The 144,179-nt window shown below is 39.1% G+C and overlaps 2 protein-coding genes and 1 pseudogene across 3 annotated transcripts; all 3 read right to left on the reverse strand.

The window, feature by feature from the left end:
• Nucleotides 1-4,414: 4,414 nt before the first annotated feature.
• LOC119516638 lies at nt 4,415-7,511 on the reverse strand (annotated as a pseudogene).
• Nucleotides 7,445-60,309, reverse strand: LOC119512293 (testis-specific gene 10 protein-like). Its single transcript, XM_037806880.1, has 2 exons — nt 59,394-60,309; nt 7,445-7,627 (listed from the first exon to the last, which is right to left on the reverse strand). Exons 1-2 carry the CDS (start codon nt 59,847-59,849, stop codon nt 7,445-7,447), a joined length of 639 nt encoding a protein of 212 aa, XP_037662808.1. The 5' UTR covers nt 59,850-60,309.
• Nucleotides 60,310-116,166: 55,857 nt separating this feature from the next.
• Nucleotides 116,167-138,481, reverse strand: FMO4 (flavin containing dimethylaniline monoxygenase 4). 2 transcript variants are annotated; one of them, XM_037825361.1, is made up of 9 exons: nt 138,279-138,481; nt 133,082-133,221; nt 130,166-130,354; nt 129,367-129,529; nt 127,066-127,208; nt 125,845-126,044; nt 124,403-124,755; nt 122,186-122,255; nt 116,167-119,090 (listed from the first exon to the last, which is right to left on the reverse strand). In XM_037825361.1, the coding sequence occupies exons 2-9, from the start codon at nt 133,211-133,213 to the stop codon at nt 119,000-119,002; spliced, it is 1,341 nt and encodes a 446-aa protein (XP_037681289.1). In that variant the 5' UTR covers nt 133,214-133,221; nt 138,279-138,481; the 3' UTR covers nt 116,167-118,999. The 2 variants fall into 2 exon arrangements, with proteins under 2 accessions (XP_037681289.1, XP_037681288.1); XM_037825360.1 differs by lacking the exon at nt 116,167-119,090 and adding an exon at nt 120,178-121,088 and having other exon boundaries at nt 138,279-138,480.
• Nucleotides 138,482-144,179: the final 5,698 nt, after the last annotated feature.

A 144,179-nucleotide genomic window follows, 5' to 3' on the forward strand; every position in this document is an offset into this window, starting at 1 on the left:
GTCTGGAAAACCTCTGTTAGCTGAGAAGGTACATGGCTAGTGTCTGTTGTTCTTTTGCTCCTGGGTTACATTTCAGATGGCCTTCTCCAAGCATCTCTAAGTGTCAACATCAGTGTCAGCTCTTAGCTTCTCTCTAAAATGTCCTTCTCAGCTGCTCTGAGCTCCTTGTGTTTGTGAGCTCTTTTATAGGACTCCAGTGATTAAATTAAGACCCTCCCTGAATGAGCAGGGTCCATATCTCCATGGAAATAATTTAATCAGATGTTTTGCCCAGAGTTGCTTGAGTCACATCTCCATGGAAACATTTAATCAAAAGATTCCAACCTAATCAACACTAATACGTCTGCCCCAAAAGATTCCATTAAAGAATATGGCTTTTTCTGGGGGACATTTATATACAAACCAGCACAGTAGCCATCACCCACTTTAAATAATTGTCAACATGTTGCCATTTTTGTTACTTATATGTATTTCATTGTTTTCTTTTTCTTGTTGTTTGGCCATAATATTTTTAAAGGAAAACCAAGACATCATATCATTTCACCTGCAAATATTTCCATATGTATCTCTAAAAGATGAGAGTTTTAATACAGAAAAAAAAAGGAAGAAAAAAATACAAATAAAAAAACAGAAAGAAGAGATGCGGGTTTTAAAAAACATAACTACAATGATATTACCATGCCCCATAAAATTGATAATAAATCCTTACATTCCAGGAGAAACTTAATTTTAGGAGACATCCGGTTCTCAAGTGATATTTTTAAAATAAGGCTATTAATTCGAAAGAAGAGAATTTCAAAACTGAAAATTGCAGTCTCATTTTTTTTCTTGTATTGCTCTGCAAATTTTGGGTACTCAGATTCCAGAAAAGGATAAAAATAGGCCACGAATCAAAACCTGTTATTTTTACTTATCTGTTTCTTCCTGATATTTTAATTCATCATCAGTTTAATACATGTAATGGTTTTTTTTACGGGAAAATATTTGAGATCATAGAAAATTTTACCAAAAGATAAATTTAAAGCTCAAACAGGATGGTTGTCAGAGTCTGTATCCATGGCCTTGGTTGATGTGCCTACTTAGTCACTTGGAAAGTCTTGTGTTAATGATCTGTCCTATGAGTCAACTATCTGCCACATAGTAGTAGTACAAAACACCCTCAAAAACTCACACCTAGAAATGTAAAAATCACAAATAATAAATGGCAATTGGGTAACAGGTCACATTACCCTCTATACTAAAAGCTGACACTAGTAGCAGGAATTTTGAGATAGCTTGTAAAGCATTTAGCTCTGTGTAAACTTAGGGTCAAAATAAAGTACCAGTATTTATTTCTATTGGAATATTTAGAAACACACTTCCATACATAGCAGGCACTCAATAATATTCATTGATTAGAGCCAAAATAGCAACTACTAAATTTCTGATTCTGTAAAATACAGTGGATACACATTATTCTGCATCCTGAAACTGAGTAGGAGAAAGACCTTTTTCTTATATATATCCTTTCTCTACACAGTGCATTTCTTGCTGCCCCAGATCTGTATATTTCTATTCAGGATTTATGGTTAACCTGTGTTTGTGCAGATGGAGATGTCCAGGTCCCTACTCCATCTCCATTCCCAACTTCCATGGAAGCCAGGGGACTGTCCACAAGGTGAATGACAATAAGAGTATTTTCTGGATATTGGTAGAAAGGCGTTTATCAATGGTTTCTTTTTACATGTCACTGAAGTAGCTGATCCTTAGGATGGATAGCCTTAGGATGTTATACCTCTTCAGATAATCTTATTTTATCTTTCCTGGCCTGGAATTCACCAGAGCTAAGTAAAGTTTACATTACATGTAGGCTTCTAATTACATATCAGCTTGTACATAAATACATTTTATCAGCCCACATATTTTTGTTAACAGCACACACCTTAATCCCAACAATAGCAATGTGAATAAACCAACATCTCTTGATCCCTCTCTATGAAGCCTCGGGCTGTATTTTGCAGGGGGGTTGAAATGGGCAAATAAATTTATACTACCCAGAAACAAAAACCAACCAACCAACCAACCAACAAAAAAACTGACTAATCTTGATTCAGTCTTCCTTATTATTTATGTTTATTCATCTCACAATCATCTTTGTGAATAAGGACAGTGCCTTCAATATTTTTTGTTCTCTGAGAACAGTGCATTGAAATTACAAAAAGAGATTTTTTTAAAGCATAGTTTCTCAGGACCACCCTAGATCTTTATCAGAAATTCCAAAGAGTGGGACTCAAGATTCTGCAATCTTAACAGCTCTTCAGGAGCCTCTTCTGAGGCTATGACCACCAGAGAGGGAGGATAACTGCCCAGGATACCTGGGGCAACAGTCATATACAATAGTTTTATATAAATGTTTGATGAATGAATCAATGAATGAGTCAAAACTGTGGAAATTAGCAATTCTGACCACACCCAGGATCTATGGGTCCCAATTTGCATTATCTGACCTAGATAGATGCTGTCTCAACTCTGAATGGATTGCCTCACCCATGCTTCCTCCTGAGCAGCCAGGAACAATCTCACTCAGCTGAGAATTGGTGATGAGAAAACTTTGCCTTATGTATCTCTTAGCTTGGACAGTATGGAGACTGAAATTATAAACCCCAGTCCCAGAGTAAGGTACTGATATTAAACATAATAACTACTGATTGGATACTTACCATGTATTTGGTATATTTATACACCAGGTACAGTATAGGATACAAAATGATTACAAGGTATGACACCAGCCCTTGAATATTTTACATTCATACTTGGAAAAACAAAAGGATGTGTCACATCCTGTGCTGGGCACTTTGTTGACATCATCTTGTTCATTCCTTAGAGCTATTCTGTAAGGTGGGAAATTATTATCTCTATTTTACGGGTGAAGACGTTGAGGCTCAGAAAAGTTAAGTACCAGCTCTATATTGACAGAGTCTGGATGTGAACTTCCCTTCTTCCTGTCTCCAGAACCCAAACTATTGTGGCTAAATTACTACACCTAGTGCAATGGACATTACTATTCACTCAACATCCACTCAAGAAGTATGAAATAAGCATTTACTTTGCGCTGGTCCCAGGCAGCATAGCTGAGGATCAGACATGGTCTCTTGTCTTCATATGGCTTCTGCTTTAATTGGGAAGGCAGACATTTAATAGTGAGTGCAATGAGTATTATGATGGATAACTGCAGGATATTGCAAGATCCTGTAACCAGGAACTTATCTTGGTCTAGAGATTCAGCAAGAAGCTGAATCATTCTAAACCCAGCAGCTGCATGATTTTGGGGGAGCTAAATAAGTGTTTCAAACTCTAACCTTTGATACTCCCAGTAGCTAGTACAGGGCCTGGTACATAGCACATGCTCAAAAAATACTGTTGAAAGAAAAAATGACTAGGAATAATATGCATTAATTTATATTTCATGTGTGCTATCAATAATATTCACAAACAGATTTATGATCATGACATTTACAGTGAGATTAATACGACATAACTAAAAAATTTTTATTCAGTATTATTGAGATATATTCACATACCATACAATCATCCAAAGTGTGCAATCAGTTGTTCACAGTACCATCGTATGATTGTGCATTCATCACTGCAATCAATTTTTGAACATTTTCATTACTCCAAAAAATCATAATAAAAATAAAAGTAAATGAAACAACCCAAATATCTCATTCCCCTTCTCCCCCCTATTATTCATTTAATTTTTGTCCCCATTTTTCTACTCATCTGCCATACACTGGATAAAGGGAGTGTAAGCCACAAGGTTTTAACAATCACACAGCCACACTGGGTAAGATTTATAGTTATAAAATTATATAATTGAATATGACATAACTTTTAGCTAAACTAGTAATATTCCAGTTTAAACCTATTCAAAGTCTTCTATTGCCTCTGAGGTAGAATCCAAAGTCACTTTATTAGGTTCTTTGTAGTCTGGTCTCTGATCACTTCTGCAGTTTGCTTTTTTTTTTTTTTTCCACTTCTTTAAACTGTTTATTTTGAAATACTTTCAAACATACAGAACAGTTGGAAAAATAATACAAATCCCATGCAGAGAACTCCAACATACTCTCTCCCAATTCACCGATTTTAATATTTTGCCACACTTGCTGTATCATTTTATATCTGCCTGCCTATCATCTATCTACCTATCATCTATTTTCTGAACATTTGAGTATAGATTGTATAAAACATGCTCCTTGAACACTAATACTGCCATGTACATTTCCTAAGAATAGGGATATTCACTTATGTAACCACCTTAAGTGTAGTTTTTAAGTTCAAGAAATTTAACACTGATGTAAAGTGATAGTCTGTATTCTAATTTTTTCATATATCTCAATAATGTCCTTTTTTTTTTTTTTTTTTTTTTTTTAGTAACAATATATTTTATTGTTTGACAAATCTGTTTTTCAGAGTAGGCTAGTTATTACACAATATAAAAACAAAAGCCTCCTGTTCAAAATGAATTACTCTAGATTTATTTAGCAAGTCTTATTTTTGTAAACAAATATCGTTTAGATGCATTTTATATCCATTTTCACACCTTCTTATCTTTTCCTCCTAAGCTGACAATTTAATCACAGTTTCCATATAGTTTTCTTTAACTATACATGAAGATTGGTAAAACTGCAAATGAGCATTACACAATTTGAATTCACAGAAAATATTCAAAATGGCCAATTCTGAAGAGGAGACCAAAATCCATTTTGGACCCATCCTCTCATTTTTTTAAATGTAAATTCATCATCACATTTTCCCACATTTCTTGTACCCAGAAATTATCGACAGGAAATAGATAGAAGGCAGGAAAAGTCTTAGTCTTAGTTCCTAGGACTAAGAAGATGGATAAAATCCCACTGTACTTCTTTGGTCATCAAAGGAGTAAGAAGAATAACAGGTTCTCAAATGGTTATCAATCTCCCGTGATGCTAATAACGTTATCACATCAGAATAAAGGATTTAAGTGAACAGTTCAAGTTAAAAGGAAAAAAGAATCTTCATAGATAATCCTCTGGCATTACCTTTGCATTTATTTACCTGCATTTTTTTTGTTTGTTTTTAATGAACTAGAAGTATAATAAAAATAATCCAATTGAAAGCTGACATATGATCAAGCCAGAAATTGAATAAACAGATATTTTAAACAATAAACTTCAATTTCTTCTGTTACAGAGGAAAGAGATGATACATTTTCACCTTAAAGTCTTGGATTTCATTTCTTTTTCTAACTTTCACTTCATATTTTTGTAACTTTCATTAAAGAAATTGCTTTACATTTTCCCTTATAGAAAACAGATACACTACATTGAAATTAGCTTCATTAATGATCAGTTGAAATGAAACTAATGCTTGAACTTAAATCATGTGAATTAAACAGTATTTTAATTAAGAACAAATTTAAAAGCAATTCCCCTATTAAACAATGAAATAAGTTGTAACAAATATAGTAAGAGGAAATATTCTATCATTTTGATATGTGGCAGAACTACCCAAGAATATACTGATATTTCAAAAGTAAGGATAAGTCGTGAAGTTTTTATGGGCCATAAAAGTGGGAAATTTAAATGAACACCTATAAGATTATGCTCGAACTCCAATTCTCAAATGTCTAGATGAAAGATAGAGACACCAATCTGCCTAACTGTTCTAACACATAAATTGTCCTGACCAAATTTTTATGAAAAAAATGGGAATATTTTGTTTCCACTGTCAAACCTACCTTCTAGAAATATAATGTATAAATGTTAAATTAGGAGACACCTTAATAGGGAAGACCAAAACTAACAAAATCAACCCACAAAGCCCAAAAAGGTAAAAAACCAAATAGAGCACAATGTGATTGTTTTAAATCAGTGTTGGTTATGTTGCCCTCTTGCAAAATGACAGGCAAAATCATACTTGTTTTTACATTTGCATCCACATATATTACACTGAAAAGGATTTTCATACCCATGACATCCCATATGAATAGTGTAAAGAATATTGCCTGCAAAATACATGTCACAGTGCTGGCAGTGGTGCAGAAGCTGAGGATCCTGGACTGGCAGGGTGGGGGCTGGAGTGCTCGGCTGGCTATTTCCTAAGCTGGGGGTACTTGTGTGGGCACTTGGTTCACTGCTCGGACCTGCCACTGGACTGTAGTTCCTTTGACCATGTGATGGCCGAGGCTCGGGGCTTGTGGGAGAGGAGCCCTGAGGAATACTTGCTGACACAGCAGAAACTACTGCTTGGGCTGAGGGCTGCTGAATCATGAAAGGCTTTTCATCAGGGCAGGGAACTATATCAGGGGATGCAGGGTTTTGGTTTTCAGGTGGCAAACTGGACAACTGTCCCGCTAGAGTTGAGAGCTGATTTAAAGGGTTGTCAACCATGAGTTCTTGGGGGTCCCTTGGTAGGCCACCAGTTGGTGTGGTTTTCGTCATACTTTCAAAGGAGTCCGTCTGAATATTTGGGATTTCATGGGTAAAATCATTAAGGTAGTCTGGTTTCTGAACCACCATGGAAGGTGGACTCAAGTTGATTAGTGCTCGTCTGCTATACCCCAAATTGCTTGTTTTCTTCTGTAAAACCTCCCACATTTTCTTGCTGCTCAAAGAAGACCTAGTACCTTTGATTGGTACCATTTTATGCTTGCGTCTTCGATGATGGGACAGGTTACTTCGATCACTGCAGCGGAAGGAACATAATTCACATTTGTATGGTTTTTCTCCAGTATGGGAACGCATATGGGCTTCCAGATGACGCTCATAAGCAGATGCAAATGGACATAAGTGACATCTATGAGGTTTCTCACCTGTGTGGATTCTGATATGTTCGATAAGCCGGGCTGTCCCTTTGCTGGCATAGTTGCAGTACCGACATTTGAGCTTTCCATCAAAGGTCCGTTCAAACCCGTCTACTAACATTCCTGAGTTTTCATCCAGGGAAACTTCAACAGATGGGTGATCAAGTCCATTTTGATCACCATCTGTTCCAGAGGAGGTAGCAGTGCTGGTGTGAACAATTCAAGTCTCTTGCTCCACTGTCTCCCTCACTGTTCTCCAGAAGAGGAGTGATTCTGCCGATTGGTGCAAGTCCAATATCCAAAAGAGCCACTGCACTCCCTGAAGACCCTCTGCTTCTTTGTCCCCACTAACTTATCCAGAAATCATGTTCACATGATGGGTCTGCTGAGTCAGATATTCCTGAAAATCTTTCACAAAGTCCAAAGGCTCTGGTTTCTTTTCACCCATCTTCACTTTTTTTTTCTTTTTAAAGTTTACAGTTTGTTATACCTAGAAAAAAAAGCTTTTCACCCAAATCAGCTCCTCCTTTTTCTTGCCACGCCAACATTGATGAAATGTAGAGTAATCGAAATTTACTCTGGAGACACACCACAGGACTCCAAAAGGCCATAGAGGGAATTTCAACTAAAATTGAAAAGCCATACAAAGGTCTCCTGACAGCTGCACCGAGTACCCCCCACCGCCTTGTTCAACGCCGCAGCCGTCGCCACCGCCGCAGTCTTCGTCACCGTTACAGCCGCCGCCATGTTTGTTGTGTCTCCGACTCCTTTCTCAATAATGTCCTTTTGAGCCTTTTCTCCACCCTTGTTGGATCCCGTCCAGGATCACATATTGCATTTAATTGTCATTGTATCCTTAGTTGCTCTTTCTTTTGTTTTCTTTTTTAATTGTAGAAAAATATGTATAACATAAATTTTCCCATCTAAACCACTCCCAAGCATTCCATTCAGTGTGATTAATCACATTCATGATGTTCTAGTTTATTCTAATTATTTCATATCAGTAAAATCATACAATAATTATGCTTTTTTGTCTGTCTTATTTCACTCAACATGATGTCTTCAAGGTTCTTTCAGGTTGTTGCAAACATAAGAACTTCATTCCTCTTTACAGCTAAATAATATTCCATTATTTGTATGTACCACATTTTATTTATCTATTCATCTGTTGATGTACACTGGGGTTGACTCCATCTTTTGGCCATTGTGAATAATGCTTCTATGAACATCAGTGTGAAAATATCTGTTCAAGTCCCAACTTTAATTCTTTTGGGTATATACCTAAAAGAGGTATTGTCAGATCATATGGTAATTCTATAGTGAACTTTCTGAGGAACCACCAAACTGTCTTCCACAGCAGCTGCACCATTTTATATTCCCACCAACAATGAATGAGGGTTCCTATTCTTCACATCCTCAACCCTTGTTATTTTCTATTTTTTTAATAGTAGCCATTCTAATGGGTATGAAATGGTATTTCATTGTGAGTTTGATCTGAATTTCCGTAATGGCTAATGATGCTGAGCATCTTTTCACGTGCTTTTTGGCCATTTGTGTATCTTTGGAAAATGTCTATTCAAGTCTTTTTCTCATTTTAAAATTGGGTTGTTTGTCTTTTTGTTGTTAAGTTGAAGGATTTCTTTATATATTCTGGCTATTAAAACCTTATTGGATATGTGCTTTCCAAATATTTTCTCCCATTCTGTAGGTCATCTTTTTTTAATGCAATTTTATTGAGATATATTCACACACCATACAACCCATCCGAAGTATACAATCACTAGCTCACCATAACATCACATAGTTGTGCATACATCCTCATGATCAATTTTAGAACATTTTTATTACTCCAGAAAATAAATAAAAATAAAAAACCCCAACCTCTCCATATCCCTTATCCCCCATTATTGACCTATAGTATTGATGTAGTACTTTTGTTACTGTTGATGAGAGAATATTAAAATATTACGGTTAACTATCGTCCATGCTTTGTAATAGGTGCATTTTTTCACATATACCCCTCTATTATTAACTCCTTGTATAGTGCTGTACACTTTCTCTAGCTCGTGAAAGAACATCTTAATATTTGTACAGATTTTCACAGACATTGCCCACCACAAGATTCACTGTGTTATGCATTCACATGTTTTAACCTCCAACTTTCCTTCTGGTGACATACATGACTCTGAACTTCCCCTTTCCACCACATTCACACGTCATTCAGCGCTGTTAATTAGTCTCACAATAATGTGCAGCCATCACATCTATCCATTTCCAAACATTTATGTTCAGCCCAGTTAAACATTCTGTGCATATTAAGTAACCAATCCCCATTCTTTAGACTCATTCTATATTCTGGCAATGTAGTTATCTTTTCATGATCATGATAAAGTCCTTTGATGCACAAAAGTTTTTAATTTTGAAGAGCCTTAATTTTTCCATTTATTGATTTTTTTCTTTTGTTACTTGTGCTTTGGGTATAAAGTTTAAGAAACCATTGCTTATTACAAGGTCCTGAAGATAATTCCCTATGTTTTCTTTTAGGAGTTTTATAGTTCTGGTTCTTATATTTAGTTCTTTGATCCATTTTCAGTTAATTTTTGTATATGGTGTGAGGTAGGGGTTCACCTTAACTCATTTGCATATTGATATCCAGTTTTCCATTTGTTAAAGAGACTATTCTTTCCCCACTGAGTGAACTTGATACCCTTGTCAAAAATTAGTTGGCCACAAACTTGGCAGGTGAATTCAGTGCCCTTCCCCCCTCCATGGGACCTGACTCCCAAGGTGTAAATTTCCCTGGCAATGCAGGATATGACTCCTAGGGATAAATCTTGACCTGGCATCGTGGGTTTGAGAACATCTTCTTGACCAAAAGGGGAATGTGAAATGAAATGAAATAAAGTTTCAGTGGCTGAGAGATTACAAATGGAGTCGAGAGGTCACTCTGGTGGATATTCTTACACACTATATAGATAACCTTTTTAGGTTTTAATGTATTAGAATAGCTAGAAGTAAATACCTGAAACTATCCAACTCCAGCCCAGTAGCCTTGACTCCTGAAGACAATTGTATAATAATGTAGCTTACAAGGGGTGACAGTGTGATTGTGAAAACCTCGTGGGTGGCACTCCCTTTATCCAGTGTATGGATGGATGAGTAGAAAAATGGGGACAAAAACTAAATGAAAAATAGGGTGGGATGGGGGGATGATATGGGCATTCTTTTCTACTTTAATTTTTTATTCTTATTCTTTCTGGTGTAAGGAAAATGTTCAAAAATAGACTGGGGTGATGGTACTATAAACAGTTGATTGTACACCATAGATGATTGTATGGTATGTCAATATATCTCAATAAAACTGAATTTAATAAAAAAAGCAGTTGGCCACAGATGTGAGGGCTTATTTCTGAACTCCAAATTCTATTCCGCCGGTCTTTATGTCTGCCCTTGTGCTAGTACCATGCTGTTTTGATTACTATGGCTTTGTAATATGTTTTAAAATAAGGACATCTGTGTTCTCCCTCTTCATTCTTCTTTTGCAGGATAGTTTTGGCTCTTCAGGGCCTCTTACCCTTCCATACAAATTTTATGATCATCTTTTCCAGTTCTGAAAAGAAGGCTTTTGGAATTTTGATTGGGATTGCATTTTGTCTGTAAATTGCTTTGGCTAGAATTGACGTCTTAACAATATTTAGTTTTCCAGTCCATTAAGCACTTTTTTGAGTATGTGTTTAGTAGGGGGAAATTGTATAACCTGGGTGTTTATCACTGGGAGAATGGATAGGTAAAATGTGATGGATGTATACCATTAAATAGAATAAGTAATTACAGCCAGTGGATTAGATGCACACACAGCAATATGGATAGATCATGATAGCACAGTGTTTAGTTTTAAAAAAAAGGAAAGGAGAATAAGATATGTGACACAGTATGAGTTACTTAAAAACACTGCACATTTTGCACAAAAATATCATTGAACATAATATGATTGTATATGGTAGGAGTTAAGGGGAATGGGAGTGGGCATGTGGATAAAAGAGACTAAGTAAATAAGAGAGGAGTTTTGCCTGGACAAAAAGTGATATATGCCATGACTTGGGAAAGCAATGGAACCTGGGAGTGAAGGACCAGCAGATGCTGGCCATGTCCCTTGCTATCTGACAGAGGAACCCCAGATGCCAACAGCCTTTCTTCAGAAAAGGTACCAGTCTTGTTGATGCCTTAATTGGGGTATTTTCATGGCCTTAGAACTGTAAAATTGTAAGCTAATAAAACTCCTTTGTAAAATCCAACCCATTTCTGGTACATTGCATTCTGGCAGCTTTAGCAAACTGAAACACCAACCCATTGTGTAGTTTTTGTCATAGCAGATGGGCAAACTAAGACATTTGGTTAGATATTACTTCTGTTGTCCACATATGCAAATATTTATTGAATGATTTCTAGATGTTTGATGAACTAAGTAATTGATGAACTAGCATGTCCAGCCACAGCTCTAAGAAGTGAAATCTGGATCCAATCAAGCCTCTAATGTTTTCTGGAATTCAATTTTGCTATGGGGAAATTTGAGACCATTCTGACCTTTCTCCCTTTTATAAGTGATTTAATCTTTTTGCCTGACTGCTCTGTCTTAGATATCTAGGATACATCTTTTTGGGTAAACTTTCTCTGGTACTTAGTGTGTCCATTCAATATGCACATTCATTCCTCATTTATTTCAGGAAATTTTTTTTGGTTTTCTCTACTTGTTGTTACATTATTTTGGTTTTCTTCTTCAAGGCCTTCAATCATGCAAATGTTGGCTCTCTTTAATAGTTTTCTATGTAATTTTCTCTCCAATCTTTTTATACTCTATTTCATTTTTCTTATTTTTATCTTCTGACTCCTACTGTGCTTTTTTTCTGTATCTTCTCCCTTGTGCTCCTTCCAATTTCAACTTCATATCTCTGTTAGATTTACTTTTTTTCCTGTACTTCCTTCAGCTCACATTTTATCTTCTTATCTTATCATCTTTTCCCAGAGGTCTTGCAAGTTTGCTTTGCGGGTTTCCTCCAAAAAATGCACTATATTAAGATTCTTTAAATTCATGGTGACAAATGTGGTTATAATTTTCATCAGTTTCTTGATAGCTATTTTTCCTCTACTCAGTATGATTTATCCATTAGTAAGCTTTGTACTTTTTTTTTACATTTTTCCTTTTGGTGTATTTGTATCATTGCTGTGCCAGGTCCTTTTTTATTGCTTAACAATGAATGAGTTAGATTCCATAGACCAACTTTCTGCAGGAGATTATTGCACAGCAAGAAAGGTGGGTCAAGGTAGCCTGCCAGGTTTTATAACCCAAAAGCACCCTCTTCTCTGTTGTTACAGAAAAATACTGTTTCTCCAGAGTGTAATTATCTGTGTGATTATTCGGGTGGCCCCACAACTGCTACTTCTCTGGATCATATCATGTCCAGGAAGGCTTCTGCTACAAGCTTTGCTCACCCCACTTCCCACACTCTTTTTACAAACAAGTGATATCGTTTGCACTGTAGAGTAAGCCCCTCACCTTCAAAAAGTGAATTTTTTTTTCCTGGGATTTTTTTAAGCTTTAATATAAGGGCCTCTCAGTACCCTTCAAATTCCTTCTCTTTACTTTCTCCCATATGACTTTTGCCCAGTCCCAGCTGCCTTTGGCTGTTCTTATGTGTTTTGAAATCTGCAGATTTTATCTGTTGCCTGGTCTTACTGAAAATAGATGTTGTTGTTTGTTTGTTTTTCTTTGTGTGTGTGTGTATTTTTTTGTGTATTTTACTGTTGTCTTTATTGTTGCTTTGTGTGATTTCCAGGAGGTTAAGGATACTGCTTTACACAGCTATAATTATTCTGGAAGCACTTTGGTAGCTGCATTTTAAAATAAGTATTACAGGTAATTCATATGATCAAGCAAGTTTGGAAAATACTTCATACCATTTCCATCTGAGTGAAATCAAGTCAAAATAACGTCAGGGATTGAGTCTGAAAAGGAAGAGGCACCCAGAATCTGGGCAAGGTTGGGGGCAGGAAACACGTTTAATGACAAGTGGGTAGATTGATTTTTATGAGCAGGTTGGATACATATGAACCAATTGTTCTGTTAACCATCATCTGGCAGAGTTCTTCCCACTTATATGATTCCTTACATAGTAAGAGAGAGAATGAAAATATGGGTTGAAATTGCAAATTCCAATTCCAGGCTGACCATACCTATGGAAAATTCCTGTTTGGCTCTGCTTTCTGGAATGTCAAGCTTAGTGTTTGAGCTTAGTGCTGAGTGCATCTGGGGATATAATTCTACAGCAAAAAGCTGATGTTCATATTTTGAATTGGGGGTATGTTTCGGTTTACTAAAGCTGCCAGAATGCAATATACCAGAAATGGATTGTCTATTACAATAGGGGTTTATTAGTTCACAAATTCACAGTTCTAGCAATGAAAATGTCCCAATCAAGGCATCAACAGGACGATATCTTCTCTGAAGAAAGGCTGATGGCATCTGGGGTTCGTCTGTCACATGGGAAGCCACATGGCTGACTCTTCTGATCCTTCTCTCCTGGGTTTAGCTTCTTGTTTCAGTGGTTTTCTCCCAAATGTCTCTAGGCTTCTGTCTTAGCTTCTCCTGTGGGTCCTTCTTGCTTCTCCCAGGGCATTTTCTTTTTCCCTTAGCTTCTCTCTACTCTTTCCAAAATATCTCTGCCTTTTATCCTCTCATAGAGAACTCCATCAAAGGAGATTAAGACCCACCTTGAATGGGCAGGGTCACATCTGCATGGAAACAACCTACTGAAAAGTTCCCATCCACAATAGGTCTGCCCCCACAAGACTGGATTAAAGGAACATAGGTTTTTCTGGGGTACATAAGAGATCCAAACCAGCCTATGTCCAAATAACTATTGGCTCTTGCTTTTAACTTAATAATTTAACAAGTTGTTAAGGAAGAGTCATCAGATGGACTAAACTCACCTCTTGTACATGTCCTAGATTTGTATTAAGGGAAGAATAGGAGTACCCCAAGGAATAAATTTGATGATATAAGCTAATAGTAGCCATGGGAATATCTTTGAGGCAATTTGTTAGTGAAATGCTGTTCAAATTCCATAAAGCAATGTTATAGCAAGTCAAGTAAAAGAAGTTTTGGATTTTACGTCAGGCAGAGAGACATTCAGGTGGCTATCTAGAGAGAGAGAAAAACATTTGACTAGTTGCTGGCACATTTTCATTCATTCAGAATATATTTCTTGAGCAACTATTATGTTCTAGATGCAGAGGATAAAGCAGAGGAAAAGACAGAAATGTCCTGGAGATTACTGAGCTTTCATTATGGTGAGGGAAACAGATAATAATCAAGTGAACAAACGTAAATATATTTTCAGATAGCTGAGTATGAAGAACAAAGTATGTCTAACAAAATACTTACTGGTATTGATGATTAAATTCATGTGCCAGCTTGGTCAGGTTATGGTATTTGGTTGTTTGATCAAGCAAGCACTGGCCTGATTGTTAATATGAGGAAAGTTTTTGGACTTAAATCATCAGTAAGTTGATTGCATCTATGGCTGATTATATCTACAGTCAACTAGGAGAGTGCCTTCAACAATGAGAGAAGTCTCATCCAATCAGTTGAAGGCTTTAAAAGGTGAAGAAGCAACGATTTCAGCAGTCAGAGAAGAATTTCCATTTCTACTTCAGCCAACCAGCTTCTCTTGGGGAATTCATCAAAAACTTTCATTGGAATTCCTGGCTTGGGGCCTGCCTATGGAATTTGGACTTGCCCATCCCTACTCACATGAGGCAATTCCTATAAAAAAAATCTCATAATTTGTACCTTCTGTTTCAGTTTGCTAAAGCTGTTGTTATGCAAAACACCAGAAATGGATCAGCTTTTATAAAGGGGATTTATTAGGTTACAAATTTACAGTTCTAAGGGCATAAAAGTGTCCAAATGAAGGCATCAACAAGAGGATGCCTTCACTGAAGAATGGCCAATGGCATCCAGAACATCTTCAATTGGCTTTCTTTCCCTAGAGAACCCTAACTAGAGTTGTTCTTGAGAAACGGAATCTTAAGGGTGAGATTTCTGAATTGGTTCCGGGGTTTTTGGAATTGGTTCTCTAATCTTATTAGAATCAAAGTCACTAATGACTCTATTTCCAACAATCAGGATCACACTGATAGTCCATATCATAAGTTGGCAGTAGAGATAAGGGAAAATATTACCACTGGATATGGCTACTCAAATGCTTATAAGAAGAAAGGCTCTGGGTAAGAGTTGTTTTGACACCTTAACAGAGTTTTGTGAAGTTAAAAAGTTTAATGATGTTGGCTGGTTTTTCCTAAATATGCTGGATACAGTTATAAAAGAAAAGCATGGGCTCTAGGCTTCAAATTCCTAACTTAAGTGCCCCAGGAAGGACATGAAATTATCTACGTGTGCCTTAAAAGAAAATCTTATTTTTTATAGCTACAGACCTGAGATTTCTGAAAACCAGGTCCAGAGTCTCATTGTGTGAGTGGCTGAATTAAACTGAATTCCCAACCTTGAAGATGGGCTGCTGTTAAAGTGAGGGCATTGATTGGAAACGAATGGGATTCTGAAAATTGGAAAGGGGATATATGGGTTGATAATAATAAAGGTTGGGATATGAAACCCTAGATTTTGCTGAGTCTTTGACAGATAAACCTGTAATGTTCTGCCCTGAGAAATCAGCCACCCAATCTCCAATCTCCTGGGAGGAATCAGCCACCCCTCCTCCTGTCTGCCCTGAGGAAACAGTCACCCAACCTCCAGCTTGCCCTGAGGAATCTGCCATTCAACCTTCACCTAGAAGGATTAACCCTGCTATGCCTGATAAACCTGTAACCACCTCCCCTGAGGAAACAGTCTTCACACTTCCATCTGAAGAGGTTTCCTGTTTTACCAGACGAATAGAATGCCTTAAGGTAGTTGGCTTGCAAGAAACTTCTAATCATTCTCATGACCTACTTCCCCAATCTTTTCTTTTGACCTATAACTAGACAGAAGTCCCAACTTATCTAAAAGGTGAGGTACAAAGTGTGACCCATGAAGAGGTGTGCTATACTACAAAAAGAACTGCATGATTTTTCCAATTCATATAGAAAAAAATCAGGAGAATATGTGTGGGAATGGATATTAGGGGTGTGGGATAATGATGGAAAGAACATAAAGTTGGATCAGGCTGAATTTATTGATATGGGCCCACTAAGCAGAGATTCTGAATTCATTGTTGAAGCTGAAGGGTTAGAAAGTGCTCTAAATGTTTATTCTGGTGGTTGGCTGAAACATGGACAAAAGGTGGCCTACATTGCCTGAGATAAAAATGCCAGAACTTCACTGGTATAATGTAGATGAGGAGATCCAAAGGCTTAGAGAGATTGGAATGTTAGAGTGGATTTATTCACTCCAGGAATGTCCAGAGGACACCTTTCACCAGGACTGTAAGGAATACATTTGTCAGACTAACTCCATCATCCTTGAAGAGCTGTGTGATTGTTCTTCTCCGTAGGTCAGATATTACAGTGGGAACTGCTGTCACTGAACTTGAAACTTTAAAAACAATGGGGATGGTTGGATCCAGGGTTGGCAGAAGCCAAGTGACAGCAATTTATCAACAAAGACAAAGTGGGTGTTGCTATTATAATGGACAGCAGACTCCAAGCAATAATCAAAATAGTGTTACTTGCTGTGGCAGCCCAGGGCCCAGGCTCCTTCCTAAGCAGGAATGAAGCTCCAAGCACGTAACAGCCTGTGTGACCAGGACAAAGGTCAAGAAAGAAAACAATCTCCCTGGAGGTAAAAGAACGTAATCACAGATGTAAATGGATGGGAGCTGGATGGCACTGATTGTATCTTAGTCTTAAACATTAATCTTGGTAAAACATCAAGTCTTAAGTCCCTTTAAGGATTATACTAGAGGCCCGATGTCTTCATTCTATATGGAATGTCTTTATTCTAAAATCATATACATATTGCTCCTTGTACTCCTGCCTCTCTGCGGCACACTAACCCTCCAGACTGCCATCACCAGAGACTCTCTCCTGTTCGTAAATCCTAACAAATCTATGTTTACTTCAGTGCTTGTCATGTTTTTTGGTCTTGCAGTGGCACCAGCTAGTGCTCTTCGCAAATTCAGTCTGGTCTCTAACACTTGCACCGACTTATGGCGTTGGCTAGCAGATCATCAGATACATAGAAGTAAAATAGATGGGCAGGCTACTAAATTCTTACCTGATATGTACAAGCTGAAAGGTTCTAGGTCAAGTGAACAAAAGTCTAACTTAAATTATAAAAACAGAGAGTCACTTCTCCTTAATCAATTCCCAGACTTGAGAGAGTTAACAGACCCAGAGCCCATTGAATGAAGGGAAGTCTAGGTCCTCTTAAGGAAGGACCCTGCTACACTGCCAAAAACTTATATTGTTAATTTTTCCTTCCAGCCTTCCCCAAAGAGACCTACAACATTTTACTAGGTTGCATTGGGGAAAAGGAAATGACTAGATATTTGGGGGCTTATTAGACACATTCTCAAAAGTGGTGTTAATTCCAGGAGACCTAAAATGTCACTGTGGTCCACCAATTAGATTTAGGGTTTGTGAAGGTCAAGTGATCAATGGAGTTTTAGCTGAAGTTCATCTCACAGTGGGTCCAGTGTTTCCCCGGCCCAATTTGTTATTTTCCCAGATCTTCAATGCATAGTTGGAATAGACATACTCAGCAACTGGCAGAATCCCCACACATATCAAATCCTTGATTTGTAGAGAGAGGGCTTATGGTAGCAAAGTCCAAGTAGAAGCCACTAGAACTGCCTTTACCTAGCAAAATAGTAAATCAAAATCAATACTGCATTCTTGAAGAGTTTGCAGAGATTAGTGCCACCATCAAGGACTTCAAGGATGCAGCGATGGTGATTCCACAAAATCCCCATTCAACTCTCCTATATGGCCTGTGCAGAAAACAAATGGATCTTGGAGGATGATAGAGGATTATCATAAACTTAACCAGGTTGTGACTCCAATTGCAGTTGCTATTCCAAATGTAGTATCGTTGCTTGAGCAAATCAATCCGTTTCCTGGTAGCTGGTATGCAGCTACTGATTTGGAAAATCTTTTTTTTTCACAATTGCTGTGAGTAAAAATTACCAGAAACAGTTTGCTTTCAGGCAGCAGGGTCAGAAGTATACCTTCACTATCCTACCTCAGGGGTATATCAACTCTCCAGCCCTATGTCATAAGCTTGTCCATAGGGACTTTGGTCATCTCTCTCACCCATAAGACATCACACTGATCCATTTTATTAATGCTGTAATGTTGATTGGACCTAGTTAGCAAGAAGTAGCAAATACTCTAGACTTATTGGTAAGGCATTTGCATGTCAGAGGGAGAGAGAGACATCCTACAAAAATACAAGGTCCTCCTACTTCAGTGAAATTTCTAGGTGTCCAGTGCTGTGAGGCAGTCAATATATTACTTCTAAGGTGAAAAAAAAGCTATTGCATCTGGCCCCCCTACAAGCAAAAAAGAGACACAATGCCTAGTTGAGTACTTTGGATTTTGGATACAACAATTTTTCATAAGGGTGAGCTATTCCAGTCCATTTAGTGAGTGACCCCAAAAAGCTGCTAGTTTTGAGTGGGGACAGAAGAAAAGGAGGCTCTGCAACAGGTCCAGGCTGCTGTGCAAGCTGCTCTGCCACTTGGACCATATGATCCACCTGATGCAATGGTGCTGGAAGTGTCATTGGAAGATAGAGATGCTGTCTGGAGCCTTTGGCAGGATGCTATAGGAAGATCATAGCACAGACCATTGGAATTTTGGAGAAAATCCCTGCCATCCTCCGCAGACAGCTATCCTCCTTTTGAGAAACAGCTTTTGGCCTGCTATTGGCCCATAGTAGAGACCAAATGCTTAACTATGGGCCATCAAGTTACCACGAATGCTGAGTTGCTCATCATGAACTGTGTGTTGTTTGACTCTCTGAGCTGCAAAGCTGGGCATGCACAGAAACACTCTATCATAAAATGGATGTGGTATGTATGAGATAGGGCTTGAGCAGGTCTTGAAGGCACAAGTAAGTTAGAAGAGGAAGTGGCCCAAATTCCCATGCCCCCCACTCCTGCCACATCATCTTCTTGTTCCCAGCCCACAGCTATGGCCTCTTGGGAAATTCCTTACTATTAGTTGACTGGGGACTGGATTACAGACCTTCTGCACAATACACAGATACCACCCAAAAGTGGACAGCTGCAGCACTACATTCCCTCTCTGAGACATCACTGAAGGACAGTGATGAAGGGAAATCCTCCCAGTGGGCAGAACTTTGAGCAGTGCACTTGAAAGGAGAAGTGGTCAGAAGTACTCCTGTATACTGATTCGTGGGCTGTTGCCAATAGTTTGGCTGGATGGTCAGGGACTTGGAGAGAATATAATTGAAAAATTGGTGACAAAGAAGTCTGGGGGAGATGTATGCAGAAAGGCCTTTCTGAGTGGGCAAAAAAGCGTGAAGATGTTCGTGCCTCATGTGAATGTTCACCTTCAGCAGCGGAATATTTTAATAATCAGGTGGGTAAGATGACCTGTTCTATGGATTCCAGTCAGCCTCTTTCCTCAGCCACTCCTGTCATTGCTCAGTGCGCTCATGAACAAAGTGGCCATGGTGGTAGGGACAGAGGTTATGCATGGGCTCAGCAAGATGGACTTCCACTCACCAAGGCCAACCTGGCTACTGCCACAGCTGAGTCCCCAATTTGCCAGCAGCAGAGACCAATCCTCAGTCTTAGATATAGCATCCTTCCCTGAGGTGATCAGCCTGCTATCTGGTGGCAGATTGATTATATTGGACCACTTCCATCATGGAAGGGGCAGCATTTTTTTCTAACTGGAATAGACACATACTCCAAATATGGCTTTGCCTTTTGTGCTAGCAGTGCTTCTTCAAAACTACCATCCATGAACTTACAGAGTGCCTTATCCACTGTCATGGTATTCCACGCAGTATTGCCTCTGATCAAAGAAACAACTTTGCAGCAAATGAAGTGTGGGAAAGGGCACATGCTTATGGAATTCACTGGTCTTTCCCTGTTTGCTGTCATCATGAGGCAGGTGGATTGATAGAACAGTGGAATGGCCTTTTGACGATTCAATTATAGCATCAACTGGGTGGCAACACCTTGCAGAGCTGGGGCAATATTTTCCAGGAGATTGTGTATACCCTGAATCAGCCTTCACTCTTTGGTGCTTTTTCTCCTATAGCCAGGATTCAAGGGATGGAAATGGGAGTGACACCATTCACTACTATCCCTAGAGATCCTCTAGGAAAATTTTTGCTTCCTGTCCCTGCAACCTTAAGCTCCTGTCTACAGGTCTTAGTTACAGAAGGAGGAGTGCTTCCACCAGGAGATAAAATGATGGTTCCATTGAACTGGAAATAAAAATTGCCACCCACACACTTTGGGCTCCTCATGCCTCTGAATCAACAGGCAAAGAAAGGGATTTCTGTACTGGCTAGGATGATTGATCCTGACAATCAATGGGAAATAGGACTATAACTACACAATGCAGGTGAAGAAGAGTTTGCCTGGAATACAGGAGATCCCCCAGGGTGTCTGTTAGTACTCCCTTGCCCTGTGATTAAAGTCACTGGGGAACTGCAACAACCCAATCCAGGCAGGACTACAAATGACCCAGAAACCTCACAAATGAACATTTGGGTCACCCCACAAGGCAATGAGCCATGACCAGCTGAGATGCTTGCTGAGGGTAAAGGAATATGGAACAGGTAGTGGAAGAGGTAGTGATATACACATGCTATGAGCCCTGACCCATTTACAGATACGAGGATTGTAATGGTTGCAAGTATTTCTTCCTTGTTTTGTTATGAGTATGTTGTATATATACATAAAACAAATATCTTTGTTTTCTTCATTATCTTGACCCTTATCATGTGGCATAAATTGTATTGGCTTCATGTCATAGTATTTAAGTTACGGGATGTCAAGTTTGAGAATGAACATTACACAAGAACTTGTATCCTATTCTGGGTAGAGTTAGTGTCTTTCCAGTTGTACACAGGACAGTTGAGTACTGTTAGATAAAAAATGTGATTGTTATTGTTTTTATTTAGAGATTGAGTATGGTTTAAGAAGATTTGCATGGCTGCAAGTTGGCAAGGAGTGGACTGTGATGGTTAAGTTCATGTGTCAGCTTGGCTAGGTTATGGTGTCAGGTTGTTTGGTTAAGCAAGCAGTGGCCTGATTGTTACTGGTGTTATTTCATTGACTTAAATCATCAGTAAGTTGATTGCTTCTATGGCTGATTACATCTACAATCAACTGAGGATATTGCTTTCAACAATGAGAAAAGTGTCTCATTCCATTAACTGAAGGCTTTAAAAGAAGTAGTGATGATTTCAGGAGTCAGAAGGAAGAATTTCCATCTCTACTTCAGTCAGTCAGCTTCTTCTGAGGAATTTATAGAAAATCTTAATCAGAGTTCCCAGCTACAGTCTCCTCTACAGAATTTGGACTTGCTCATTCCTATAATCATGTAAGCCAATTCCTATTAAAAATCACATAATATTTCCATTACATATATATACGTGTATATATGTATTTCTTCTCATTTCTGCTTCCTTAGAGAATCCCTACTAATACACTAGTGCTTGATTAAATCATTGTGAGATTCCTTTAACCTGTAAAGGCTAATGATTTATTTCAATTGTTTTTATTTATAAAAATCTAATTTACGAAAAAATCTTTGTGAAACTCATCTAATTTGCAAAGTAAGGTCTTCCTGTCTCTTAAAGACTGAGAAATTGTGAACATACATAAAGGAAGGAGAACTAACAAAATCAGGTATTCTATGATTAAGTACAGACTGACTAGTACAGATCCTCATTGCTGTGGTTTTTCAGATAAGAACCAAAAATTTTCACAGTTTTGGGATCTGAGAGTTTGGAAACTTTTGCATCCCCAAGTATGTGTGATATGTTTCAAGTATCACCCACAATTTCTTAAATTGGCTTATCCACTTGTTCACTTTCTTTGGTGTTTCATCCCTTAGAATGGAGTGGGAGGTGAGAGGAGGAGGTATGATGCTATTATGTGCTGTTGCCTGGGGGCTGTTTGTATATAAAAATGGCATACTGAAATTGTTGGAATGGTGCTTGTGTTCAACTGGGAAGGCAGTGGTTGATTTTTTTGTTGTTATTTTTCATGAAAATGTAGAAAGGAAGACTCTGCAGTGTTAAGGGTCCTTGATTTTCCACAATGTTAGTAGAAACCTCTAATTCTGCTCTAGGATATGATATATCCCTTCAGGTGTGAAACCCTGAAGCAGTCTAAGGGCTTGAATGTGTTTCACTTTCTTTAGATAGTTCCACCCTGATGAGACATAAAAAGACTTTCCTGAGATATTTAAGCTAAAAGAATGATTGATCACACACAAAAAGGGAATCTGCCTAAAATGTTGGCAATAAAATGTTAGCAAGAGATTCAGCTCAACAGAAGAGAAGCATTAAATTGATGTAAATCGATGAGGTACTTGGTGGAATGAAATCATTCATTTAGGTGAGACATCATCATTCACATTCAGATGACTTTTTCCCTATATGACATGTAAATATGAATGGAATTCCTCTTTTAATCATTCCCAAATGGTAAATTTTTGTAAATTTTTTTGGGGGGGGGTGTCAATTATAAACTTACTCCCTTTCAAATCATATTTGGGGCAAATAGCTATCCACCCCAACTCCTGTTAGATATTAATTTACTTTAAGAGGCATGAAGAAGCATCTCAAAATCAGGAATCTAGTTAAAATGTACCCAATTACCAAATAGACTTAATTTCTATGGCATTCAAATTTATGTCAGAAGATAAAAGAATTGCTTATTCCTTGTGAAAGATTTACAAATAAGAGAACAACATTCCCACCATTCAGTGGACCACTATCTGGTGAGTATGTCATTATCTGTTTATATAATATAATCCCAAAGGGATGTGGGAAATGACTGCATGAAAATTCTCTATTCCTGCTGAACTGAAGCAATTAGCCTGGAAACTTAGTTCTTTTAGAAATACTGGCTCCCAAACAGTTGCCATGTCACAGACTTATTTGTAAGTCCTCATTTTTTCTTTGTGGGGAGCTGGAAGAATACTAGTAATAGCAGAGATGATTTGTCTATCAATAAAGTTTAAAAGAAGTTGAAAAAAAACCCATTATACAGATTAAAATCTGATTATTAATTGTGTTGACAGTTAAAAATTAAGCTTTAATTTTCCACTTCCAACAATGCTTTTAAAATATGATTTAAAACAAAATGGTTCATACAATTTTAATTTTTATGTATCAGTAAATGTCCATGGGAACCGAACCAACCAAAATGGACTTTTGCTTGTTTAGTTGATAAAATTCAGATATTATGTTAATATTTTCATATCTCTCCATTTTTCTCTTAACATACTACTTGAATATATAGCTGTTTTCCTTTTTACACTGTTTCTTTTATAATTACAAGAGACCATTAAGCAGACATTGATATTTTTTGAAGTAAATATTAATTATATTTATATAAAAGATAGATTACACTGAGGCTTATTATAATAAAAGTTTGTTATTAAGAAACAACTTCCAAAACCTTTCATATATTATTTAGAAGACTTTATTCTGAAATAGTTAAAAAAAAAAAAACAAAACTTTTAAGAATGCAGATCATATTAAAAGTGAGTTATTGGGAGACAAATCTTATATCATTAAGAAATATATTTGAAATATGTTTGGTGTGCTAGCAAGAGTATAATGAGCCAGGCAATCTCATGGTTTTCATAGTATTATCAATTGGTACAAATGTTCTGGAAGTGATTTGGATAATATTTCTAAGCTTAAAAATATACATACTGAGTGGACGGAAGAAGATGGTGGCATAGAGAGGAGTGGCAGCTAGTCAGCCCCCCTGGAACAACTAATGAACAACCAGGAACAAATAGTAAATAATCTGGAATAACTGTGGGGGGACAAATGTGACCATCCACTCATCATACACCAACCTGAATTGGGAGGAATGCCCGAGATTGCAGCACAAAATCTGTAAGTAAAAACTGCAGATCTGAGCTGGGAGCCTCCCCCCCCCCCCACAGCCCGAACTACAAAGCCTCATGGTACTAGAGAGCAGCACTCTCCCAAACTGCAAAGCCTTGCTGTGCTAGAGAGCAGCACTCTCTGAGCAAGCAAATATAGCTCAGCTATATTTTAATTAACAAGCATGGACTGCTCAATTCAAGTTACAAATCCCTAACAAGCCGACAGAGGCTTTTGGTGATGATTAACCTTGGAGAGCCAGAGGACATCTCTGGGAGAGAGGCGGTGCCCAGAGGACCGGGTGCTATCTCTGGCCAATGGATGAAACTGAGGGGGACCACAGACTGGCCCTGAAGGGGGTCTTTCTGTCCCTTTTTTGGCTCATTGGAGAAAGCCTCAGCCATTTTCAGTTCCCAGCCCTCAGACCCAGACAAGGGTGGAGATAGCAGAGTCAGAGACTATTCAAATGCAAATGACCTCTCCCCAGGGGGTATATCTTCCCTAAGAGGAAAGAGGCAGTGCCAAGCTCTACTACCCACCTTCCATTCAGAACCAGACCCCAGAGCCTGGCAGAAAACAGCCACTGGCCACACCTCCTTACACCAGTTGGGAGTGACAGACTGACAGGCGCCATCTCCTGGGCAGAAAAGCACAGTGACTTGAGGCCTCAAAGGGTGGACCAATCTTCTAAGACATACCCTCAGGGGGACTTGAAACTATTGCCTCCTTCCAAGACCCGAGCCCATTCTGGTCTAGGAAAACCTGACTGGGGTAACCAAGGAGGCCAAATGCCTAGACAACAGAAAACTACAACCTATACTAGGAGGGGCGAAGTTAGGCTCAGTCAAAGGAACAAATTTACACTTCAACTGAGATACAGAAATTTAAACAACTACTGCTGGATCAATTCAGAAAGTTTAGGGAGGATATGCAAAATAGATGAAGCGTATAATGAAAACACTGGGTGTGCAGAAGGTAGAAATCGAAAGTTCGCAAAAACAACTGACAGAATCTATGGAAATGAAAGGCACAACACACAAGATGAAGGACACAATGGAGGCATGCAACAGCAGATCTCAAGAGGCAGAGGAAAACACTTAGGAACTGGAGAACAAGGCACCTGAAAGTCTACCCACAAAGGAACAGATAGACAAAAGAATGGAAAGATATGAGCAATGTCTTCAGGAAGTTAAGGACAAAACAAAATGTAGGAATGTATGTGTCACGGGTGTCCCAGAAGGAGAAGAGAAGGGAAAAGGGGCAGAAGCAATAATAGAGGAAATAATCAATGAAAATTTCCCATCTTTTATGAAAGACATAAAATTAGGGATCCAAGAAGCACAGCGTACCGCAAACATAATAAATCTGAATAGGCCTATGCCAAGACACTTAATAATCAGATTATCAAACATCAAAGATAAAAAGAGAATCCTCCCCCTACATGGGACCTGACTCCCAGGGGTGTAACTCTCCCTGGCAATGCATGATATGTCTCCCGGGGATGAGTCTGGACCCAGCACCATGGGACTGAGAACATCTTCTTGACCAAAAGGAGGATGTGAAATGAAACGAAATAAAGTTTCAGTGGCTGAGAGATTTCAAATGGAGTGAAGAGGTCACTCTGGTGGACATTCTTTCGCACTATATAGATAACTCTTTTTAGATTTTAATGTATTGTAATAGCTAGAAGTAAATACCTGAAACTATCAAACTGCAACCCAGTAGCCTTGACTCTTGAAGACGATTGTATAACAATGTAGATTACATGGGGTGACGGTGTGATTGTGAAAACCTTGTGGGTGGCACTCCCTTTTTCCAGTGTATGGATGGATGAGTAGAAAAATGGGGACAAAAACTAAATGAAAAATTGGGTGGGATGGGGGGAATATTTGGGTGTTCTTTTTATTATTATTTTTTATTCTTATTCCAATTCTTTCTGGCATAAGGAAAATGTTCAAAAATAGATTGGGGTGATGAAAGCACAACTATATGATGGTACTATGAACAGTTGATTGTACACCATGGATGATTTTATGGTATGTGAATATATCTCAATAAAACTGAATTTTAAAAGAAAAAGATTGGTGAACAATATAATAGCCAACATATTTAAAGCTATATGTTATAATAACCTACGATATGAACAATGTGTTTCTCATTGGGGGTGGGGAGGCAACAGAATCAGCAGCAGCACCATACCTTTTGGAAATAAATTGCAGTTCTTCCTCTGTATTTTTCTGTAACCACAAAAATATAATAAAAACTGTGCATTTGGGTTTTCACCTAAAAAAAAAAAAAGAGAGAATCCTGAAAGCAGCAAGAGAAAAGCAATCCATCACATGCAAAGGAAGCTTGATAAGACTATGTGCAGATTTCTCAGTAGAAACCATGGAGGCAAGAAGGAAGTGGTGTGATATGTTAAAGATACTGAAAGAGAAAAACCACCAACCAAGAATCCTATATCCAGCAAAACTGTCCTTCAAATATGAGGGACAGCTTAAAATATTCTCTGACAAACAGACAATGACAGAGTTTGTAAACAAGATACCTGCTCTATAGGAAATACTATAGGGAGCACTAGACAGATAGGAAAAGACAGGAGTGAGAGGTTTGGAAAACAATTTTGGGAGACAGTAGCACAGCAACATAAGTATACTGAACAAAGATGACTGTGAGTGTGGTTGAAAGAGGAGGGTTAGGAGCATGTGGGACACCAGAAGGAACGAGGAAAGATAAAGACTGGGACTGTGTAACTCAGTGAAACCTAGGATACTCAATGATTGTGATAAAAGGTACAAATATGTTTTTACCTGAGGTAGAACAAATGAATGTTAACATTGCAAGGTGCTAAAAATGGGGTGGGATTGGGGGAAAAATATAATCAATGCAAACTAGAGACTATAGTTAACAGAAACATTGTATTATGCTTCCTTTAATATAACAAAAGCAATGTACTAAAGCTAAGTGCATATGGCGGGGGTGGGGGGTGGATAGGGGAAGGATATGGGACTCCTGGCATTGGTGGTGTTGTCTCTTTATTCTACTTTAGGTTAATGCTATCTTTCCTTTTGTTGCTTCCTAGCTGTCATGTTTTGTTTTGTTTTGTTTCTTTCTCTCTTTCCTTTTTTCTTTTTCTCCTGTCTCTCTACCCTCTTTGACACTTCCTTCTCCTTTGTGGAAGAAATGGAGATGTCCTTATACAGATAGTGGCAATGGTGGTGGATACATAAATATGTGACTATACAGGGATCCATTGATTGTTTACTTAGGATGGAATGTATGGGGTGTGAACAAAACAATCTTAAAAAAAAAAAGGGTTGATGAAGAAAACTTAAGGGCACTATTGAGTGAAATAAGACAGACACATAAGGACAAATATTGCAGGGTCTCACTGATATGAACTAATTACAATATGTAAACTCATAGACATGAAATGTAAAAAGTTATCAGGATATAGAACAAGGCTAAAGAATGGGGAGCGGTTGCTTATTATGAGCAGAATGTTCAACTAGGTTGAACTTAAATGTTTGGAAATGGACAGAGGTGATGGTAGCACATTGTTAGAATAACTAACAGTGCTGAATGGTGTGTGAATGTGGTGGAAAGGGGAAGCTTAGAGTCACGTATGTCACCAGAAGGAAAGTTGGAGGTTAAAAGATGGGAATGTATAAAACAATGAATCTTGTGGTGGACAATGTCCATGATTAACTGTACAAATATTAGAAATCTCTCTCATGAACTAGAACAAATGTATGACACTGTAACTAGAAGTTAATAATAGAAGGGCATATATGAAAAAATATATACCTATTGCAAACTATATACTATAGTTATACATACTACAGTTATAATTTAGCATTCTTTAATAGTAACAAAGTACTACACCAATACTATGAATCAGTAATGGAGAGGGGGTGGTTAGGGGTATGGGAGGATTTGAGTTTCCTTTTTTGTGTGTCTTTATTTCTTTTCTGGAGTAATGAAAATGTTCTAAAAATTAATCATGGTGATGGATGCACAGCTGTATGATTGTACCAAGGGCAATTGATTGTACACTTTGGATCTTTGGTTAATTGTATGGTATGGGAACAATCTCAATAAAAAATCAAAAATTAAAAATTAAAAAAAATACATACTGATGATTTACTCTATAATCTTACTACTTTCCCCCTGCATCTCCTTCTCCTCCTCTTCTTTCTTTTACTTCCTCATTATTGTCTTTTCAACTCCACATAGTTGAATGCATTCAGTCATTCATTTAACAAATATCTTTGGAGTGCCTCTGATGTCCCAGGCACTGTTCTGGACTTTGGAAATATAGTGGTGAACAAAGCATACAAAATTCCTTCCTTGAGGAACCTGGCAGGTGCCACCTTAACCAGCTGATCAGAGATGACACCACCAACCCGGACGGACCAACATCACCTGCCTCCTGAAACCACATGCACTGAGAAGGACACACCATCTCTGTATTTCTGCCAAAAGAGCATAACCTGAATCTAATCATAAGGAAATAGCAGACAAACAAAACTGAGTGACATCTACAAAATAATTGGCCTGAAATCTTAAAAAAAATCAAGGTCGAGAAAGACAAAAAAATAAAAAATAATAAAAAGGCTGAGAACCTGTTCCAGATTAAAGGAGACTAAAGATACATGGCAAATAAATGCCATGTATAATCTAGAATTGGGTCCTGGTTTAGGAAAAAAAGCTATAAAAGACATTATTGGAACAATTGACAATATTTGAATATGGACTGTGGATTAGATAACAGTATTGTATCAAGTTTAGTTTCCAGATTTGAGTAATCATACTATGATTACATAAGAGAACATACTGAAATATTTAGTGGTAAAGGAACCTAATGTTTCCAACTACTTTCAAATGATTCAGTAAATGTACATAGATAGATGGATAGATAGATACAGACATACATATACAAGTGTGTGTCCAAAAGAGAGAGGAAGTGGTAAAAGAAACAGGATAAAAGTTGAACAATTGCAGAATTTTAGTAAAGAATATATCAGAGTTTCTTGATCTATTCTTGCAATTATTTTGTAAGTTTATAATTATATAAAAATAAAAAAGTTAAAAAAAATTTTCCTGTCCTGGTAGAACTTACCTTTGTGTGTGTGTGTGTGTGTGTGTGTGTGTGTGTGTGCACGTGCATGTGCATGCATGTGTATGCATTGTGGTGGTGGTGTTTCAGATAGATAATTACAAAATAAATCACTAAAAAATATAATATTGTGTTAGGTAGTGATACATGCTACAGAGAAAAATAAAGCAGAAAAGAGAAACAGGGAATGCCTGTTTAAAAGAGTATGGCCAGGGAAGGTGTTACTGAGAGTTTTGAATAAAGACCTGAAAGAGGTGAGAGAGCAAGCTGTTTGAAATTCTAGAGAAAGAGCATTCCAGGCAGAGGGAAAGCATGTGCAAAGATCCTGAGTTAAGGGTGTGTGTGGCATGTTCTAGGTTATCAGGAGGCCAGTGTAGCACAAGGGGGTGGCCAAGGGGAGAGTATCAGCAGAGAAGACCAGAGAGGCACTAGGGCCCAGCTTATGCAGCCTGTGGACCATAATACTTTCAAAGAATCTTTAATAATAGGAGAAATATCCTTGCTATCACATTACATCATTTGTTGGCGAGATTACAGAGATTTAAATTGTCTTTATTATAGATTTTTCGGTATGCTACAACTTTTCTAAAATGAGCATGCTTTATTTTTATAAAAATCTTTTTTTTTCTTAAAAAAAAACTTGTTGGAAGCAAATAAGTTTTGCATTTGCCATCTGACTGTACAGGAACAGTGGGAAAATGGTGTCTGACTCATTCGATGAGCTCATTGGGCAAGAAACGAAAACTCATATGTAAATTTGCTAGTTTGACTCGCTGCCTCCTCCATCTGCTGTGACTCCTCACTGCTTTTTAGGTCACCTGACTCAGCTAAGCCTGAGCAAATGTAATTTCATACATTTGCTTTTTCATGTAACATATGCAATAATTAGCAGCTACGTGCCAAGTCCTCTACGGAGTCATTAAAGCTAAAGGTATGAGATAAACGGCCTCAGCCCTGAAGGGCTTAGCATGGCATATAAAGATACAGGATTTGCCCAACTCTCAGGCCTATCTTATGTGCCAACTCTCAGTCGTCAACTTTTCTCATGCTGTCCTCTTACTGGGATTCCCTTCCCTCCTCATCCACCTATACAAATATGACTTATCCCTCACAGCTTTTTGAAGACTTCCCTGATCCTCCTACTTCCTCTGAATTTTGTTTTTTTTAGTAGCTGAAGCAATCTTTATTTTATAGGAAGTTTTGAGTAATACTGAGGCTCAGAAAAAGAAAAGTAACTAACTCACAGTGACAATGCTAGCTAAGTGTTAGAGATGGGATTTTAACACTCGTTTATGTCATACTGAACTGATTATGAATAGAGGCCTAAATAGACAGCAATTGCCAGTATTTATGCCTTGAGTCTATTGGTATTGAACACTTTTCTTTTTTTCAAGGAATTACTTCTTCTGACTTTCTACCAGCACTTTGAATGTAGCTCAAACTTTGGGCTGCTTTGTTTTAGTCATTCTTCCAAAAGTGAAGATGGGGGTGTGATTGAAATCTGCATTAAATACTGAATTTCTGATCTTGGACAGGAACAATGGAAATTCAAGCAGCTACAAACCATTATGCAACACACTTTTACTATTGTGATGCCTGTCGGTAGACAGAGAAGACTGAGGAAGGTGGTCCAGGCAGTCTTGGGCAGATACAAGGTGGCAGAGCTGCTGTGACTGTTGAAGTTTCTATTAAAGAGATTGTCCTGGTTTCATTGAGGGTGAGGGCTATTTCTGGAGACTTTAGGGAATTAACATATTCTGAGAGAGTGGACCCTGCAGGAGCTGAACAGACAGGGCTTGGGGGTGTCTGCTTGGATATGGTGTGTCATTCTAATTCCGGAAAGGGCCCCTTCCCATCCCCATGCATTGCGCCACAGGTCTGTGTTCCCTGAGGGAGTGCCTTTTCTACTTTGCAAGAAGGCATATGTAGCCTCCAGCTGGTCCTGTGAGCAGAGCAGGCTCCGTTCCTTTCCCCAGACTATCTAATCAGCTCACTGTCTTCATCCCTGAGGAGGAGTGAGGGGAGTAAGGCGAGAAGGGCTGCATTCCTTCCCTGCTTACCCCTTCCAGGGATGTGGGGTTGAAATCCTCCCCAGCTCCCCCACCATGGAAATGAGGGATTTCCCCCCTTTAACAATCATCTTATATAGTTCTTACATCTACTCAGTGGCATTCTTACTTTTGTAAACATGTGGTAAATTCTGTTCTCCATTGAGAAAATAGAGCTAACAAGGATTGTTTTGGAATTTTGGATGAAAAGAGAAGAAACGATTTTGAGGATCATTGTCAAGGGAATTTTTTTTTATTTTTTTATTGTTAAAGGTGAGACTTGAGCATGCTTACAGGCTGGTAGTTCTCAAATTTGAGCATGCATCAGAACTACCTGGAAGACCTGTTAGAACACAGATTGCTGAGCTACAGCCGGAGTTACTGATTCAGTAGGTCTGAGGTGGGGCAGGAGAATTTACATTTGTAACAAGTTCCGGTGTGAGGCTAACGCTGTTGGGGCCCCACACTCAGAGAACCATTGTTATAGGGTGAGGCAAAAGTTGGCCAACTATGGCCCATGTGTCTATTTCTGTATCATCCCTGAGTTAAGAATGGTTTTTAAATTTTTAAATGGTTGGGAAAAAAATCAAAAGAAGAATAGTATTTTATTACATGTGAAAATATAGGAAAATCAAATTTCAGTATCCACAAATAAAGTTTTATTATTTGTTATGTCCCAACTATGGCTTCTTTCACGTTATAATAGCAGAGTTGAATAGTTACAACAGAGGTGGTATGGCCTGCAAAGCCTAAAATATTTGCTATCTGGCCCTTTACAGAGAAAGCTGAACCTCTGGGCTAAGGAAAAGGAGCTAGCAGAGTGAGTAGCTGTTACTACTTAAAGCAGAGAGGTATCTAACTGAAGGAGCAGCCTTCTGCATGAGAAAATAGGGAATGCAATTAAAAAAGAGGGATACCTCATTCTCTGAAACTGGAGGGAAGTTGGATAGGGTGAGATTTTAACCTCACCAACTACCTTTAGATACATAGAGTGGGGAAATGAGCAACCACCTCAACTAGGCTACAGGGGAAGTGAAGTTCTTGGTCCAGAGCCAAGACTTAATCATGACTAAGAAATTGAGGTAGCATTTTATGAGTTAGGGATGCAGAGAAACTACAGGTGTGGGAGGGAAAGAAATAATGGGGCAATATGGAGATGGAGGTATTGGGGAGAATATGTTTTGGTTGCTGGTCAATTACGTCAACTATAAAATGCCTACTGTGATTTAATGTGTATCCAGGGAGAATGGCTCCTGATTTTCAAGGTAGGGTTAGAGGTGAAGTCTTGGCTACTGAGGCTGATGAGATTAAAGGTTCTAGATGGTTGGTTGTGGACCTTATCTCTGAGGAATTTTAGGTTGATTCAGACTGAAGCCTGGAAGACTTATTTCATATGAAGAATTTCCTCACTCACCCACTTGACATATGATTCTTGAATGCCTACAATGTTCCAGATGATGTAAGATATTTAGGATACAGAGGTGAATAAGGATCATTGTCCTTGTGTATGGGAAAAGTCTATTGTAATAAGGTGATGAACACAACGCAGTATTAAAGGTGTAGTGGAGGGATAAATGAGAGTGCATGGGAGAAGCATACACCTCAAATTTAGAAGATCAAGGAAAGCTTCCTGATTAAAGTCTCTCCATTAAGACTTAAAAGATGATTTGGATTTAGTCCAAGTTTAGTTGAGTGGAAGTGCTGGGAGTTCAGGCAGAAGAGAAATGGAGGTTGAAAGGTAAGCGACTGAGCAAAGGTCTAGAGGCTTAAAAGAATAGGCATGCACTTGAAAGACTGGGGAAAATTGTGGAAATATCAAACTTTCCTACCTGGGGAATTATTGATATTCTCACAAGCACTGTGGACTACTAATTTAGTAGGCTGAGCCCTCTATCTTGGGGCTTGCCCTTATGAAGCTGGTTACTGTAAAGGAGAGGCTAAGACTACTTACAAATGTGCCTAAGAGTCACCCCCAGAGAACCTCTTCTGTTGCTCAGATGTGGCCTCTCTGTCTCTCTCTGTCAACTCTGCAGTAAACTCACTGTCCTCTGCCCTATGTGGGACATGACTCCCAGGGGTGTAAATCTCCCTGACAACATGGGACATGACTCTCAGGGTTGAGTCTGAACCTGGCATCATGAGATGGAGAAATCCTTCTGGATCAAAAGGGGGAAGAGAAATGAAACAAAATAACGTTCCGGTGACTGAGAGATTTCAAATGGAGTCTAAAGGCCATTCTGGAAGTTATTCTTATGCGTTATATGGGTATCCCTTTTTAGTTTTTCGTGTAGCAGAATAGCTAGAAGGAAATACCTGAAACTGTTGAATTGCAATCCAGTAGCCTTGATTCTTAAAGACGAGTGTATAACTATATAGCTTATACAGTGTGACCATGTGATTGAGAAAACCTTGTGGCTCATACTCTCTTTATCCAGTGTATGGACACATGAGTAGAAAAACGGGGACAGAAAAGTAAACGAATATTATTGGCAGGTGAGGGGTTGGGATATTTTGGGTGTTCCTTTTTACTTTTATTTTTATTTTTGTTCTCATTTTTATCACTTTTTTTGGAGTAATGAAAATGCTCAAAAATTGACTGTGCTGGTGAATGCACAACTATATGATCATATTGTGAACAATTGATTGTATATTTTGGATGATTGTATGTTAAATGAAAAAAAAAAAAAAAAAAAAAAGAATGGGCATGTTTACAAATAGTTCAGAATGGCGGGGTGGAATGTCTGATGGCTGGAAGAGTCCAGAGATGAGACAGTGCCTTGTAAGCCAAGTTGACAGGTTTCAGCTTTTTCTTTAGGCTATCGGTGAGTTATTTAAGGGTTTTAAATCAGAGAATGACATGATGAAATTATCATTTTGAAAATCATTTTAGTGGCAGTGTGGAGAACGAATTGGAACTCTTCCCTCCCTCATCATTGTCAAAAATTGGTACCTTTATTTTAGCACTTCTTGTGGCCTGCTTTGCATTAGAGATGTTTGTATAACTTGTCTTTCTCACTACTTTATGAGTTCTCAGATACCAGGAAGGTATATCTTCTCCTTTAACTTAGCATGTTCTTGGGCCTGGTAGATCCTCTGTGTTTATGTGAGTATCCATCTACTCTCTTATAGACAACAATCTTGCATATTTTATCTTTGTTTCCTTCCTCTTCAGTCCCCAGTTCACTTCCCATTCAGAAACCAACACAGTTTCTTCTAGATATGGAGATCCAAAATCAGGGTAGATAACTGACAAGATATTTTTCTTTAGTTTTAAATTTTTGTATATAAAAAATCTGCAAGAAGTAAGTTACATTTGGTAATAGATTATTGGTTTCATCAAAAAGGAGATTATACCAAATTGGAGCTGCTTTGGAAAGCCCAAGCTGGATGGTTTCTATGCTTTTGTACATTAGGCATTTGAAGAGAAAGTGATGAAGGTGTCCATTTTGTGAGCATTGGAGCAGTATGATCCAGCTTCCCAAGTCCTAATCACCTTAAATAAACTGATTGTGAAATTTCCATACCACAGTCCTTGAGAGAAACTTAGAGTGCAGAGTGGTCTGGTGTTCTTAAAACTTCTTTCCTCTATGACTCCTCTAAACAGACAACATAAAGAGAACAGGAATACATATTGAGTGCCTATGGGCTTGGGTCCTAAGGAGCCTCCCCAGTTCAGGAAATCTGCTCCCAGACTCTTGAAATAGTATCAAGAGGGATTTTCTAGACTGGATTAATCCCCCACTGTCAAAGAGCCATAATTAAGCATGAATGCTGACATAACTGAAGCTGAGCCCTCCATCTGCAAGACCCTCAGGCCTTCAATGACAGGGACCCAGGTTGAAGTGACTCATCAACCTCAAAGGCCTTTTCTAGCTCCTCCTGTTGGATGCTCCAGATAGCCTGTCTTTTTCTGCACTGGTCATTTTGTTATAGCACTTGTCATGGTTTGCTGTGTTTTATAATTTTTCATGCATGTCTTATATCTTCATCAGACTATGGCTCTTTGAAGCCACAGTCTCAGTACTTTTTTTTTTTTTTCATTTGTGCACCTCAAAGTGCCTAGCATGGTGCTGTATGTGTGTGTGTGTGTTTGTATTTGCTAAATAAAACCATAATTGTTATTACCTTTGTATGATCAGGTAAATAAGACCAATTAGAGACTAATATGAAGTCTGTGAGTTTTTTTTAGCCCTCTTTTGTCCTCATTTTAGGAGATCATGCTCTCCCTCCCAGTTGGGCTATGCTATGAGTGGCCTTGGCCAAAGGAAAAGAAAAAAAAACTGTAATTGGGAAAGGAAGTTGCCAGTGATAAGAGAAAAGGAAGAAATAATAAAATGGACCCAGGAAACCAGAAAGCCTAACTGAGAAACTCTGGAGCAGGAAAAGAAGGGGACAGAGCTCACACCATCCCAAAGGCAGTTCTCAGGTGGGACAAAGAGCAATACAGAACGTATTTGGACAGTTTTGAGAAAATTTTATTTATCAGAATTTCAATGGGGCTGGGGAAGGTAGGTCAGCCTGAGGGCATCTCTACCCCTTCCCCCAGTCCTCACAGAGAGAAGCAATTAGGCATAGAAACTGCGTTTACCTCCAAGAGGTTGAGGGGTTCCCCAGGAGGAATGCAGATTTTTGAGAGAGGTGTGAAGCTAGAGGCAAGAGGGTAGGGGCATGAGATGGAGGAAAGCTGTGCTGTGATTATTCTCAACTTTTCAGTCAACTTAGTAAATTTACAAAATCACAGGGGTGAGGAAAGTAGCTGAATGTGGGATGCTATATATGGGTTAAGGAAATAGATTAATAAAGGATTGTGATTACTGCAGTTCTAGCAAAAGCCCCAAAGGAAAATTGCTGATCCTATTTGGGAATGCATCTGCTCCTGGAAACTGGGAGATCGACTGAAATAGGTAGGAGGATGGGGGGGGGGGGGGAGAGGCCATGGTGACTAAGTATGGGATTCCTGGGACATTAGGAAGGGGGAAGGAAGTGGATTCTCTGGGGCTGGCCCAGGCTGGGACCCCTAATCAGCTCAGTCTGCCTAAAAAATGGGAAAAGTCAACTACCTTGTCAGGCACCAGCAGCAATGAAAACCAGTGACATGGAGCCAAAAGAAGGGAAGGGGGAAGGACTCAGACGTTCTTCATGGGTAGGACAGCTTGCAGGAAGACAGGCTGCTGTGCAGCATTGATGGGGGAGGAAGGCAGTCAGGAGATTGAAACTATTTGTAGGACCTGAGAAGCTACAGTGCAGCCTTAGCCTTCGGTGGACACATTGTATGAGATATCACCCCCAACCGCCATTCCCCTTTTCTTCAGGAGAGATAAGGGGGTTTGTGCATAGTTGGAAATTCTCAGAGTGTGGGAGGAAGGATGAAGGGGAGGAGGGCTAAGGAGTGGTAGAAAGAGCAGAAACACTGTCTTCCTGATTGTATCCAGAGGTTGTTGTCGCCCAGCAGGAAATACATTGTTACACAGTCAATTGTCAGAAGAACAGAAGAGAACTATGATTATTGTTATATTTATATCTGACTAGAATTTTATTATGGCTCATAGAATAAGATGAGGCTTTGTAGAAGGGGCACTTCCCAAATCTGGGTTTGTTGCTTGGGGCAGCCAATAGAAGTCACACCCAAACATGCTGAGAAGGAAAGGAGGGTTTATTTATGCTGGCAGGAGGACAGGGAAAGATTTCCCAATCAACCTCTCTGAAGTGATTCTTCAATTGGTTTTTATACCTATCAAAGACAAAGAGAGTTAATCATTTTAGTTAACATATCAGAGGTCTGGAGAATTTCAGTAATTGCGTTATTTCCTATTTCCTTCAGTAACTAGGTGACACCTGTGAAAGGTGCCTCCGGGTGTCTAGGGAGATAGATGAAAAGGTTTTATTCATATCTGGGAGTTCTGGGGACCATAGATGAAAGCTTATTCAAATCTGGGTGCAGTCTTTATATTTACATACTGCTTCAGACTTTACATTTACATATTGCTCCTTTGTGAGAATAAGAGCTTCCATTATAGCCTGCTTCCAGCTTTGAAGGTTACATTTTAAGGCTACTTTACAATTTCCTGCTTGCTTACAGTTTTAAGGTTTTGTCACCATTACAGCTTGTGCTCACATTCTTGTATATGAGGTGGGAAAGAGAAGGTTATACTAGAGGCAACTATGATGATGATTTTAATACTAATAATAGCCAACATTTATTGAACAGTTACTGTGTGCCAGATATTACATTTAGTGCCCACAACAAACCTCAAGTAGGCGCTCTTACCATTTTAGAAGTGGTCAAATGAAGACACTAACCCTGATTTCTGGGTCTCTAAAGCCTGTGCTGGTAATCACTGCTCTATGTTGACTCCTTAGTACTTGTGCAGTAAAGGATCATTTAGTACATTCTTCCTGCCCCAGGTGAGCTATGTACGGCCTTGACATGTTAAGGCACTCTGGCTGGGGAGGCAGGTTTCCACTAGCTTCTTGAGATGAGAAAGGGGAGGGACCGGAATTGACTCAACAAAGGGAGTTGTATTTTCCTAAGGGAATCAAGTTCCTCAGGGGTTGGGGAAACAGGGAGGAGCTAATGCAAGGATTTTGAGGAAATAATGAGAAAATTGTAAATGAGGGTTTGTCCTTTCTGGCAAACAGTGTTTCCATAAACCCATCTATCTCTATGGACTCCCTTTCTCTATCATGTCTGACTTCCTCCCCCATTCATTCATTCCAAAATATTAGTTGAGGGCATTGAGTGAAATGGGAAGACATTGAAGGGTTTTAAGAAAGGGAGTTTAAAATTCTATCCTTTTAAGATGATCACTCTGGCAGGTGAGAGAAAGGAAAACTTAAGATTTCTCATAACCAGCTCCTTTCTCATCCTCTGTGATCCAGGAGAAGGGTGAGAGAGGAAGGAAGAGAGTTCAATATCTAACCCCTTTCACTGTTCGTTTTCTTACAGTCCAGAGGCTTCTCAGAATGCTTCTCTTTCTGCTGGCTTCAGCATCTTACCTGACCCATTCTGGAATCCCAGCCAAATGACCCTTACTGTGTCCAGTTCTCTAATCCCTTAAGATCTTAACCGAGGGCTCAACGCAAAGGTAAGACATGGATTTGTACTGATGTGTTGTCTGGTGACACCCTGTCTTAGCAGTTTTAATAAGTGTCTTGAAGCACTTTGGTATATAATACTTCATTGGAGACTAGAGGGGGAGTTTATGATAGGTTGTTGGGAGAGGTTTTTTCTTTTCTTAGATGTTTCTATATCTCATTGATGACTCCTCAGGATAAAATCAGCAACAGTAATAGCTAACACAGGTATACTACTCACCTCATGCCCCTCAGTATTCCAAGCACTTTAATTCATTTAATCCTCATTACATTCTTTTGAAGTAGGTAAAATTATTGCCCTCATTTTATAAGAGATAGGGTAAGTCAATTGTAAAATGGGCAAAAGATATGAAAAGACAGTTCTCTGAAGAGGAAATACAAATGGCCAAGAAACACATGAAAAAATGTTCAGCTTCACTAGCTATTAGAGAGATGCAAATTAAGACCACAATGAGATACCATCTCACACCAATTAGCATGGCTGCCATTAAACAAACAGGAAACTACAAATGCTGGAGAGGATGTGGAGAAATTGGAACTCTTATATTCATTGTTGGTGGGACTGTATAATGGTTCAGCCACTCTGGAAGACAGTCTGGCAGTTCCTTAGAAAACTAGATATAGAGATACCCTTTGATCCAGTGATTGCACTTCTCAGTATATACCCGGAAGATCGGAAAGCAGTGACAAGAACAGATATCTGCACGCCAATGTTCATAGCAGCATTATTCACAATTGCCAAGAGATGGAAACAACCCAAATGTCCTCCAACAGATGAGTGGATAAATAAAATGTGGTATATACACACGATGGAATACTACATGGCAATAAGAAGGAATGATGTCGTGAAACATATGACAACATGGATGAACCTTGAAGACATAATGCTGAGCAAAATAAGCCAGGCACAAAAAGACAAATATTATATGCTACCACTAATGTGAACTTTGAAAAATGTAAAAGAAATGGTTTATAATGTAGAATGTAGGGGAACTAGCGATAGAGAGTAATTAAGGAAGGGGGAACAATAATCCAATAAGAACAGATAAGCTTTCGTGGGTAAATTTAATGTTCTGGGAATGCCCAGGAATGACTATGGTCTGTTAATTTCTGATGGGTATAGTGGGAACAAGTTCACAGAAATGTTGCTATATTAGGTTACTTTCTTGGGGTAGAGTAGGAACATGTTGGAAGTAAAGTAGTTAGCTTAGGTTTGTTGTTTTTTTGTTACTCCCTTGTTATGGTCTCTTTGAAATGTTCTTTTATTGTATGTTTTTTTAAATTTTTTAAATTTTTTTTTTATTTTTTCATACAGTTGATTTAAAAAAAAAAAAAACAAGGAAAAAAATATGTAGAGCCCCCTTGAGGAGCTGGTGGAGAATGCAGGGGTATTGGCCTGCCCCACCGCGAGGGTTGCTAACATGCCCACAGATATAGGGGACTGGGGGTTTGATGGGCTGACCCCTCTACCACAGGATTTGCCCTTGGGAAGACTGTTGCTGTAAAGGAGAGGCTAGGCCTCCCTATAATTGTGCCTAAGAGCCTCCTCCCGAATGCCTCTTTGTTGCTCAGATGTGGCCCTCTCTCTCTAGCTAAGCCAACTTGAAAGGTGAAATCACTGCCCTCCCCCCTACGTGGGATCAGACACCCAGGGGAGTGAATCTCCCTAGCAACGTGGAATATGACTCCCGGGGAGGCATGTAGGCCCGGCATCATGGGATGGAGAACATCTTCTTGACCAAAAGGGGGATGTGAAAGGAAATGAAATAAGCTTCAGTGGCAGAGAGATTCCAAAAGGAGCCGAGAGGTCACTCTGGTGGGCACTCTTACGCACACTTTAGACAACCCTTTTTAGGTTCCAAAGAATTGGGGTAGCTGGTGGTGGATACCTGAAACTATCAAACTACAACCCAGAACCCGTGAATCTTGAAGACAGTTGTATTAAAATGTAGCTTATGAGGGGTGACAATGGGATTGGGAAAGCCATATGTACCACATTCCCCTTTGTCTAGTTTATGGATGGATGAGTAGAAAAATAGGGGAAGGAAACAAACAAACAAACAGACAAAGGCACCCAGTGTTCTTTTTTACTTTAATTGCTCTTTTTCACTTTAATTATTATTCTTGTTATTTTTGTGTGTGGTAATGAAGGTGTCAGGGATTGATTTAGGTGATGAATGTACAACTATGTAATGTTACTGTGAACAATCAAATGTATGATTTGTTTTGTATGACTGCGTGGTATGTGAATACATCTCAATAAAATAAATATTTAAAAAAAAAAAGAGATAGGATAAGTAACTTGCCCAAGGTTCATAGTTAATAAATAGCTGAGCCAGGCCATGGCTTCAGCATTTGCTCTTGATCATTATGCTATGCGAAGAATGCTTTGGAACAATTTGAGAGCACCCGTATAGCATCAATGACAAGCAAATGATTTTAAGGTGAGCGTTTAATTCTGCCCAACTCTACATTATTTCAGCATTTCTGACCCCCTTTCCTTTTATGAAAAACAGAGCAAACAAAGTGTTGGATGAAAAGTTCTTAAGACACATAATGTGTTCAGACCTGCTGAAATAAAACATTGTGTTTAAATATGGGATGAACCTGAAAGTTATGTAGTAGTTTTAGGAAAAATCATTGTTCTGGAAAGACACTGGTTAGTTACCAAAAATGGTCATATCGTCTACGGGTGTGTCTGTGATTCTTATTATTGTAATTATTTCCTGTTTCTCTTTCCACTCTCACTCACCTGAGATGAGTCACTCAGATAATTCAGAAATTTATCTTTTCTGTGAGAAAGCTTGAGTCAGAAATGAAAGGAATGAAACCTGAAAGAGCCGCCAAAAGGAGATCCACTACTGAAAATTCAAACTTAGTTCCAAGGGGAGGTGAATAATGAACTATTATAAAAATAATGTAGTGCAGCATTGCCAGAGAAACCTCACCCGGGATTCTTTCGACCAAACACGCAAAGGTCAGAGGCGACCACAACACTGATACAGATTGCCACAGGCCATAACAAAATCCACTCAGTTCCTCTCCCTGCTGTTGCAGTGATGCCACAGAGTCAGAGTAGTGATGCTGGGGCAAATCAACAATTGTACCTTGATTACATATTTTTAGAGCTGGAATGGAAGGTACTTCTCAGATCATCTAGGTAAGATGATTGTAATGTTTGTTTTTAGTTTTAGTTGTGGATTCATGTTTTCAAAGTCTTAGATAGCCTCCAAGCTTGGGCACTCTGTGCTCTGCTCTGACACCCCAATTGGGGGAGCATTGGTGAGGCTCTCACAGTGTCAAGGATAAATTGGGATGTAAAGTCATGATGACTTCAGTCCTGGTGATCTCTTAGAAGAAGGTGTGTAATCAACTCATTTGCTGCCTGCTTCTCTAGCATAGATTCTAAGATACTTTCTGGTGGTGAGGATGTGGGGAAAATCATGCTATGACCTCAAAACAAATATTTCTCTAACCCTGCAGGTTCTTCCTTATGTTCCTTATAAAGGACAGCTGTCCTGTTGCCTCACCATCCTGGTCACTGTCTACTGGTTGCATTCTAGTTTATTAATGTCATTGTTAAAATGTATTTCTTAGAACAGAATATTATATTCTTGATGTGGGCTGGGCAGTAAAGAGTGCCCTTAACTTGTTACTTCCTATGATATAGATGATAGTCATATATTCATTTACCTAAGTTTGTGCTTCTCAGTTCATGGTAAGATAATCATTCCTGGACTTTTATTTATTTATTTTCCTTCCAGGAACTGATATTGTGCCAATTCTTTCTAATTTTATACTTGCAGGATCATATGATTCTTGAGCACGATTGGTCCAAGAAATCATTAGACCCAACTCATTATATACATGGGAAACAGAGTTCCAGTTAGCATAAATGACTTGTAAGATTTGATATTTTGAGTCAAATACTTGGATGGTTTAGAAAAACAAATGCTTACTGAAGTAATTTGCCTAGTTTCAATGTAGAGATTTGAACTAGAACCTCTTTCTCTTGACAAGGTTGGACTATTCTGTGTGACAAAAGGACATTAGTCTGGTGGTGGTGGTATTTATCTCTGCAGGTGGTATTTATCTTTGTGACCTAGAGCTTTACTTGGAATTGGGGTATTTTGTCCAGCCTCTTTATGGGAAACAACCCGTTTTGGCATTTTGCTTTATTTCTTCTATACTCTGCATTTTTACCTGAAAGTAACATATAGTCCTGGATTCATCCTGTCTTTTAAAAATGGTCCCATTCAACAGAGTACTCCTTCTTCTACCTAATGTGACTTCTAGTTTATATCTTTTATCATATACACTCTGAGTTTTACTCTGTCCCCCACTCCAATCCTCATAACCTGATCTGGGATGTTCAGCAGATTTATTTAAAACTTAGTGCTCACAATTGCTCTTCAAATGTTCATGGCATGAAATTACATACTGTACTATAAATGTCACCTATCTTTAATAAGAAAAAATGCTTAAAATTTACTGAATCTTGTCAGTGCCAACATTAAATAAATATCTACTCCTCTTCCACTATAATATGGGAAGGCATAATACATTTTTTATTTATAGTTTGTGTTCTAGTTTGCTAATGCTATGGAATGCAAAACACCAGAGATGGATTGGCTTTTATAAAAAGGGGGTTTATTTGGCTACACAGTTACAGTCTTAAGGCCATAAAGTGTCCAAGGTAACACATCAGTAATTGGGTACCTTCACTGGAGGATGGCCAATGGCGTCCGGAAAACCTCTGTTAGCTGGGAAGGCACGTGGCTGGCGTCTGCTCCAAAGTTCTGGTTTCAAAATGGCTTTCTCCCAGGACGTTCCTCTCTAGCAAGCTTGCTCCTCTTCAAAACAACACTCACAGCTGCACTCAGTTCCTTCTCTTTGAGTCAGCTCATTAATATGGCTCCACTGATCAAGGCCCACCCTGAATGGGTGGGGCCATGCCACCATGGAAATATCCCATCAGTTATCATCTACAGTTGGGTGGGGTGCATCTCCATGCAAACAACCTAATCCAAACATTCCAGCTTAGTCCCCACTATTATGTCTGCCCCACAAGATTGCATCAAAGAATATGGCTTTTTCTGGGGGACATAATACATTCAAACTGGCACAGTTTGAAACTAAATTATTAAGACATTTGATTGTAGTAGAGCCGTAAAAATTTTGCCCAAACAATTGTCAACACAGTCTGGTCTATTGAGTCTTCCTTTTGTTGTGTAAGAGCAGAACTTAAAAAAAAAATTACCTAAACTCCTAACATTCAACTTCTTAAAGTAAACACTACAGCTGTAGGATAATTCATGTACCTATGTGTATAAAAAATAAATATAGCTGCTTTTGGAACCAAGATGGCAGAGTGAGACACTCCAGGATTCCATCCTTCCACAGAATCTTTAAATAGCAAGCAAAAATTGGCAGAACCATCTCCCTCAGAGCTCCAGAAAACAGTTAATGGTTTGCAGAAACTGGGAAAATGCCAAGTCAAGAGAAAAGCAATTTGAAAAAGATAGAGAATCCTCAAGGCACGTTACTGATCCTAGCCTACCCCCTTCCTGGATCAGTGCAGAGCTGGCCTGTGTTTCTAGTCAGGTCCCTGGCCCTGGTTTCAGAGGGAGCAGAGTGACCCTTTTGTGCATTCTAGGGTGCGTTTATACCCGTCTGGTGGCAGCCTCAAGGACTCAACCAGCACACTCACTGCAGACTCTCCATTCCTGAACTTGCTCTGCAAGTGGAAGTGACCTGTAGGGCAGCTAAAACAATGTCAGGAAGCAATCAAGTTGCAGCTGCCTGGGGCAAAGAATTGCTGGCTTTAAGATACAAAATATTGTGCCTGGGACGTGGAGGAGGGTCTGTTTCCTGATGGACATTTGGATCCATGTAAATTAGGGGAATTCCTAAGAATGCCAAGCTGAAGATGCATAGTCAGAAAAGAATAGAGTGGATCCTAGGCTTTTGCCTTGGGCTGTTCTTTAGGTTCATTGTTTGCCTGGCAAAGCTCTGCAAGATAGCACTCACACAGGCCAATCTCTAAGACTACTCAGAGAGTTTCTCTCTCCCTCTCCCTCTTTCTCTCTTTCTCTCTCAGAAATTTCTCAGGAAATCTCTGTCGTGCACTAGCTGTATACAAGCTTAAGGAACAGACACATCAGTGACTAGATTCCAGAGTTAACACATTAAAATATGAAAATGTCCAGTGTGAAACAAAGAATTGCAAGGCACACAAAGAAACTGGAAATGACTGCTCATTCAAATGGTGAAAACAAAACTTCAGGAAACAAAAATGGGAAAGCCTAGACACTTTGGACATACTAGACAAAGACCTTTAAAGGTTTGCCTTAAATATACTTGAAGAGCTAAAGGAAAACATGAAGAACTAAAGGAAATAAGGAAAACAATATATGAAAAAATGAATATTTTGATAAAGAGATAGAAATAAGAAAAAGGAACCAAACAGAGCTGAAGACCGCAATAACATAAAAAATTCTGAAATGAGATCAATAGCAGATTGGAGCTGGAAGAAGAAAGAATCAGTGAACTTAAAGGTATGAAAATTAAAAGTATTCAAACTGAGGAGCAAAAAGCAAGAAGAATGAAGAAAAGTGAACAGAGCCTAAGAGACCTGTGGGGCACCATCAAGCATACCAATATACACATTGAGGGATTCAAAGAGGGAGAAGAAAGAGAGAAAGGGGCAGGAGCAATATTTAAAAAAATAATGGCTGAAAACTTTCCAAATTTAACAAAAGACATGAATATACATCCACGAAGTTTAATGAACTCCAGAAAGGATAAACTCAAAGAGAGCTACTGAGACACATTATAATCAAGCTGTCAAATGACAAAGACAAAGAGAGAATCCTGAAAGCTGCAAGAGAGAAGCAATGTATCATATACAAAGGAGCCCCAATAAGACTAAATGCCATTTTTTTTTCCTCAGAAACCATGGAGGCAAGAAGGCAGAGGGATGACATATTTAAAGTGCTAAAAGAAAAAATTGTCAACCAAGAATTCTATATCTGGCAAAAATTTCTTTCAAAAATGAGGGAGAGATTAAGACAATCACAGGTAAATAAAAGCTGAAAGGTCAGTTACCACTACATCAGCTTACAAGAAATGTTAAAGGGAGTTCTTTAGGTTAAAAGGAAAGGACACTAGACAGTAGATCAAGTCTTAAGAATAAATAAATCTATTTATTTTTCTTTATTCCTTTGTTTTGATTTTGTTTGAAACTTCTTTTTTTAATTTTTTGATAAATTTAAAAAATGAATGAGTATGAAAAAAAGTAAATGAACAATGAGGGGAGGAGGGGAATGGAATGTTTTGGATGTTCTTTTTCATCCTATTTTTTATTTCATTCTTGGGATTAATGGAAATGTTCAAAGATTGTGGTGATCAATGCACAACTATGAACAACTGATTGTACACTTTGAAGGATTGTATGCTATGTGAATATGTATCAATAAAATTGTATTAAAAAAGAATAAATAAATCTCTCTGGTAAAGGTTTAACTATATGGGTTAATATAAGTGCCAGCAATATTTTATTTTTGGTTTATAACCCCACTTTTTACTTCTTACAGGATCAAAAATGCAAATGCCATAAAAAGTAATGATGAATCTATGGTTTGGGGCATACAATATATAAAGATATAATTTGTGACAAGAACAACATAAGGTTGGGGGTGTGGGGGGCAAAGGAACATAGTTTGTGTATTGCTATTGAAGTTAAGTTGATATCAGTTAAAACAAGATTGTTATAGGTTTAGGATGTTAAATTTAAGCCTGAGGGTAACCACAAAGAAATATCTGAAAAATATGCACAGATGGAACTTAGAAGGGATTCTAAATGTTTCACTACAAAAGATCAACTAGATATAAAAATAGGCAGTTATTGAAGGGTTGAGGGACAAAAATGGCACAAGACATACTAAGACCAGGCAGCAAAATGACAGTAGTAAGTCTTGCATTATTAGTGGTTACTTTAAATGTTAATGGATTAAACTCTCCAGTCAAAAGGCAGAGATTTGCGGAATGGATAAATACATTGTGTACAAAAGACTTACCTTAAATTAAAAAACACAAGTAGGTTGAATGTGGAAATATGGGGAAAAATCCATACAAATAATAAAAATAGAGAGTAGGGTTATCTATTCTAATATCAGACAAAATAGACCTTCAGTAAAAACTGTTAAAAGGGACAAAGAAGTACACAATATATAAATTAAGGGATCAATTCATCAAGAAGATGTAATGATTATAAACATTTATACATCTAACAACACAGCCTCAAAATATATGAAGTAAAAATTGACAGATTTGAAGGGAGAAAGAGATAGTTCTACATTAGTAGGAGACGTCAATACACCACTATCAGTAATGGATACACCACTATCAGTAATGGATAGAACAACTAGGAAGAATATCAATAAGGAAATAAAGGACTTGAACAATGCTATAAATCAACTAGAGCTCACAGACATATACAGAACACTTCATCCAACCACAGTAAAATACACATTTTTCTCAAGAGCACAAGGATCATTCTCTAAGATATACCATATGTTAAGTAAGAAAAGAAGTCTCAATAAATTTTAAAAGATTGAAATCACACAAAATATCATCTCCAACCACAATGGAATGAAGCTAGGAATTAACAATGGAGGGAGAACTGGAAAATTCACAAGTATGTGGAAATCATACACTTTTTTTTTATTATTATTATTTTTTTTAATTTTATTTTGAAATAAATTCAAAGTTATAAGAACCGTTGCAAAAACAATACAAACCCCATACACAGAACCCCAGCATACCCTGACCCCCCTCCCCCGATACCCCATCCACCAACTTTTTTTTTTTAATCATTATTTTATTGAGATATATTCACATACCACGCAGTCATACAAAACAAATCGTACTTTCGATTGTTTACAGTACCATTACATAGTTGTACATTCATCACCTAAATCAATCCCTGACACCTTCATTAGCACATACACAAAAATAACAAGAATAATAATTAGAGTGAAAAAGAGCAATTGAAGTAAAAAAGAACACTGGGTACCTTTGTCTGTTTGTTTCCTTCCCCTATTTTTCTACTCATCCATCCATAAACTAGACAAAGTGGAGTTTGGTCCTTATGGCTTTCCCAATCCCATTGTCACCCCTCATAAGCTACATTTTTATACAACTGTCTTCGAGATTCATGGATTCTGGGTTGTAGTTTGATAGTTTCAGGTATCCACCACCAGCTACCCCAATTCTTTAGAACCTAAAAAGGGTTGTCTAAAGTGTGCATAAGAGTGCCCTCCAGAGTGACCTCTCGGCTCGTTTTGGAATCTCTCTGCCACTGAAGCTTATTTCATTTCCTTTCACATCCCTCTTTTGGTCAAGAAGATGTTCTCAATACCAGGGTGTTGGGTCCAGATTCATCCCTGGGGGTCAGATCCCATGTTGAGGGGAGGGCAGTGAGTTCACCCACCGAGTTGGCTTAGCTAAAGAGGGCCACATCTGAGCAACAGAGGTACTAAGGGGGAGACACTTAGGGACAATTATAAGCAGGTTTAGCCTCTCCTTTTCAGTAACAAGCTTCATAAGGGCAAGTCCCATAATAGAGGGCTCAGCACATCAAACCATCAGTCCTCAATATTTGTGAGAATATCAGCAACAATCCAGGTGAAGAAGCCCAGCATCTCTGCATTTCCCCCCTGGTTCCTCAGGGGGTCCCTGTATATATATATATATATATTTATTCTCTGCCCAAATTACATTGGGATGTGTCACTATTTCACACTAAATTATGCAAACCTACCAGGTCTCACTTCCTATTAAAGGTTGCATGTAATTATGGTATTTGAATAAACCATATGCATTAAATTGTTTAGGAAATATAGCTCTTGCACCAACTAAACATCTCTTCCCTTGGTCTCACATGGAATTTGAGATTTTAAAACATAGTCAGTATTGTCTTTTACCCTTTGGCCCAATTTGCCCTAGTCCTAACCACTTCTGCTTCATTCATATCTCTGGACTCTTTTTCAGCTTTTTTTAACAGCTGCTGTATGTTCTAATACTGACATTTATATCTGCCGAGTTCTAGCTCTGAGTTTCAGGTGTCACACAGTAACCCAATGTTCTAGAGAACAATCAGGTTATACACAAAGGAATCAGCATCTCAGAGTTTGGAGATAGCCATTACAATTCAGGAATAGATTTGACTGCTGTAAGAGCTTACAGTCTAGGTACCATTACAAAAATCATTCCCCTGTTAGGCTGTGCTCTAAGATTCAGTTCTGAGTTTACACATTGTCGTTAGTCCATATTGGTAAGGCATTATAGTGCTTGCCTTTGCTTCTGGCATAGTTCACTCAAAATGCTCTCTACAGGTTCCATTGACCTCATTGCTTGTCTCACAGCTTCACTCCTCACAGTAGCTCAATATTCCGTTGTATGCACACACCACAGTTCACCATTCTGTTCCTCAGTTGATGTACTCTTAGGCCACCTTCAACCATTGAAAATCATGCATACTCTCTCCATAAACACCAGTGTGCAAATGTCCATTCATGTCCCTGCTCTCAGATCCTCCAAGTAAATGCTCCCTAATGAGGTTACAGGACCTTATGGCACCCACATACTTAGCTTCGTGTGGATCCACCCCACTGTTCTCCAGAAAGGCTATGCCACTCTACCTCATAACTGACAGTAAATATGTACATCCTTCTCTCCATGTTTTCTCTAGCACTTTTATTCCTGTTTTATTTTTCCATACAATTTTATAGAGCCATATTCACAAACCATATAATTATCCACAATGTCCCATCAGTTGTTCATGGTATCATCTGTTGTGCATTTATCACCACAGTCAGCACTTGAACATATTGATTACTACAAAAAAAGTTTTTTTAATGAATAATAAAAAAGATAAAAAGAAAATAAAACATCATACCATACAATATAATAGTAGGGTCAAACAATATCACTAGCAAGAATCCCATATCCCTCCCTTATATCCCTCTCTCTTACACATTTAGCCTTGGTATATTAAGTTTGTTACATTTAATGGAAGCATATTACAGTGTTACTGTTGACCATAGACTCCAGTTTGCTTTGATTATATTTTTCCCCAATACCATCCCCTTTCCAACACTCTGCATGGTAGACATTCATTTGTTCTCCCACATGCAAGAAGAGTTTTATATTTGTACATTTAGTCACAATCCTTAACTACTCCAGTTTTTGCTAAGTTAAACAGTCCCAGTCTTTATCTTCTATCTTTACCTCAGGTGTCATTCATGTCCTTAGCCTACCTCTTTCAGCTTTACTCACAGATATCTTTGTTCAGTGTAGTTACAATATTGTGCTACCACCACACAGTATTATGCTATCTATTTCTGGATCTATACAATCAATCCTGCTGAACAGTCTGTAGTCCTTCAGCATCAAATGCCTGATTTCTACCCTCTTTCTATCTCCTGGTAGCCTGTGTTATCAGCTTTTATCTCTCAAAGTTTGCTCATCAATGTTAGATTATATTAGTGAGACCATATAGTATTTGCCCCTTTGTTTCTGACTAACTTTACTCAATATAATGTCCTCAAGGTTCATCCATGTTATTATATGTTCTGTGTCTTTGTTCTGTTTTACAGCTGCATAATATTCCATTGTGTGTATGTACCAGTTTGTTTATCCACTAATCCATTGATGGACATTTGGGCTGTTTCCATCTTTTGGCTATTGTGAGTAATGCCACGATAGACATTGGTTTACAAATGTCCATTCATGTCTTAACTTTCTTTTCCTCTGAGTGTATACTTAGTTATGGAATAGCTGGGTCATATGGCAAATCTATATTTAGCTTCCTGAGGAACTGCCACACTGTCTTCCAGAGTGGTTGCACCATTCTGCATTCCCACCAACAGTGAATAAGTGTGCCTCTTTCTCCACATCCTCTCTGGCACTTGTAATTTTCTGTTTTTTGGATAATGGCCATTCTGGTAGGTGTGAGATGATATGTCATTGTGGTTTTGAGTTGCATTTCCCTAATAGCCGGTGAAGTTGAGCATTTTTTCATATGTTTTTGAGCCATTTGCATTTCCTCTTCAAAAAAGTGTCTGTTCATATCTTTTGCCCATTTTTAAATTGGGTTGTTTGTCATTTTGTTGTTGAGTTGTTGAGTTGTAGGATCGCTTTATATATTTGATTTATATAACCGTTATCTGATATGTGATTTCCAAATATCATCTCCCATTGTGTAGGCTGCCTTTTTACCTTTCTGACAAAGTCCTTTGATGTATGAAAGTGTTTAATTTTGAGATCCTATTTGTGTATTTGTTCTTTGGTTGCTCATGCTTTGGGTGTAAGGTCTAGGAAACCACTTCCTATCATAATATCTTTAAGAAATTGCCCTACATTTTTTTCTAAGGGTTTTATGGTATTAGTGCTAAAGTTTAGGTGTTTGATCATTTCACATTAATTTTTATATAAGGTGTGAGATAGGGGTCCTTTTTCATTCTTTTGGAAATGGATATCCAATTCTGCAAACACCATTTATTGAAGAGGCTGCTCTGTCCCAGTTACTTTGGCTTGACTGTCTTATCCAAGATCAATTGTCCATAGATGCAAGAGTCTATTTCTGAACATTCAATTAGATTCCATTGGTTGGTCTATCTATCCTTAAGTACTATGCTGTTTTGAGCACTGTAGCTTTGTAATATGCTTCAACAGCAGGTAGTGTTAGACCTCCCACTTCGTTCCTGTTTCTCAAGATATTTTTCGCTACTTGGGGCACCTTGCCCTTACAAATTAATTTGGTTATTGGTTTTTCTATTTCTGCAAAGTAAGTTTTTGGGATTTTTAATTGGTATTGCATTGAATCTATAAATCAGTTTAGGTAGAATTGACATCTTAATTATATTTACTCTTCCCATCCATGAACATGGTGTTCTTACATTTTTTTTAAATATCCTGTTCAATTTCTTTAGCAGTTTCTTGTAGTTTTCTTTGTATAGGTCTTTTGTGGCCTTCATTAAGTTTATTCCTAAATACATGATTCTTTTGTTTCCTGTTGTAAATGAAATTTTTTTCTTGATTTCTTCCTCTTGTTGCAAATTCCTTGTGTATAAGAATACTACAGATTATTGCATGTTGATATTGTAGCCTTCCACTTTGTTGTAACATTGGTTGGTTCTCATAGCTTTGCTGTATATTTTTCTGGATTTTCTACATATAGAATCATGTCACCTGCAAAGAATGAAAGTTTTACTTCTTCTCCAATTTGGATGCCTTTTATTTCTTTTTCTTGCCTAATTGCTAAAGCTAGAACTTCCAGCACAATGTTGAATAGCAATGGTGACAGTGGGCATCCCTGACTTGTTCCTGATCTTAGAGGGAAAGCTTTCAGTCTCTCCCCATTGAGTACGATGTTAGCTGTGGGTTTTTCATATATTGCCTTTTATCATATTGAGAAAATTCCCTTCTATTCCTATCCTTTGAAGTGTTTTCATCAAGAAAGGATTTTGAATTTTGTTAAATGCCTTTTTTGCATCTATCAAGATGATCATGTGGTTCTTTTGCTTTTATTTATTGTTGTGGTGTATTACATTAATTGATTTTCTTGTGTTGAACCAGCCTTGCATACCTGGAATAAATCCCACTTGGTCATGGTGTATAATTCTTTTAATGTGCTGCTGGATTTGATTTGCAATTATTTTGTTGAGGATTTTTGCATCTATATTCATTAAGGAGATTGGTCTATAATTTTCTTTATTTGTAGTATGTTTGTCTGATTTTGGTATTAGTGTGACGTTGGCTTCATAGAATGAGGTGGGTAGCCTTCCCTCCTCTTCAAATTTTTTGAAGAGTTTGAGCAGGATTGGTATTAATTCTTTCTTGAATGCTTGGTAGAATTCACATATGAAGCCATCTGGTCCTGGGCTTTTCTTTTTTGGGAGCTTTTTAGTGACTGACTCAATCTCTTTACTTGTGATTGGCTTGTTGAGGTCATATATTTCTTCTTGAGTGAATGTTGGTTGTTTATGCTTTTCTAGGAAGTTGTCCATTTTATCTAAGTTGTCTAGTTTATTAGCATGTAGTTGCTCATAGTATCTTCTCATTATCTCCTTTATTTCTGCAGGGTGAGTAGTTAGTTTTTTCTTTCCCATTTCTGATTGTATTTATTTGCATCCACTCTCTCTTTTTTTTGTTGTTAGCCTAGCTAGGGGTCCATCAATTTTGTTGATTTTCTCAAAGAACCAGCTTCTGGCTTTGTTGATTCTCTCTATTGTTTTCCAGCTCTCAATTTCATTTATTCCTGCTCTAATCTTTATTTCTTTCCTTCTGTTTGCTTTGGGGTTAGTTTGCTGTTCTTTCTCTCATTCCTCCAGGTGAACAGTTAATTTCTCAATTTTTGCTCTCTCTTCTTTTTAAATATAGACATTTAGGGCAATAAATTTCCCTCTCAGCACCACCTTTGCTGCATCCCATAAGTTTTGATGTGTTGTGTTTTCATTGTCATTTGCCTTGAGATATTTACCAATTTCTATTGTAATTTCTTCCTTTACCCACTGGTTTTCTAAGAGGGTGTTGTTTAGCCTCCATATATTTGTGAATTTTATGACCTTCTGCCTGTTATTTATTTCCAACTTCATTCCATTATGGTCCAAGAAAATGTTTTGTATAATATCAATATTTTTAAATTTGTTGAGACTTGCTTTGTGACCCAAAATGTGGTCTATCCTTGAGAATGTTCCATGAGTACTTGAGAAAAAAGTGTATCCTGCTGTTGTGGGGTGTAGTGTTTTATAAATGTCTGTCAAGTCTAGTTCTTTTATTGTACAACTCAACATCTCTGTTTCTTTATTGATCCTCTGTCTAGATGCTCTATCCATTGATGAGAGTGGTGTATTGAAGTCCCTAACTATTATTGTAGAGGTATCTACTTCTCCTTTCAATGTTCTCAGTGTTTGCCTCATGAATTTTGGGGCATTCTGGCTTGGTGCATAAATATTTATGATTGTTATGTTTTCTTGATGAATTGACACTTTTATTAATATATATAGTGCCCTTCTTTGTCTCTTTTTATTGTTTTACTTTTGAAGTCTAATTTGTCTGATATTAATATAGCTACTCCCACTTTTTTCTGGTTGTTGTTTGTGTGAAATATCTTTTTCCAACCTTTCACTTTCAGCCTATGTTTTTCCTGGTGTCTGAAGTGAGTTTCTTGTAGACAGCAGCATAAAGATGGGTCCTGTTTTTTAATCCATTCTGCCAGTGTATGTCTTTTTATTGGGGAGTTTAATCCATTAACATTTGGTGTTATTACTGTAAGGGCAGTACTTTCTTCTACCATTTTGTCTTTTGGATTTTGTATGCCATGTCTTATTTTTTTCCCCTCTCTCCTTTTACCCTTCCTGATAATCTTCATTTCTACACTCTTCTCCAAACCTCTCTCTCCTGTATTTTCCTATCAGCCTATAGTAGTCCCTTTAGTACTTCTTGTAGTGCTTGTCTCTTATTCAAAAACTCTCTCAGTGTCTGTTTGTCTGAAAATATTTTAATTGCTCCCTCGTTAATGAAGGACAGTTTTGCCAGATATAGAATTCTTGGTTGGCAGTTTTTCTATTTCAGTATCTTAAATATATCATACCACTCTCTTCTCACCTCCATGATTTCTGTGGAGAAACCTGTACATAGTCTTATTGACCTTCCCTTGTATGTGATGGATTGCTTTTCTCTTGCTGCTTTCAGAATTCTCTCTTTGTCTTTGACATTGGACAATTTGATCAGTAAGGGTCTTGGAGTAGGTCTATTGAGATCTATTCTGTTTGGGGTATGCTGTTCTTGAATCTGTAATGTTGTGTCTTTCATAGTAGGTGGGAAATTTTCAGTGAATATTTCTTGTATTATTCTTTCTGCCCCCCTTCCCCTCTCTTCTCCTTCTCAGGTACCCATAACACATATGTTTGTGCACTTCATGTTGTCACTCAGCTCCCTAAGACCCTGCTCCTTTTTTTCTGTTCTTTTCACCATCTGTTCTTTTGTGTGTATGAATTCAAATGTCTTTCTCCCAGTTCACTGATCCTTTCTTCTGCCTGTTCAAATTACTGTTGTATCCCTCTATTGTGTTTTTCATCTCCTCCATTGTTCCCTTTGTAAGAAAGGATTAAATTTAGCTTTCACATAAAGACCACATGGAATAGAGAAAATGAAAATTGGGTGGAAGAGCTGGCTTAAACTAGCCCCATAGTGAGGGGAAGGAAAAAGAGAGAGAGCACTGTGATGTAAGTCTAGAATCAGCGCCAGTTCCTTATGTGGGAAAGATAACCAGGGTTACTGGAATGTAAAGGGATGTGGGGGTATGGTCAAAGGCAAGAACTCTCTGTGGTAAATTTAAACTGGATGAGCTCTCTTGGATAGGCTGTACAATTCAAAATTCCAATGGCAGGCTAGTTAGCTCTCTCCAATAGACTGTACCCTCTGGAGTATTCAGCCAATGGAGAAACAGAGGAGGGACTTGTGTTTAGGCCTAGGATATAAATTTTTGCTGTGTTTTATTGTTTGGCACACATGCCATGTTTCTGACTGTGCATCCGTTCTTGCAAGATTGTGAATAAATTCTTTTCTCCTCCACAACTGGGTGAGCATTTTTAAGGTATAAGGCTTGTTTCTAACACATTCATTCCCATAAGTTATACATTTGTCTTTTCAAGTTTATGAATTCTTCTTTATGGTCATCCAGTGTATTCTTTGTATCCTTTATCTCTTTTGCCATATCTTCCTTCAGCTCACTGATTTGATTTTTGAATTGATTTAGGAGATTTATTTGATTATTAATTATTTGTTTCTATTCCTGTATCTCAGTTGAAGTGTTAGTTTGTTCCTTTTACTGGTCCATATTTTTGTGTTTCTTATTATGGCTCATTATCTTGAGCTACCTAGGCATCTGATTTTCTTGATTAGTTTAATCTGGAACTTGGTGTCACTCTTTTACCTAGGATTTTCTTGTTGTTTGGCTTTGTTCTCTATCCTTTGGTGTTCTGTTCAACTTATTTTCGACCTCTAATTTAGGTTCTATTTAGTTGACCAGAGTTTTTCATCTTTTGTTTTTCTGTTTCTTACCCTGCCTCTATGTAGCCTTTTTGTGTGAGGGTCTACTCAGATATGGTCAACCCCAGTCAGGTTTTCCCAGTCCAGAGAGGCCCAGGTCTCAGGAGGAGGATATGGAGCTTCCCTGTGAATGAGACCCTCCTGGGAGGCCTCTAGACTTGCTGCTTTTTCTATCCTGTCTGGCAGGTGGCACTTGGTAGCCCACAGCTCCCTCACCAGTGCAAGGAGATGTGGTGTCTTTAGTTCCCCTGCTGACTCTGACCCTGCTGGGGGTATGGCTGACTGAAGCTGGTTTCTGATTTCCAGCCCATGGGGTCTGAGCTCCTTGATGGAGGGCTGCCAATTGAGCTGGACCATCCCCCACTCTTCTTGGGGAAGTTATATGCCCTTCAGGGGATTGTCTCCCTCACTAGGCTGACTGCTTTGTCTGCAGACCTATTTTAGCTCTCTATTTCCTTGGTTCAGAGGCCAGTTACAGATATTTGAAAAGAGTTACTTGTAATAGTTATTTAAAAAAGAAAGAAAAAAAAAAAGAAAAAAAGAAGTCCATTTTTAAAGCCTTTCCCCAGCCTGGAAGTTTTGTCAGTGTCAGAATAGAGTATTTAAAGATGTGCTTTGGGCTATTATTTGGATAATTACTCTCCAACAACTTTAATTCTGACCTTGCCAGGGGGCTATTGAAGTGTAAAATGATAAGGAGTCAGAGAGCATGAAAGGAGGAGGGACAAAATGTAGAGATCAAAAAACAGCCTTTTTGGATCCAGGGAATGAGTGCCCCCTTTTACATGCCCCCCTATTCCTGGATCCCAGCCCTTCTCGAGCACCCCCAGCTCTAAAAATTAATTAATTTGTTAATTAGTTCTGCAGTTGAAGCTATGTTGAGTTCCCTTCTTGCTCCCAGCAGATTGTTTTGTTTCCTTTCAGGGAACCAGCTGTGAGACAGTCTGAGAGGTCTGTGTGGAGAGGGGCACCAGAACCCTGGTCAGGGGAACTTACAGATTTTGCTGCTATCTCAGCTTTTCCATGCAATCTAGACTTGTATACAATGTGTGACTGGTCTCTGGAGACCCCCAAACACTGTTTCATACAGTTCCTGACTAATTGCCAGCTGTTGTAGAGGAGAGACTAAATTCCACTCCCCACCACTTTGATATCTTGCCCCATCTCTCCTGTAATAAGTTTTTAAATTGGTAAGTGTGGGTCCTCCAACTGTGTTCTTAATTTTCAAGATGGCTTTTTGCTATTAGGGGTCCCTTACCCTTCCATATGAATTTGATGGTTAGCTTTATATTTCTGCCAAGAATGCTGCTGAAATTTTGATTGGGATTGCATTAGATATATATGTTGCTTTCAAGTATGAATCTGTTTTGAATGAGAACATTAGAAGAACTGACTCAGCCCAAAATCCCAGCTCTTATTTTCTTAGGAATATAACAACCCTAAGCCTTTTTCTGACTGAGTTTAAGTATTATTGGATAATACTTAAACTCAGTGCATTTATGGAAATTTAATATATTAAAGGTGGCATTTTCTTTTATAGCATGGCCCAAATAAACACAGTGTCTGGTGGAAATTTCCTGCCTTTATGATGTTCAAGACTTATGGAATAATAGTTCTTAATTTGTACCAATTTGCTTGCTGTTTTTACCACATTAGGATGGTCCCATCTGGGCTATTTCATTTTTAAAGGTCAATTATCCATTTCCCACAGATTATAGGTCTTTAATTTATGAGTTATTCAATCTTAAAGGCTTGCCAGTAAGTTTCCTCTTTGACAAATTCCAATTGGGGTCTCTCTAGTAAATAGTTTGCAGGACAAGCTGGAGACATTTAGGCATTGATTTCCCGTTAATTAACCATCATGCTACTCTTTTATCACCTTGTAAAGAAATATCTTGGAAACAACATAAAATCCCTTGTGGCTTTTATTGATCTTTTCTTGGCCTTTGTCTCTGTGGTCCAAAATTTATTCTAAATTTTGCTGTTTAGCTTCATGCAATCCCCCAAATTACTAAAGCTAATACTCAACCCTAAGGGCATTGTGAAAATTTGGGTCCTTAGGTATTTAATTCCATTGGAAGTAAAATTTACTATGATGTAGTCTACATTCTCTGTTTAAAGCAGCTGTTCCATAATGGCTTGATAGGATTTTTCTCTGAGCTGGCTGCATTACTACCTGCTAAAAAGATAAGCCCACTGATGTGCTGATACCATGATTTTATTACAAGGAATTACTTTCTAATTGTAATCTATACTGTAAAAAGAGTGTTCTAAGATCAACATTAGAGAATGTTGTAAAACTTTTGTGTGCATTTACGGAAATTTAATATGTTAAAGGTGGCATTTTAAATCAGTGGGAGAGTGATAGACTATTTAATAATGCTACTGAAAAAAATTATTTATAAAAAGTAATGTTACCATCTCACAGTGCACACAAACTCCAAATTGTTTAGAGGCTTAAGCATAATGATACTATGATATACTAAATTCAAACAGATTATCTTAGTAACTCTCAAGAGGGGAAGTTGCAAACAAGACACAAAACTTACAAGTCACAAAAAAACAGATGAATAGATGTGATCTCATAAAAGTCTTTAATGATGAAAGTTACCATAAATAAATAAAAGAAAATATTTGCAACATATAGAAATATGGGAGTAATATTTGTAGCATATACAATAAAGGCTTAATATTCATAAAACATAAAAAGCTTCTATAATCAATAACAATGATGATAATAATGAAGATCAAACAATAGGAATTATCAAGCTGCAAAAGAAGAAGTACAAATGGCCCATTTACTTAAAAAGTTGCTCAACTGAGAATCAGGGAAATACGAAATAAAATAAGAATCCGCTAAAATAGAGGAGATAGAAATTACATAAAGGAAATAATTTTTAAAAGGATTGACACTAGAGTTGGCAAGAGTATGGGGAAAGGGCACTGAAGGCATAGTGGTATAATTGTTATAGCCATCTGAGAGGACAATTTGGTGGTAATTATCAAAATTTTCTCTATTGGCCCAGTAATTGCACTTCTAGGGTCCTATCCTATGGAATTATTCATACATATTTGCTCTCTCTCAATATATATATATATATACACTACATACACATATAAGTATATATGTAAATCTACATATATGGAAATATATTTCCTTATTTCCAATTGGTTACTGGATAGCTCCATTTGGATGACTTATAAGCATCTCAAAACTACATTTTTTTTCCCCAATTCTACTTTTCTTAAACTGAATTCTTGATATCCCCACTCTCAAATATGATTTTTATCCTGACTCCTCCATATCAGAAAGTAGTGTCCCTATCCAATCTAACTCCATACTCCTTTTGTCCTCAGCAAATACCTCAGCTGGTCATGGTTCTTTGCCTAATGGGTTGACTCAAACCTTCATTCTTTGCAAAAGGATTTTTCCTTGTGGCCCAACATTAACAAATTACACAATAAAGTGGTATTATGAAAATAACAATTGTTTCTCCCATCTACTGCTTTTTTAACTCACAATAACATATTACAAATGAACTTAAAAAATATTCAATCAAATTTGGTAACAAAATCAAATTCCCTTAACTGTATTTATACAGCATCTCAAATAGATATTCACAGCACCTTAAATCCCTGATTAGTAAAAAGGTGATGATTCATATTGAGACTTATGTTTTTTCATTAGTTTTGATTTCTACATATTTCTCTCTACTCTCTGTAACCTTTAGGTAGAATAAGCCATTTTCTCCATATCTGACAATATTATCTTAATGAAAGAGGAGGATGAGAAAGTTGCTAAAACCACTGAGAATGTATCCCAAATGGTTTACAAAAAAAGAACACACTTTACAACCTAACATACGAAAGAATTTACTCACATTTTTAGAAGGAAACAAACAAGTGAAAAAGTGACAAATTACACCATACGTACCACCTTACACATTTTAGGACTACAAACACTATATAGTAAGTTATCTCAGAAAAATAAAAGAACAACTTCTTTGAACACAGAAAAGGAGAAAGGGAAGCCTTTAAAAGATAATAGCCAAAAGCACAAAAGCGATTTTTCTTTACTTTATGAACTGTACACTCCAGCTCCTCTATCCTCTGTTCCAAGTGAGCCTTCTCATTAAATGCTGTCTCTTGGGCAATCTTTAGCCTTTCTCTCAGACTGTCTCGTTCTGTGGTCATTCTTCGTAAATCAGTGAAGGCTACATTTCTTTCCGTCTCAACCCGCTGGAGGATAGCATGCGCTGTTGTTGATTTAGGAGATTTGCAGTTTTTCATCATTTCTCGTCGAAGTCGGGCAATTTCTTCCTGTGCCTGCTCATAAAGAAGAAAGGTCTTGTCTCTCTCAGATGTGAGAACCTTGACATTACCCTGAATTTCTGCCAAATGATGCTCATACTTTTCCAGCATGCATTTAAGTTCTTCACGATCTCTTGTGGTCTTCAAAAGCTCTACGTCACAATTTGCAGCCCGGGAAGATGGAGATGGCCGTCTTGGACTTTTAGATCTACTTCTGATCATCTTTCTCAAATTTTGAGCTTCACTCTTGTAGTAATCTCTGTCTGCTTCTAAAGTCTTGACAAAGGAATCAAGTCTGGAAGGAGATTTATTTTTTGCTTTTTCAGTCTCTAAAATTATAGATCTAAGCCTTTTTATTGTATCCTCCAATACTATTATATTATTTCGTTGGCAAATGAGTTCAATCTTTGCTTCTTCAAGTTCCTTGTCAGTAGTATTCACCACAAAATTTTTCTCTTTCTCTAGTTGCTCTGCTAGTTGGTCAATTTTAATCAATTCCTTACAAAGATGCTCATTGTGGCTGGTTAAATTGTCTATGTGACTGCTTACCACCTCCTTACTATCCAAGAGTTTCCTAACATATTCTTCCAAGCCATGATTTGTCTGTTTGAGATCTTCAATCTGTAATTTCAATGTATCAATGAATCTATCTTGGTTTCTCACTTCTTGTTCTAGTTGGAGATTATTCTGGTATTTTTCAGCTTCAGAAACTGGAGCCCCTAAACCAAAATCATGTTCTTTGGTGGTACCCTGAGGGGGGCTCGTCGTCCTCCCCGGCGCCTTCACTCCGCTTCCGTCCCGCGCGCCTCCAGTCCCCGTGCGCCTCAAACCTTCATTCTTAAACAGTCTGGACCTTTAATAGTCCTGCCTGAATTGGGTTGTTTTAGTTCTCTATTGAATTTAATCACAGGGCTTGGTAGAACAAAGAGACACCCTAGGGGATCTCCTGTATTCCAGACATACTCTTCCTTAACTCTATTGTGTGTGGCAGTCCTATTTCCCCTTGATAATCAGGATCAATCACCCCAGCCACTACAGTAGCTCCCTTCCTTGCTTGTTGATTCAGAGGCATGAGGAATTCAAAGTATCTAGGTGGCAGTCTGTATTTCCAGTTCAGTGGAATTGTTGTTACATGGAAATACCTTACCAATAAGTCTAGAGTAGTTGCTATGTCTTGCCAACTAGGTCAAATCAACATGATATTATCAATAAAATGGACCAGTAGTGATATCTTGTGGGAGGGAGAGACAATCAAGGTCCCTTCGGACAAGATTAAGACATAGGGTTGGAGAGTTGATATCCACCTGAAGTGGGACATTGAAGGTGTACCTCTGACCTTGCCAGCTGAAAGCAAACTGTTTCTGGTGGTCTTTAATCACAGCAATTGGGAAAAAAGCATTTGCCAGTTCAATATCTGCATACCAGTTACCTAGGGATGTGCTGATTTCCTCAAGCAATGATACTACATTTGGAACAGCCACTGCAATTGGAGTCACCACCTGGTTAAGTTTATGATAATCCACTGTCAACCTCCAAGATCCATCTGTTTTCTGCACAGGCCATAGAGGAGAGTTGAATGGGGATTTGGTGGAATCATCATCGCTGCATCCTTCAAGTCCTTGATGGTGGCACTAATTTCAGCAATCCCTCCAGGAATGCAGTATTTCTTTTGATTTACTATTTTGCTTGGTAGAGGCAGCTCTAGTGGCTTTCACTTGGCTTTTCCTACCATGAGAGCCCTCGCTCCACAAGTCAGGGATTTGATATGTGTGAGGATTCTGCCAGTTGCATTCTAGAACTGGAGAAATAACCACAGAATCTGGGGTCCCACTGGACCCACTATGAGATGGACTTCAGCTAAAACTCCCTTCATCATCTAACCTCCATATCCCTTACTCTGACTGGTGGACCACAGTGATGTTCGGGTCCCCTGGAGTTAGTGTCAGTTCAGAGCAGTGTCCAATAAACCCTGAAAAGTATGATTATTTCCTTTCCCCAAGGTGCAGTCACCCTGGTGAATGGCTGTAGGTCCCTTTGGCAAGGCTGGGAGAAAGATTAACAGTAAGAATTTCTAACAGTATAGTGGGATCCTTCCTCAGGGGTCCTTGGCTCTACTTCCTTCAAGGGATTTGGGTCTATAAACTAGCTAAAATGTGGGAATTGATTGAGTGACTATGACTCTGTTTTGGTGATTCATGGTAGACTTCTGTTCACTATACCTAGAACTCTTTCACTTACACAGACCAAGTAAGAATTTAATAGTTTGCCCATCTATTTCTCTTCTATGTACCCCATGATCAACTAGCCAATGTCGTAGGTCTCTGGGAGTCAGACTATTCTGAGTACTGCTTTGACTCTGTTGTGCATTGTGGTAGACATGCCCACCTTGTCTGGGGATTAAGTGCTGCACTTGGCCCCTGCCACACCAGGATCCAATTATCTGTATTGCATTTAATGATCCTAGTTCAGTGGCAGCAGTTCCCACTGTAATTTCTGACCTGTGGAGAAGAATGGAGAGAGTTCTTCAGTGACGCTGGGGCTCTCCTCACAATTTCATTTCTCGTAGTCATAGTGAGAGGTCTGTGCTTGCCAGATATTCCCTGGGTGGGTGAGGAAGACTTACATAATAAACCTACTCTAACGTCCAATCTTCCTAAGCCTTTGGATAATTTCTTCTATAAAATACCAAGGCAGTTCTGGCATTTCAACTTTAGCATAGTTTTATCTTTTTTGTCCATGTTTCAGCCAACCAACCAACCCAACCATTAGTGCCCTTTTTAACCCCTCAAGTTACAACATCAAATCCAGAATCTCTGCTTAGTGGGACCATATCAATAAATTCAGCTGATCCAATTCTTTTATTCCTTCCACCATTATTCTACATCTTTAATATTCATGCTCACACATATTTCCTATATTTTTGTCTGTATAAATTGAAAAAGTCATGCAATTATTTTGGAGTATAGCACATGCCTTTGTTGTTCACACTTTGTACATCACACTTTGGGGCATGCTGAGACTTGAGTTTAGTTATAGGTCCAGAAGTAAAGAGGGGTCCTGGAGGTAGTTTCTGAGGAGGATCAGAAATGTCTTGCAAGGCAACTACCTTAGGAAAGACCATTACAATTTCTTTAGGCAAAGTAGGGTTAACCTCCTCAGACAGGGTGGAGGGGATGCTTTCACTGGCAAGGAAGACTAAGCAGACTTTAGGGGTTCAAGGTCCTACCTGTGGGAATGAATTCTGTACCCCAGAAAAACATGTTCTTAATCTTATTACATTCCTGTGGGTGTGGATCCATTGTAAATAGGATCTCTTGAAGATGTTACTTCATTTAAGGTGTGACCCAACTGAATCAGGTTGGTCTTTAATCTGGATTAGTAGAGTACTTTATAAGGAGAATGGAATTTAGACACAGAGAGAGGAAGCCATGGGGAGCAGCTAGAAGCTGGAAGTCAACGGAACCCTTCTGTCACCACCATGCGCATTGCTATGTAATGGAAAAGCCAAGGAACCACAAGATTGCTGGCCAGCCAAAAGATAGCAATCCTGGGAGGAAGCAAGCCTTCTGGCCTTTGAAACTGTCAGCCAATAAATTCCTGTTGTTAAGCCAACCCATTGTATGACGTTTTAGCAGCTAGGAAACTAAGACACTATCTTCACTGGGATATACTCATATGTCCCCATTCCAATTTTCTGTATTCCATTGTTTCCCAATCAATGTGCTCATTTTAACAGAAGATATTCCATAGGTTTGAGAATTCAATTACATTGTAATTCAGCCACTTGCAGGATGAAACTCTGGGTTTGGTTTCCAGAAATCTCAGCCCTGCAGCTACTGGAGAGAAAGATGTCTCTCAGGGAAGACACAGAGTCTTTCACATGATTTATGAAGAGCTTGAGCTAGAAATTTGAGGCCCTGAGCTCATCCGTTCTTTCCCCACTTTCTCCAGCACAGTTAGGAGCAACCAGATAATCTCATTATACTTGTAGTTTGACAAAAAAAATGTTCTAAGATATCAAATACATGGTCACCTAGAACCTTCCCTTTTGTAAGTATTTGATTAGAAGTATCCAATGGTAATATATTGTATATGTCTATTGCCACATCTCACCATGGACTACCAATGTTCTCTTTACCACTGGGAATAGTCAATAGTGCCTTTAAATATAATCATACTAGAAAACAAATTCCAGAAACCCCAGAGCCAACTAAGAACACACATCATTAAGATTCTGTTACTTTAGAACCACTCTCAATACCAAAATATTTATCATTCAGTGTTCTCTAGAGAAATACAACCAGTAGGATATAGGATATCAAGGAATTGGCTGACATAATTGTGGGGGCTAGCAAGTCCAAAGTCTATTCAGCAGCCCAGTGGGTTGAAACTCTTGAGCAGGAGTTAGTACTACAGTCTTGAGGCAGAATTTCTTCTTCCTCAGGGAAACTTCACTTTTTCTTTTAAGCCTGCCAAATGATCGGATGAGGCCCACACATATTATTGAGACTAATTTCCTGTACTCATATGGCCCCATTCCAATTTTCTATATCCCATTGCTTCCCAATCTATGTGCTCATTTAACAGAAGGTATTCCATAGGTTTGAGAATTCAATTACATTGATTGTTAACTACATGTTAACAACATCTATGAAATACCTTCACCGCAATACTTGGATTAGTGTGTGATTCAATAACTGGACACTTTAGCTTAGCCAAGATGACACATAAAAGAAATCATCACACTATGCAATATTATTCAGAAATAAAAAGAACAAACTAAGAGTATACACAACATTGATGAACCTCAATGCAAAAGACTGCATAGTGTATGTAAATAAATGAAGGACACATCAAAATAAAAGTCAATATTTTTAGTAGGTAGTCTCCAACATTTAATTGACTAATATAAAATAAAGGAGCAGGCAGGTTAATTCATTTAATTACCTATTTAAGTACATATTGCAATTGATTTATCTTGATGGATTAACCACAAACCCACTGCTTAAAATGAGATATTCTATGGGTACAATTTGTTTATTTATTTTTTTTCATTTTTAACATTTGGGCAATTGGTCATGAGCTCAGAGAATTTTAAAGGCTAAAGTTATTGTAGGCAATAACTATTCTATGGTTATAGAACTTTGGGTTCTCATAGTTGCCCAAATGTTTCCATATATACTGGCAGAATTGATTGTCAAAGTGGAGAGAGATTCTCCCTTCATTGGCCACATATCTATAGGGATTCAAACTCATGCCTAGCAATTCTTGCCAAAAGCTCATTTTAGTGGAATAATATTTATGGAGGATTTCCTTCCTTCCTTCCTTCCTTCCTTCCTTCCTTCCTTTATTTTTCTTTCTTTCTTTTGCTATTTTATTAAGATGTACTCACATACCATAAAATAACTCAAAGTGTACAATCAGTTGTTTATGGTATCATCATATAGTTGTGCACTCATCACCACAATCAATTTTTGAACTTTTTCATTACTCCAAAAAATAAAAATAAGAACAGGAATAAAAATAAAAGTAAAAAAAGAATACACAACATCTCATACCCCTTCTTCCCCCCTATTATTCATTTACTTTTGTCCCCATTTTTCTACTCATCTGTCCATACATTGGATAAAGGGAGTATGAGCCACAGGGTTTTCACAATCACACAGTCACACTCTATGAGCTTTATGGTTATATGATTGTCTTCAAGAATCAAGGATACTGGATTGCAATTCAACAATTTCAGGTATTTCCATATAGCTATTCTAATAAATTAAAAACTAAAAGGGATATCTATATAATGCATAAGAATAGCCTCCAGAATGACCTCTCAACTCTGTATGAAATCTCTCAGCCACTGAAACTTTATTTTGTTTCATTTCTCTGCCCCATTTTGTTCCAGAAGTCTTTCTCAATCCTATGATGCAAGGTCCAGGCTCATCCCAGGGAGTCATGTCCCATGTTGCCATGGAGGATTACACCCCTGGGAGTCATGTCCCATGTAGGGGGGAGTGTAGTGAGCTTATTTGCAGAGTTGGCTGAGCCAGAGAGAGGCCACATCTGAGCAACAAAATAGGTTCTCTGGGGGTGACTCTTAGGCACAATTATAAGTAGGCTTAGCTTCTCTTTTGCAGTAACAATCCTCAAAAGGGCAAGCACCAACCAAGGGCACAGCCTACCAACCTGGTAGTCCCCCATGCTTGTGAGAATATCAGGAATGCCCAGATAGGGAAGTTTAATATTTTCACATTTTCCCTCAGTCTCTCAAGGGGTCTTTGCAAATACTTTTTTTTCTCTGCCCAAATTACTCTGGGATATATCAGGGCTTCATGCTAACCTGTACAAAACAACCAGATCTCACTCCCTATTCAAGATTCCATCTAATTATGGTGTTTGAATAAACTGACCCTGCAAGTTAAATTATATAATGTGCTACAGAAAATATAGATTTTGCACCAAATAAACATCTCTTCCTTTGGTCTCACATAGAAGTTGAAGTTTTAAAACACAGTCAATATCAATATCATCCTTTGCCCTTCAGTCTGATTTATCTTAGTCCTAATCCAAGTCCATTTTGTTCATATTTCTAATTGAAGTCTGATGTCTTTTTTAGCTTCTTTAAAAGTTGCTGTATGGGGTAATGCTGGCATTCATAGCTGCTGAATTTTGACTCTGAGTCTCAGGTGTCAAACAGATACCCAAATTTCCAGGGACCTGCCAGGTTATACACAAAGAGCTCAGCATCTCGGAATTTAGAGATAACTATTACAACTCATGAATAGATGTGACTGCTGTAAGAGCTTACAATCTAGGGACCTTTACAACAAACCTTCCCCTGATAACCTGTGCTTTCAGATTCAATTCTCAGAGTTTGCACCTTATGGTTAGTCCATATTAGTGAGATGTTCTGTTTGTGTTTTCATTTCTGACTTGTTTCACTCAACATACTCTCCTCAAGTTGCATCCACCTAGTTGCATACCTCACAAATTCATTCCTTCTTGCCACCCCACAATATTCCATTGTATGTATACATCACAGTTCACTATTTCATTTATCAGTCAATGTACCCTTAGGTCACATCCATCCATTGAAAATAATTACTACTGCCACTATAAACATTAGTGTGAAAATGTCCATTCATGTCCCTGCTCTTGGTTCTTCCAAGTATATACCCAATAACAAGGTTACAGAACCCTATGGCAACCCCACACTTAGCTTCCTGTGGAACCACCACACTGCCCTCCAGATGTGCTGCACATTCTACTTCCCCACAAACAGGCAATAGGTACATCCCTCTCTCCACATTTTTTGCAGCACCTGTATCCCTCTCTTTATTTTTTAAACAGTCTTAGACACATAACCATACAATCCATACTAAGTAAACAATCAATGATTCCTGATATAATCACATAGTTATGCATTTACCACCACAATCTTTTTGAGGACATTTGCATTTCTCCCACAAAGAGGAAAAGGAGAAAAAAAAAAGAAGAATTAAAAAATAGAAGAAAAATAAAAATAAAATACTATACAATGAAAAGATCAGACAACAACAACAACATCAAGAATTCCATGCCACTCCCTTATATCTCCTCCTTATAGACATTTAGTTTTGGTATACTACCTTTGTTACAATTAATGGAAGCATATTACAATGTTACTGTTAACTATAGACTCTAGTTTGCATTTATTGTGTATTTTCCCCTATACCATCCAATTTGCAACAACTTGCAATGTTGATATTCATTGGTTCTCCCTCATGTGAAAACATTCTTATATTTGTACATTTAATCACTTTCATTGACCATGCTAGGTTTTGCCAAGTTATACAATCCTAGTCTTTATCTTCCATCTTTCCTTCTGGTGTCATACATACTCGTAGCCTTCCTCTTTCAAACCATTCCCACCCTCATTTTTGTTCAGAGTACCTACAGTATTGTGCTACCATCACCCAGTATTGTGCTATCCATTTCTGGATCTATACAATCAATCCTGTTGAACATTCTGTACTCCTTCAGCATCAAATGCCCAATCTCTACCCTCTTTCTATCTCCTGATAACCTGTGTTCTCAACTTTAACTCTCAATGTTCACTCATTAATGTTAGCTCATATTAGTAAGACTGTACAGTATTGTCCTTTTGTTTCTGACTAATTTCACTCAATGTAATGTTTACTGTCTACCATTTTGTCTTTTGGATTTTATATGTCATTTTATTTTATTTTTATTTTCTTTCTCTCTCTTTTTACCCTTACTTATAGCCTTTATTTGTACACTCTTCTCCAAATCTCTCTTTCCTGTCTTTTCCTATCTGCTTGTAGTGCCTCATTTAGTATTTCTTGTAGAGCAGGTCTCTTTTTCACAAACTCTCTCAGTGTCTGTTTGTCTGAACATATTTTAAACTCTCCCTCATTAAAAAAAATATTTTTTATTGAGATTGTTCACATACCATACAACTATCCAAAGATCCAAAATGTACAATCAATTGCCCATGGTACCATCATACAGCTGTGCATCCATCACCACAGTTGACTTTTAGATCATTTTCATTACTCCAGAAAAGAAATAAAAAAAAAAAAAAGGAAACTCAAATCTTCCCATACTCCTAACCACCACCCCCTCCATTATTGATTCATAGTTTTGGTATAGTACATTTGTTACTGTTGATGAAAGAGTGTTAAAATTACTAACTGTAGTATATAGTTTGCAATAGGTATATATTTTTTCCTATATGCCCCTCTATTATTAACTTCTAGTTACAGTGTCATACATTTGTTCTAGTTCATGAGAAAGATTTCCAATATCTGTACAGCTAATCATGGACATTGTCCACCACAAGATTCACTGTTTTATACATTCCCATATTTTTAACCTCCAACTTTCCTTCTGGTGACATATGTGTTTCTGAGATTCCCCTTTCCACCACCTTCACACACTTTGCAGCACTGTTAGTTATTCTCACAACATGCTACCATCACCCCTGTCCATTTCTAAATGTTTAAGTTCACCCTACTTGAACATTCTGCTCATAATGAGCAACTGCTCCCCATTCTTTATCCTCATTCTGTATCCTGGTAACTTATATTTCATGTCTATGAGTTTACATATTATAGCTAGTTCACATCAGTGAGACCCTGCAATATCTGCCTTCATGTGTCTGTCTTATTTCAGTCAATATAGTGCCCTCAAGTTTTCTTCATCAACCCATTTCTTTTTTAAATTTTTATTGGGATTGTTCAGATACCATACAATTATCCAAAGATCCAAAGTGTACAATCAGTTGCCCCTGGTACCCTCATACAGCTGTGCATCCATCACTGCACTTAATTTTTGTTCAATTTTTAGAACCTTTTCATTACTCCAGTAAAGAAATAAAGTGAAAGATGAAAAAAAGAAAAGAAGAAAAAAAAAGAAAAGGAAACTCGAATCCTCCCATATCCCTAAACAACCCCCCTCAATTGTTGACTCATAGTGTTGGTATAGTACATTTATTACTGTTTATGAAAGAATGTTGAAATACTACTAACTGTAGTATATAGTTTACAATAGGTATATATTTCTTCCCTATATGCCCCTCTATTATTAACTTATAGTTGTACTGTCATACATTTGTTCTGGTTCATGGAAGAGTTTTCTAGTATTCGTACAGTTAATCATGGATATTGCCGACCATAGGATTCAGTTTTATACATTCCCATCTTTTGACCTCCAACTTTCCTTTTGGTGACATATATGACTCTGAACTTCCCCTTTCCACCTCATTCACATGCCATTCAGCACTGTTAGTTATTCTCACATCTTGCTACCGACACATCTGTTCATTTCCAAACATTTAAGTTCATCCTAGTTGAACATTCTGCTCATACTAAGCAACCGTTCCCCATTCTTAAGCCTTGTCCTATATCTTGGTACCTTATATTTCATGTCTATGAGTTTACACATTATAATTAATTCCTATCAGTGAGACCTTGCAATATTTGTCCTTATGTGTCTGGCTTATTTCACTCAGTATATTGCCCTTGAGGTTTTGTCATCAAACCATTTTTTTTTTAAAGATGGTTTTGTTCACACACCATACATTCCATCCTAAGTAAACAATTGATGGTTCTCTGTGTGTTCACATATTTATGTGCTCACCACCTTCAGCACTATCTATATAAGGGCATCGACATTTCTTCCACAAGGCAGGAGGGAGAGTCAAAGAAGGCAGAGAGGCAAAAGAAAGAGGGAAACAAATGACAGCTAGGAAGTAGAAAAAGGAAAAGTAAACTTAAATCAAAGTAGAGTAAAGAGTCAGACAACACCACCAATGTCAGGTGTCTAACATGCCTCCCCTATTCCCCCCTCTTGTCTGCATTTACCTTGGTATATCGCCTTTGTTACATTAAAGGAAGCATAATACAATGATTCTGTTAGTTACAGTCTCTAGTTTACATTGAGTTCATCCCTCCCCCAATGCCTCCCCATTTTTAACAACTTGCAAGATTGACATTTGCTTGTTCTCCCTCATAAAAGAACATATTTGTACATTTTATCACAATTGTTGAACACTCTAGATTTCACCAAGTTACACAGTCCTATTCTTTTTCTTTCCTCCTTTCTTCTGGTGTCTCACATGCTCCTAACCTTCCTCTCTCAACCTTATTCATAGTTATCTTTGTTCAGTGTACTTACACTGCTGTGCTACTGTCTCCCAAAATTGTGTTCCAAACCACACACTCCTCTCTTCTATCACTCTGTAGTGCTCCCTTTAGTATTTCCTGTAGGATAGGTGTCTTGTTCACAAAGTCTCTCATTGTCTGTTTGTCGGAAAATATTTTCAGCTCTCCCTCATAGTTGAAGGACAGCTTTGCTGGATATAGGATTCTTGGTTGGCAGTTTTTCTCTTTCAGTGTCTTAAATATATCACACCACTTTCTTCTTGCCTCCATGGTTTCTGCTGAGAGATCCACACATAGTCTTATTAAGCTTCCTTCATATGTGATGGATTGCTTTTCTCTCGCTGCTTTCAGGATTCTCTCTTTGCCTTTGACATTTGATAATCTGATTATTAAGTGTCTTGGTGTAGGCCTATTCAGATCTATTCTATTTGGAGTACACTGTGCTTCTTGGATCTGTAATTTTATGTCTTTCATAAGAGATGGGAAGTTTTCATTGATTATTTCCTCTATTATTGCCTCTGCCCCTTTTCCCTTCTCTTCTCCTTCTGGGACACCAATGATATGTATATTCTTGTACTTTGTTTCATCTTTAAGTTCCCAGAGACATTGCTCATATTTTTTTCATCTTTTCTCCATCTGCTCCTTTGCGTGTAGGCTTTCAGGTGTTTTGCTCTCCAGTTCCTGAGTGTTTTCTTCTGCCTCTTGAGATCTGCTGTTGTATTTCCATTGTGTCTTTTGTCTCTTGTGTTGTCCTTTTCATTTCCATAGATTCTACTAGTTGTTTTTTTGAACTTTTGATTTCTGCCTTATGTATGCCCAGTGTTTTCTTTACAGCCTCTTTTTTGCAAAATATTCTCTAAACTTTTTGAATTGATTTAGCATTAGTTGTTTAAATTCCTGTATCTCAGTTGAAGTGTACATTTGTTCCTTTGACTGGGCCATAGCTTTGTTTTTCTTAGTGTAGATTGTAGTTTTCTATTGTCTAGGCATCTGACGTCCTAGGCCACCCCAATCAGGTTTTCCCAGATGAGAACAGGCTCAGGTCACAGAAGGAGGAAATATTCAGCATCTGGTTTCCCTGATAGTTTTTCTTAGAGGATTGATACACCTGTGCTTTTCTGCCTGGCAGGTGCACCTGTCAGCCTGTCACCAGCAGGTGTAAGAGGGTGTGGCCTGTGGCTCTCCTCCCCCAGGCTTTGGGGTCTGGTTCTGGTAAGGCAGGCAGTAGAGGTGGGCCCCTCCCTTTCCTCTTGGGAAGCTATGCCCCCTCCAGAGAGGTCAGCTGCTTATGAATAAGTTCTTTGTTTCTCTGACTCTGCTGATCAAAGTGTTTTGATTTTAAAATGGCTGAGGCTTTCTTTACTGCAAAGCACTGCTGGCTGAAAACGGCTGAGGTTTTCTCCACAGAGAGAGAAAGGGACAGAAAAGCTCCCAGGTTCACCCATCAGCCAGAGATAGCACACGATCCTCTGGACAACCTGTCCTGAGACAGATATGTCCCCCGACTCTCCCAAGGTCAGTTGTCACCAAAAGCCTCTGTCTGCTTGTTGAGGATTCGTTGTCTGTATTGAGCAGTTAACATTAAAACCCCAGTTGGAGCTGGGCTGAGAGAGTGCTGCTCTATAGCACCACGAGGCTTCTGGGAGGGAGGAGCTCTCGGCTCTTGGCTCTCAGCGGGGGTCCGCAGTTTTACTTACAGATTTTATGCTGCGATCTCAGGCATTCCTCCCAGTTCAGGTTGGTGGATGATGAGTGGACAGTCACGTTTGTCTCCCTGCAGTTATTCCAGGTTATTTACTAGTTTTTTGGTCATTTATGAATTGTTCCAGGGGGAACTAACAGTCTTCCACTCCTCTCTGTGCTGCCATCTTAGCTCCTCAACCCATTTCTTTTAAAATGGTTTTGTTCACACACATACATTCCATCCTAAGTAAACAATCATTGGTTCACTGTATAGTCATGTACTTATGTATTCAACACCATCGCCACTATCTATATAAAGACATCACTATTTCTTCCACAAAGAAGGAGGAAGAGTCAAAGAAGGCAGAGAGACAAAAGGAAAAGAAAAGAGAGAGAGAGAGAGAGAAAAACAACAACAAAATGAAATATGACAGCTAGAAAGCAACAAAAGGAAAGATAACATTATCCTAAAGTAGAATAAAGAGTCAGACAACATCACCACTGCCAGGAGTCCCATACCCTTCCCCTATACCCCCCCACCCATATTCCTTTGTTACATTAAAGGAGGCATAATATGTTTCCATTAATTATAGTCTCTAGTTTGCATTGATTGTATTTTCCCCTCAATCCCACCCTCTTTTTAACACCTTGCAATGTTGACGTTCATTTGTTCTACCTTACGTAAAGACATATTTGTACCTTTTATTACAATTGTTGAGCACCCTAGCTTTCCCTGAGTTACACAGTTCCAGTCTTTGTCCTTCATCTTTTGTTCTGGTGTCCCACATGGTCCCAGCCTTTCTCTTTCAACCATACTCACAGTCATCTTTGTTCAGTGCACTTACATTGCTGTGCTACTATGTCCCAAAATTGTTTTCTAAACCTCTCACTCCTGTCTTTTCCTTTCTGTCTGCAGTGCTTCCTTTAGTGTTCCCTGTAGAGCAGGTATCTTGTTCACAAACTCTGTCATTGTCAGAGAATATTTTAAGCTCTCCTTCATATTTGAAGGATAATTTTGCTAGATACAGGATTCTTGGTTGGTGGTTTCTCTCTTTCAATATCTTAAATATAACACCCCACTTCCTTCTTGCCTCCATGGTTTCTATTGAGAAATCCACATATGGTCTTATCAAGCTTCCTTTGTATGTGATGGATTGCTTTTCTGTTGCTGCTTTCAGGATTCTTTCTTTATCTTTGACATTTGATAATCTTAATTTTAAGTGTCTTGGTGTAGGCCTATTCAGATCTATTCTTTTTGGGGTACCCTGCACTTCTTGGATCTGTAATTTTATGTCTTTCATAGGAGATGGGAAATTTTCATTGATTATTTCCTCTATTATTGCTTCTGCCCCTTTTCTCTTCTCTTCTCCTTCTGGGACACCCATGACACATACATTCTTGCTTTTCATTTTGTCCTTAGTTCCCAGGAATGTTGCTCATATTTTTCCATTCTTTTCTCTATCTGTTCTTTTGTGTGAAGGCTTTTAGGTGTCTTGTTCTCCAGTTCCTGAGTATTCTCTTCTGCCTCTTGAGATCTACTGTTGTATGTTTCCATTGTGTCTTTCATCTCTTTTGTTATGCCTTTCATTTCCATAGATTCTGTCAGTTGGTTTTTTGAACTTTCAATTTCTACTGATGTACACCCAGTGTTTTCATTATATGGTTCATCTTTTTCACCATATCTTCCCTAAACTTTCTGAATTGATCTGGTACTTGCGGGTAGCTGAGCTTGTACCTCGACTTACCAGGCCTGGGCCAGGGGACCTGATATCACCCCCTGGGGAGGGTAGTAGGTACGGGCGTGAGTGCCCTCTGCAGCCCCCCCGAGCCTGAGGAGCGAGGTCAGGGCAGCTCCCTTTTCCTCACCCAAAATGCCACTGGCAGGGGAGGCTTGCCGGAGGAAACCGCCTTTCTCCCAACTGCCCTTTCCCCACTTCCTTATCTTACCCACATACTCCCTTGTGCCAAGGCCACTCCTGCCACCGCCAGTGCGCATGCACCGTGGCCAAAACAACCCCCGCCCGCTGCAACGGCTCCTGCGTCCTCTCAGAACCAATCCTAGCCCCTCTCCCTTCAATATTGCCATTTAAGGCTGCTTCACCTCCTTTCCTGCCCTGCCCTTCTTACCAGCCTATATAACCTGTAATCACCCCTGAATAAATCTCTTTGGCGCATACTCCTACTGGATGAAGAGTGTTTTTGTCCTTATCGCCGCCCTCCACACCTTGCACGCCTCTCGCCGAGGACCCTGGCCACGTCCTCCGCCTCGCCCTCGCCTCCGGGAAAGAGCCCCCGCCGCCGGTACCCTTTAAGCAGCCCCGAGAGCTGAGGGCTCGGCTACCGGCCGCCACTCCCCCTAGAAGCAGTAACCCCGACCGCAGGTACTAGTTGTTTGAATTCCTGTATCTCAGTTGAATTGTAAGTTTGTTTCTTTGACTGGGCCATAACTTCATTTTTCTTAGTGCAGGTTGTAGTTTTCTGTTGCCTAGGCATGGTTTCTTTGGTTACTCCAATCAGGTTTTCCCAGACCAAAATGGGCTCTAGTCCCAGAAGGAAGAAATATTCAGTATCCAGTTTCCCTGAGGGTGTGTCTCAGAAATTTGGTACACCTTGTGAGGCCTCAGGTCACTGTGCTTTTCTACCCAGCAGGTGGTGCCTGTCAGCTTGTAGCTCCAGACTGGTGTAAGGAGGTGTGGCCCATGGCACTTTTCTCCCACGCTCTGGGGTCTGGTTCTGAATGGAAGGTGGTTAGTAGAGCTGGTCCCCACTGCTTTCTTCTTAGAGAAGATAAACTCCTAGGGAGAGGTCATTAGCACTTCAATGGTCTCTCTCTGCCCGTGCTATCTCCACCCTTGTCTGGGTCAGAGTGCTGGCAACTGAAAATGGCTGAGGCTTTCTCCATTGAGCCAAAACAGGGACAGAAAACTCCCTTCAGGGCCAGTCTGTGCCCACCCTCTGTCTCTTCAAGGTCAGGCATCACCCAAAGTCTCTGTCTGCTTGTTGGGGATTTGTATTGAGCAGTCCACACTTGTTAATTAGAACCCCAGTTGGAGCTCAGCTGAGCTGTATTCACTTGCTCTGAGAGAGCTGCTCTGTAATACAACAAGGCTTTGCAGCTCAGGCCGTGTGGGGAGGGGGCTCCCAGCTTGGATCCGCAGTTTTTACTTACAGATTTTATGCTGCAATCTTGGGCATTCCTCCCAATTCAGGTTGGTGTATGATGAATGGAAAGTCATGTTTGTCCCCCTACAGTTATTCTGGATTATTTGCTAGTTGTTCCTTGTTGTTTATTAGTTGTTCCAGGGGGACTAACTGGCTTCCACTCCTCTCTATGCTGCCATCTTAGATACCTCCCCTCTCCCTGATTTTTTTTTTAATTCAGTTTTATTGAGATGTATTCACATTCCATAGAATCATCCATGGTGTACAATCAGCTGTTCACAGTACCATCTTATAGTTGTGTATTCATCACCCCAATCTATTTTTGAATATTTTCCTTACACCAGAAAGAATCAGAATCAGAATAAAACATAAAAACATAAATAGAACCCCCAAATCACCCCCCCATCCCACCCTATTTTCATTTAGGTTTTGTCCCCATTTTTCTACTCATCCATACATTCACTAGGTAAAGATAAAAAACCACAGGATTTTTACAATCACACTATCACCCTTTGTAAGCTACATTGTTATACAATTTTCTTCAAGAGTCAAGGCTACTGGGTTGGAGTTTGGTAGTTTCAGGTGTTTACTTCTAGGTAATCCAATATGTTAAAACCTAAAAAATGTTATCTATATAATGCATAAGAATGTCCACCAGAGTGACCTCTTGACTCCATTTGAAACCTCTCAGCCACTGAAGCTTTATTTTGTTTCATTTCACATCCCCTTTTGGTCAAGAAGATGTTCTCAATCCCATTATGCTGGATCCAGATTCATCCCCAGCGTCATATCCTGCATTGCCAGGGACATTTACACCCCATGAGAGACTCTCCCTGATTTTTGAAGGACAGTTTTTCCAAGTATAGAATTTTTGGTTTGCAGATTTTCTCTTTCAGTATCTTAAATGTATCATGCAACTGCCTTGTTGTCTCTGTGCTTTCTACTGAGAAGCCTGCATATAGTCTTATCTAGCTTCTCTTGTATGTGATGGATTGATTTTCTCTTGCTGTTTTCAGAATTCTCTCTTTGTCTTTGACATTTGATAATCTGATGATTAAGTGTCTTAGAGTATGTCTATTTGGATCTATTCTGTTTGGGGCATGCTGCACTTCTTGGATCTGTAATTTTATGTCTTTCATAAGAGATGGGAAATTTTCAGTGATTATTTCCTCCCTTATTGTTTCTGCCCCCTTTCCCTTTTCTTCTCCTTCTGGGACACCCATGACATGTATGCTTCATGTTGTCATTCAATTTACTGAGACCCTGCTCATATTTTTCCATTCTTTTACCTATCTGTTCTTTTGTGTGTAGGATTTCAGATGTTCTGCCTCTAGTTCATGCTTTCTTCTTCCTCTTCAAATCTGCTGTTGTATGTGTTTTTCATCTCTTCTATTGTGCCTTTAATTCCCATTAGTTCTGCCAATTGCTTTTTCATAGTTTCATGTTCTTCCTTATGTTTGCCCAGTGTCTTCTTTTTATCCTTCATTTGTTTTGCCATATCTTTCTTCAACTCACTGATTTCTTTTTGAATTGATTTAGCATATTTGAACACCTTTAGTTGTTTCAACTCCCATATCTCATTTAAAGTGCAACTTTTCTTCCTTTGACTGGACCATATCTTTGTTTTTCCTAGTGTGACTCACAACTTTTTGTTGCCTAGGCATCTGGTTTCTTGATTACCCCAATCAGATTTTCACAGACCAGATGGACCCAGGTCTCAGGAGGGGGCTGTTATCAGTATCAAGTTTCCCTGAGGATGACACCCTGAAAATTGTCAGACTTTCCTGTGAGGCCTCTAGACTCTGTGTTTTTCCTATCCTGCCCAGAAGTTGCTGCTTTTCAGTCTGCAGCTCCCCACCAGTGTAAAGAAGTGCAGTGCCTTTAATTCTCAGCATGACCTGTATTTTCCTGGGACCAAGGGTGAGTTGGAAGCCAAGCTTAAGCTGTTTCTGTTTTTTTCCCTCCCCCAGGCCCTGGTGTTTAAATTCTCTGAGGGAGGGCAGCCACTTGAACAGGGATCTGCCCCCCTTTTCTTAGGGAAGATACACACTTTAGGGAATTATCTCCTTCGCTGACTTCTTCATGTCTCTAAACCCCACCCGTGCCTGGTTCAGTGCTGACAATTTCAAATGCCTGAAGGTTTCTCTAATGAGCTACTTAGAATGAGAGAAAGAAAAGAAAAAAGAAAGAAATCCTCTTTTCAGAATCAGTCCCCAGTCTCCTAGCTTTTCTAGTCAAGAGCCAAAGTTGGTATCTGGTTCCATGTACCTCTTTTCTTGGGAAACAGCCCTTTTCCAGTATTCTGAGCTCAGCCAACTCCAAAAGCCTCTGTTTTAGTTTATGTATTATTATTTTTTCTGTCAGCCCTGCATCTTCTCTGCCAGGAGAGACCTCTGGGTTCTTTTCGTGCTTGCTTGGGTTTATCTGCACTCATAGCTTTTATTTAGTAGTCCAAATTTGTTAATTAAAACTACAGTTGGAACTTGGTTGAGCTACCTTTTCTTTTTCCTAGTAGAGATTACTTCTACTAGTTTGGAAGTGTTCCAACTCAGCCTGCCATGCCAGTGGGGGAGGGGCACTAGCCTCTGCTCTTTGGGTGGCTTTACTTACAGTTCTTTTGCTGAGATCTTGGCCATTCCACCCATTCAAGACTGGTGTTCAATGTGTGTCCAGTCACTGATGTCCCCCAAACAGTTGTTCCTGGCTGTTTACTAGTTGCTTTAGAGGACTGTGATGGTTAAGTTCATGTGTCAACTTGGTCAGATGATGGTATCCAGGTATCTGGTCAAGCAAGCACTGGTCTAACTGTTACTGCAAGGATGTTTGTGGCTGCTTAATAAACCAGAAGGCTGGTTTGTTTAAATCATCAGTCAGTTGGCTGCAGCTGTGACTGATGATGTCAATGAAGGGCGTGTCTTCCACAATGAGAGAATGCAGTCAGCTGGATTTAATCCAATCAGTTGAAGACTTTTAAGTGAGACAGATAGAAGACCTCACTTCTTCAGCTGACCAGCGAAGCATTTCCTGAGGAGTTCATCAAAATTGCCAGTTTGTTTCCTGAGGAGTTCATTGAGCACATTCATCGAAGTTGCTGGTTCGTTGCCTGAGGGTTCATCAAACATCTTCATGGGAGTTGCCAGTTTGCTGCCTGCCCTATGGAATTGGAACCGTGCATACCCACAGTTGTGTGAGACACTTGTAAATCTTTCATTGATTCTATTTCCCTAGAGAACCCTACAAGGACTAACTAAATTCCACATCTCCGTATGTCACCATTTGCTCTGCCTTCTCCTATGGAGGATTTCTAAAGAATATGTAGTTATTCCAGAGCATCAGTTTCCTGCTTATTTCTACTGGGCTATTTTAGTCTTTCCTAGAATTGCTTTTAGTGACTTGTACAATTAGTTTATGCATTGAAGATCATTATAAGAAATAGTCTTACTGAAATTATTGCAGAAATGCAGTGTTGTGAACCTACCATCTCTCAGGAGCTTTAGACATGAATATCCAACCTCCACTTGGTTATGGTAACAAGGATATAAGTGAGGTTGGCTGAGTTTAATATTTGTTTATAGTTTCCTTTTCTCTTAGAGTTGGTAGAAACCAATGGCTTCCAAATTTTTAAGTGTTCATTTTCTCCAATAAAATTTTAGTAGGAACCCCAATATATTAAAAAAAACAACAACAGGAGTGTGGGTTGGGGAGATGCCATGCTTTAATCTTCCCTGCCATACAAGGTCCCTTGGTTGCTTGAGGCAGCACCTAAGATAATAGGTAGTTAAAAACCACTGATTTACTCTAGTCTCTCCATTTGGAGTTGAGAAACAAAGGCACACAGCTCATTTAGTGAGTTGTAGACATAGTAATGACTCCAAAGAAAGATATAGTGGATAGTGGATGATTTCCTCAAATTCTTAGCAGGATTATTAATACAGGCTTTTCCACTGTGATGGGAGGCTGGGTATCTGTGCCAGTTTGAATGTATTATGTCCCCCAGAAAAAGCCATATTCTTTGATGTAGTCTTGTGGGACAGACTTTTGGTGCTGATTAGATTTGCTTGGAATGTGCCCCACCCAGCTGTGGGTGGTGACTCTGGTGGGATACTCCCATGGAGGCATGGCCCCACCCATTCGGGGTGGGCCTGGATCAGTGGAGCCATATAAATGAGCTGGCTCAAGGAGAGGAAAACGGAGTGCAGCTGTGAGTGATGTTTTGAAGAAGAGCAAGCTTGCTAGGGAGGAATGTCCTGGGAGAAAGCCATTTTGAAACCAGAACTTTGGAGCAGACGCCAGCCACGTGCCTTCCCAGTAACAGAGGTTTTCCGGACACTATTTGCCATCCTCCAGTGAAGGTACCCGATTACTGATGTGTTACCTTGGACACTTTATGGCCTTAAGATTGTAACTGTATAGCCAAATAAACCCCCTTTTTATAAAAGCCAATCCATCTCTGGTGTTTTGCATTCTGCAGCATTAGCAAACTAGAACAGTATCCCATGATGAGATTAAGAGTATGTGAACTGGACTGGTCAGTATTGCCTGACAGTTCACTGCATGTGCTTCCTGGCTTGTCCAGTTATCAATCCTGCCTCCAGGAGGGTGGCTTTTGAAGGACTCTAAAAATTGGATCAGCAAAGGAGTGTGTTTGCTTATGTTCATGTGTTTTTGATGGGGCTCCCCAAACTTCACCAAATAAATATATATATAATAGTAATAATTGTAATAGTAATAACAGTAATTATTATTATTATATTAAAGTCTGGGCAGCCCTGGGCATTGAGCAAAGTACTTCAGTGGTAATTGAGAGTGGGGAAAAGGAGTGTACAGAAGCAGAGTCCTAAATAGCCCAATTATTTTTAGGTTTCCTGCTTTATCTCAAAAGTGAATGCAAACTCTGTTTTGTTCCACAAAGTGTCCACACTTATTTTAATATTAAAATAATGTTTAAAGTGATTTGGTAGTTACAATTTTAATATACTGCATCTCTCTCTTATCACTCTGCTCCTCCTTTAATAGAACAAAACTGATGCTTCTGAAAGACATGGGTCCTTATGAAAGTCATCAGTAGTTTCCATCTCTCTAAATTCAATGATCAGTTCACCTCAGATCTCCCTTTGACACAATTCACCAGACCCACCTTCCTGAAGCAATTTTTTCTCTGGTCCCCAGAGACATTGCATTCTCCTGGTTATATCCAACCTCCATCACTGGCTCTTCTTCCCCCTCCTGACCTATCTCAGTTTTCCAGGAGTCTTATCTGAGCTCTAATCTCTTCCTTTCTCTCCTGTCTTCTGTCTCTCCTTTCTCCCTCTCTCCTTTTCTGTCTAACTTTCCATAAGTTATTTTATTCAGTGTCTTGGCTTAAAAGTATTTGATATTTTAACTTGTATTTGTAACAGGCTGCTCAAACTCTGCATGTCTACAACAGAATTAGCATGTTCTTGTTTTGAAGCTTTTTTTTTCATTAATTTCTCTGTACACTCAGATGGCCCTGTCAGCCTGAGGGGAAAATAATATTACTTTGATAATTTTATCTTGTTTTCTCAGTCTCCTTCTGAAAGTCCTGTTATTCAAGGTTCAATTTCCTGGAAGGATCCTCTAATTTTCTTAGCTTTTTTCTTCTATTGTCCATTATTTTGTCTTTTTGCTCTACTTTCTTTGAGAATTCCTGAACTTTATCCTTCATTCCTATTTTTAATTTCCACAGCTCTTTCTTGTTCTTTTGTCCCTTTAAAAATAGCATTCTGTTCTTGTTTCATGGACCACATACCATCTTTTAACTCTCAGAGGGCATGGACTATAGTTCTTTTGATGTTAACTCTTGCATTATCTTCATTTTCTCCAAGTTCCCTTTCCTGTGTTTGTTTTGGTCTCTGCCTTCTGTATTAGATGACTTCCTTAATTATCTATTGATCTTTGACTTTCTGTTTGTGTTTTAGAGCATGGCACCAAACTTTTGGTTTATGGCTCTGAATGCTTACGAAGGACTTTCCAACTAGTGGGATTTATCTTATTAAGGTACTCAGGCTGGGATCAGTTTTTTTTTGTTGGGGGATCCCTAAAAGTCAATATCAGAAGTTTTCCTCTGGAGCCATTCAGATTTTCTAGGGAAGAAATCTCTACTCCTCTGTTTGGGGGACATATGCCTGGCTGCAACAGAAAGAGCTGGATCTCATTGTTCATAATAGAGACTTCAAATTAACCCACCAGTTTTTTTTCACTTGTCCCCATCCCTACCATTTGCTGGGCTGAGTGTTTTTAATTCTTGAATTTTCCAAGTTTCTCTGATAATTTAGGTTGTAATCTTTCTCCACTTTTCTGGTCAGTTATTATTCTTCTAATTTTTTTTTTTTTTTTTTTTTTGTTTTTTTGTTTTTTTTTTTTTGTTTTTTTTTTATGTTTTCTTTTTTCATTTTTATTGAGATTGTTCAGATACCATACAATTATCCAAAGATCCAAAGTGTACAATCACTTGCCCCTGGGTACCCTCATACAGCTGTGCATCCATCACTACACTTAATTTTTGTTCAATTTTTAGAAACTTTTCATTACTCCAGACAAGAAATAAAGTGAAAGATGAAAAAAGAAAAAAAGAAAAGGAAACTCTAATCCTCCCCTATCCCTAACCAACCCCCCTCAATTGTTGACTCCTAGTATTGATATAGTACGTTTGTTACTGTTTATGAAAAAATGTTGAAATACTAGTAACTGTAGTATATAGTTTGTAATAGGTATATAGTTCTTCCCTATATGCCCCTCTATTATTAACTTCTAATTGTATTGTCATACATTTGTTCTGGTTCATGAAGTGATTTCTAGTATTTGTACAGCTGATCATGGACATTGCCCACCATAGGATCCAGTTTTATACATTTCCATCTTTTGACCTCCAACTTTCCTTCTGGTGACGTATATGACTCTGAGCTTCCCCTTTCCACCTCATTCACACACCATTCGGCACTGTTAGTTATTCTCACATCTTGCTACCAACACCCCTGTTCATTTCCAAACATTTAAGTTCATCCTAATTGAACATTCTGCTCATACTAAGCAACCACTCCCCATTCTTAAGCCTCGTCCTATATCCTGGTACCTTATATTTCATGTCTATGAGTTTACATATTGTAATTAGTTCCTATCAGTGAGACCCTGCAATAATTGTCCTAATGTGTCTGGCTTATTTCACTCAGTATATTGCCCTCGAGGTTTTGTCATCAACCCATTTTTTTTAATATGGTTTTGTTCACTCACCATACATTCCATCCCAAGTAAATAATCGATGGTTTTCTGCATGGTCATACATTTATGTGTTCACCACCTTCACCACTATCTATATAAGAGCATCTACATTACTTCCACAAGGCAGGAGGGAGAGTCAAAGAAGGTAGAGAGGCAAAAGAAAGAGGAAAAAAAAAAATGACAACTAGGAAGCAGCAAAAGGAAAAATAACCTTAAATCAAAGTAGAATAAAGAATCAGACAATACCACCAATGTCAGGTGTCTAACATGCCTCCCCTATCCCCCCCTCTTATCTGCATTCACCTTGGTATATCACCTTTGTTACATTAAAGGAAGCATAATACAATGATTCTATTAGTTACAGTCTCTAGTTTATGCTGATTGCATCCCTCCCCCAATGCCTCCCCCTTTTTAACACCTTGCAAGGTTGACATTTGCTTGTTCTCACTCGTAAAAGAACATATTTGTACATTTTATCACAATTGTTGAATACTCTAGATTTCACCAAGTTACACAGTCCCAGTCGTTATCTTTCCTCCTTTCTTGTGGTGTCTCACATGCTCCCCACCTTCCTCTCTCAACCGTATTCATAGTTACCTTTGTTCAGTGTACTTACATTGTTGTGCTACCATGTCCAAAAATTGTGTTCCAATCCACACACTCCTGTCTTCTATCACCCTGTAGTGCTCCTTTTAGTATTTCCTGTAGGGCGGGTGTCTTGTTCACAAAGTCTCTCATTGTCTGTTTGTCAGAAAATATTTTGAGCTCTCCCTCATATTTGAAGGACAGCTTTGCTGGATACAGGAATCTTGGTTGGTGGTTTTTCTCTTTCAGTATCTTAAATACATCACACCACTTCCTTCTTGCCTCCATGGTTTCTGCTGAGAGATCCGCACATAGTCTTATGAAGCTTCCTTTGTATGTAATGGATTGCTTTTCTCTTGCTGCTTTCAGGATTCTCTCTTTGTCTTTGACATTTGATAATCTGATTATTAAGTGTCTTGGTGTAGGCCTATTCATATCTCTTCTGTTTGGAGTACGCTGCGCTTCTTGGATCTGTAATTTTATGTCTTTCATAAGAGATGGGAAATTTTCATTAATTATTTCCTCTATTATTGCTTCTGCCCCCTTTCCCTTCTCTTCTCCTTCTGGGACACCAATGATACATACATTATTGTACTTTGTTTCATCCTTGAGTTCCCGGAGACGTTGCTCATATTTTTTCATTCTTTTCTCCATCTGCTCCTTTGCGTGTAGGCTTTCAGGTGTTTTGTTCTCCAGTTCCTGAGTGTTTTCTTCTGCCTCTTGAGATCTGCTGTTGTATGTTTCCATTGTGTCTTTCATCTCTTGTGTTGTGCCTTTCATTTCCATAGATTCTACTAGTAGTTTTTTTGAACTTTTGATTTCTGCTGTATACATGTCCAGTGCTTCCTTTACAGCCTCTATCTCTTTTGCAATATCTTCTCTAAACTTTTTGAATTGATTTAGCATTAGTTGTTTAAATTCCGGTATCTCAGTTGAAGTGTATGTTTGTTCCTTTGACTGGGCCATAACTTTGTTTTTCTTAGTGTAGGTTGTAATTTTCTGTTGTCTAGGCATCTGGTTTCCTTGATTATCCAAATCAGGTTTTCCCAGACCAGAACAGGCTCAGGTCCCAGAGGGAAGAAATATTCAGTATCTGGTTTCCCTGTGGGTGTGTCTTAGAAAATTGCTCCACCCTTTGATGCCTCGGGTCACTGTGCTTTTCTGCCCAGCAGGTGACGCCTGTTAGCCTATAATTCTTGACTGGTGTGAGGAGGTATAGCCATGTTCCCCCAGGCTCTGGGGTCTGGCCCTGAATGGAAAGGGCCCCACCCCTTTCCTCCTAGAGAAGACAGACCCCCCAGGTGGAGGTCATTAGCATTTCAATGGTCTCGCTCTCTGCTTGTGCTGTCTCCACCCTTTCCCGAGTCACAGCCCTGGAAACTGAAAATGACTGGGGCTTTCTCCACTGAGCCATAAAAGAAACAGATAGTGACCTTCAGACCCAGTCAAGGCGACCCTCCGGCTCTCCAAGGTCAGTTGTCACCCAAAGCCTCTGTCTGTTTTTTGGGGATGCGAACCTGTAGTGAGCAGTTCACACTCGCTACTTAAAACCCCAGTTGGAGCTCAGCTGAGCTATATTTGCTTGCTGGGAGAGAGCTTCTCTGTGGCACCATGAGGCTCCGCAGCCCGGGCTATGGGGGAGGGGGTCTCATGACTTGGATCCGCAGGTTTTACTTACAGATTTTATGCTGTGTTCTCGGGCATTCCGCCCAACTCCGGTTGGTGTATGATGAGTGGATGGTCTCGTTTGTCCCCCCGCAGTTATTCTGGATTATTTACTAGTTGTTTCTGGTTTTTTGTAGTTGTTCCAGGGGGACTACTTAGCTTCCACGCCTCTCTATGCCGCCATCTTGCCCCTCAGTCCCAGGATTCAGTTTTTGTTCTGTGGGTGCTTAAAACATTCTTCAGATAAGCAAATAGATAGATGATTAGATAGAGAGATAGATAGATAGATAGGAGGGAGGGAGGGAAGGAAGGAAGGAAGGAAGAGGGGAGGAAGAAAGGAAGGAAGGTAGAGGGAAGGAAGGAGGGAAGGAAGGAAGGAGGGAAGGAAGGAAGGAAGGAAGAGGGAAGGAAGGAGGGAAGGAAGGAAGGAGGGAAGGAAGGAGGGAAGAGGGTAGGAAGGAAGGAAGGAAGAGGGAAGAAAGGAAGGAGGGAAGAGGGAAGGAAGAAGACAGGAAGGAAGGAAAAAAGGAAAGAAGAGGGAAGGAAGGAGGGAAAGAAGGAAGGAAAGAAGGAAGGGAGGAAGGGGGAAGAAAGGGAGGAAGGGGGAAGAAAGGAAGGAAGAGAGAAGGAAGGAAGAGGGAAGGAAGGAAGGAAAAAGGAAGGAAGAGGGAAGGAAGGAAGAGGGAAGGAAGGAAGGAAGGAAGGAAGGCTCTACTGTTTTTTATGTGTTGAAAATGTGATGACATTGTTTATCTGCTGTTGTCTCCTTTCCCGTTTTTTTTGTGACTCTGGTACTTCCACCACTTTTCATGTGCTGAAAATGTGATGACATTGCTCACCTGCTGTTGTCTCCTGTTCGTTTTTTGTTAGTGTGGTAATATACTTTTTGTTTTCCTTTACTATTGTTTTAGTGGGGTTCAAAGAGGTGAAATAAATATAATTACATGTGTTCCATCTGCCATGTTTAACCAGAAGTTTTAATAGGACTGATTTTATACTAGAAAATACTTCAAAATAAATATGTTTCATCCCTTGGGGGATAGTCTACTTAGTTTGCCCAAGCTTCCATTTCTTCAATAATTTATAGAATTTCTTGTTTGCAATCACCAAAAAAAAAAAAAAAAAAAAAAAATCAGTCTCATTTATGTCATATTTTTATTTTTAATCAAAAGGAAATTTTTCTTTGTCTTTACACCTTATACACCCAACTTAGGTTCTAAACTATTTTAACTGCTCTCAGAAACCAAATTTCCTCTCAAAAGATGAAGATGTACTCCAACTAAAGTGCCCTGATTATACATCTGCAAGGTAGATTCTCGCTCCCAGATCACTGCTAGAGAGGTTTGGGTGCCCTTTGCTGAGTAGCCCCAGATCACTGTGCTTTTGTGATTGTGTGATGTCTTAGTTTCCTAGGGCTGCTATGACAAAGCACCACTAACTAGGTGGTTTAAAACAACAGATACTTATTGTCTCACAGTTCTGGAGGGTGGAAGTTCAATATCAAGGTGTCAGCAGGGCCACACTCCATCTGAAGACTGCAGGGGAGAACACTTCCTGTCTCTTCTAGCTTCTGGAGTTTGTTGGCAGTCCTTAGGTTTCTTTGACTTGTAGTGCATCTCTGCTTCAGTCTTCATGTGGCCTTCTTTCTTGTCTCCATTTTCATATGGTGTTCTCCTTCATGTCTTCTCTCTGTGTCCAAATTTCCTTTTCTTATAAGGACATCAGTCATATCAAATTAGAGCCCACCCTAATACAATTTGATCTCACCTTGACTAAAACATCTTCAAAGACCCTATTTCCAAATAAGGTCATATTCACAGGACTGAGGGATAGGCTTTGAACTTGTCTTTTGGGGGGAACACAAGCCAACCCATAACAGTCCACCCCCTGGTCCCCCCAAATTCATGTCCTTCCCATGTGCAAAATATGTTCACCTCATCCTCACATCCCCAAAGTCTTAAGTCATTGTAGCATCAACTTTAAGTCCAAAATCTTATCTTCCAAATCATCTAAATCAGGTATGGATGAGACTATAGATATAATCTTGGGGAAAAATTTCTCTCCATCTATGAACCCATGAAACTTAAAAAACAAGCTATCTGCTTCCAAAACACCATGGAGGGAAAGGCACAGGATAGACATTCCCTTCCAAAGTGTAGGAATTAGAAGGAAGAAGGGAGTCATGGGTACCAAGCTAGTTGGAAATGTGGCAGGAAAAGTTCCATTATATTTCAAGGCCTGAGTGTAATCTGCTGGCACTCAGTGCTCTGTCCTCCAGCCCACTGGGATGGCAGCCCCCACCCTCATAGTCCCAGGAAGTCCTATCCATCCAGGCCTCTGCATCTATGACTTCTTCCTTGGAGTCACTATTACTTCATTTCATCCAGTCTCTGACCCTTTGAATCTAGGCTGGCAGTGTTTCTGCTGGTACAAAATTCTCAAAAACCTTATCAGTCTCATGTGCGACTCAAAGGGGTACAAGCCAGCAGACAAAGGCTCCACCTCATATCTTTATCCAGGAATAGCCACATCTCTATTCCTGCCTTCTTCTGAGATGGTTGATTGGATACATGAGCTACACACTCCAACTTTTTTTTTTAATAGTACCACATGTACTGTTTAATTTTTATTTATTTTTCCTTTATTAGAAAAGTTGTGTGTTTACAGAACAATCAGGTGTGAAATACTGGATTCCCAGTCCTATTATAAAGACCTTACCTTGGTGTGAAATGTTTGTTAAAACTGATGAAAGCACGTTCTTTAAATTGTACTATTAATTCTAGTCCCTGGTTTAACCTAGGATCCACTCTTTGAGTAGTGCAATTCCATGGATTTGATTTAAAAGTTTTATTCTGCTACCATATATACAACCTAACATTTCTCCTTTTAATCACATTCAGATATATATTTCAGTGCTGTTAAGTATGTTCATAATTGTTCTAGTTTGCTAATGCTGCAGAATGCAAAACACCAGAGATGGATTGGCTTTTATAAAAAGGGGGGTTATTTGGCTACACAGTTACAGTCTTAAGGCCATAAAGTGTCCAAGGTAACACATCAGTAATTGGGTGCCTTTGCTGGAGGATGGCCAATGGCATCTGGAAAACCTCTGTTAGCTGGGAAGGCACATGGCTGGCATCTGCTCCAAAGTTCTGGTTTCAAAATGGCTTTCTCCCAGGACGTTCCTCTCTAGCAAGCTTGCTCCTCTTCAAAACATCACTCACAGCTGCACTGAGTTCCTTCTCTTTGAGTCAGCTCATTTATATGGCTCCACTGATCAAGTCCCACCCTGAATGGGTGGGGCCATGCCTCCATGGGAATATCTCATCAGAGTCATCACCCACAGCTGGGTGGGGCACATTCCAAGCAAATCTAATCAGCACCAAAACGTCTGCCCCACAAGACTACATCAAAAATAATGGCATTTGGGGGACACAGTACATTCAAACTGGCACAGTAATGTTGAGCTACCATTACCACAACCCATTACCAAAACATTTCCATCATTCCAAATAGGAATCCTGTATGTATTAAGCCTTAACTACACATTCCCTATCCCCACCCCATCTCTTGTTAATCTATCTGCTGGATTCTGACTGTATGAATTTGCTTATTTTAATTATTTCATATTAGTGAGATCATATAATATTTGTCCTTTTGTGTCTGACATTTCACTTAACATGTTTTCTTCAAGGTTCATCTATGTTATCCCATGTATCATAACTTAATTCCTTTTTACAGCTGAATATTCCATTGTATGTGTATACCACATTTTATTTATCCATTCATTAGTTGATGGACACTTTGGTTGCCTCCATCTTTTGGCAACTGTAAATACTGCTGCTATAAACATTGGTGTAATGGTTAAGTTCATGTGTTAGCTTGGCTAGGTTATGGCATCCAGTTGTTTAGTCAGGCAAGTACTGGCCTGATAGTTATCTAGAGGTTATTTCATGGACTTAAATCATCAGTAAATTGACTGAATCTGTGGCCAATTACATCTGCAATCATTTGAGGACATTGCCTTCAACAGTGAGAGAAGTTTCATCTAAAGAGTTGAAAGTTTTAAAAGGAGAAGTGATTTTAGCAGTCAGAAGGGGAAATTTCTATCTTTATTTCAGCTAGCCATCTTGTCCTGTGGACTTCACTGAACACCATCATTGGAGTTCCCAGCTTATAGCCTGCCCTATGGAATTTGGACATGCCCATCACCACAGTCACATCAAACAATACTTATAAAAACCTCATGATGCTTACATATATCTCCTGTTGGTTTTATTTCCCTAGAGAACCCTGACTAATGCAATCTGTGTGCAAATATCTGTTCACATCCCTGTTTTCAATTCTTTTCAGTATATTCGTAATAGAGGGATTGCTGAGTCAAATGGTAATTTTATAATTAGCCTTCTGGGGGAACTGCCAAACTGTCTTCCACAGTAGCTGCACCATTTTACATTCCTACCAGAAATGAATGAATGTTCCTATTTCTATGTATCTACTCCAACCACTTGAAAGTTTTGAATTTTTAAATTGCAGCCATTCTACTGGGTACGAAATGGTATCTCATCATGGTTTTGATATGCATTTCCCTGGCAGCTAATGGTTTAGAGCATATTTTCATGTACTTTCTGACCATTTGTGTATCTTCTTTGGAGAGGTATCTATTCAAGTCTTTGCCCATCTTTTAATTGGGCTGTTTGGCCTGTTGTTAAGTTGAAAGATTTCTTTATATATTCTGGAAATTAAAACTTTATCAGATATGGGTTTTCCAAATATTTTCTCCCATTGTGTAGGTTGTTTTAATTTCATGGTAAAATCCTTTGAGGCATGAAAGTTTGTGATTTTGATGAGGTCCCATTTATCTATTTTTTCTTTCATGCATTGGGCATAAAGTCTAAGAAACCATCGCTGAACACAAAGACCTGAAGTTGCTCCCCTATGTTTTATTCTAGAAGTTTGATACTTCCGGATCTTTTATTTAGGTCTTAGATCCATTTGAGTTCATTTTTGTTTAAGGTGTGAGGTAGGTTTCCTCCTTTCCGTCATTCTCCTCCTCCTCCATCTTCTCCTTCTTTTCCATATGGAATCCAGTTTTCCCAACACCATGTGTTGAAGAGTTTATTCTTTCCCAAATGAATGGTCTTTGCCCCCTTGTCAAAAATCAGTTGGTCATAAATGTGAGGGTTGATTTATGAGCTCTTGGTTCTATTCCAATGATCTATATATCTGTCCTTTTGCCAGTTCCATGCTGTTTTTTATTCAATTTTATTGAGATATATTCACATATTATACAATCACCTGAAGTACACAATCAATTGCTTATTGTACCATGACATAGTTGTGCATTCATCACCTCAATCTATTTTTTGAGCATTTTCCTTGTACCAGAAAAAGTGAAAATAAGAATAAAAAGTAAAAGTAAAGAACACTCAAATCATCCCCCCACCCCATTTTTCATTTAGTTTTTTTGTCCCCATTTTTATACTCACCCATCCATACACTGGATAAAGGAAGTGTGATCCATAAGGCTGTCACAATTACACTGTCACCTCTTGTAAGCTACATTGCTATGCAATCATCTTCAAGAGTCAAGGCTACTGGGTTGCAGTTTGATAGTTTCAGATATTTACTTCTAGCTATTCCTAATCATTAAAACCTAAAAAGGGTTATCCATATAGTGCATAAGAATGCCCACCAGAGTGACCTTTTGACTCTATTTGAAATCTCTCAGCCACTGAAATTTTGTTTTGTTTCATTCTGCATCCCCTTTTTGGTCAAGAAGATGTTCTCAATCCCACAATGTTGGGCCCAGATTCATCCCCTGGAGTCATATCCCAAACTGCCAGGGAGATTCACTCCCGTGGAAGTCAGATCCCATGTAGGGGGGAGGGCAATGAGTTCACCTGCCAAGTTGGCTTAGCTAGAGAGAGAGGGCCACATCTGAGCAACAAAGAGGTACTTGGGGAGACTCCTAGGAACAATTATAAGCAGGTTTAGCCTCTCCTTTGCAGTGACGAGCTTCATAAGGGCAAGTCCCATGATAGAGGGCTCGGCATATCAGACCGCCAGACCTGAATGTGAGAACATCAGCAACAATCCAGGTGAGGAAGTGCAACACCTCTGCATTTTCCCCCAGCACCTCAGAGGGGAGCCCCGGCATATATATTTTTATTCTCTGTCCAAATTACTTTGGGATGTGTTGGTATTTCACACTAACCTGTGCAAGCCTACCAGATCTCACTTGCTATTAAAAGTTCCATGTAATTATGGTATTTGAACTGTGTGAGTTAAATTGTTTAGGAAATACAGATCTTGCACCAACTAAACATCTTCCCTTGGCCTCACATGGAATTTGAAGTTTTAAAATGCAGTCACTATTGCCCTTTACCCTTTGTCCCAATTTGCCCTAGTCTTAATCACATCTGCTTCATTCATATTTCTAGTTGAAGTCTGGATTCTTTTCAGCTTTTTCAACAGTTGCTATATGTGCTAATACTGACATTCATATCTGCTGAGTTCTAGCTCTGAGTTTCAGGTGTCATACAGATACCCAAAGTCCCAGGGATTGATCAGATTATACACAAAGGTAGCAGCATCTTGGAATCTGGAAACAGCAAATACAATTCAGGAATAGATGTGATTGCTGTAAGAGCTTACAATCTAGCGACCATTACAATAAGCATTCCCCTGATGAGCTGTGCTATAAGGTTCAATTCTGAGTTACACATTGTAGTTAATCCATATTGGTGAGGCATTATAGTGTTTGCCTTTGTTTCTGGAGTAGTTCACTCAAAATGCTGTGTATACATTCCATTCACCTCATTGCATGTCTCACAGCTTCACTCCTTCTTTCAGTAGCTCAGTATTCCGTTGTATGCACACACCACAGTTCACCATTGTGTTCCTCAGTTGATGTACCCTTAGGCCACCTCCACCCATTGCAAATCATGTATACTCTCTCCATAAACACCAGTGTGCAAATGTCTATTCATGTCCCTGCTCTCAGATCCTCCAAGTAAATGTCCCCTAATGAGGTTGCAGGACCTTAAGGCACCCACATGCTTAGCTTTTTGTGGAAATACCCCACTGTCCTCCAGAAAGGCTATACCATTCTGCCTCCTAACCAGTAGTAAATACATACATTCCTCTCTACATGTTTTCTCCAGCACTTTTATCCCTGTTTATATTTTTCATACAATTTTATAGAGCTATATTCACATACCATATAATTATCCACAGTATACAATCAGTTGTTCATGGTATTATCATACAGTTGTGCATTTATCACCACAGTCAGCACTTGAACATATTGATTACTACAAGAAGTTTTTTTAATGAATAATGAAAAAGATAATAAAAAGAAAAATAAAATATCATAGAATACAATATAATAGTAGGGTCAGACAATACCACTACCAAGAATCCCATATCCCTCCCTTATATCACCCTCTCATACTTCTTTTGCTTTGGTATATTGACTTTGTTACATTTAATGGAAGCATATTACAATGTTACTGTTAATTATAGACTCCAGTTTGCTTTGATTATATTTTTCCCCACTACCATCCCCTTTCCAACACTCTGCATGGTTGACATTTATTTGTTCTCCCACAGGCAAGAACTGTTTTATATTTGTACATTTAGTCACAATCATTGGCCATTCCAGTTTTTGCTAAGTTAAACAGTTGCAGTCTTTATCTTCTATCTTTATTTCAGGTGTCATACATGCTCCTAGCCCACCTCTTCCAGCTTTACTCATGGACATCTTCTCTCAGTGTAGTTACAATATTGTGCTACCATCAAACAGTATTATGCTGTCTATTTCTGGATCTATGCAATCAATCCTGCCGAACAGTCTGTAGTCCTTCAGCATCAAATGCCTGATTTCTACCCTCTTTCTATCTCCTGGTAGCCTGTGTTATCAGCTTTTATCTCTCAAAGTTTGCTCATCAATGTTAGATCATATTAGTGAGACCATATAGTATTTGCCCCTTTGTTTCTGGCTGACTTTGCTCAACATAATGTCCTCAAGATCCATCCACATTATTATATGTTCCATGTCTTTGTTCTGTCTTACAGCTGCATAATATTCCATCATGTGTATGTACCATAGTTTGTTTATCCACTCATCCATTGATGGACATTTGGGCTGTTTCCATCTCTTGGCTATTGTGAATGCTGCAATAAACATTGTTTTACAAATGTCCATTCATGTCTTAACTTTCAGTTCCTCTGAGTATATATCTAGTAATGAAATAGCTGGGTCATATGGCAAATCTATATTTAGCTTTCTTAGGAACTGCCACACTGTCTTCCAGAGTGGTTGCAGCATTCTACATTCCCACCAACAGTGAATAAGCATGCCTCTTTCCCCACATCCTCTCCAGCACTTGTAATTTTCTGTTTTTTTGATAACGGCCATTCTGGTAGGTGTGAAATGATATGTTATTGTGGTTTTGAGTTGCATTTCCCTAATAGCCAGTGAAGTTGAGCATTTTTCATATGTTTTTGAACCATTTGTATTTCCTCTTCAGAAAAGTGTCTGTCCATGTCTTTTGCCCATTTTTAAATTGGGTTGTTTGTCTTTTTGTTGTTGAACTGTCAGATCACTTTATATATTTGGGATATTAAACCCTTATCTGATATGTGGTTTCCAATTATTGTCTCCCATTGTATAGGCTGCCTTTTTACTTTTCTGACAAAGTCCTTTGATGTACAAAAGTGTTTGATTTTGAGGAGATCCCATTTGTCTATTTGTTCTTTGGTTGCTCATGCTTTGGGTGTGAGGTCTAGGAAATCACCTTCTATCACAAGACCTTTAAGAAATTGCCCTACATTTTCTTCTAAGGGTATTATGGTCTTTGTTCTAATGTTTAGGTCTGATTCATTTTGAGTTAATTTTTATATAAGGTATGAGATAGGGGTCCTCTTTCATTCTTTTGGAAATGGATATCCAATTCTCCAAACACCATTTATTGAAGAGGCTGCTCTGTCCCAGTTGCTTTGGCTTGACTGCCTTATCAAAGATCAATTGTCTGTAGATGTGAGAGTCTATTTCTGAAGAGTACCATGCTGTTCTGATCACTATGTGTATGTGTGTGTAGTAAGTTTTAAGATTGGTAAGTGTGAGTCCTTCAACTTCATTCATCTTTTTCAAGGTGGCTTTGGTTAGTCATGGCCTCTTAACCTTCCATATCAATTTGATGATTGACTTGTCCATTTCTGCAAAGATCATTTGAATTTTTGTAGGAATTGCATTGAATCTATAAATCATTTTTTTGTAGGATTGAAGTCTTAACCATATTTAGTTTTCCACTCCATGAACATGGAATTGTCTTTCATTTATTTAGGTCTTCTTTAATTTCTTTTATCAATGTTTTGTAGTTTTCTGTGTACATGTCCTTTACATCCTTGGGTAGATTTATTCCTTGATATTTGATTCTTTTAGTTGCTATTGTAAATGGATTTTTTTTCTTGATTTCTCCCTCTCATTGTTCATTGTTTGTGTACAGAAACACTGCTGATTTTTGCATGTTGATCTTGCACATGGTCACCTTGCTGAATTCATTTATTTGCTCTAGAGGAGATTTGTGGTGGATTTTTTAGGATTTTCTGTACGTAGGAACATGTCATCTGCAAATAGGGAAAGTTTTGCTTCTTTTCCAGCTTGGATGATTTTATTTCTTTTTCTTGCCTAATTGCTCTGATCACAGTGGGCATCCTTGTCTTGTTCCTGATCTTAGAAGGAAAGCTTTAAGTCTTTTACCATTAAGTAACATGTTAGCTGTGGATTTTTCATATATGCCCTTTTGCATGTTGAGGAAGTTTCCTTCTATTCCTAGATTTCTAAGTGTTTTTATCAAAAGTGGGTGCTGGATTTTGTCAAATGCCTTTTCTGCTTCAATTGAAATGATCATGTGTTTTTGTTTCCCCTTTGTTTTGTTAATGTGGTTTGTTTTTCTTTTCATGAACCACCTTTGCATACCATGGATAAATTCCACTTGATCATGGTGTATAATTCTTTTGATGTGCTGTTGGATTTGGTTTGCTAGTATTTTGTTTGTTTTTTTAAAATATATATTCATAAGACATATTGGTCTGTAATTTTCTTTTCTTGTGGTATCTTTATCTGGTTTGGTATGACGGTGATGTTGTTCTCATAGAATGAATTAGGGAGCATTACTTCTTCAAGTTGTTGGAAGAGTTTGAGTACAATGTCTTCCTGGAATGTTTAGTAAAATTCCTCTGGGAAGCCTCTGGTCCTGGGCTTTTATTTGTTGGGAGATTTTTGATTACTGATTCAATCTCTTTACTAATAATTGGTTTGTTGAAACCTGTTTCTTCTTGTGTCAGTGTAGTTGGTTTGTGTGTTTCTAAGAATTGTCCAATTCATCCAGGTTATCATTTATTTGTGTACAACTCTTCATAGTATCCTTATTGTCCATTTTATTTCAGTAAGTTTGGTTGCAATGCCCTTTTCATTTTTGATTTTTGTTATTTGCATCATCCCCCCATTTATTCTTCATCAATCAAGCTAAAGGTTTGCCATTTTTATTGATCTTTTCAAATAACCAACTTTTGATCTTGTTTATTCTGTTGTTTTATTCTCTATTTCTTTTATTTCTGCTTTAATCTTTGTTATTTTTTTCCTTCTGCTCTCTTTAGGTTTAGTTTTCTTTTCTTTTTCCACTTCTTCCAGTTTTGAGGTTAGGTCTCTCATTTGAAGTCTTTCTTCTTTTTTAATTTAAGTTTTTAGAGTTATACATTTGTCTCTGTACACTGCCATTGGTGCATCCCATAGGTTTGTTGTGTTTTCATTTACCTCAAGGTATTTCCTAATTTCCATTGTGGTTTCCTTTTAAAGCCATTGGTTGTTTAAAAGTACATTGATTAATTTCCACATATTTGTGAATTTTCCTTTTCTCCCTCTGTTATTGATTTCTAGCTTCATTTCATTGTGGTCAGAGAAGATACATTGCATGATTTCAATATTTTTGAATTTGTGACACTTTTTTTTTGACCTAACATATGGGTTATCCTGGAGAATAATCCATGTGCACCCAAGAAGAATATGTACTTTGTTTTTGTTGGGTAAAGTGTTCCATGTATAGCTATTAGTTGTAGTTGGTTTAGAGTATTGTTCAGTTCTTGTATTTTCTTATTGATCTTCTTACTAGTTCTATCCATTATTGAAAGTGGTATATTAAAGTCTCTGACTATTAATGTAGAACCCTCAATTACTCCCTTCAAATATCTCAATATTTGCTTCATATATTTTGGGTCTTGTTCCAGTTTGCTAAAGCTGCCATTATGCAAAATACCAGAAATGGATTGGCTTTTACAAAGGGGGCTTATTAGGTTGCAAATTTACAGTTCTAAGGCCATAAAAGTGTCCAAACTAAGGCATCAACAACAGGATACCCTCACTGAAGGAAGGCTGATGGCATCTGAAACACCTCTGTCAGCTGGGAAGGCATGTGGCTGGCATCTGCTGGTCCTGGGTTGTGTTTCAAAATCTTGTTCTCCAAAATGGGAGGAAGAAGCAAGGATGCACAGGAGCTGAGAGAGAGGAACTAAGAGAAACCCAGAGACCTTTTGGAGAAAGTTCTAACTAATAGATAGGCTGGTTGTTCAGTCACACTTCTGGCCATGTCTCCAGAGAACATTATCTGGATAAGCTGAGAATTTTCTAATTCATCAAGTGCTGGTTCTTTTTTGCTTAGCAAGGAGAAACCAGTTTGTACCTTCCACACTTTTCTTGGAAAGCTCCTTAGCTAAATATCCAAGTTCATCACTTGTAAGTTCTGCCTTCCACCTGACATCAGAAAATAATTCTACCAGGTTCTCAGCCACTTTATAATAAGGATTGCCTTTCCTCTATATCCAATAATACATTTATCATGTCCTTCTGAGGTCTCACTAGACACATCTTTAACATTCATATTTCTAGAACCATTCTGCTCATGATGATCTATGTGTTCTCTAAGATGATTGAAGCTTTCTTTACAGCTCTCCTCACTTCTTTTCGAGCCCTCACCAGAATTGCCTTTAGTGTCCATATTTCTACCAACAGTCTCTTCAAGACATCTAGGCTTTTGCTATCTGGCATCTCAGAATTGTTCCAGTCTTTACCCATTACCCAACTCTAAAGTCATTTCCACATTTTCGTGTAATCATTACGGCAGCACCCCACTTGCTGTTACCAAAAATTGTCTTAGTTTCTGCTCCATCCCAGATTATCTCCAAGACCAAAGAATACACACCTGGCATGGAGTTACCCATGAGTTTAATTAGGGACTTACAAAACAGGAGAGGATTTTACCTGATGGTGGTAGATTGGGAGAGTGAAGTCAGTATTCCACCATTCTGGAGGGAAGGAGGGAGGGAAAGAGAAAGAGAGAGAGAGAGAAAACGTGCCAAGGGGAGGAGGCTTAGAAAGTTTTGTGACAATGGAGTTTCTCGTGAGATTCGATTACAACAGGATCTCATGAGATTTGTTTACAAGGTCTCCTGAGATTTGGTTACTAACATTGATTAGGGGAGGGAAGTTTCAATACTTTCCCTGCTGGGGGGAAGGGGCCTGTTGCTTGGTCATGTGTCTCAGTAATGGAGGAGTGGTTAAGGTCCTGGGCCCAGGGTCTTCACAATCCACCCCATGCAGCAAACTACATTGACCATAGGACAGACATTGCAGAATAAGAGACAACAGAACACTAGTGGTGCCCCCATACAGAAATAACAACCCCAAAAAGAGATGCTACTGACAACTGATAAAATCTGTGCTCATTTTCTGATGTGTTGAATTCTGCCAGGCCAGCAGGGTGCTCCATGCAGTCCAGTTTGCAGGGGTTATAGTCCAAGAAAGGCTGGTAACACCTAAAGGTGGCAAGTCCATGCAAACCCAACATTGGGTTCAATTGTGGGCCTGAGTCACTGCTGATGCCCCTAGGGTGCTATGTGTGAAAAGAAAGATTTTATGGGGAACCATAAGGGGTAATTCTTGCTGACATACAAGCTAAGTTTCCATTAGTGGACAGAAGAGTTCCTGGGGAAGGAGTGCTATGAATGGGTTTTAGATATCACACTTTTCCCCCGTCAATTGCAGGGAGTCTTCCTGAGTTAAATCTATAGTTATCTTAGGCATAATAAGTGTCCACAAAGTCATACATACAGTACCTTGAGGTATGGGGGCTCCCAGGTTGGTTATACATACATCTTAAATCTTAGGTGGCCCCAAAACCCCATGGACTTAGGATTCCCAACCAGCATGTCTGCATCAGCCAGGACCATGGCCAATTGACCTCATTTTCCCCAATTTCTAATGCTTGTGGTGCACACAGAGAAAATTATTTTCATTACCTTGTTGTGGTTGTAATGTCACTGGTATTTTTACTCGAATTTGCATCACTTGCATGGGTCCCACAGTACCAACTCAACAGGAGTGGTAGTAGCTGCTCAAGATCATGAATTGAGGCTGGTGAGGGCTGGACGTAACTTATGGGTGCACTGCTGCAGGAATTGTTTATCATCATTTAGCTGCTCTTTTAAAAGCCCATTCATTCTTTCAATTAATCCCTCTGCTGTGGGGTTGTATGGCAAATGAAATGTCCATAAGACATCATGTTCAGCAGCCCAGGGTTGGGTTAATTGTCCACTAAAGGTGGTCCATTTATCAGTGTCCGCATGTGTGGGAGCCCCAAAGAAAGCACTTAATTTCTCTAGGCTATGTATTGCAGCCCTCTGGTTGGCTTGTCCTACTGTGGGAAGGCAAGTTATAGTCCAGTAGCTATGTCTACAGTTGTAAAGGCATATTTTTCACTTTCAGATAAGGGAAGGGGCCCAATGTAGTCTACTTGCCATCTGGAGACTAGGATCTGTTCATGGCTGATGTGACCAAGTTGGTGAGGAAGGATTCTTGGTTGCTGCAGCGAGCAAGAGTGGCAGGTGTCCACAATGTCTTTCATCTATTGCCTCAGGATGGGCAAGTGGAATTGTTTCATCAGCCTCCACAGAGTCTGGTTCCCTTGGTGTCCTCTTTTCATATGTAGCCATTCAGCAGCCTCATGCAATGTCAGGTCCAGGCTGTGAAATTTTGCTAAAGCATCGGCTTCAATATTGCCAGGTAAAGAGTCAGTACAGGTAGTTAGTGATCTCATGGTTCATGGACAATGACCATCCATACAGCCCTTAATTCAGTCCATTGGCTGCTTAGCATAACCACAGTTTCCCACCATATAGTGTCCATCAAGGCTAATGCCATCCAGGTGGCAGCCTGCCTGTTTGCTGATCCATCAGTATACCAGGCAGACTCTGGTATACTGCCACATCTGTCAACAGTGCCACAGAAACAGCCACCTTGGGAGTATAAGCAAGGAGGGGCAAAGTGTTTTTCCTCCAGACAGGAAACTGGTCCTAGAATAGCATGCATTTCTGCACTTAAGGGCCTGTTGTTAAAGACACTGCATTGCAGCAGATAGGTTTTCCATTTTATCAGAGTGCTCAGTTGAGCACTCTGTGAATGCAGTTTATTTGCTGTGTTTTTTGTCCACCCTTGTATGAGGATGGCAGTGTGCAATGACATAGGGCAATTTTGGGTTAGTTCTTCAACTTGCAACAGGGATTATAGGCAGCACACAGTTGTTTTTCTGAGGGACTGCATTACAGTTCGGCTCCTTTCCAGAGCTGAGACCAAAAGCCAATGGGGACTCTCTTTGCCTTTTGCCTTTGCCACAAGCCCCACCCAAAGCCAATATTGGTACTGACCATGTCTAATTTGCAAGGCACATCTGGGTCCACCCCCATAAAGCCTGAGCCTATGCAATAGCCTGTTTTGCTTTTTCAAAAGCAGCCTGCTCTGGAACCTCCCATTCCCATGTTTTTCCTTTCCTAACTAGGACATACAAAGGTTTAGAATCTGCACTAAATTTGAGACTAAATGGTATCCAATAACCCGACAAACCAAGGAAAGCCATGAACTGTTTAGGAGTATGTGGAGTGGGGTAATTTTGCACTTTACCAACAACAGCAGAGGGAATAGCCTTAGCAGTGATTTCCAATTCTGCAAGACAGTTACCAGTCAGCGAAACATTCTCAATATAATGGAAGAGAGTGACCTCTGCTGGAGGTTTCCATGTTTTAAAATGTTGAGCTACCAAACTATGGCAAGTAGTGGGACCATGAAGATATCCTTATGGTAGCACAGCAAATGTCCACGGTCTTTCCCACATGAGGGTGAATGCAGGCTGGTGGGAGGGATCTAATGAGATACTACAAAAAAGCATTAGCAGGGTCTAACACAAAATGAAACTGGCTTAATTGTGTGCTTATGTCCTGTAACAAAGTAGTTATATTTGGCACAGCTGCAAACAAAGGAAGAGTTACTTTATTCAGCTCTCTATAATCAATAGTCATTTGCCAATTTCCATCAGTTTTTCTTACTGACCAGACTGGACTATTAAATGGGCTGTGAGTGTGGATTATAGTGTACACTCTCTAATTCCTTGCTGGTAGCAGTAATTTCTTGATGTCCCCCTGGCAACTTATATTGACACCTTGCTACTGTGCATCTGGGGGAGGGTACATTTACCAGTGACCACTTAGCATGTCCTCTTTGGACTGTTTTGACCATGTGGCACCAGAGACTGAATTTACCTACAGTAGTTTGCACAGTGATATCCTGAAAATATCAATTCCTAATCTACATTCTGGAATAGAAGATATCTACACTGTACTTTTGCAGTGGTAGCTGGCCAATCTGAATGAGTAATTGTTGTTGTGTTGCTTTAATACTTTGGCCTCTATAATTGGTCATGGCTAATATAGGCCTTCTGGGCCATGGCCATTTTCCACATATTGAGGTGCATTTTGCTCCAGTATTCACTAGTGCTGAAACTTTGTATTCATTAATGGGGGGCCAGAAAACAGTGAAGTCAATATGCAGCCTCCAATCCCCAGTGTCCCCATATTTAGCTTGTATTTGGAGATCTTGACCTGTCCTCTGTGCTAGGGGAAAGTGGGCTTGCCGTGCCTCCTTGGCAGGGGGAACAGGGGTCTCTTTATACTGTAAGGGCTGAGTTTTTTGGCCAGAGATTGTTTCTCCCTCTGGTGATCTCATTCTAAATTTGGTGAATTTCTGCCTTTTTGGTAACTTACTCCATAAACTTATTAGCACAGGGTTTAGCTGTCTATCAATATCTTCAATTTTAGTGCCAGCAGCTATTAGGTCAGCCCACATCTGTCTGTGTGACACACAGTTTGGACCATCATATCTTTTTTGGGGTGTGGCTCATAGCCCTGACTTCAGCCCCTTGTTGCTTTAGGCATTCAGATTCTCCTGATCTGCTACTACTTGGGCAGCCCTGGAGATGGATTGTTCAACAATGTGCTAAGAAAGGGCACCAGTGTCCCCATACCATTGATTCAGGGAACTTTGTAAGATTATGTTTTTTTATTCCCCTGGTGCAAGTTTCATCATCTGGTCCCATATAGTTAGCAGCATAAACTGCATGTTTCATTCCTAACCCCTTTAGTATAGTTTGTAATTCATCAAGTGTTCACCAATGGGGAGTGACCTGGGGTATGTCCCCACATTGGGCTAAGTTTCTTTACACTGAGTCACTAACCAATTTAATAGTGAGCTGGGCTCAGGTCAGGTGGCTAAGGAAGGTGGAGTGCATGGTAATAGAGGCCAATTTGCTAATTTCATGTCCTGAAAGCCGTATTCCCTCTGCACCAGGTCCCAGAGGCACAACAGCCAATTTGGTAAAATTTCTTAGGGTTTTTGTCCGTATTGATTCCTGTAACTCAGTAGCAGTATAATCCCACATTGTAAACAGCATCTTTTGATCAGGACGTGCCGCTAGGGCAGTGGCAGCTGCAGCACCATCCCCCCACTGCCTGGGGATAAAGGTGTTGTATTTCCTTCATTTTGATCCTGTGCTGGAACAGAGGACAAACATACTTACATTCCTCAATTTCAGGTTCCCAATCAGATGAGGGCTCATTCTCATCTGAAGAAAAATCAATTGGGTCCCACAGTTTGGGATCCTAGTCAGAAGCCATAACATGCCTGGCTTGCCCTTTGGGCAGCTTGCGCCCTCTCACTTTAGCATACCAGCATTCTAATGTCTCTAAAACTTTATCTTTGTGGCACAGCCTCCCATTTAATGCACCCTTCAAATCTGCTTGAGCTATCCACATGTCTCTTTCTAACTGAAGTTCCCTTTCTAGGCATGTGGCTTCAGCTTTGACTGCCAGAGCCTCTTCCTCAGCTGAGTGCACGGTCCCTAACAGAGGCCATGCAACAGCTGTGGCAGCCCGATGGCTCTCTTTTTTCTTATGAAATCCTAACTGTCCTGCAGCCTGTTGCAGAAGAACCAGCAATCCCGCCGGGGAGTTCTGGGCATTGCCATACGTGCTCGTTGGCCCCCACTCATCCAGGAGGGCTGCCGCCCCTCACCACATGGACGTTTCAGGCCATCCTGGTATTCTCTCCTGGTCTGTGTCCTTTCCTAGGACTTTCTGTTACAGCCAGCAGTTCCTTGGTCTCCTGGCTGGCAAGCCAAATGTTGCAACCCAGATTAGTCCCAGGACCAAGGAACATGCCTGACATAGAGTTACCCATGAGTTTAGTTAGGGACTTACAAAACAGGAGATGAATTTTCCCTATGGCAATGGGTTTGGAGAATGAAGTCAGCATTCTGCTATTCTGCAGAGTGAGAGAGAGAGAGAGAGAGGGAGAGAGAGAGAGAGAAAGAGAGAAGTGCCAAGGGTGGGGGGAGGCTTGTAAAGGTTTGTGTGACAATGGAGTTTCTTGCGAGATTTGGTTGCAATAGGATCTCATGAGATTTGGTTACAACAAGGTCTCCCTAGGTTTGGTTACTATCATTGATTAGGGGAGGGAAGTTTCAATGCTTTCCCTCCTGGGGGTGGCTGTTGCCTGGTCATGTAAGCAGCTGTGTGTATCTCATAATGTAGGATGGTAGGGCCCCATGCCTTGGGTCCTCACAGTTTCCTAGGGCTGCTGTAACAAAGTACCACAAACTGCAAGGCTTAAAATAACAGAAATTTATGGCCTCACAGATTTGGAGTTAGAAATCCAAAATCTGCAGGGAGAATCCTTCTTTGACCCTTCCTAGCTTGCAGTGGTTTGCCAGCAATCCTTGGTATTCAAACTCTGCCTCAATTGTCACATGACCATCTTCTCTGTGTCTAAATTTCCTCTTCTTATAAGGACACCAGTCATATTGGATTAGAGCCCACCTTAATTCAGTTTGACTTCATCTTAACTAAAACAGCTTCAAGATCCTATTTCCAAATAAGGTTACATTCACAAGACTGAGGTTAGGACTTGCACATGTCTTTTGAGGGACACAATTCAATCCAAAACAACTGGTTTTCTGTCTTTTAAGAGTTATTGAAAGCAGCTTAATTCTACCATGTGACTTAGAGTACTCAATTACAGTTGAAAGTTCTGCTCTCTCCCTGCTTTCCTTCATGGTTGCTCCTCTTCTCTGCTTTTGTCTATTAGTGCTTTTGCTACTATCAGTGGATCATAACGTCTGACTTTTTGAACTGTTGTTCACATGCCAAGCACCTAAACCATAATTGGTCTAGGGAAACTAGATTACCTGGTATGAGAACAAGGAGGTCAAATAAGCTCTATGCATGTGTAGATGTGGATACAATTTTGCTTCCTTCTTGCAGAATGAATGGCAGGTACTCTGTTGACTATTCCCACAGGGACTCATGAGTCTGCTTGAACACCTATAGTAAGCCCAAGTTGGAAAGGGTTGATGTGTTAAAAATTATATTCGTAAGGGTAGTCCAGAAAATAAAAATGCTTGTGAGTTTCATTTATTTCTTTTTAAGCTACATGTATCATTATTAAACCAGAAAGTATAATATCTGTATTATTTTATTAACAATAATAAAATTATTTTATTTTATGATTCACTTGAAGGGTTTCCTTTTGGGGAGATAAATTTTTAGAAATTACACAATAGGAGTATCTAGCTAATTGTAATGCTGAGCTTTTGATCACATTTATTTTAGAGTAAGACATTTTTACAGCTGGTTTATTTTGAATTTCCCTGAATGACTTTGTGAAATGTGGTTTGTCTTACAATGCCCCTTAATATTGCATTCTTTTATTTAAATTATAATTTTTATTTAAAATATATGAATTATATAAGTGATGGAGGATAAAATGACTTTAATATATATTTTAACATATATTATAATACATATACTATATGTATTATATATAATTATGGGTATATATTATACTTGTAGTTTACTCTCAGCTGGGGAGGTAGCAACTCATAGATGCTCTGAGGGGAACTACTTCAGCCCCAATTTTAGCTATGACCCCTTATAAACGTCCAAGTCCAGGCACAGACTGGACTTTCCAATTACCCCCTGTGATATTTTCCAATAATTCCCCACCCTCCAGATGTCTCTGTCCTAAACATCCTAGAACCTGTGACTGTTAGCTTATGGAGAAGGGGACTTTGCAGATGTGACTAAGCTAAGGATCCTGAGATGGAGAGATTATCCTGGATCATCTGGGTGGGGCCTAAATGGAATCACAATTGTTCTTATGAGAGGGGGGCCAGCAGAGGGAGATTTGAAGGTGCTGGAAAGGCAAAGAAACAGTCTACCCTACAATCTCTGGAAGGAGGGTGGCCCTGCCCATACCTTGTTTTCAGCCTGGGGAAACCATTTTGCCCTTCTGGTCTCCGGAACTGAATGAGAATAAATTTCTGTTATTTTGAGCCAGTAACTTTGTGGTAATTGATTACAGCAGCAATAGGAAATTTATACATCCCTCTAGTGATTTGCACATTGTGCCAATTTGAATATATTGTGTCCCCCAAATGCCATTATCTTTGATGTAATCTTGTGTGGGCAGACATTATCAGTGTTGATTAGATTGTAATTCTTTGAGTGTTTCTTTGGAATGTGCCCCACCCAGCTGTGGGTGATGACTCTGATTAGATAATTTCCATGGAGGTGTTGCTCCGCCCATTCAGGGTGGGTCTAAGTTGATCAGTGGAGCCATATAAATGAGCTGACGGGCAGAGGGAACTCAGTGCAGCTGAGAGGGACATTTTGAAGAGGAGCTACAGCCAAGAGGGACACTTTGAAGAAAGCACAGGAGCTGCAGATGAGAGACAGTTTGAAGATGGCCATTGAAAGCAGACTCTTGCTCTGGAGAAGCTGAGAGAGGACAAATATTCCAAGTGCAGCTAAGAGTGACATTTTTGAGGAACTGCAGCCTAGAGAGGAATGTTCTGGGAGAAAGCCATTTTGAAACCAGAACTTTGGAGCAGACGTCAGCCACGTGCCTTCCCAGCTAACAGAGGTTTTCCAGACACCATTGGCCATCCTCCAGTGAAGGTACCTGATTGCTGTTGTGTTACCTTGGACACTTTATGGCCTTAAGACTGTAACTGTGTAACCAAATAAACCCCCTTTTCTAAAAGCCAATCCATCTCTGGTGTTTTGCATTCCAGCAGCATTAGCAAACTAGAACACACATATAGCAGTTCAGGCTGTTATATGTGACTGGTCCTTCTCTATTGTGAGACTTGATCAGAAATACTTGATCAGCAAGCCTTATTCTAGGGCTCTGCTGGGTTCCTCCAGTGCGTTCTCAGTTTCTCCATTATTTGAATTAGGGAATTCCTGAAATTAGATTCCAGGCTGCATTGCAATCTTAGGTGGGCAGCATAGGGCTTGTAGGCCACACTTTCCTTATAATTGTGCTAAATGGTTGAAATGGCAAAAAATCTGCTGGAAAAGCTTCTGCAATGCTAGATAGGACATTTGAAAGTCTCATGAATGTGGTGATTCATCCTCACTTATTTACATGGTTGTTTTTCATGCACACCCAACTGACATCTCATACAAATTATTTTTATGTAAAGCTGACCTCTTTTTTCCAGATTTATAGATGTTAAGGCTTTTTATGTAAAGTGACCTGAATAAAGAGAGGTCTTAAGTTCTAAATCAATAGTAATAATAATTCTGTACATGTGAATCAATTTCATATTTTAAAATTCCTTTTCAGAAAAAAAATGATGTTAATTATGCCTATGATTCTGAAAATATTTCTAGTTACATATGAAAGTTATTTCTATGGAATAGTCAAGCTGAGTAAATGTTGATTCTGTCACAATCTGTTATTTAGACGGAATTAATTATGTATCAGTAGTAGTGTGAAACATGTAGAGAAGAGAAGGAAATTGGTATGTGCTCCCAAGCTCCAAAGTGCAACAGGATTCTGGGGAACTGTTTCAGTTACAGAGGATAACTTTTAAGGAACAATGAATAGGTGGAAGTCTCACACTCAACTCAAGGCCTGCACTATTCACTTCACTCCAGAAATCAGTTCTGAAGAAATTAAGTAGCATTTAGTACTTGCAATTCAGGTAAGCAGATGATTGCCATCCAGGAGATTTGGCCCTGTTCTTTGTCCTTCAGCTATCAGAAAACATTTTACTGCCAAAGAGAGCAGATTTGAACAACTTAGTACAGAAAGGATTTTAGAGGGGTTCCATCCATCCATCCATCCATCCATCCACCCATCCATTCATTTTCAGACTAATCCAAAAAATATTTATTGAACCTCTTCTTTGTACCAGGCACTGAGCTAGGTGCTGGGGATATAATAGAGAGCAAAACAGTCTGGTCTCTGCCTTTCAAACACTTACAGTAGAATGGGTGTAATAGAGGTTAATTAATTGTGATAAAAGTATAGTTACAAATTGTGAGAGGGGTCTGAAGCAAAGGTACATAGTGCTGTGAGGAAAAATAATAGGAGATTCGAAGTAGTTTAGGCAATCAGAGCAGTCTCTCCTGGTGCAGAGGTGATCTGAGAGAGAAGAAGGAGTTACTAAGTGAGGAATCATCTATGGTGGGAGTATTTACACCATGGAGATCTGAAAATACTACAAGCAGGACTTTGTTTGGATATCTGGTTATTACATAATTACCAGCACATTGCTGGGAGAATGGGAAGGCAATGAATGACCTGTGTACTAAGCACCCACTAGGACCCAGGCACCCTGTTAAATGGTTGATGTATTACTTCATTTAATGCTCACAATAACCCTTAACCCTGCATGGTAGAAATATTTATCCTCATTTCATGAACAGAGAGTGCAACTTAGAGAAAAAGAGTGAAAGGCCCCAAGTTATTAAGCTAGAAAGTGGATGTGGTCATATTTGAACCCAGGTCTATCTGGCTTTAGGGTCCTTGTCCTTTTCTTCACTCTGGAGCGGTGTGAGCTGCCAAGTAAGCACTTCTCCCCAGATTTAACGGACTGTGAAAAAGACAATGGCAGAAGAGTACTTGTAAATGGTTTACTCACTTCTAGAGAGCCAAAGTATAATTTTCAGAAGTTACGAACACAATTATTTTTTGTGAACACAGAATGAATACATGTCAAATTCATTAACTGGTGGGGGAACCAGTATGATGCTAAAGCTAGTCTAAGGAGTATTTAATGATTTGGGTATTTATAAAAAATTTAATAGAGAAATTTTAGAATAAAGTTTCTAGATTAGACACAAACTGATTAATGTCTTAACAGGGCAATAAACCTGGTGTCATCCTTTAGTAGCTATAAGACCTTGGGAAAATTATATAACCTTTCTTCCTCAATTTCCTCAATAATAATAAAACCTACCTCATAGGGTTGTTGGGATTGAGTGATTTATTATGTGGAAAGTGCTAAGAATAATGCTTTGCACATGATAAGAACTGTGTATATGAGATTTACTGTTAGAAGTGTCACTTGCAAAACTTGTTGAAATACAGATTTCCAGGCCTTACCTCAGAAAGAATGATTTAGGACATCTGGATTGGGACCCAGTACTCTGCATTTCAAAGAAGCAATGCAGGTTGGTTTTTTTTTAGTGCATTTTTTTCATTGCGATTGTTCACATTCCATACAAAGATCCCAAGTGTACAATCAGTTGCCCATGGTATCATCATACAGCTGTGTATCCATCACCACAATCAATTTTTTTCCAATTTTTAGAACATTTTCATTACTCCAGAAAAGAAATAAAGACAAAAAAAAAGGAAACCCAAATCCTCTCATACCCCTAACCTCTCCTCCTCCATTATTTATTCATAGTTTTGGTATAAGTACATTTGTTACTGTTGATGAAAGAATGTTAAAATACTACTAACTGTAGTATATAGTATGCAATAGGTACATTTTGCCCTATATGCCCCTCTATTATTAACTTCTATTTATAGAGTCATACATTTGTTCTAGTCTATGAGAGAGCTTTCTAATATTTGTACAGTTAATCATGGACATTTTTCACCACGAGATTCACTGTTTTATACATTCTCATCTTTTAACTTCCAACTTCCCTTCTGGTGACATATGTGACTCTGAGCTTACCCTTTCCACAACCTTCACACACCATTCAGCACTGTTAGTTATTCTCACAACATGCTACCATCACCTCTGTCCATTTCCAAATGTTTAAGTTCATCCTAGTTGAACATTCTGCTCATAATAAGCAATTGCTCCCCTTTCTTTAGCCTCATTCTATATCCTGGTAACTTACATTTCATGTCTATGAGTTTACATATTATAGTTAGTTCATATCAGTGAGACCCTGCAATATTTCCCTTTATGTGTCTGTCTTATTTCACTCAATATAGTGTCCTCAAGTTTTCTTCATCAACCCATTTTTTTAAAGATGGTATTGTTCACACACCATACATTCCGTCCTAAGTAAACAATTGTTGATTCCCTGTATAGTGATGTATTTATGTATTTAGCACCATTGCTACTATCTATATAAGGACATCTCCATGTCTTCCACAAAGAAGGAGGAAGAGTCAAAGAAGGTAGAGAGGCAAAAGAAAAAGAAAAAAGAAAGATAGAGGGGGAGAGAAAAATATGACAGTTAGAAAGCAACAAAAGGAAAGATAGCATTAAACTAAAGTAGAATAAAGAGTCAGACAACATCACCAATGCCAGGAGTCCCATACCCTTCCCCTATGTCTGCCCCCCCATATGCATTTAGCTTTGGTATATTGCCTAAGTTATACTAAAGGAAGCATAATACAATGTTTTTGTTAATTATGGTCTCTAGCTTGCATTGATTGTATTTTCCCCCCAATCCCACCCCATTTTTAAACCTTGCATTGTTGACATTCATTTGTTCTGCTTTATGTAAAAACATAGTTGTACCTTTTATTACAATTGTTGAGCACCCTAGGTGTCACTGAATTATACAGTCCCAATCTCTATCTTTCCTCTTTCGTTCTGATGTCCCACATGGTCCTAACCTTCCTCTTTCAACCATATTCACAGTCATCTTTGTTCAGTGTATTTTCATTGCTGTGCTACTATCTACCAAAATGGTTTTCCAAACCTCTCACTCTGTCTTTTCCTATCAGTCTGTAGTGCTTCCTTTAGTGTTTCCTGTAGAGCAGGTATCTTGTCACAAATTGTCATTGTCTGTTTGTCAGAGAATATTTTAAACTCTCCCTCATATTTGAAGGACAGCTTTGCTGGATATAGGATTCTTGGTTGGTGATTTTTCTCTTTCAGTATCTTAAATACATCACCCCACTTCTTTCTTGCCTCCATGGTTTCTGTTAAGAAATCCTCACATAGTCTTATCAAGCTTCTTTTGTACGTGATGGATTACTTTTATCTTGCTGCTTTCAGGATACTCTCTTTATCTTTGACATTTGATAATCTGATTATTAAGTGTCTTGGCATAGGGCTATTCAGATCTATTCTGTTTGAAGTATGCTGTGCTTCTTGGATCTGTACTTTTTATGTCTTTCATAAGGGATGGGAAATTTTAATTGATTATTTGCTCTGTTATTGCTTCTGCCCCTTTTCCCTTCTCTTCTCCTTCTGGGACACCAGTGGTAAGCACATTCTTGCTTTTCATTTTGTCCTTAAGTTCCCAGAGACATTGCTCATATTTTTCCATTCTTTTCTCTATCTGCTCTTTGGTGTGTAGGCTTTCACGTGCCTTGTTCTCCAGTTACTGAGTGTTTTCTTCTGCCTCTTGAGATCTGCTGTTGTGTTTCCATTGTGTTTTTCATCTCTTGTGTTGTGCCTTTCATTTCCATAGATTCTGTCTGTTGTTTTTTAGAACTGTTGATTTCTACCTTATGTATGCCCAGTGTTTTCATTATATGCTTCATCTCTTTTGCCATATCTTCCCTAAACATTTTGAATTGATTTAGTATTAGTTGTTTCAATTCCTGCATCTCAGTTGAAGTGTAAGTTTGTTCCTTTGACTGGGCTATAACTTCATTTTTCTTAGTGTTGGTTGTAGTTTTCTGTTGTCTAGGCATCTGATTTCCTTGGTTACCCCAATCAGGTTTTGCCAGACCAGAATGGGCTCAGATCTCAGACAGGGGCTATATTCAGTATCAGGTCTCCCTGAGGGTGTGTCTTAGAAGATTGGTACCACCTGTGAGGCCTCAAGTCACTGTGCTTTCCTGCTCAGCAGGTGGTGTCTGTCAGCCTGTAGCTTCTGACTGGTGTAATGAAGTGTGGACCATAGCTATTTTCCCCCAGGCTCTGGGGTTTGGTTCTGAATGGAAGGCAGGTAGTAGAGCTTGGCACTACCTTATTCCTGTTGGGGAAAATACACCCTCTAGGGAGAGGTCATTTACATTTGAATAGTTTCTCTGCTTGTGCTATCTCTACCCTTGTGTGGGTCAGAGTACTGGGAACTGAAAATGACTGAGGCTTTCTCCACTGAGCTGAAAAAGGGACAGAAAGCCCCCTTCAGGGCTAGTCCATGGCCGCCCTCTGGGTCTCCAAGTTCAGTTGTCACCAAAAGCCTCTGTCTGCTTTTTGGGGATTCATAGCTTGTACTGAGCAGTCCACATTTGCTGTTTAAAACCTCAGTTGGAGCTCAGCTGATCTATATTTGCTTGCTGGGAGAGTGCTGCTCTCTAGCACCATGAGGGTCTGCAGTTTGGGCCATGTGGGGAGGGGGCTTCCAGCTTGGATCCACAGTTTTTACTTACAGATTTTATGCTGCGATCTTGGGCATTCTTCTCAATTCAGGTTGGTGTATGATGAGTGGACAGTCACGTTTGTCCCCCCACAGTTATTCCAGATTATTTACTAGTTGTTCCTGGTTGTTTATTAGTTGTCCCAGGGGGACAAACTAGCTTCCACTCCTCTCTATGCCACCATCTTCTTCCTTCTTCTGCAGGTGGTTTTAATGTAAGTTGTTCATGGACCATATTTTAAGGTACACTGCTGTGTACTTTCTACCTCAGTCAGCATTGCTTAGGAGTTGGGGTGTGTGTGAGCCTGCAGTGGGGAAGGTCACAGTAGTGGACTTAGCCAGGAAGTGGGGAAAGCACAGACAGGGAAATTGGGGAGAGCCATGTCAGGCCCAGATACACATGACTCATCAAGAAAGGATTTTAGGGAACAGGGGATTCCTGAAATGCTTAGTAAGCATGTCAGTGAGAACAAACTCATATTTCCCTTCTGTGTCAGCGGTAACAGACCAGTGGCTAGAGGCTGAAAAGGGTGCTAAAAGCAAGTGTGAGAATTTTCTCAGAGAAGATCACTTGGGACCACACTCTTTAAAAAGCTTGATAAATACATGAAACTCTACCAAGCACAATTCTCAGATGTCAGAGTAGAAGGAAGTGAGAGTTGTAAGCATTGAAAATTAGGTCCTGAAATTGGAAGAGAGAGGGAAAAATGACAACAATTTAATTAAGCCATCATTGACCTGGTTAAGACATAGGAAATATGGAAAGATGTTACACTCACACACACACACATACTGGAAGAGTATGAATAGATAATTGGAGAGAAAACTAATTCAGATAAGAGAGCAAAGCAAGGAAGTCCACTGCCAAGGTTTGTCCACTGGCACTTAATATCAGCATAAATGCTATTAATAAAGTTTGAGAAGTCTGTCTAGAAAATTTTGCCGAGACAAGAGTTTATGAAGTTTCCTTCAGTAATCTTACAGTTGTGATCAGCTAGACCCAAAAGTGTGGAAGCTGTTCTAACTTTAAGAAAGGCTACACAGAGTTGTAGCTGGAAATGAATGGATCAGAAAACCCAGAAAGCAGGATAGAATAAAGAGTAAATAAGACAGATTTATAATTTCCTAAGATTAACAAAACAAGATCTATTTATTGATACAAATTATTTGAATATGTACAGTTGATTGAAATACTTTCTTTACTGTCTAGTGATGAGCAGATTATTTTACAGGAATACGAAAATTTTAAACAAAGTGATACAGAAACTAAGAGTTAGTCTTAGACTTAAATATTAATGGTGCTTATAAAGATGAGATATCTATCTTGAGTAATTCATATAAAAGGTTTGTTATTCACTAGTATTTTTGCTCATGATGTCTATATTTGAGAAGGATTAGACAGCCTAAGGCATGGGAGGCATGAAGAGTCCAAAGTGGCCAGATGGCAGTTTTAACTTACAGTTCAAATGGAAAAACATTACTGTGCCTACTAGTGGAAGAACTCCTCCTTTTGAAACTAAGTACTGGAGACCAGCTGAGCTTAAGTTTGCAGGCACAGGAAGCAAAAACTTTTCACGCAGTTAGCTAGGGATAATAGTGAGTGGTGCCACTCCCATTTCCACTGCTTGATTCCTGAACCCATGAATCCTGGCTATGGGAGAAACAGTACCATACAGTGGATTCTGATTTAGGACATATACAGCCTCCTGGAGAACATTGCCCCAGCTCCAAAATAATTGAGTCTTCAAAAGGCCATTCCACTGTTCTATCAATCCGGCTGCTTTAGAATGATGGGAAACATGATACAACAAGTGAATTCCATGATAATGTGTCCATATCTGCACTTCATTTGCTATGAAGTGGGTTCCTTGATTAGAAGCAATGCTGTATGGAATATCATGGTGGTGGATGAGGCGTTTTGTAAGTCCATAGTTTTGGCAGAAGTGTGCAGGGAAGGCAAACCCATATCTGGTCTACATGTCTATTACAGTTAGAACAAAACAGTGCCTCTTCCATGATGGGAGTGGCCCAATGTAAGTGGCCCATCAGGTAGCACGCTGATCACCTTGGGGAATTGTGCCATATTGGGGAGTGAGGGTTGGTCTCTGCTGCTAGCTGACTGGGCACTTAGTAATGGCTATAACCAAGTTGGCCTTGGTGAGTGGAAGTCCATGTTGCTGAACCCATGCATAACCTCCATCCCTACCACCATGACCACTTTGTTCATGAACCCATTGGGCAATGACAGGAGTGGCTGGGAAAAGAAGCCCTGGAATCTGGGGAATGAGTCTTCTTATCCACTTGATTATTAAGATATTCCTCAGCTGAAGTCACCCTTTGGGGAGCATTCATGTGGGACACAAATAACTTTATGTTTTTTGCTCCCTTACAAATGTCTATTCACAAACCTCTTCTCCAGACTTTTTTGTCACCAATTTTCCAATCACAATCCTTCAAAGTCCCTTACCATACAGCCAAAGCATTGGTGACAGCCCATGAAGCAGTATACAAAGGCACCTACAGTCATGTCTCCTTCCATGAAAAATGAACACCCAGGTGCACTGCCCACTGGCAGAACACCCAAGTTCTGCCCACTGGGAGGATTTCCCTTCACTGTCCTTCAGGGATATCCCAGAGAGGGGCTATAGTGCTGCTACTTGATGGTACTTGTGTATCATGCAGAACCATCTGTAAACCAGGCCCCAGTTTACTCTTTCTTAGTCAACTGATTATAAGGAATTCCCCAGGAGGTCACAGCTGTGGGCTGGGAAAGATAAGTCAATGTGGCAGGAGTAGGGGCCATGGGCATTTGGGTCACTGACTCATGTAACTTACTTGTGCCTTCAGGACCTGTTCAAGCCCTATCTCATATATATCACTTCCATTTAATGATAGCATGCTGCTGTGCACATACAACTTTATGGTGGTGGGTCAGGCAACACCGAGTTCATGATGGGCAGTTCAGGTCTCATGTTAATGTGATGGCCCATGGTTAAGCATTTGGTCTCTACCAAGGCCCATAGCAAGAGCTATTTCTCAGAGGAGTGTAGTTATCTTCAAGAGATTGTGGGGCTTTGCTCCAAAATTGTAAGGGTCTGTGCTGTGATTCTCCTATAGAGGTCTACCAAAGGTTCCAGACAGCATGTCTATTTGCCACTGACACTTCTAGCACCATTGGATCTGGTGGATCATATGGCCCAAGTGTCAGAATAGCTTGCACAGCAGCCTAGACTTGTTGCAGAGCCTCTTCTTGTTCCAGTCCCCACTCAAAACTAGCAGCTTTTGGCGATCACTTGGTAAATGGGCCAGAATAGTACAGCCAAATAAGGAATTGCTGTCTTCAAAATCCAAAGTAGTCAACTAGGTGTTGTACCTCTTTTTTTGGTTGAGAAGGGCCACATGCAACAGCTTTTCCTTCACTTTAGAAGGGATATCTTGACATACCTCACAACCAACGGGAACCTAGAAATTTCACTGAGGTGGAAGGACCCTGTATTTTTGTGGGATTTATCTTCCACCCTCTGACACACAAATGCCTTACCAATAAGTCTAGTCTTCTTGCTAACTAGGTCCAATCAACATGATATCATAAATACAATGGACCAGTGTGATGTCTTTGGGAGGGAGAAATGCTCAAGATCCCTGAGGACAAGATTATGACATAAGACTGGAGACTTGATATACCCCTGAGGTAGAACAGTGAAGGTGTACTGCCAGCTGAAATCAAACTGTTTCTGGTGGTCTTTACTCACAGCAATTGAGAAAAAAAGCATTTTCCAGATCAATAGCTGTATACCAGGTACCAGGGAATGTGTTAATTTGCTTAATCAATGATACCACATTCGGAACAGTAGCTGCAATTGGAGTCACCATCTTGTTAAGTTTACGATAATCCACAGTCAACCTCCAAGATTCAGCTGTTTTCTGCACAGGCCATATAGGAGAGTTGAATGGGGATTTGGTGGAATCACCATCCCTGCATCCTTCAAGTCCTTGATGGCAGCACTATCTCTGCAATCCCTCCAGGAATCCAGTATTCCTTTTTTTAAAACGTCTTTTTTTAAACACTTTTATTCACACACCATAAAATCCATATTAACTGTACAATCAATGGTATAATCACATAGTTATGCATTCACCACCACAACAAGTATTCCTTTGGATTTACCATTTTGCTAGGTAGAGGCAGCTCTAGTAGCTTTCACTTGGCTTTTCCTACCGTAAGAGCCCTCCCTCCACAAGTCAGGGATTTGATATGTGTGTGGATTCTGCCAGTTGCTGAGTATGTCTATTCCAATTATGCATTCTGGATCTGGGGAAATAACCACAGAATGGGTCTGGGAACCCACTGGACACACTATTACATGGACCTCAGCTAAAACTCCATTGATTACCTGGCCCCCTATACCCCTACTCCAACTGGTGAACCACAGTGACATTTTGGATCTCCTGGAATTAACATCACTTCTGAGTATGTGTCTAATAATCCCCAAAATGTCTGATAGTTCCCTTTTCCCCAATGCACAGTTATCCTGGTAAAAGATTGTAGGTCTCTTTGGGGAAGGATAGGAGGAAAATTAACAGTATAAATTTTTGGCACTGTAGCAGGATCCTTCCATAGGAGGACCCAGCCTGCCCTTCATTCAATGGGATCTGGGTCTGTAAACTGTCTCAAACCTGGGAATTGATTAAGGGGCCATGACCCTGTTTTTGGAATTCAAGTTAGACTTTTGTTCACTTTATCTAGAACTCTTCTGCTTATACAGATCAAGTAAGAATTTAGTAGACTGCCCATCTATTTTACATCTATGTACCTCATGATCTACTAGCCCATGCCATAGGTCTGTGCAAGTCACACTATTTTGATTATTATTTTGATTATTACTGCTATCTATTATGGTAGCCATACCCACTTTATCTTTGTTAATGAAATGCTATCACTGGCTTCTGCCAACTCTGGATCCAACATTCCCACTGTTTTTAAAGTTCCAAGTTCAGTGACAGCAGTTCCCACTGTAATATCTGACCTAGAGAGAAGAACAACCACAGAGCTTTTCAGGGATGATGGAGTAGGTCTGACAAATGTATTCCTCACAGTCCTTGTGAGAGTTGTGTCCTCTGGACATTTCTGGGGTGAGTGAGCAGGTCTTACATGATAAATCTACTCTAACAATCCAATCTCTCTAAGGCTTTGGATCATCTCATCTGCATTATACCAGGGCAGTTCTGGCATTTTGACCTCAGGTAATGTAGGCCCTTTCAGTCCATGCTTCAGGCAACCACCAGAACAAACTGTTAGAGTCCTTTGCAACCCTTGAGCTTCAACACTGAATCCAGAATCTCTTCTTGGTGAGCTCATAGCAATAAATTCAGACTGATCCAATTTTATGTTCCTTCCACCATTATCCCCCACCCTTAATAGCTATTCCCACTCATATTCCCTTGATTTCTGTCTATATAAATTGGAAAAATCTTGCAGTTCTTTTGGAGTGTAGTGTACCTTCTCATGGGTCACACTTGGTACCTCACCTTTTGGGGCCTGTTGTGACTTCAGACTAGTTATAGGTCTGGAAGAAAAGAAGGATGGTGGATTGTGGGTCACAAGAAGAATTAGAAGTGTCTTACAAGTCAACTACCCAGACATTCCATTTCAGTTTCTCCTGGTGAAATAGGATTACTCTCTTCAGACAGAGGAGTAAAGGCTGTTTCCTCAGGGAAAGTGGTTACAGGTTTATTAGGCACAGCAGGGTCAGTCTTTTCAGGTGGAGGTTGGGTGGCTGATTACTCAGGGCAGACCATTACAGTCTTATTTGGCAAAGACTCAGCAGAATCCAGGGTTTCAATGTCCCCACCATTATTATTAACCCATATGTTCCATTCCAATTTTCAGGATCCCATTCTTTTCCAATCAATGTACTCACATTAACAGCAGACATCCTATACGTTTGGAAATATAATTTATGTTGAAATTCACCCACTTACACAATGAGAGTCAGTCTGTTTTTCAGAAATCTCAAGTCTGTGGCTACGTGAAATTAAGATTTTCTTTCAGGGCACACATAGAAACTTTCATGTCCTTCATTTGGCACTTAGGTTGGGAATTTGAAGACTTAACCTCATCCCTTCCTTTTATAACTTTATGCAGCATATTTAGGAACAACCATCCACCTTCATTACACCTTTTAACTCCACAAAACTCTGTTAAGGTGTCAAAACACTCTCACCCAGAGTATTGCCTCTTATAAGCGTTTGAGTAGCTGTATGTAATGGTGATATTTTGCATATCTTTGTTGCCAACTCATGCCATGGATTGGCTGTGCTATCTTGACTGTTGGAGATAGAATTAGTGGCTTTGAATTTAATCAGGATAGAGAACCAATTTCAAAAACCAATCCACAAATCTCATCCTGTTGCCTTTTCTGAAGAACCGCTCCTGGCAACAAAATTCTATTAGTCAGGGTTCTCTAGGGAAACAGAAATGAGATTTTTATAAGAATTTTCTCACATGACTGTGGGGATGGGCAAGTCCAAATACTATAGGGCAGGCTGCAAGCTGGCAACTCCAAGGGAGGTTTTCAGTGAATTCCCCAGGAGAAGTTGGCTCACTGAATTAAAGACGGAAGTTCTCTCATCTCACTGCTGAAATCATCACTTCTTTTAAAGCTGTCAACTGGTTGGATTAGATTTCTCTCATTGTTGAAGGCATTCTCCTCAGTTGATTGCAGATGTAATCAGCCATAGATGTAACCAACCTTCTGATGATTTAAGTCCAAGAAATATCCACATAGTATTCCACCAGGCCAGTGTTTGCTTGACCCGACAACTGGGTATCATCATCTGGCCAAGTTGACACATGAACTTTAACCATCAGAGTCAGCAATCCTTGGCTTGTAATGCATCACTCTGTCTGCCTTCTCTTATCTTACTATGGCCTTCTCTCCAATGTCCATGTGCCCAAATTTCTCTCTTATAAGGATACCAGTAATCTTGGCTTAAGGCCCACCCTAATCCAGTTTGGCCCCTTCTGAACTAATCACATCTTCCAAGACCTTATTTCAAATTAAGGTTATGTTCATGGGACTGGAGGTAGGGACTTGAATATATTTTTTGGGGGGTTGGGGAGGATGGGGAGAAGAAGATAATTCAATCCATCATTTTATTTCATATTTTATTATTTTTTTGCCTCTCACACTGAGTTATAAATTTCATGAAATCAAGGACTTTATCTGTTTTTATTCACTGCTGAAACTCCATGGTCTAGAATAGTGCTTAGAATATAGTACTTGTTCGTTAGATATTTGTTGAATGAATGAATGAATGAACTGGCCATTTACAGATTTATTTTCTCTCTAATACATATCCCTACTCAACAGTGGAGTCTACTCCGTGTATCATTCTCATCAGGGTTTTTGTGGTCAGTTTCTGATTGTCTGATGTTGCAGACCATATGATGTTAACCAATGACAAAATAAAATTGCAAATCCCACAATATAAGAAGGATTTCATGAAGCTGATGAAAATAAGAATGGAGAACTGCTAAGCCATTGGAAAATCAGGGTCTGACAGAGTTAAATCATGTAAGAAATTTTAAGAATGAAAAAGAGAAAATTGATAAGGATGGTGATGAGACTGGAGTTCAAAGAGAGAATGATTTAAATATGAAAGAATTAAAAGAGGTATTTGGTAAAATAAATGAAAACTTTGAATACCAACCTTACAATCTTGCTATCAAAGTGAAACATGAAGTAAAGGATGTCGAATGAGGTGAGAAGATTTTATCTTGCTGTCATATTGAATTGTAAGACAATTAGTCAAAAACCTTCCTGTGAGCATTTCATGCATTCTTTATTCATTCTAGTAATTATCATATAGTTGTGATTATAATAATGATTTGGTTAAATAAAAGGAAAGTTGATGGTACTGTGAACAACTGATTGTACATTTTGGATGATTGTATGATATGTGAATATATCTCAATAAAATTTAAATAAAAAAAAGGAAAGCAAACAGGATAATTTCTGGTTTCATTTCTCAAATTGAAGTCTTGATCAAACCTAATTTTTTCCCCATTATACTATAAAATTTTGATTCCTTTTAAAAATGGATTCACTTACCTTAGCCTTTACCTGTACCATTTGTTCTTTGGGGACTGGAGTGATGGAATGTGAAAAGTACAATATTTAGAAGTCTATTCAAACTGCAGAGGTAGCACAGAGGAAAGAGGAGTGAGCAGGAAGGTGAAGTTTTCTTGAAGGAGAAGGTGTCCAGGTTGAAGTTTCATTGACAAACAAATTGAGGTTGAAAGGGGTTGAAAGAGGATCTCCCAAGGCTATTAGTGAGATATTCTGGGCTTTGCAGTCATGTGTGTTTGCGTTCAGATCCCTGTTCTCTTACTTGCTGTGTGAAATGGGGTAGGTTGCTTAACTTCTCTGAGTCTTTGTTTTCTCTTCTAAAGTGAATACAAAGGAGAAATAACAACATTATAGATCTAAATTATGATGAGCTAATTTATCTCAGTTCTACTTTCTCCTTCAAGAACTTGTCTAGGTAGCTTAAATATGATATTGCTCCTGTTGGTCAGTTTTAGTTGTTGATACAGATTTGTAATTAGATGCCTCTTTGACTAGTTATATCAGGAGTCCTAATAACTGGGAGCAATTCTTCCTTTGCTAATGTTTGCCTGCTCATTCTGGAGGGTCCATCTGAATAGCACATGGGTGGTGGTTGTGTGATTGTGGTATGGGCAGTATGTAGGAAAGAATTTAACCTTGTCCAAAGAAAGCTCTGGCCTTTGCCCTCCACTTCTGGGAAGTAATCTCTAAGCCCTTTGGAATGTCATGCCTGATAGGAATGTCTTTGTTTACAGTGGGGTTGCTCACACCAGAAAGTCTATTTAAAGTGGGGGCTTTGAGACATGCAGTATCATCTCAATCTCTGGAGGGGCTGCAGACTGAGGGTGGCCATATGGGTCATTGACCATGGAGCCCCAATAAAGGCTGTCATGGTTTGGGTGGGCCACTATGGTTTGGGTGAGCTTCCCTGGTTGGCAATTCTTTGTGATTATTGTTACCAGGAAAGTAACACATTCATGATTTCATGGGGAAAGGGTAACTGGAAGTTCTGCATTTGGTAATTTCCTAACTACCCTGTGTGCTTCTTCCCTTGGCTGAATTTAATCTGTGTCCTTTAGATGCAATAAAACATAACCGTTGAGTATGACATCTTTCAGTGAGTTCTGTAAGTCTTTTCTAGCAAATTAGTGAAATTGTGGGTGGTTTTGGGAACTCCTCAAACTTGCAATTGGTGTCAGAAGTGAGGGTAGTCTTGTGGAGTGTGCTTCTAACTTTGTAGTTGGTGTCAGAAGTGAGGTTGGTCTCATTGACAGTTCTCCCTCAAACGTTGCAGGCAGCAAGCCTTGGTGGTTTGGTGGGGCACATAAGGACAAAAGAGTAATCCTCGTTGGTAAGTGACACAAGAGAAACCCTGGACTGCAAAGGCCATGCTTTCTAATTATGTAGTAGGGAACAGAGCCAGGCAACAGTTTTCAAATCCTTTAATTCACAGAACAGAAAATGTCCTCAGACTATGCAGTTATTAATAGTTAATTTACTGTAGTTCAATACCCTGCATTGTCTCACTTTAAGGAAATGAGGGTTTGCTTTAAAGAAACCACTATTATTACCACCATTTTCCAGATGAGGATTCTGAGATTCAGGGAGATTAAGCAACTTGGCTAAGGCCACACAGCAGGGATTGTAATTCTGAGATCTTGACTGAAACAATGGACACATATTTTCATTCTAGAATAATCGCTTAGGTAGCAGAGTTGAATACAGATTGAAAAGAAGGGCAAGAAGGAAGTAGTGAGACCAAAGAGAAAGATGATATAATTGTCCAGATAAGAAATGGCTGGACTTGAACCTGGGTTATAGCAGTTATGATGGAAAGGAGAAAAAGGAAGAACCAGACATTTGGAGATAGAATTAACATGATTTGGTGCAACTCTCGTAACCAATCAGATTCCTCTTCACCAAATACTTACAGGTAAGGGGAAATTCTATCCTGCAGTTTGTCATGTACCAATTTAGAAAACCATGAAGATTTACAGATAAGTAGCAGAAAAGCGAGCAGAACAGGTGCCCTCCAAGATTTTAAATAATGTGACATGGAGGCAGGCTTAGAGGAATCACGAACAATTCTAGTTTTTAAGGGTTTCAGTGTCCTGTCCCACTGGGTCAGGATGGCATTTCTGGCTCCATTCCATTTTCCAGGGCCTGTTAGGCGGTACTGGTAAGGAGTACATGGTCCAAAGAAAACTTCCCAAGCTAGTCTGGGATCCTTGAGGAACAGAAGTGGGACATTGGGCTTTGCACCTATGCATGCAGCAATGTCATCCATGTAAGGAATGTAGTCTAGTTTGTCTTCACTGGTATCTTTAATTGCACCCCTAAGAGGGAAAAAGATGGAACACTTTTCATTCATCAGCCCCTGCCCCGCATTCTTCACATAGTAAGACCCACTTCTCCCCCCCATTTTATCACTTTCACTTTAGAGTCAAACTATGTTAGCAAACATTTTTCTATGGTGGAAAGAAACAATAAGAGTTTATCCAGAGAATGAGGGAAATTAATTTGGTTAAAGGATATGGTAAAGGAAGGCAAATTGGGAGAGCAGCTTTAAATAATGTGTTAGATTCCTGAATTTGATATGAAAGTAAATTCTGATCAGACCAAATATATAAGTTGTTGAATGAATGACCATGATCAGAAAGCAGCATGTATACGGGCACCTGAATTATTTTTAATGATGTTGATTATGAGTTGAGAGGGCCATACTTGTGCCAGCATTAAATATGACACAGATCTGAGTTCAGTCTACGAAAGTTTATTCATTAGTAAACTAATTATGCCCCAATATTATTCATTAATTAATTCATTCAGTAAATAAATATTATGTGTCTATCACATGCCAGACAGCATTCTCTTATCTGGTCTCCCTCTGCCACTCTGGCTGTTCTACTCTATTCTTGATACTTATTAAATATCTAAGTAGAGCTATCTCGAGGGGGATGGATTAGGAGGCTGGATTTATAGGGGAGATTTGGGTTACAGACACAAACCCAACATAGGAGTGAGCGTATTCAGAAGCTAGAAAAGGTCTGAGGACTGAGTTTGTGGTTCAGTAATTATCAGAACTGAGGAAGAGGAGACACCAGCAAATAGTACAAAAAGGGAGTAGCCAGAGAGATAGGAGGAGACTGAAGACAGAATGGAGCTCTGTAGACCAAGTGAAGACAGGATTATCATCTGCAGGAGGCCAGGCTCTGTGTCCCATTGAGAAGACATGGTGGCCCTACATGATGTGTCTAAGGCCATGTATCAAGTTGGTGGCACAGTTAGGACTGAAAACATATTCTTCTGACTCCTAATGCAGAGTTATTTCCAACCTGCTATACCACTTCTGTAGGAATGGATTCTTTTTTTTGTTTTTTTTCTGAAATGGAACATATTGGTAGCTTTCCCTGTAGCAAGTAATATTTCATACCTTTTAATGAGCTGCTCCTTTTTAGTAATATCAGCCATCAATTTTTGGGGTGGAGGTATCTTACAGAGTCCTATGAGAAAAACCGGAAACATTAACATCACACGTAACTTTGTCTTTATTTACGTTCTCTTCCCCCTCATTTCTGGTCTCCCATTGCTCCATTCTCAGAATATGTGAGAGTCACAGCTTAGAATGGAATTGGTGTGCAGAGGATAATTTTCTATGGGTAAAATCCCTCTCCAAACTCACTTAACCAGGGGCCTCTGCTGCAGGGAGTGAGACCTTGCCGGCGGTCTAGCCCTCAGCCCGCCCTATACTCATTCATCAGCACTACCTGCCCCCGCTGGCCTGCTCCATCATCTTCATCTGCTCTCATATCAAGAAGCACACATAGATGGTTGGCATGCCCTAGGATATAGAGTCATATCCATTTTCAGAGCTGCCCTCTGTCTGGGTGACTGAGGGATGGCACAGGATGGCCAATTTGCCAAGTCCTCACCTTCCTGAAGGAACTTGAATGTGGATTTTGGGATGCTCTCTTCAAGTGAAATTTATGTGTATGTATATATTATACTTTTTTGTGTGAAAGCTATGAATTTGACCCCCATTTTTATAACCATGCTTTGGCATGTCTTCGTGTCGGTTACACTGGTAGCCTCAACATGAGTTGTTGGGAGGATGTGCTCATTCTCAGTCTCCTATCTAGACAGTCTCAGCACTTGGACTCTGCTCTTCCTGATCTTCTAAATGCATGAACCTTGTTCTTGACTCAACTGCATGAACCCTGGCCATTCTCTCCAGCTGGTCACCTGCCAACACCCCCTTTTACTTCCCTGTCTCCCCACTCCTCAGTGGCTGGTTAGGACCTTGATAGTCCACTCCGTTGGTCATCTCCTTCTGGCCTGGCTGAGCTGTCCAGTCCTAACTTGTGCTGACACTAAGGTGTGGGTTTACTAACCACACTGTGGGGAACCCGCACCAGGGTTATTTTATCCTGTAAGAATCTAGTAAGACTAATTGGTGGTTTCTGGATTGCCTCTTGGAGGCTCTCCAGAGACGCCTGCAGTTGCTCCTATTGCATGAGCTAATTGAGTTTCATTTTGTCAGTTCAATCTTTCTGATAAGCATTTTGGAGCTCATTATAAAATACTTTAAAAAAATGAGGTACTTAAAAATCTTCTTTGAAACTTTATGCCCATTTTAATAAAATTGAATAATAAATGCTGTGAAAGCACTTTAAATGGCATTCAAGAATTAAAGATTTGGGATAATTTAATGAAGGGTTGTAGAACGGTTACTTAGTACAGTATTATATGCCATTTATGAATTACTGGTAATTACTTTTATAAATTAAGGACAGAACACTGCCTAAGGACAGCTGGATGTCCCAATTGTGATTGTTATTTATATTTAAAAATAATACAACTGCAATTTTTAAAAATGCTTACTAATCTAAAACTTAATCTGCTTTAGAGAGCTATGACAACAATAGCAACAGTAAGAGCAGTAGCTGTTGCTTAATGATGATTTACTAAATTCTAGGTACTGTACTAATTGCTTGGCAGACATTATCCATTTTACAAAATCCTTGTGTGAGAGGTTTCATTATTCTCATTATAAAGATGAAGGAGCTGAGGTTTAAAGAGGTTGTCACACAGCTAGTAAGTTTCAGAGTTGGGAGTTGACCATTAGTCTCTCTGACTTCAATAGCTGTGCTGTGGACAATGAATAGTGTTCAGTGTCTAAAATTTTTTTGTGTGCATTTCCTATAGGTCACTATATCCCCAGAGCTCAACTTTATTCACAGTGTACCTTATTCCAACAACCTTCTTTGAAAGCAATATAAAATTCTCCTTCTAGTGACAAATGGAAAGACCTAGGAGAGGAGAAAAGAGGAGAGGAGAGGAGAGGATAGAATAGAATAGGAACCAGAGGTTTCCAATAATTTTGGTTAATCTAAGAAATCTGATTTTATTCTGTTTCCCAAATTTATCCCCTTCACAGAATAAAAAACCTGTTTATCCACTCAGTCGCACTGAGTGACACAGCACACCATTGTAATATTATACATACATAAAATTCATTGTCCATTTTCCCCCTTTCTTTTGATGTGTTTTTTGCTTCCTTAGCTCTTATCATTTTGGTTTTAAATAAATAGCAAGGCATTAATTTTAAGATTCAGTTACTCACACAGGGCTTTCAATAGAGTCAAGGTACCTTTGAATACTCTTGTGGCCCATCGAGCCTGGAGTTCGGTGCTTGCCAAGATGGACCCTTTAAGGCTGATGAGGCCAATCATAGCTAAGGTTGCCTTCTCTAGGCTTGAAGGAAAGACCAGCTTGTATAGGGACATCTTCTTTGTACAAAGGCTTCTGAGAGGTTCTTCAAGAAAAGGAAAAGAAAATGTATATCCTGTAGCGAAGATCACAACGTCAATGTTTTCTTCCACTGTCCCATCTTCAAAGAGAGCGGAGGTTTCTGTAAATGCCTTCACGCTGGTTTTCATAGTGACTGCCCCACAGAGGATACAGGTTGGCAGCTCATCATTCACAATTAACTTTGTCTTTTTCCTTTGACACAGAGGGGAAAATTATGATTATATCTACAAGACATTTAAGCAAATGATTTATTTGGTCAGTTCAGGGAAATTGCCAAATAAGGTTGTGAATTGACTAATTTCTAACTCAAAGTTGTCTACCTGATTAACTGTTTCTATAACATGTTTTTTTTTTTCCTGCTCCCAGTAGAAGGCATGTGGAAAATGACTAAAACTCCTCTTTCCAGGGGGTTAAAATGCTATATCTCTTGGAATTAATTTCTAGGATAATGTCTTTTTGTCAGAGCATCAGGAAAGAGTACACAGCGGTCCATTTAATGGTCAATTTTGGGTCTCATGTCACCCAGGCCTCATGAGAATGACACTAGGCAAAGAGAAGATCAGCAAGACATTTTTTGAAGAAACATAAGAAATGTGAATCCTATATTAAAAACCATATTATTTTTAAGTGACTGATAGATATTGTGAACATATTCTACCTAATCACATCAGACATAATGTCTTCATAAAATTTACATATCAAATCATTCTTTGTCTTTAATTTTCCTTGTAAGTTGAAAGATATTTTACCAAAGAAAAATATTTTGGGTCATGAATATAATAAAATTCACATTTAATGACCTTATGTGCATATCAAAGGTCTTTTCCTTGGCAATGTGGAATTTTATACAGATGCATATTAAAATGTATCATTCCAGGAATTCTTATTGGAAATCATACATCTCTAATCAATCAGCTGGGGTAGATATTTATTAGACGTTAGCAAAAGCTGGCCATTTGCATTCACAGATGCTGCAAGTATTCTATTTCTGACGGCAAAAATTTCAAGGTTGCTTAATTTAAATTTCCTGATTTTCAAGTTGGGTATGAAAGTTTTTCATCTAGCCTCAAGAATTTCCTTTAGCCTCTTATATTACTATTTTTGTTACTAGACAGAAAATAATCCTACTTTAAGAACCCTTGTAGTACCTGATGGACATTGTCTTAAGGAAGTAAAATTACAATAATTACTATTTGAATATTGAACTTTTTTATTTCTGAATAAAACTGAATGAAAAATATTGATTTAGTCATTTCTCATTAAATAACAAAATTAAAATACCCCTTTATAATATTTAATCCATAGTTCTCATGGTTAAGTCTTTTGTTCAACTGCCTCTCTTGAATCCACCTTAGTACACATGAAGGCAGAACTTGTGCAATAAAATTATGGCATCTTCTTATAATCATCATATTACAAGGGTAGCCCCCATCTGAAGAGCGGCCAATAACCCAAGTACCAGTTCTAGTACTGAGAAGTACCTGAAAAGTAAGGCAAGAAGAATAAATATATCAATTAGGCATTTTGTAGCATTTTTCTTCAATGTGTTTCAAACGAAATACCTCTGGTCTAATAACAACAGAGGACTAGCGAGTTGTACATAGATTTACAAATGACTGCTGTTGTCACTGTTTTCACAATTCACTTTTACCTGATCTAAATATCTGTTAAAATACAGTCAATGAAACAGAGAGGGAGAAAAAGAGAGACTGATATTAAGGAAAATCAAAGGCGATGTGAAGGAATTTGAATGTACTGTATCTTACTGCTGTTTTCTCAAGTGTTACATTTTCATCATGTTTAATACAAAAGAATTATAATAGTTGTAGATATACAGTATTGATTTGGTGCTTTTTTCACATGTGAATAATATAGAATTTAAAGTGAAGTTTTGGGAAAGCAATTTTAACAGAATCAAAGAAAAATCTATTCTTTCCAAATCTAATCATTTATGCTAAATTGGAATAGATTTCTAATTTGTGAATCTATGATCAGACTTTCTAAAATCATTATGTACACTTTTTGGGGAAAATAAAGGAAGCTTTTATCTGAAGACAAGGTACATATCTGTCTTCTAATAAAAAACTCGGAGACGCTCAGAAAACATCCTCTCCTTTCTATCCTTATCTGGGTTTTTACCAGAATTCCAAAGGTGGAGTGCTAAAGTTCATCTACAGAAAGATAATTGTCCTGGGTGGAACAATTTGCCCATTTGGTCTTGTTCTTGAAGGGGCACCTCTGACAAATGCACAGTGGCTTCATAGCCATGGAATTTTCCTAGACTCCTCTTGGAGATGGTTCAATTCTGTAAAGTATGGATTCTTAATTAGCTCACAGAGGACCATGGACAGCTTTGAGGATTTCCAGGTTTTTTTTTTTTTTTTTCACTTACCTGTGTCCATATAATAGCTAAATTGGCCAGTGTGTTTTATAATCTTGACTATTCCTTCAGCTGTCAGAAATGATGATGGGGGTGGGGGCATGGATTTGGAGATGGTGTACCTGAGCTGCCATTCGACCGAGCTCCACTGCAATGTCCCCTCCGGTGTTCCCGAGGCCAATCACTAACACGCGTTTGCCCTGAAAGCCTTCTGGGATCTTGTACTCTTGACTGTGCAGGATCTGTCCTTTAAACTTATGGATTCCTGAGGGGGAAGGAGGGCGTCAGAAAATTAGAAATAGCTAAAGCTAGAATTCCCCAATACATAGGGATAGGATCTGTGGAAGAAGGCGAGTCCAAGAAACTGGCAGTCCTTTCCCTGCCACTATGTTGTAGAACCAGCATACGCTCCCCAGTCCCCTTCAATGCTGTGAGCCGAGATACAGACTTAGAACAACCTGTCTTGGTAAAAATACAGAAGAGCATATACCTTCATCTGAGTGTTCCCTTTCAAAACAGTTACTTTGGGAAATCAAATTCACCACAGACAGATAATAAGAAACATTTCATGGATGATCTTGAACATACTGGGCAAGAAGTAGATTATTGATGCATGTTATTTTACCTTTTAGATATATTCAATAAAAATGTGATTTGTGAACATAAAATGTTTATAAACTGAAATTTAGTTTAATGAAAATATTTCCCAAAAGAAATTTGGTGACAAGTTCTATTATAAAGAAAGCAATTATTCTTATGATTTACATTTATGTTACTTACACTTTGTGCTTATTTTACTTTATGCTTCATTATGCTGCATTCTTAATTATATTTTATTCTTATGTTATTTATACTTATGTTTCTGACTAATCTCTCAGGCTCCTGACACCTTCTGTCAATAGAGGCACATGATGTTAATATATGAGTAGATTTAACAGATATTTCTCCTCTTTACTTATTTTTAGTAAATAATCAGCTATCTTCCTGGTTGATATAAAAGCCACATCATGGATTCACATAAACAAAGGAGGGTGATGACAGTGGAAGTGGGGGTGTTTATACTGGAGCCAGCAGCAATGGAAATTTTAAGAGCTGGCAGAGGAGACAGCGGTGATGGGACCAGTGACCCAGCAGATCCACTGATGCGTGAGATGAAGCACTGACAGAGAATCAGAGAAGAGGGAAGCTTACCAGTTGAAGGACTAGATAGCTTCCAACCCAACACTTTAAAAGCCTTTGAAGTCTCAACGTATAAAGATTAAACTCCTAGAATATATCATCCTCCTATCATTCAGTCAGATTCATTCATTTACTTAAAACACTTGTATCGAATATCAACTACATATAACAAAGTATTTTAATAGAATTCTTGGCCTTCTTGAGGTCCCCCAAACTGCAAACTAAAAATAGTTGCCACATTCCCAATGAGGTGCTTAACCAACTATGCAGAATTTGCAAAGAATGTGTGTGTGCAGACCAATTTTGTGAGCCTTAGCCTCTCACCTACATTGAGGTTTGCCCTGAAAGCCTTCTGGGATCTTGTACTCTTGATTTTGCAGGATCTGTCCTTTAAACTTATGGATTCCTTCCTTCCCTCCTTCCTTCCTTATTTCTATTTTTTTTTTTTTTTGCCAAAGTTTGCAAGTTTTACTCTTCACATAATTCCTTCCTTAAAAGTTCTTTTAATTCCTTGAAATTTCACTTACTGAATTGCCTTTAGGGCTACTTATAAGTGATCAAAGAATAGTAGCTTTACCGTATTTTAGTATCCTCACTGTGACTAATTTTATTTCTCTCACCTGAATATGAATAGTCTTTGGCTTTTAAAATAATCAATTTTGACTGCAAAAGATGGAGATTGGCCAATCATCAGTATATTAAAAAGAATGTGCTATTTGAGTCAAAAGCATTTCCAAAAGGGAATTTCTAAAACTTATTTTGTTGATAGCCCTGGTTTAAGAGGCAGATAGTTTATTACTGTGGTGACTATTCTGAAGAATGAAAACATTCCTTTGCTCATATAAATTCTTTAAAAGATGTCAAGTTTTCTTATATTCTCACTTTAAATTCTTGAATTACAGGTTACTTCCGAGACAAACAACCTGTACTTCAATCACAAAAATCAAAGCCTGTTGTTTTTCATGACAGATCTGATAGTTTTCAGCCTTATGTGATCACTAAACTTGGATTAGACTGGCATAACAAAGCTTAAATAAAAATAACAGTAGCAATAACATTTATATTAAAAATCAAATAATGTCTGACCTATACATAGCACTTTATACCTTTCAAAGTAATATTATTTCTGAGAGAGAACATGAAGTTGTCTATAATCAAGAGGAAGGATTTTCATTACATATGAGTAACTTTTCTTCCAGGAGAACCCAAAAGGGTAGGCACGTTCCTAGGTAAAAATGACTCACCAGGAAAGGACTCCAGTGGTAAACGGGGATTCAGGAAATGTCCAGTGCAAACCATGACAGCATCAAAGACAGCTCTCTCCTGCCTGCCCTCTGTCTCTGTGACAACGACCCACTGACCAGTTTCGGAGAAGTCTGGAGGTTTTGTTATGCTGCACACAGTGGTCTGAAAGCAAAAGACAAACACTTGCTTCCTACCAATACCTTAGGACCTCATACAATAACTGGTATGGTAACGATATTTTTTATTTTAAGTAGGCCAAGTTCCATGATAGGAGGTACATAATGGCTTATTTTTTCCTCAGAGAAGTTTAAGCAACTTGCACAAGGTCCCAAAGGGGTAATAGAGACTAGAATGTAAGACATGTGATTCCTTCCATTGGAAGGGAGACATGTTCAGTTTTATTCCTAGTGAGAAATAGGTGAGCTACAATACCCAGTGCATTTGAAAAATTTAACAAAATGAGATTGGACCCATTATAATTTTTGCAGGTCAGACTTCAAGTCACTTCTCCACAATGGGCTTTATCAATGAAATTTCTTTTTCTTTTCCTCTCAAAAATTCTAAATTTCATCCTGAATGTGAGTGTTGGCATATAGTAGAGGAATTGGGAAATTTAGTATTTTAATGATTTATTTGAGTAAAATATGAGCCGCAGGAGAGATGAGGCATCTTTATTATCTGCCTTATTCATACAGAGATAAAATCAGGAAAAAACTTACTTAAAGCATCTCATTTCTGTTAGATTGTTGAATATGAAAGCCCCCATTCATTATTGTTCCATAAACCAAGGTGCCTTACCTTAAACTGAATGTATTTCAGAAGGTCAAAGTGCTCAGCAAATTCTTGGAGATAGTCCCAAAATTTTCCTTGATTCATGAAATTTGGATAATCTTCTTGGAAGGGGAAGTCACTGTAACATGACATTTCCTTGCAGACATTTGTCACTAATGACCTGTAGACCCTGGTCATCCCATCTTTAGAAGTTTCCTGTGGTGAAGGCAGAGTTAGCTTGATGGATGAGACAGAACGAAGAGAACAGAAATCATGGTGGCTCATGCCAGCCCTGCTGAGGAGGGTACACAGCAGTCAGCATTAGTGTTCCACTTGTAATTTCAAGGACTTCCAGGAAGCTCAGCACTGGGTCCCCATGCTATAGTTATCAGAAATTAATTGTGGGATTGGAATTATTAAATACAATACCTTTATCAAACCATAAAAAAGCTAACAAAGTCTAACAGGACTCTAAGGCTAATACTGCCCATGAATGCAGGGCCCATGATCTGCCTTGTTCATCCTTTCTTTCTTCTCTCATATTACAGCAGAAGATGTGTGCTCTTCACAAAACAAATCCCTTCAGTGATGCTCTGGACCTCTTCTTCTTGCCTCTTTTCAGCGAACCCCTCACTGGTTTTTCTCACTATCAGGTCGATGCACATTTTCAATCTCTCTCTCTTTATTGGCTCCTTCCAACCAGCACTTAAAATACCAAAGACTCACCAGTCAAAACCAAACCAAACCCACTCCCAACCTTATGTCCTCTCCAGCTCTGTCTCTGTCTGTCCCATCTCAATCCTCATAGAAGAATCTTCATATACTGACAGCCTATGTTTTTTTTTTTTTTTACATCCTCCTCAACTCATTGGTTTATTTCCATCGTCAAAAACTCAAAAAACAAACAAACAAACAAAAAAAAGAAAAACAAACAAAAAAACTCAAAAAACAAAACAACAACAAAAACAAAAAAGGACTGTATTACAGGCACCAATGAACTTCTTATAGCTGAAGCTAATGGACACCTTGAAGTCATTTTCTTCTTGATTCTTCTCTAGGTTAACAACGTTGAACACTCCCTCTTTCTAGGGGAAAAAAATTTTTTTTGGCTTCTATGACACCACATTTCTGGTTTTCCTCCTGTATATAAGGTTGTTTCCCCTTGCTAGATATATTCCCTTCCTCTGCTTTTCTCTTAAATATTAATATTCCTCAGCGTTCTGTCCTAAGCTCAGTACTTCTCTTTGGCTATGTAGTTTTCTTGGACTTTCTCCTTTCCTGCAGATGGCATCTAATCTAAATCTTCAGCCCAGATTTCTCTTCTGAGCTTCAGATCTGTGTATCAAACTGCCTTCTGGGAATTGGCACTTGGACATCACAACTAGTGCAAACCAATCTGTCACCTTTACCCTCACCCTGTCCTTCCTTCTTGTTCTCTACCTTAGCAAATTTCTTTTCCTCCTTTAAGTCTGTTTCTTAGTGTCACTTTCTCCAGGAAGCCTTCCATGACCCAACAGATCTGGGGAAGGCAGTTGTGACTTCTCAGCATCCTGTTCTTCTAACATGGAACCAACCACTGTTTCTGTTTCCCACTAGACTGTAAGGAGAGGAGGGCCTCAGTTTATCTTGTTTACCATTGTGTCCTGGCAGAGAGATATGGTAAGTACTGGGTGAATGAATGAAAATTAATATTACTACCCCATTAAAAATATATATGACTAGAAGGAATTACAGCAAAATATTACATTAATAGTGTCTACCTGAGGGTATTATTATTATGTCTAATTTTAATTTTCCCTTTTATTTAACTAAACATTATTTTCTAAAATTAATCTGTATTACTTCAGAATATGAAAAGGAAACTAAATCAACCATGGGGGCAAATAGCAGAAGGGATAGTAACCAGATCCAATACTTTCTTTCTTCATTGACATTTGGTGGCTTGATGAGGCTCACAATACACCAGAAAAAGGTTTTTTCCCTAGTACACTATAATCCTAGGGTTGTTACCACTCCTACTTATATACTTTAGCTTATTTTGTTTTCTTTGCCATTCATCAAAGATCTGCAAATACCATCTCTTCCATGAAGCCGTCTCTCATTTTACCCGTTAGAATTAGTCTCCCTCTTTTGAATTCCCACTGAATGATGCCTTCCCTTCCATTGAAGCATTTAGTGCTTGGGCCTACCTGGCTCCCATTTTCTGACTCTCTCTTACATCACTGTGGCAGATCCCTTGAAACCCACTGAAGATCCTGCTACATCCCGAGCACCAGAGACTGGTGGTGCTAACCATTTCCAGCCCACTTGCTGATGCTCCAGTCACCTTACAGCTGGCCTGCCCCTGAGCCATGCCTTCTTGGCTGCATACCCCATTTCTAACAACGACTGGTCTGTGACTGTGCTCTTCTTATTCTGGTAATGTGAAAACCACCCCTCCTGCCCCCCAACCCCACCGACCTTCAAAGATTTGAGGTCCTGCTTCACCCTTGCCCATTCTCTTCCCAAAGACCTGAACAATGGCTGCAGGGTGAGGCTTCACTCTTTGATGCCAATCATCATCTCTCCTTGAGTGTCATCTGCTCTGTATTCAGACATGCCATTCAGCTTACCTGACGTGACACTCTGCTACTTTTGTCTTAGAAGGTTCATGGTTCAGAAATCATGGTAACCTCCAATATTATGTCTACCAGACTTAACTCTTTGTTCCTCTTTCTCCCAAACTTCCCTGGCCATGCTCTGCCTACTCTCAAGAATTCTCACTTAACAGACTGCATCCTGCACAGTGTCTAGCACTGTGCTCTGTGCATATTTGTGCATTGCTGCAGTGAGCTGCACCCTTTCTTTATCACTAAGAGAGGCTAAAGCCACCATGGCTAAGTAAGGGACAAAGCAAACTGCCAGATTATGGCTATTGAAGGTTGCAGAATATGAAGTACGTACAGTAAACTTCCACAGTCCCCCGATTTCATTGCTTCTCTCGAAGCAGGTGGGCTCCAGGTCCTCATCCAAGCAGCACTTGATGGAAGACAGGCCACTCACACCAGCTCCGATCACTGCAACTCGCTTGACCATGGTATGCTCTATTAGAGAAAAGTCAAGCAAAGCTTCTTTATATGACAAGGCTGGAAGGAAGCCCTTGTCCCAGGACCCAAATTTTATAGCGATATAAAAACCCTCCTTTTATCTTTGAGTGGAGGCAGACTAGCATTTTGGTTTTAAAAAAAGCAGGTTCTGAAATTAGACTGTTTTGGTTTAAAATCTAGCTTCACTACTTTTTAACTGGGTGACCTTGGTTTAGATGTTTATTACCCTCACTACACTTTAGTTTTTCTCTTCAGTAAAATGGAGATGGCAATAATAATGATGATGATACTTATTTTAAAGATTTGTTATGAAGATTAACTGATATATGTTTTAAAGATCTTAGAAGTGTGTCTGTTACATAGTAATGCTCAATTAAATTTAGATATTATTGTTATTATTACTATTATTAGCTAGCATATATCCAGGCCATTCACCTCCTTGTAATTCCAGAACCCCTTAGTATTATATGGGCCCCTTGTTATCATTTAGCTCCTCCGAATCCTAGGAATTGCAGCAGAAACATTAGCTTTTGTACAAAATATCTAGAAGCCTGAAGAACATCTCTGGCCCTGGGCAACACCCTGCCATGCAACAGGGATATTGCGTGAGGCGAGTGGGGAGGCCTTGACCTTGTACTGAGGCAAAACTGACTGACTACAATACAGAACAATGTGCCCAAGGTAAGTCATATGGAACATTCTGGAGTCCAAGATGAGGTTAAGTGGAAACGGGGAGGCCTGTGTTTGTCAGGGGTAGACTGGAAGAATAATATCTCATGGGGATTTACAACTTGTTTTTCTAGCAAATCAGGTTAACATCAGGCTTGAGGCCCTTGACATGTTAGGTGGACTCAGCTGCACGTGTTGCTTTTCCCTGCCCGTCCAGGGAAACACAGTCCTTGGCCAGAAAACACAGAAAGAGCAGTTGAGACCTGAAAGTATTTGTTATAAACTATATAACTTATTTTACTTTGCCTGGAAAGAAATGGTGCTTTTTGAGGAGAGATCTTTGCTGTATAACCCTTACATGATTTTTGTCATACCATGCCACTTATCAGAGTGCTATTTGACTTAGGGAATCAAGAGAGCCCATATTTCTTTTTATTTTTAGCATTCATTTTATTGAGATATAGTCACATACCACGCAGTCATACAAAACAAATCATACATTTGATTGTTCACAGTACCATTACAAGAATAACAATCAAAATGAAAAAGAGCAATCAAAGTAAAAAAGAACACTGGGTGCCTTTGTCTGTTTGTTTGTTTCCTTCCCCCTTTTTTCTACTCATCCATCCATAAACTAGACAAAGGGGAGTGTGGTCCATATGGCTTTCCCAATCCCATTGTCACCTCCATAAGCTACATTTTTATACACTTGTCTTCGAGATTCATGGGTTCTGGGTTGTAGTTTGATAGTTTCAGGTATTTACTGCTAGCTATTCTAATTCACTAGAACCTAAAAAGGGTTGTCTATATTGTACATAAGAGTGCCCACCAGAGTGACCTCTCGGCTCCTTTTGGAATCTCTCTGCCACTGAAGTTTATTTCATTTCCTTTCACATCCCCCTTTTGGTCAAGATGTTCTCCATCCCACAATGCCAGGTCTAGATTCCTCCCCGGGAGTCATATTCCACGTTGCCAGGGAGATTCACTCCCCTGGGTGTCTGATCCCACGTAGGGGGAGGGCAGTGATTTCACCTTTCAAGTTGGCTTAGCTAGAGAGAGAGGGCCACATCTGAGCAACAAAGAGGCATTCGGGAGGAGGCTCTTAGGCACAATTACAGGGAGGCCTAGCTCTCCTTTGCAGCAACAGTCTTCCCAAGGGCAAGTCCCGCGGTAGAGAGGAGAGCCCATATTTCTTGAGTTCCTAATGCCAGTAATTAGGAAGATGAATAGCACCACCATTTGGCATAACTTAGGGCCACACTGCTAATAAGAGGCCGGGTCTGGATCTGAAACCAGGTCTGGCTCCAAAGCCTCAGTACATACTTCTTGTTGGTTTGAGAGCCTGGGGTGTCCTATGATTCCTGCCATTAAGCCTCACCTGGGGCTCAGGGTTTGTTGCAGCACCTCTGGGATGGGCTGGGAGCAGTTTGTTCTTAAGGCATTGCAACTTGCCTCCTGAGCAGACTGGAATCTCCAGGCATCAAAACAAATTGAATTTACTGACTTTACAGGGGACAGGAGGAAGATTCTGAGCCCTCTGACCTCTTGGGCTCACCTGGGTCTGGGGTAAATCCATGGACTTGCCATGAGGATCAGAGGGATTTCCCAAGGTTGCCATTTCCAAATCTTATTGGCCATCCTGTCCTTTGTAAAGTTGAGATGTCCATGCCTGGCTTCAGTATCTATCGTAAAGTTTACACTTCTTCCCCTTACACTGTTGATACATTTGGGAGTTTCTATTTGGGGGAGATAGGTGGGCTGTAATAAGAATGAACTTTGGAGACAGCAGAATTGGGTTTATACTCTGTCTCTGCCACTGTCTAACACTAGGACCCTGAGCAACCTCCTTACATATCAAGGTTCATTATTTGTAAAATAAGAAAAATACCTAGGTTGAAGAATCAAGTTTTAAACAATGTGACATTATATAGACATATTTACCCAGTGATCTTTCTCCCACTTCCCTGCTTCCCTCTCTTTTCTCTGTAGAAAAGACAGTTTACACGATAAGGTAACCAAAATCTATAAACAAACAGACAAACATACCTGTGGCTTCCTTCAGGTTGAGGAGCAGGGAGTCTAAACAGCTTCTAACCAGAAATAAATGGCCTCCACCAATAAGAACACCAGAATTTCCAGGCCACTAAGTAGAGACCTGTAGTTGTCAGATCTCAAACTGTGCTTTGTTTTTGCAATAACACAAAAGAAATGGTTGCTAATCGAATTGGAAAAGTGCAACATGTGCAGAAGTTCATAGGCTGGCAGCAAATTAATTCAACAGATGCACTCTGGGTACCTCAAAGTATAGGTACTGAACCGAGTGTGTGGGCTCCAAAGGCGGTTAAGACCCAGTGACTAAATAAAAGAAATAAAGTCTTAAAGAAGATCCACTGACTGTCCTTAAGAGATGCATGTGTATGGAGAGAGGCAGGCATGTCCATGATACCATGTGGTAATTGCTATAATAGAAGCATGCTCTAGGTGCAAATGCTTACAGACTCTCTTGGGCTGCTTAGTTCTGCCTGGAGACCTCATCAGAGACACAGAAGCAGACTGTGGATGAAAAGCGTCCTGGGCAAAAACACCTTGTCTTTTGGAGACTGACTTAAGAGACTGAAGGGGCAGTAAAAACAAACTGGGAACTTGCACCTTTTAAAATTACACCTTATTTACAGACTATGAATTTCTGAGTGGGGGAAGCCATTTAAAAATATACTTTAATTCAGTAAAGGGAGGTAGGCAGTGAACTGGAAATTGGGAGACCTGAATTCTGGTTCTGATGGTTCTAACCAGCTGTGTCACCTTCGACAAAATCCTGGGTTACTCTGTGCCACTTTTTCTACATTTGTAAAATAGGGATTTGCAGTCATTTTCTCATTGTTCCTTTACAGCTTGAAAGGGGTATGTTTTTATGCCTGAATACCAAATAATTAATGCTAAAAAGCAGATATGATATGTAAATGACATCAGAAGCAAACAAAGACACAAAGGATGAAAGGGAAGAATTGGGAATATGCTGTTATTATGCACACATGAAGTGATACAGCATATTTAAGGGTAGAATGAGATTATTTAAAAATGCTTATTGTAACTCTTATAGCAACCACTAAAATGCTAATAAAACAGCAAACAAGTATTAAGTCAATATATGATAAAAATGCTAATTTAAACCAAAAAATAGAAGAAGCCTATGCCAAATACAAATGTTGTTGGCTGACTACAGGTGGCAAGGCCTGAATATATAGCCTCTGATTGTTACCATTTGGGTGTTTTTAGTTTATTTCCACAATGCCAGTGAGGTCAAGTCTGTTGAAACTGTTGTTCAAACCTTCTATATTTTAATTGATTTTTGTCTAATTTTCTATTGATTATTGAGAAAATGTTGGAATTTATTATTACTGATTTTTATCTAATTTTCTTTTGATTATTGAGGAAATGTTGGAATTTATAACTGTAATTGTAGATATCACTCCTTCCTGTAGCACTGCCAATTTTTTCTTTCATGTATTTTAAAGCTCCATTATTAGAGTCATAAGCAATTGGTAAGTTTTGTCTTATTGATTAATGACTTCTTTAGCACTATGAAATATGCCTTTTTATTTCTTATAATATTCATTGTCCTGAAGTCTGATTTGTCTAATAGTTGATAAAGCCGCTTCATCTTAAAAAAAGTCAGGTGGGCATAAAATTCAAAGGTAGGAGAGAATACTGTGGGCTTGAGGGTTAGGAGGAACAAGGTGTGTGCAAGTTCTTCGTAAACTACAAAGCATTCTACAAATGTATAACCCTTGTTAGTTCAAAGGTTGCTTATATTTAGTTCCTTGGCAGAAGAGAGGCCTCATCCTCTGAAGTGGACTTTTGTACAACATGAAAACTCTGCCTCATACCTGACTGGCCAACAAATACAGGAATCATTTTTGAGACATGGAGAGTCCTGGATGATTTGTAAATTGTCTAAGGGTTTATCTGTTTATGTTTCTTAACATCACACCACGACGCTTTTTGTTACGGTATTTCCTATTATGCCACCTGTGGGATATTTCATTTCCCAATGCCCAGCTGCCCATTCATGCACAAGATGAAGTCAGAGGTGATCCTGCCACCACTGAAAGTCCTATACTTCTGTATCTCACTGACACCTTCCTTTCAGATGATCTTCACCCACAGCATAACTGTTTCCTCACAACTTTCCTTTGCTTCTGGCCTCTCTCCGTAACCCTGTTGCTCCAGCTCTAATCAAGAGGCTTCAGGAGAAGGGAATCACATTCATTCTTAAGGAATGCACCCTCCAGGGAGAACATTCATCCTCTGCAAAAGCAGCTTCTGGAAATCCAGGTGATAAAGCATTTCCCCATTAAAAAAAAAAAAAAATCCAGCACACTTACCTTGTCAGAATAGAGAAGACACTCTAACTTATTTCTCAAAGCTAAATAGACAAAGATAGTTTTGCCTTAAAAAAAAAAAAGCTTGAAACCCAATTCTTTGTTCTAAAAGAAAAATAAACGGAATGCTGACTTTGAACAAAGTGCTCTCAGTTGAAAACAAACGCCATTCGACTTCTCTGTCATGCTAGTGACGGTAGAAAGTAGTCTCTAAGTAAAAAAAAAAAAAGTTGCGAAAGACACAGCTTGATAACTTCCGTAATCTTGAGGGAGGGCTAAGAAACTAATTAGAATACGGCTTTTGGATTCGAAGGACACAATCTTTCCCCCACCCTCCTAAACGTCACAGTTCCGGCAAGCCTGAAAATTACTGGAAACCCGGGGTGAGCAGCGCTTGTCTCAGTGTAGCCTTTAGAGGGCGCCATCTCACCCCAAATCACAGCCTTTTCAGCGAAACAGGTGTTTTGTCTTCTGGAAATAAAATTCTAAACCATGATTCTTGTATTAGTCTCGTGAACAATAATAGGAGCTGTCCAACACAGAAAATAATCTAGTTCTTCCACGTCTGGAGGAATCTGTAACCTCAGAAAGGTGAGTTTAAAATTGATAATTTATAAGCATTTAAGTAGTTTCATCCTTTCAGATTGGGCCAGCAGAGAGAGAGCTGGTGACATGTGTTTGAGAAAATTAATTTTAATTGCTAGCCTAGGGACAAGAAGAGGAAAAAATACAGAGCAGTGGCAATAATGGAATGTGAAGTAGCCACCATTTATTTCTTTTCCCCCCTCCATTGAGTGCTTGGCAGCTAAAAGAGCTTTATAAAAGACCATCTTAGGTTTTATGTTTGAGGATATTTTCCAATGTGGTTCACTGAACAGTTTCTAAACCAGGATTTACAAATGCAAATGCCTACAGGGGTCAGAAGGGTGGAATAAATAGTGGAAGTGGGCTAGATAGGGTCAGACTGGAAAAGCACATCCCCTCTCTTCAGGTCACTAAATGTTGCTGTTTAAGAAGGTGAGCCCAATATTGCCATGCATTAGGCTGTTTTCAACACTAGCTGCCATTCCAGATTTTTATATGAAGTCTGTTGGTAACACATTTTTTTTTTCTTTTGAAAAATTTCAAGCCCACTAAAAGGTTAAAGGGAAGTCTAATGAACAGCAGTATGTCCCTCACCCAGATTCACTGACTATTAAGCTCTTGGTACATTCACTCCATTTCTGTCCCTTTCCACACACCACACACACACGTTTCCCTTTTGCCTTCTCCTACATGATTACATTACCATTTGCACATCTAAGAAAGTCCATATGAATTCAATAATAGCACTCAACATATAGTATACTTTCACATTTCTCTAATTGTCCCGAAAATGTCCTCATAGAGGTGTGCTGGAGCTGGCTTCTACAGTGAAAACATATGCATTTCTTTCCAGCTCAAAGTTCAGTGACTTCACAGTGGTAGCTTGACATTGGCCATAGTGGGACTATTTATACTGAAAAATGTACAAAGCTTTATTTCCCTCTTAGAGAGCCAGTCATTAAACACCTACCAGCATACCACTCTTTACAGCTGTATTTTACCTGTTCATGGATCCAATCAAAGTTTACAAATTACTTTTAGCTGTTGCATCTCTTTAGTCTGCCCTAGACTGTAACAGTCCCTCAGCCTCCAAGGGGTCCAGTTCAGGATTGGTCATATTATATGGTTTTCTACTGCTGGAACTATTTTCCTACAATAGCCTTTTAATTCCATTTGCTCCCCTATACCCATCCTCAGATCATGTTACTTGCATGTGTAAAAGCCTCAATAGCTTTCTTGAGAGAAAAAAGAATATCCAAATTTATTGTCCTGGCCCACATGGCCCGTCTCATCTTACGCCCCCACCAGCTGACCGTGCTTCATACAATTTGCTTTTCTTCCTGTTAGTTCCTACCACAGGGTGTTTGAATATGCCCTTCCTTCTGCTTGGAATGCGCTTCTGCTTGCTCTTCACTTGGCTGACTTCTCTTCATTCAGGTCTCAGCTAAACATCTTTGCCTCCAGGACAGTATTCTATGACACAGATTACCCAGTCATTCTATATCACATTATTCTGTATTGCTTCCTGGATAGCTAGCATCACCATCTGAAACTAGTCTTTTCATCCATTTTCCCTCTAAAAAGTAGGCTCCTTGAGGACAAGGTTTTAGTTTGACTTATTCATTGCTGTAAGATCAGCACCTAGCCCAGTGCTGGATGTAAAGCCAGTGCTCAATAAATATTTGTTCAATGAATGAATGTGTCCTCTCTCCTCTTCAATTTTGTGTTGAGCGTTGCTTCCCTCAACGATTGCCCTCCATTTTAATCTTCCAGCTTTTATCTAGCTCTTTCTCTGCTATGACCACTTTCTCTGTGGATCTATAAAAAATGCAAAAGTGATATGATAGAGAGTGACAGAGTGGCTTCTTCAGAATGGAAGGCACATTTAAGCTGAAATCTGAATGATAAATAAGATCCTGTTAAGATTTCAGGGGGAGGTGCACTTTAGATGGAGAGGAAAGACAATCTGTAGAACCAGGGCTCAAATCTTTGGCCTCAAGGCCTCTTTGCACTTCTAAATATTGTGGGGGACTGAAAGAGTTTTCATTTATTCACACTTACTATATTAGAAATTAAAACTGAGAAATTAAAAAAATATTTACTTATTCACTTTAAAATGACAAAAATAAACCCATAATATGTTAACATATTTAACATATTTTAATAAAAATAACTGTATTTTCCAAAATAAAAAAGTGAGAAAGGAATCACTGTTTTACATTTTTGCAAATCTCTTTAACGTCTAGCTTTTAATAGACAGCAGCTGTATTCTTATATTTGTTTCTGCCCTTAATTTGCCTAGTAATACACATCCTGTAGCCTCTGAAAATTCCATTTATACTTATGGAGAAAGTGAGTTAAAAAGGCAAGTAGCAGCTTAACATTAATATAGTTTTGACTTTGTGAAAAGATTTTGAGAACCCTGGGGTTTCCAGACTGCATTCTGAGAACCTATGATCTAGTGCAAATGCCATTATGTGGAATGGGCACTTCAGGATTCAAGGAACTGAAAGAAGCCCAGTGTGGCAGAGGTAGTGGGTGAGGGGAAGAGTAGTAAGCGATGTATGAAGTCAGGCATAGACAGGTGCCAGATCTCAAAATTCTTGTACGTCAGATTAAGAAACTTGGATTTCATTCTAAGAGGCACAAGAAAACTTAGGAAGTTTAAGCAGGTGTATTAGTTATTTATTGTGGTGTAACAAATTGTCACAAAATTTGGTAGCTTAAAACAATGAACATTTATCATCTTTTAGTTTCTGTGGGTCAGGAATCCAGGATCAGCTTATCTGGGTGCCTCTGGCTACAGTCCAGGTGCAGGTCTGGGCTGCAGTCATCTCAAGGCTTGACTAGGGGAGAATCTGCTTCCAACCTGACTCTTGAGGCTGCTGCCAGGTCTCAAAGATCCACTTCTAAGCTTGCTCACGCGGCTGTTGGCAAACTTCAGGTCTTCACTGCCTGTTGGTTGGAAACATCAGCTTCTTGCCATGTGAGATGCTCCAGAGGACTGTTTGTTTCCTCCAGAGAAAAGGATGAGAGGGAAAAAAAGAAAGAGAGAGGGAGAGGGAGAGGGAAAGGGTGGACGGAGAGAGAGAGAGAGAAAGAGAGAGAGAACCCAAGACAGAAGTAGTCATGGTCTATTGTAACTTAATCTTAGAAGTGATAGCTCATTGCTTCGGCCATATTCTCTTTGTTAGAAGTGAGTCAATTAGTCCAGCCCACACTCAAGGGGAGGGAGTTACAAGAGGAAGTGAATAACAGGAGGCAGGGAGCAGTGGAGTTCATCTTAGAGGCTGCCTACCATGGTAAGGAGTAACATGATATCACTGATATTTTTGAAAGATAACTTTGGCTGCTGTGTGACGAATGGGTTGCAGGAGAGTGGGGGTGGGAGAGTAAAAGTGGCAGCAGAGAGACTAGCAAACAGTATTCTGCAATAGTCTAGCTACGAGGTGCTTGGACTGATTAGTAGTGGAGATGGAGAGAAGTGGTCGGGATCAAGATATATTTTTGAGGTAGAAGGCCAGAACTTGCAAACAGATTACATGTGAAGGAAAAGAGAAAGAGAGGAAACCTAGATTTATTTCTTGAACAACTGGGGTTTTGGTAGTTTCTAACACAGGGAAGCTGACTGGGAGAGGATTAATTTTGGTGGTAGAGAAATAAAAATATTCTGTCTGGGTTATCTTAATTTGACCTGCCTGTTGGACATCCATGTGGAAATGCCAAGTAGGTTATTGGATATATGGGTCTAGAGGTCAGGGGAGCAGTCTGGGCTGGAGATAAAAATTTGGGAGATTTCAGCATATAGGGAGGATTTAAAGCTATGAGACAGGTGAGATCACAAGGGTCTGAGAGGAACAGAGAAGAGGACCAAGGACTGGGCCCTGGGCCACTTCAACATCAGGAGGTCAGAAAGATGAAGAGGAAGCAGCAACAGAGACTTGAGACTGAGTAGCCATTGAGAAAGTAGGAGAACAAATAAAGAACCAATGAATTCAGTGTTTTGGGAAGGAAGAAGTAGTGAAACATGTCATGGGTGTTACCGGACTAGTGAAATGAGTACTGAGAATGGAATGTTGAGTTTTGCAACACAGAGATCATTGAAGACCTTTGCAAGAGCTGCTTAAGTGGAGTTGGGGGACAAAAACCTGTTTGGAGTGGGCTCAAGAAAGAATGGAAGAGGAGAATGGAGAGACAGTAAACAGAGACAACTCCTTAGAGGATTTTGCTGTGAAGGGGAGGAGAGATATGGGTGTTAACCAAGGGGATGTATGGTCATAGGACAGTTTTCCAAAAGGGGGAAATATTAAGGCATATTTCTACACTGCAGAGAATAACCCAGTAGAAAGGGAAAAATTGATGACTAGGGAGAGAAGTGTGACAATTGTAGGAATTACATCCTTGGGGAGGTGTGAAAGGATGGGATCCAGGGTCCTAGCTCAGGAATTGCCGTTAGGAGCACAGGCAGTTCATCCTTCATAATAGTAAAGAGAGTATATGGGTACAGAGGCAACAGATCGGAGATGTGGTAGAAATCTGTTGACAGTCTCTGCTAATTGTTACTATTTTCTCAGTTGAGAGTGAAGCAAGGGAGGAAGTGGTGCAGGTTAGTGGTGAGAGGAGTTGTCTAAGAGATTGGGGTGTAAACATATTAGGGAAATCTAGTAGGATTTAGGGGCAAGAGAATAGTAGTTATAAATTGAAGAACGAACAGTTAGGGTGCTGAGTGTTTTTCCTCCACATAAGGTCAGCTGTTCAGGAAAAGGTTTGAAGTAGGTGGACAGTTGGATTTTGACCAGAGTTGGTGTTCTGTGTGCAAATATGAATGAGAGAGGGGACAGTGGAATTGAGGGTGTATGCAAATGTGAAGTTGTGTAATCATGATCTCTAAGCTGGGCAGTGAGGGAAGTGAGAAAATGATTAAAAGTTCAAGTGTTTGACATGGAAGTCCCAGGAGTTTGAAGAAGGTATTGTACTAGAATATGACATATAGAATATGACATGGTAGGTAGAGAGAGTGATGCTTATGTTCAGAATTCAGAGGGGTGCACTTAATGAGAAATACAAGGTCAAGACCTGCAGTGTCTAACACAGTAGCCACTAGCCATATACAGCTATTTAAATTTAAATTAATTGACATTAAGTACAATTAAAAATACATTTCCTCATTTGCACTAGCCACATTTCAAGTGCTATTTAATAGCGACAAATGGCTAGAGGCTACTGCATTGGAGAGCAAAGACTAAACATTTCCATGATGGCAGAAAGTTCTATTGGACAGCACTGGTCCAGAGAATGAATCTAGTCGTGGGTGACTGC

Source organism: Choloepus didactylus, chromosome 2 (assembly GCF_015220235.1).
Source record: "Choloepus didactylus isolate mChoDid1 chromosome 2, mChoDid1.pri, whole genome shotgun sequence".
NCBI classification, from domain to species: Eukaryota; Metazoa; Chordata; class Mammalia; order Pilosa; family Megalonychidae; genus Choloepus; species Choloepus didactylus.

Bases quoted from the DNA above. Each gene is read 5' to 3' on its own strand.
- LOC119512293 (XM_037806880.1), bottom strand. From the start codon at position 59,849: ATGATCAGAAGTAGATCTAAAAGTCCAAGACGGCCATCTCCATCTTCC. The intron at 7,628-59,393 runs GTAAAGAAAAAT...GGATCCAACAAG, and splicing joins TGGAGTGTACAGTTCATAAA to GGTGGAGAAAAGGCTCAAAA.
- FMO4 (XM_037825360.1), bottom strand. From the start codon at position 133,213: ATGGTCAAGCGAGTTGCAGTGATCGGAGCTGGTGTGAGTGGCCTGTCT. The intron at 130,355-133,081 runs GTACGTACTTCA...CCTTCACCACAG, and splicing joins GGGGACTGTGGAAGTTTACT to GAAACTTCTAAAGATGGGAT. The intron at 127,209-129,366 runs GTGAGTCATTTT...CTTCCCCCTCAG, and splicing joins ACCACTGGAGTCCTTTCCTG to GAATCCATAAGTTTAAAGGA.